This window comes from Durio zibethinus, chromosome 9 (assembly GCF_047325235.1).
Source record: "Durio zibethinus cultivar Kanyao isolate XHJ-2024 chromosome 9, ASM4732523v1, whole genome shotgun sequence".
In the NCBI taxonomy this organism is placed as follows: domain Eukaryota; kingdom Viridiplantae; phylum Streptophyta; class Magnoliopsida; order Malvales; family Malvaceae; genus Durio; species Durio zibethinus.
The window spans coordinates 27,260,122-27,380,806 of record NC_143170.1 but is presented as its reverse complement, the minus strand read 5'-3'; the positions used below and the strand labels follow the sequence as shown (position 1 = coordinate 27,380,806).

Here is a 120,685-nt window from a genome sequence, read left to right as displayed (position 1 = left end):
GATATAAACTAAATATAATATAAAATAATTATCATTTTATCTTATTCATCATTTTTTTTTAAATATGATCTTAGAGTATTATTGATAATTATATTATATAATATATGTTTCTAGTAACAAATTTTCTCACGCATCTTGAAGAATTGGTTCAAACTGCTCCAATTACAAATTACTAGAATAGTAGCAGAAGTTATAATACTTTTATCTATATTATGTATCAAATGCTAATCAGATTCGTGAAATTGTATGTTTAAGAGGATATAAAAGTATAATATTCTCATAAATTATTATTAATTTCAGTAATACGCATAATTAAGTTTTTTTCTTTTTCATATTTTGCATTTCATTTTAATAATCATATAATAAAAACCCGGAATGTTATATTTATATTTTATAAATTAAAATATAATACGATGATATAATATAAAAATAATATAAAATATATATGAAAATAATAAATTTTAAATTTTTTTCAAAAGTCATGAGTTTGGTAAATTTTAAAAAATATTTATCATATTTAATTTATTGACATGAATTATGATATAATAATTTTTGTATTATTTTATACAAAATTAATATAAATTAAATACATTAATTGCAAGATATACCTAAATTTGAGTGGGATAGCTGAGCAATTAAGATGGAGTTAGGCTCATGCTAAAAGAAATTACAGGAGAAGTTACTAAGTTGGGTCGTGGCGGCTTACTTGAAATTTACAGAATCAAGTCACTCGAGACGCAACTTTTATCGAGTTCAAGCGACCTAAGTTGCAGCTTTCCGTATCCTTGAGGCGGGGAACATACAATTTCAGACTTTTGGTTTCACGGACACTTTGCTTTTCTTAAAACCTTCAAATTTATTCTTTTGGCACAAAATTTTTTTTTTCAAATTTATTAATTTATTTATTCTCAATTATCTCTATTTTTGGGCTTAAGATCTTTTTCTTAATGAAAAAATCTTGTGTTCAAACTTTATTAGTAATTATTTATTGAGATTTCGAATATATAACCTGTAATTTTTTATTTTAAGTTGTTAGGTACGACACGTCTTATTTTAACTTGAAAAATTGAACAATTTATTTACTTTTAAATTTTAAAAAAATAAATAAATAAAATAAAATATTTTTTTACATATATCCTAAAAAAATGTGTCATTTTGTTAAACTTACATTGTAAACTTTTAAACTTTACTATATGGATAATTGATTGATAATTTTTTTTAAGTAATTAATGTATGTATTTTTTTAATTTAATAAAAATAACAATTAAATATAAAAATATTTCCGTAAATAATAATTTTAATTATTTTTAAATCTTAACTATAAGTACCGTTAACAAAATCAATGTATGACATATATAAAATAACTGTTCAACGAATATTTGAGTTTTTAGTACAGTTAAATTCCGTGGATCCAACATCAAACCAACATGTAATGAAACAATCTCTCCTTTATTGTTTTTCTCTTCGCCCTATATATATATATATATATATATATATATAATTATTAAATATACTTATAGTTAAATTTTTTAATTTTATAAATAAAACTAAGATAATAATATATATTTTTTAATGTATATTTTAAATTTTAACTTTACAAATATGATTAAAATAATAATACATATCTTTTAATATATATTTAAAAAAATTAATTTTAAAAAATAAAATATATATTGCTATTTTAACTCCACTTGTAAAAACACCGACTTCGTATAAAAGAACAAGAAAGAAGGTGAGAAGGTAAAGTTTGAATGGCGGAAGACATTCCAATTTGAATGATTGGAGGAAGGTGGTAATGGGAATGCGGCAATGCCGATGCTGGACGATTGGAGGAGGTTGGATAAGCTGAAGAAATCGCCATCGAACGATCAAGGGTAAAATTGTAAATGCAGATATGTTATGTGCTAAAATTCTCTTTTTTTTTTTACTTGTTTAATGCTTGGGATTTTTTTTTCTTTGCACAAATAAATTTTTTTTTCTAAACTCTTAAAAATTCATTATTTTACTAATTAATTACACGAACGGATGGTCATATAAAAAATTTTTTGACATTGGCGGGATTAGTATTTTTTTTTATAAAATTATTCATGAATTTAAATGAAATAAATAAATTATAAAAAATATTTTTTAATTTATGATATATAACTAAAGTTGATCTTTGCTAAAATTTATTTTCCAATACAATACTTTTATTTATATTATGCATCCAATGCTAAATTTTAAAACTTTTGAAAATTTATGAATATAACAAAAATAATTAAAAAATTATCATATTTAATTTATATAAAATAATAATTTTATATTTTATACATATTTAATATAAAATAAGTGCAACCCTAATAGATGGGTTTAGCTAGATTTTTCAACAGTGACTGGGGTTCTGAGCAAGTGAGATGGAAATGGGCTCAAGGCCTAGTTAAAAGAAATTTCAGAGATGTTGACAGGTTGGGCCTTGTGTAAAATCTATACTGTCAAGTCTCTCTGCCATAGCTTCCATCTTGCAGTTTTCTGTGTCGTTAGGGCGAGGAAAATACAATTACAAACTTGGTTTTCCTTGAAAGCTTGAGCCATTGAGGAAAATAAATGGAGCGTACGCTGTGGGGACATTTACCGCTCTTAGTAAGAGCAAACTCCAAAGAATCAGTGGAATACATTCTTCAATCCCTTTGGAGGACTCGCAAGATTGGTCTCGATGCTGATGACCGACGCCTCATCTGTGAAATGCTTCAGCTCCAAAACGATTCCGATCTCGACCCAGTAATCAGCCATTCCCTCAGTCTCTGTTTCTATATATACAAATACTTATATTTAAATTCAAGTCTTACAAGTTTCAAATGATTTCTTTTCTTTTGGAAAAAAAAGTTTCAATTTTATCTCTAGTTGGATAGGATTTTGTAATTGGTTGGGCTTGACATGGAAATTAATTCATTGGAGTTTTTTTTGCTAATAGAATTATTGGTTGTTTTTCCTATGAAGATTTTCATATTATCTTTTAAAAACATAAAGAGTGAAAAACTAAGATTGATTCCCATATTGGTTTCATATGCTTGTACCCCCTGCATATTCAGAAACGCAGTTTGCTGACCTGATGTTGAGAAGAACGTTGCTTTTTATAATTTCTCTGCAAATTGTTATTTATCTATGTTGTGTTGGAAAAGCATTAATTTTTTTAATTTATCGAACTCTTATTAATCATCCCAACTTAGATTAATTATCTTTTTATCTGCTCTGCAGCTTCTGGTATGTCTCCGCATGTTAATCCGTAGATGTGTTTATGAGAATATCAGCAAAGATGATATTCAAAAGTTGTTTCCAAATGAGGTTCTTCCTGAATTACAAAGACTATTGGCACTTTTGCTGCAAAAGTTTCAGAAAGAATGGCGGGCAGATATACACATGGATGAGGTCAGGAATTCGATTTTTTTGGTCAATTACAAGAACATTTATCTCAATTGAGTTGGATGCTATATGAAATATCGTGCTTCTAAAATTAATCGTTTCCAGGTTTCTTATCCACGCTTAAAGGCAATGACTTGGAGTATGGCAAGTCAGGACAATGAAGTGACAGAACCGGTGGCTGTTATCAATTTGAAGGTATTAATCTTTTTTGTTGGCAAGTCAGTGCAATTGATGCCTTTTGTTTCAGATTGCAAAGTTTCACTATATATGAAATTGGGTAAAACAAACATCTTTGACATGTTAACTGAAATATGTGGTTTTCTCTGATTGGACAATTTTCTTTATGCTCCTGAAGTGGTGACGTGATGTTTTTGCATTTCTTGCACTTTATGCAGCTCCAAAATGACACACAGGCTCCCCAAGGGGAGATGGATTTGAAGTTCCAATTAGCTAAAGAAACCCTGGATACAATGCTGAAGTCTATGTACTGTATACGAGATCAGTTATCTAATTTGGTTGGTGTCATGGCTTAAACTTTCCTTTTTATTCCTGGTTATATTTTTAGTCATTACAAACCGTTTTTCTCTTTGCTAATGTAAATATGTTTTCTTTTTTCTTTTTTTTTTTTCAGGGTGAGACGTCAAATGGACCTTGCTCCCAGGAAATGAATGCAGTGTAATTTTCCAATTACATAAAATGGTACAGCCAAACAGCTTCCCCTCAAAATCAAGTTTTATCTTTATTATACTTCATCTGTCATCTGGATGAACAAATTTTCCAGTTAGCATATTATGTTAAACATATATTTAGTAGTAATTATATTTAAATTAATGGTACTTTGGTGGCATGACTGACTAATAGGAGCTGTAGGACTAGCAATGTCAAAACTGGAATAAAAGAATTAAAATGAGAATATAACTTCAGGCACTATTTGGTTGTACCTACTTTTGGTAGTTCAAAAAGGGAAAATATTGTTAAAGGAACATGTGAAGCTGATATGTATCATTCAAAATGGTGGCAGTAGTGGATGATCATCACTAATTCTGACTCTTTTCAAGAGTGAGTACTAAAGTATGTGGCAAATGAAAATAACTTTGAGTAGCATGATTACCTAATGGGAGCAATAGAACTACCCATATCAAAAATCAGAACATCACTTTAGGCACTATTTTGTTGTACTTCTTTTGTTACTTTAAAAAGGGTAAATATTGTCAAAGAAACAAGTGAAGCTGATATGTTGAAACCAATGAAAATGTTGGCAGTAGTAGTAAAGATTGTTAGGTGAGGAAAAGGAATATTGTCTCCTGAAAGCAATAATTGCATGCTTGAGCTAATATGCATATTGTTTCAGGTTTTCTTCTTATAGCAACAGTGGCCTGAGGGAGAAATAGTGCTTTTGGTTTTACTTAGATATGCTTATGACATGTATGGAATCATAGATTAGTTGATATTGACCATGACCAAAGCCAAGTTGATTGTTCTAGAAAAGCTTGGTCCACATGAAATTGACCTGTAGTCTGGATTTCTTTGTGTTTCTGTTGGAATTGGATCATAAGCACTGAAAATTCAAGGGTTTGACAGAGATGATCAAAGTTTTACTTGTATTCAGTAGAAATTAAATATTAGTCAGGGAGGAAGAGAGGGATTATTTTGAATTGTAATTTCCTGTTAATAAATGTTAATAGCCTTATCTCACATGCAAAGATATTTGGTGTTACCCATGGTGGCTAATGATTCTAGTTTGACTCTTTGAATATCTTGAGTTGTTCTGTATTTCTTTGATAGCGTATGAGTTAATGAAAGTTTGGCAAAACTAACATATGAAAAGCTAAATTGATGGTTAATGCTCATGAGAAGTTTTATATTGGTTAGCTGCCATATGGTTTGTAGCTAGAATCTTGATTTCGTTGGGGAAAAGTCAGCCTAACCCAAAATGGAAATCATTTTCAGTTTGCTCCATGTGACAAAGATAAACATTTTAACGTAAATTACTGCTTTCAGAATCAAAGGTTGATCTTATTATAGGTTGCAGTTAAGATTCCTTGTGTCGATGTTCAGCAGTAAACTGTGGTGTTTCCTATAACTGATGAAGCTCCTGTTTATTTTATTTTATTTTCGGAAAAGAGGATTCAAGCTGAGAAAAACATGCATCTTCATTGAACCAAATGCATAAGTGCTGATAAAGCTCTTGTTAAACCTTTTTGGAATAGAAAATGGATTCATTTGTATGAAAACTAATCTTTGCATGCCAAAATTAAATTCATTCAGCCTTTTATCATGTCATGTCGATTGAACTTTGAAGAATTTAATAATATGTTGATGCGATAATATTATGTGTCATTGTCATATCATATCATATATAATATTATATTATAACATATATAGAAATTTGATAAAGCTTGTCTACGTGGATGCTTATTTTGGTAATTTGTTTGAATGACACATATGATAATGCTAATTAAATATTATTCAAAACAATCAAACATAAAAAAACTTTCAAATTAAATCATATTAAATGTTCAAAATATATAAACATTGATATGAATTTAAATCCATTTTTATTCATATATATATATATATATATAAATCTAATTATATATTATTCAAAGTAATAAAAAATCAACATGTAAGATAATTACTAATTTAATGCTATTTATCAAATAAATAAATTTAAAAATTATTTAATTATCCAAAATTTTTAAAATTTAACTTAAATCGAATTATATGTATATTTAATTATTTATGTTTTGATTTAACTTAAAGTTAAAATATAATAAAAAAAAATCAAATCAATCATTCGTAATTCAAAATTCAAAAATAAAAATTTTTTTAATTCAAATTTTTTCTTACCAAATATTCTCTTAGAATTTAATTATGATAATATTTTTTTATATACAGATTTTAAATAAATTTATATTATATAAACCTTGAAATTTTGATTAAATAAATTTAATTCAGTTAATCTATTTAAATTTTTGTTAGTAAAAGAGAAGAAGCTACAAACCTATAACAATCTACCATTTATGAAGCTAAAAGCCTTTGAAATTTTGGCTTTCACGTGAAAGCTCTCTTACAATTGTATAATTAAGTAATCTTGCTTTCTTTCCTATTCCATTAAGTCATAATGATCGATCAAAAGTAATATTAAAGGAAGTCAAATGTGAGTTCTTCTATTATTACATTGTATTTACTTTTGTTTTTTTTAATAGTAACGTTTGTAATAAATCAGCAAATGCTTATAAATTTTCAAAATTTTTTATTCGTATGTTCTCTTTAGTTATTGGTTTTTGTATTGTATATTGATCTAATCTTTAATTAGAGGTTTTTATTTACTGAAGTAATTAACAGTTAAATTTTATTAAAATTAATTTTGATGTGACAAATGCAGTTGGAAGGATAAGAGTACTTACCATAGATAGGGATGGGATAGTTGTTGTTGCTCTTCAGTCTTGTGAATGACAAATCTTACAACAATGGAGGCTTTTGGCTAAGGACACAAGATATACATGGTGCTTGAAGGAAATGTGCTAAACATAATAAACCTGATCCGACTGGTTTCCACATACCTTTCAATGATAGATTACTTTGTAGATGAAGCAAAGCTTAACATAAGAGATTCCATTTTCAATTATGTGAAACATGCTAGGCTATAAGCCAATTATAAAGTTGACAATTCAACTCGGTTTCGACGGGTTTCGATTCGATCCGATTTTATAAGATTTTTTTTTTTAATTGGGTTTCGGGTCGGGTCGGGATCGAGTTTTAAGCAAATCCAACCCGATCCAAAATTATATAAAAATTATTTTTAAATTTTTTATTTATATATGTATTTATATAATTTTATATTTTATATTTAAAAAATAATATTTTATATTTTTAAAAAATAATATTTTATTAATTTCAAATTAGATTAAATTCGAGTTTTATGATTAAAAAATTGGATTGGATTCGGAACGAACAAAAATCTGATCCAATTCATCGCCAATCTTAGGCAATTAGGTTGGATAATGTGTCAGTACGGTTTGAACTTTGTATTACGAATGATGTAATTTAGATAAAAAAAAAAAATGTCTAAGAAGTATTACAGATATTATCATTGTTGATTGTAACTAAAGTTATTAGCAATGGAAGTTTCTTATTTAATTCAAAATAAAAAGTTCAATTTTATTTAATTGGAGTAGATAAAATCCTAAAAATTTATTTTGATAAAAAAAGTGCATAACATAATTTCATACTTTTAAAATAAATATAACTTATTTATTAAAGATATAAACATATAGATAACTTATTTTTTATTAATCAAATAAACATATAAGTATAGATTCAAATATTTATTTATTTTTTATCATGTATTTTTTATTTTATGATTTTAAAATTATTTATCATATTTATTTTTTAAATAAGTTTAATTATTTTTATATATCATTTCAATATTTTAATTTAAAATATGTTATAATTTTTAAAATTTAAATATAGGTATGCATAAAATACTAATTTTATATGTTTATAAATATTTAAGTAGACAATTAACTTGTGCATTGCACATGTTATAAGCTAGTTATCTAATATATCATATTGATAGCTAATATAGAAAATGATTAAACAGTATTATATCAGCACACAATCAAAGATTAACGAATAAAAAAAAATTTACTCAACCTTAAAAGTGATTAAATCAAAAGACTAATGATTAAGTTATGATGTATTTTACATTTATTATTTAAATGGTAGCAACATCAACAGCGGCTATTTTTTTTGGGTAAACTTCATAATTTTAAATATAAATACAAAAATAATAATATATTTATGATATGATTGAAAATTTTTTAAAAAATTTTAAAAATATTTCATATTTAATATATCGATATGAAAATGTAATTTTTTTTTATTTTACACATTTAATATAAAACAAATATGATATAAATTAACAAATTAATAGATTTGATTTTTAATACAAAGGAAATAGTAATTTAAAGATAATTAAGAGGTTGCATATGTTGTTTTGATTAAGAGTGTAATCGAGTCGAGTCAAGTTGATACAGTGAGAAGTTCGAACTCGACTCGTAGCTCGATACTCGACTTGAACTCGATCGAATTTTATTTTTCAAGCTCGAGTTCGATTCGTGATCGAATTTGAGCTATTCGAGCTTACTCGATTAATATATAAAAATAAATTCGATTCATATACACGATAAAAGTTCAATTATTTATGCTCGAACTCGAACTTGAATTCAAAATATTTTATTAATTAAAATAATAAAAATATATTAAAATATAAAAGCTCGATTAGGCTCGTGAGCTATTCGAATCGGATATAAAAATAAATTCGACTCGATCGATAAATCAAGCTACTCGAACTCGACTCAATAATAATCGAACTGAATTCGAGTTTTCTTTGAATCGACCCGAATAGCATGTGAGTACTAATATATCACTTACACCCATAGTTTTGACATCCTTAATAAAATGATAAATTTAAATTTTATCCAAAAGTTAAATCATTAATAATAAAAAATAACGAAATCAAAGTTTTTTATTTTTCCAATTAAAATATATAAAAAAAATAAAAAGGTAAAAGAAAATAAAAATAATTGCATTGGGCCAGACAAGAAAAAGAGGGCACCAAATGGGCAAAAACCCAATCCAAAAAGCTAACAAAAACCAAAATCGTAGAGAAAATAACCGTAGAGAAATTCCCAAACCCTTTTCCGTTCTCTTCTTACTTCTGACACACACAGTTCTATAAGACTTCCCCTGACATAACTTCCTCTCCCAGCAATCCATTTCCTCTCCCTAACCAGCCGGCTTAAACCGATTTACAACGACCGAAAAATACCCACAAAAAGCGGAACCAAAACTCAGAAAATGGCGGTTTTCAGTTTACTTCAGTTGTGAACCTCCCCAATCCCCAAATTGTTTCTTAGATAAAGGATTAAAAGAACCGGAGAACCGGGCCGGGTCGAGGACTAAAATCAACGACCATGGCCACGACTACGACGAGCCTTGGCGCGGGCGGAGAGGACCGGGTCATGGCGACGGCTCAGCAGATCGTTAAGAGTCTTAATACACCAAAAGAGGTTCGTGAAGACATGCTCTTGATTTTCTCGAGCTTCGATAACCGCTTGTCCAACATCACTGACTTAATCAACGATGACTCCGACAGTACCGGTGTCCGCTTCGACGCCGCCGAGAAAGTGATCCTCTGGTGGGACTCTTCCTCCTCTAACCCAGACGGTTCCCGCCACTCTCTCTACTGGGAAGACTCTCCCAATGAAGCCGCCGAGTACCTCTTGGCGGTTGACGAAATACTTCAATTGTTCGTCGATATGCCGATTCGGTCTGATAATGAAATAATGGACCGGGCGAAGACCGCTATTCAAATGGCTATGTCGAGGCTGGAAGATGAGTTTCGGCTTATTTTGATTAGGAACACCGTCCCGCTTGATGCGGACCGGCTTTACGGTTCGATCCGGAGGGTTTCCCTCTCTTTCGCAGCGAATGAAGGGGAAATTGACGAGGAATTCGAGAGTTTTGGAGAGGTTGATAGCAAAAGAGGGTGCTTTCACGAGAGAGGACCAAGTTTGGGAGATGATTTATGTGTAGATTTGATCAATGCTGATGCTGTAATGGAGTTAAAAGAGATTGCTTACCGGATGATCCGGTCTGGGTACGAAAAGGAGTGTGGTCAAGCTTATAGTAATGTTAGGCGTGATGCTTTGGATGAGTGTTTGGTGATTCTTGGAGTTGAGAAGTTGAGTATTGAGGAAGTTCAGAAGATTGAGTGGAAAGCTTTGGATGAAAAGATGAAGAAGTGGATTCAGGCGGTTAAGATTACCGTTAGGGTTCTTTTGAGTGGGGAAAAGAGGCTTTGTGATCAAATTTTTAATGGGTCTGATTCGATCAAAGAGATTTGCTTTAATGAGACAGCTAAAGGCTGTGTAATACAGTTGTTGAATTTTGGGGAAGCTGTGGCTATTGGGAAAAGATCATCTGAGAAGCTGTTTAAGATTCTGGATATGTATGATGTTTTGTCTGATGCATTGCTGGATTTTGAGATGATGGTTACCGATGAATTTGTATGTAGCGAGGCCAAGGGAGTGTTGGCTGGATTAGGGGATGCGGCAAAAGGGACTTTTGTGGAGTTTGAGAATGCTGTGAAGAATGAGGCTTCCAAGAAACCTATGCAGAATGGGGAGATTCATCCTCTTACACGTTATGTAATGAATTATGTCAAACTGCTTGTGGATTATAGTGAGACTTTGAATTTGTTACTGGAGAGTGATGAGGATGAAGCAGATGGATTGCAGAGTGAAGATAGTGAACTGGAGACACTGACTCCATTTGCTAAACGGTTGTTGTTGTTGATAACCTCTTTGGAATCCAATCTTGAGGAGAAATCAAAACTGTATGAGGATGGTGCGTTGCATTGTATATTTTTGATGAATAATATTCTGTATGTAGTGCAAAAGGTGAAGGATTCTGAGCTAGGAAAGCTTTTGGGAGATGATTGGGTTCGTAGGCGGCGTGGCCAGATACGCCAGCATGCTACAGGTTATCTGAGGGCTTGTTGGACCAAAGCTCTATATTGTCTGAAGGATGAAGGGATCGGTGGTAGCTCTAACAATGCCTCCAAGGTAGCCTTGAAGGAAAGATTTAAGAACTTCAATGCATGTTTTGAAGAAATATATAGGATTCAGACGGGTTGGAAGGTCCCAGATCCTCAACTTCGTGAAGAACTTCGAATTTCTATATCAGAGAAAGTACTTCCGGCTTACCGGTCCTTCATGGGGAGGTTTGGGAATCAGCTAGAGAGTGGAAGGCATGCTGGAAAATACATTAAATATACACCAGAGGATTTAGAAAATTATCTATTGGATTTGTTTGAAGGATCACCTCTTGTTCTTCACCATATGAGAAGGAAGAGTACATAGGATAGGATACAGGACTCCTGTTACTGGTATGGCCTTTGCGTTCATCAAGGACTAGCTGAAGCTAGAGTTCACCTATTTATGTGTCTGTCGACATGTTTTTTATTCTGTTCGATGTTATAAACACAGGTTTTGTGAGAGTTAACTGGCACCCTTTGTATCTTGTACATGATTATAGTCTATAGTTTCTCTATATATGGGTTTGTCTTGGTTCATCTTTTTTATTTCATGAACCACCATTAGCACTTTGGCCGTTTTGTCAGTTGTCACCTTTCATATTTGCCATGCCTCATAGACCCGTTAGCCTGGCATATCTATTGTTCACATGCACATAACATTCTTAAGTGCCTGAATGTCTGTGTCCCCTGGAACAAAAGATTGTCATTCTGTAATATAGCAACTAATAGCAATGTTTATATTGTAGGATTGAAACCAATAAATATATTTTGATTCCCAATTGTGCCATGTCTCTTTCCTAATACCTTCCAGTAATATTTTACATGATACTAATTTTGTTTAACATGAAGTAGTACCTGGTTATCACCGTCTTAAAGGAATGGCTACATCTCTTTCATTTTTTTAGCTGTTACTAAAGTTTTTAATGGAGAACTGCATCTTCGGTAGGAAAACAGATGCCAGGTTAAGCCACGTAGTTCAGAAATAATAGTTTTCTGCAAGAAGCATTTGTCAAATGTGATTGAAGAAGCAATCATGCAGGTAAAAAGGTTTTGGTGAATTCTGCTGTTAATTTGATGTATAGGGAGTTAGGAAGATTCAGTGCTTTTAAAAAATGATTATATCTGTAGGATGAACACAATGTTTACCCCCAATGTAATTTCTGTGAAACAATGTGAATAATGATGTGGGAGTTGTGAAAACTGAGAGCTTGAGGAATGCTAAAGTAAATTAATGTACAATGTAGTGAAGATTTATAGACTGCAGAACAACTCTGATGAGCTTTTTATTAGTGGAAAAGTTAGAGGACTAAATATGCCTTTGAAATGTGCTTTTTTGTGCTTTGGTCTCTAGAAGAGAACAACGGAAATTGGAAAGTGAAAATGCTTCAAATGTTGGGCATGGGACTTTTGCAACATCATTGCATTTATTTGAAAAACTTGAATTCCAAATTAAAGGTTTAGTTCTGTTGATTCATATAATTACTTTTAAAAGCTGACATCGTACAACATCTGCAACATCTTCTCGTATCGTTTGTTTACTGCCTCCTTCGTAAAAAAACTTAAATTCTACAAAATGCAGTCCAATCAACTTCCTGTAAATCAGTTGTTGGGAAGCGACCATTTTGTAGACTAATTTACAAATGCAGTGAACTTTTTTGGTCATTGGAGGATTAATTTTCTACTGGTAGCTTTCTTGAAATGAAAGTTGTCTCCCAGTTTTTCATAGACGATCTCAAACGAAACATTACAGTTTTGATCAAAAGGAATTCACAGTTTCAGTACCCTTTAGCATTCTGAAATTTAGTACCAAAAAAACCTAATTCGAATCAACTGTTATCAGTTGAAAAACAGTAGAAACTAGTTTGAAGCGATCAACATTTTGATGTAAGCGTTGCCTGACTGTAGCTAAAGAACAATCTACAAAAGCATAAAACCACAGGCTGAGAACAAGAGGTACGTGAAACAGGGCCACCCTGCTTCCAAACAGCAGGAAATCGTAAATTAAACCAACGTGTATCCAGACATTATGTTGCAAATAAACCTGCAATGTCTTTGTTTACAACAGAAACTCAATGGATCTTGTTTGGTGTTACTTGTTAGGTCTGCAGATTCGCATTATTTGCACTTTCTTTGGACAAAGTCATTTGTTATTTTGCCTATTCACGAATAAATTGCAGGGTCCATTTGCACCCTGATGCATCAGCTATCACATCCCTTGGTGGTCCATAGAAGACAAATTCTGGAATTTGGGTTGGCACCCTTTATCACAACGATGGTTAATGTAGCACTTTTGGCAGGCCAAAGATGAATGGATTCATGCTTTGTTGGCCATTTGTGGCAAATTCTATATGGCTAACCAAACCAGAAGAGCAATGGTAGATGCAGATGGTGCAAATATCAAACATTGTTACCCATTGGGTAATTCACCTTAAGTCCAAACAGCAACCTGGCAAATGGTAAATAGCTCACTTTGCAATATGGACTGGTTTCATTGGAATTTTGTTGGTAAAAGAGACACTGCAGCAACAATGAGAAGAAGATCACATGCAAACATTGGAATAGCCGCTACATTGTTGCCTATTATATAGCATGAAGAAAACCATCCTTCCTTTTACAATGAGGAAAATTGTCTATAACGAAAATGGTTGCAAAGGAGAGGCTTGGCTCCTTGCTAGCAATGAACGTGCCTAGTGGTTAATTGTACAATCCTATTGCTGAGTTTGACTTTTTCCCAGAGCCTCCTCAAAGCACATCGATCCATCCGGTTTCATTCACCATGAAGGCCTTCAATGTAATGCAAATATCTGTCCATTTTACCACCAAAGTTAGATCCTTGAGCCCAATCTGCTTTGCTCAATGACATTCTTCTATCAATGGCGTTGGCCACCACTCCTGGCTTTACAATACAGTTGCTTATTTTCCCTGATACAATGAAGACTCATTTTCTCCCCAATCCCTCAAGAGTCCAAAGGGTAATTACAGTTTCAGTGTGATGACAAGTACCCCTCATTCATTACACTAAAGCCTCGATCCAATAGGCACTTAAGGCTTCGGGAAGTTTCACCCACCATATTGCTCCATGTGCCATATGGCGATTAAGATGTTTGCTGATTCTTATCGAAAACATGTGTTTGCATCTATAATTTCGGGGTACTTCAAACTTAAGTTTGCACCATAATATAAATGGTTATTCTGTTCAAATAACCAAGTTACAAAGAAGAGGGGCTCTGGGTTTGAACCTTGTCCTATCGGCGAAGACAAATCCATGATACGTGATAATGGTTTGAATCAAAATGGTTCAGTGCGATAATATATAAAATTATAAATTTTTAAGATTAGATTCAAATTGAATCAAATTTTTATATAATTTAAATCGAATTAAATTAAATTTTATCGGTTCAGTTTGACTTAATAATTTTTTTAATTTAAATTTTTAATATATTATTTAATATAATTTTTAATATATTTAAATAGATTTAGGTAAAAAAATAATTATTTTTATTTTATAAAAATTTAAAATATATATTAATAAAAATACATATTTTGGTTTAGTTTCCTTGTTTTTGGTTTTTTATTTTTTGATTTGAAATTCAATTTGAAGTTAACACATGTATTTAATATTTGAACTTAATCTGAATCAAATAAAAAAAATTGATTCGAACCTAACACTAAGATTTCAAATCAATTTTTCATTTTTTCAATTTTTTTACCCCCTGTAACAAAAGTTCATTTAGGGCTATAAATAAACCGAACATAAACGAACAAACATATATTCATAATTCGTTTGTTTATTTTTAGAGCTTTTTAAGCTCGACTCGTGTTCAATAAAAAATTTGTTAATTGTGTTCGAATTTTGTTTATTTAAATAATAGGATGTTTGCATTTATTTGTGTTCGATTCGTTTAAATTGAACGAGCTTATTTGTGAACATTAAACGAACATGAAAAAATGAAAAAAAAAATTTATCAAAAAACATCTTGAATAATCCATGATAAAAAATTAAATGGAGTTATTCAAGACGTTTTCTAACCAAAAACACCTTGAATAATCCCAAAAATAATGGGATAGGATTATTCAATATATTTTTTTGTTATAAATGCCTTGAATAATCCCTTACAAAAAATTAAAAATCGGTTATTCAAAGCGTTTTTGACCAAAAACACATTCAATAATTATTTTTTATTTTTTAAGAGATTATTCAAGGTATTTATAAGGGTATTGTTCAAGGTATTTTTTACCAAAAACACCTTGAATAATCGCATCCCATTTTTTGAGAGATTATTCAAGGTATTTTTTTACTAAAAAAATATCTTGAATTACAAAAAAATAAATAGGGTTATTCAAAGTTTTTTTTGGCAAAAAACCTCTTGAATAATCCTCTCATTTTTTTATGATTATTCAAGTTATTTTTTGTCAGAAAAACACTTTAAATAATCTTATTCAATTTTTTGTAAGAAATTATTTAAGATGTTTTGTTGACCAAAAACACTTTAAATAATCTCCAAAAAATTGGAAGCAATTATTTAAAGCGTTTTTTGTCAAAAATACCTTCAATAACTCTCAAAAACACATTAAATAATCTTCTCATAAAAATTAAAATAAATTATTCAAGGCTTTATTGGTAATAAACGCTTTTAATAATTTCATTTAATTTTTTGTAAAAAATTATTAAAGGTATTTTTCATGTCAAACAACATATATAAACAAAATTTTTTACTAATAGAAACTTATAATTGACTTACATTAATTTTTAAATATGCTCTTAAAAATAATAATGACTATTTCATAATTTTTTAATCAGATCAATTTGAAATGAATTTAAACGAGTTTATTTGTATAAATAAATGAAAGAATAAATAATTATTCGTATCCTATTTATTTAATAAATAAATGTACAAATAATATTTAAAATAATTTATTAAACTTAATAAATAAACAAAAATTAAATACATTTACGAATGAATCATCAAAATTTCTGTTTGCTTATACTCCTAAGTTCATTACTAGTAACTTGTTGATAAATTGCAATGACACCATCTTTGTTCCCCTATCATCATCATCTCCTGCTCCAAATTCTATAAGATTGGATCATTAGAATTAAATGTGTGAAAGCACAACTTTTGCCACTGAATTTTAGATCAGGCAATTTGGCACATTAATGCATACGCTAACCCTGCCGGATCGACATTTTGATTGGTTGTTGAGAAAATGCTATATTTCATGTTATGCTGAAAAGATAATTTATCCAAAGAATTGAAGTTACAAGCACAAGGCTGGTCAGGGGAGAGAGGGTGGTCGTTAGGGGTGTTTTTGGATTCAAAAAATAAATTATTTTTTTATAAAAAACTGTCAATAAATAATTAAAATATTTTTAATTTTTAAATCGATATAATATATATAATATCATATTAATTTATTTTACAAACACTTCATTTTTTATTTATAAATAAAATCATTCAAATATTTTTTATTATAATATTATCTTTTTATCTTTTATAATCAACCGAGTTTTAATTTAAACGTCGAGAAACAAGCATAAAAAACATTCCCTATTTTGGTACTTAGCGTCTCTCTTTCTCTCTTTGTTGATTCCAAAATTTTATTTCTTAAAGCTCAATACCTATAAATCATGCTAAAACTGTCCTTTTGCCCTTGATGGGTGATGGCTTTGTTTGGTTCGAGTCCCTTCGAGCCAAAATTAAGACAGGATTGGTGCGCTGTCCCATCAAGCCTGCTTGGCCGAAACGAACCCATTGGCCCACAACTCTTTGAATTTTTGGCTTTGAGCTACCCTGGTGGTCATCCCTCGAGCCCCACGCCACCGGGTTGAAGTTTGTCCTTTTAAAGCTGGAAAAGACGGCGCCGTATTATCTCCATCGTAAAAGGCCAAAATTATTAAGAAATGACAGGTGTTGAACTGTGGTTGATCAAACCGATCAAGATTACATCTTAAAGATCCATACACTTATGACACGTATGTCAGAATTTTAGCACGAGGTTTCCTTTTTTTTTTTTATTTCTTCTTTTCTTTGACTAAATGTTAAAAGTTCATTAAATTAAAATAATATAAACCGAAGGATTTTTAAAAATTAGAATAAAAAAAACTTTAAAGATTAAATATCAAAATCTAATTGTTGAGGATTTCCTTCATAATAGCGATTTTTAATTTTCAATTCAAATTAAACTCGCGTTAATTAACATATATAATTTGTTTTTTATATTATTAGTGAAATTTTTATTTTTATAAATAAAATTTAAATATTAATAAATGTTCATTTTTTAAATAATCAAATTATTAATTTCGTTAGTAAAATTAAAAATTTATATAAAATAATTTTTTATATATATGATTAAAAAGGAAAACATTCCCTCTTCCCCGTGTTATATAGTTGGCCAAATTGAAAAGAAGTTTATATATGTATAGAATTATAGATAGGTAGACCTTTGATTTGAACATTAGCAAATTTATTTACGTAATGTTGTAAGGATTGTGAGCCATCAAAGCCTTCAAGTACACCCGACAATCTAAAATATAACATTATATTACGATACAAAAATTATATGAATAAAAAATATAAAAATAATATAATTTAAAATTTTAATAAAAATTATGTATGAATTTAATAAAATAAAAAATATATATTTCATATTTTTATATCAATATAAATTATAATACATAATTTAATGTAAAATATAATACTTTATACGATATAAATATACTAATTTTTTAATTTACCGTCATGTTATTCCAAAATTAAAGGTTTCAAATTTAAATTATAATCATAATTTAAAAAATTGTAAAAAGTAATATCGTATTAGTCAAAGATTTGGTAATTGTTATGCCAATGAAAAAAGAAAAAAAATGGCTGCAAGACCTTTGGTTCTGGATTTTTCTTTTTTTTTTTTGAAAAATTAATTGATAATTAATTTGCCTAACATAGAATACTTGTACAAATTAATTAGCTTCAATGGACTTTTGTAGCAAACCATATTTTAAACGTGAATTTTATGTATAAAGATAAAGTCGGTGATGTTTTTAGCAGTCCCAAGTCCATCAAAAGTCGAGAATTTCATAGCATGGTCTAAAAGGCTTATCAGAATGTCAGTGCATGCTTCACTGTCTCATCACTTTTCACTGTTAAATGTTGTGTCATCCTCACTTTTTTTTTTCTATAAAAGAGATTGTAAATTAAAAATAAAAAATAATTTTAAATATTAAATTTTAAATTTGTTGAATGTTAATTTTTAAATATAATTATATAATCGTATTGAGTTCATTCTTAAATTCAATTCAATTTTATATTTCGAAATATCTTTTGTTTTTGGGTTTTTTTTTTTTTTTAGTGAACTAGCTTGGGGGTTTGATTTGATTTGCACAAGTAATATATATAGTTGTAGTATAAAAAACTTTGCATCTAATTTTGAGATTATATGTTTAATTTGGCATTACTACTTTATCCATTTTTAAAAACATTGAGCTAAATCTTAATTACCTCATTAAACCACATCTACTTTGACAAAATAAAAAAAAATCAAAGGATAATAAAACAAATGATTATGCCATTAATGGTATTCTTTGCATAATTATATCAATGATTTGTCGATATAATTTTTACACTTAAAATTGTTAGAATTTGAACTAAAATAACTGAAATTAAGAATTCAACATTTTATAAAATTTATCGACATTTTAACTTTATTTTTTTACATCTTCCTGTCGCTTTAATTTATTTTTTTTACTTTTTTGGTCATAAATCATAATAAATTGTTAATTATTTACCATGAACAATAAATATTATGAAAATTGTGAGACCCAAAATTTTGGTTCAAATAAATTGATGCATAATTTTTTCTTACTCAAACACAAGCTTTGAATCTTCCTTCTTGAAAGTTGAGAGGACATCAACTTTACAGCCCAATTTTGTAAGTTACTAAGTACTTTACTTTCAAATTTCAATGACCTAACATAAGTGGAGAAGCATTAGGAAAAAGTTATTTCAATTGTTGTTTTCCATGATTTCATCTGGTTGGGTGAGAAAGAAAGAAAATTTTAACACAATTTTGCTTTTTCCTTTTTTTGCCAGACAAAAGAAACACTTGGAGCAATTGACATTAAATCATTCATGAAATAGGTTGAACATAAACAGGAGAAATATTTTTAATGTGACTTTTACTGTACAAAAAGAAATCACCAATTTCCTTATCAATTTCTTCCTTTTCTTCTTTCTTAAGTTGTATGAAATACGAGAAGGCTTTAGATAAAAAATTTTAGGTGAAATTCATAAAATTCCTTATGAGAAATGATTAAATAAAAAATTAAAATCGATAGATTAAAAAATTTTAATATATTTTTAGATAGATTTTTTAGTAAAATGTTGACAAAATATTTACTATTAATAAATAAGTAAAGATCAAATTTAAATTATAAACATTTTAAATTATTTTTTTTTATATATTATTGATCTTTGTATCGAATTTTATCATTCTATCGATTTGAATTTTTTTATTAAAGTTTTTATCAAATCATTTAAAAAAAAAAAACCTCACAAATATCACTTAAAAAATTTTATGTAAGTTTTTTTCATAAAATATTTCAAAACCTTCCATCTCTTTTCTCTGTTTTTTTTATTTTAATATAAGATTTTTTTTATGACGATGCATGAGAAAGCAAATTCTCTAGATCCATTCTTTTTGTCAATCTCTGAAAACTAACACAGCAGCCTACCTAATCCTCCACTTAAACCAGAAATTTCCATGGCAGAAACCGAAATCGAGCATGTACTAATGCAATGAACTTCCAAACTTGCTTTTTATATTTGATCATTGGGATCTTTGACTTCCATATCTAATCATGCTTTCCCATTAAAATCCAACTCTAAAGAAATGATTTTGTTACATTAAAAATGAATGATTCTAGCTTATATACAAATCTAAATATTGGCCAAATAAATAAGAGAGAGTGTGTTTGAAAAATAATACTAAAAATAGATTTTATTACCAAAAAATACATCATTTAACTTTAAGTGATAATTAAGGAAAAAGAATTTGTATAGTTTCTACTCATATCTAGATACAAACACATATAATAATCTAAAATATATATATATACATAAATGATAATATATAACAATAATTAAATTTTAAAATTTTAATTTAGAATTTTCAAGTTTAAATATTAAAAACAAATGGTAGAATTTTTTTGTTGTTGATCTCAATTTTTTGGTATGTATAAAATAAAAATGACACAAAAGAATTAGAGATTTAAAAACACTAAGAGAATATTACTTTTGTTAACTCATCAAATCCTTGGAGACAAAAGAAGAACAAAAACAAAATACGGATGAACCATGCATGAGATAACCCACGAGCTCCATGTGACCATATATATATTTGTAGATCTTTGTCATTGGAAAAAAAAAAAGTACTGCTAATTGAACACTTTCACTATAAAAGCTAGTAATATTAATTCAATTTGGAAGTTTAGTCCAGTTTACTCAAATTAGTATTGAACTTGATTTGATTTGATAAAAAAATAATTTGGACTTGAACAATCTGAAAGATTAACTTTAAACAATCAAACTTAAATTGATTTGATTTTTATAATTTTATAATTTAAACTTAAATAATTTGAATATTAAATTTAAATTACCCAAACTTACAATAATTCAATAATCTAAATTACCCGATATAAATATAAATATAAAAAAATTAGAAACACAAATCTATATTAAAAGTACTACTTTATATATGTACGATTTAATGTATAAATTTTATATATTATCGGTAAATCAAATAATATCAATTTCTTATTAGGTAGCATCACGTGATTTTCTAATATTGTGCAAAATCTATAAAATATAAACTCAAAAAATATTTCTATATAAATAACCCTCCCTCAATTTCATTTTGTGCTATGCAGAAAAAAACAACCCTTATCTACTTCTTTAATTTCTGTTTACAAATTAATTTCAAACCTTTTCTTCTTAAACTCTTCCTCCAACCAATAAAAAATTCTATAGCTTTATTTTTTGTATAATCTGCAGCCATGGTTTTCTGTTTTATCTTGTTTTTTACTCTAGGGTTTTTCTTACTCTTTTTCTTTTTCTATTTCATGCAAGAATTGCACTATTTTTTCACCAAGAAATCGGCTTTTGCTTCCAATACTGGGCCTCCTTCGTATCCGTTTCTTGGCTGTCTCATCTCTTTTTACAAGAACCGCTGTCGGTTGTTGGATTGGTACACTGATCTTTTGTCCGAGTCTCCTTGCCAGACCATCGTGGTGAGTCGGCTCGGTGCACGCCGTACGGTCGTCACAGCCAACCCGGCTAATGTCGAGCACATGCTCAAGACCAACTTCAATAATTTCCCTAAAGGAAAGCCTTTCACTGAAATCCTTGGTGATCTTCTCGGTTATGGGATATTTAATGTGGATGGGGAGTTGTGGAGAACTCAAAGGAAGGTGGCCGGCTATGAGTTTAGCACAAAGTCTTTGAGAGAATTCGTGGTGAAAACCCTTCACGAAGAGGTCGAAAATCGGCTGTTACCGTTGCTTGAAGAAGCAATGGAGATTGAGAAAGTTATTGATTTGCAAGACGTATTGAAAAGATTTGCATTCGATACTGTTTGTAGAGTATCATTGGGTCATGACCCTTGTTGCTTGGATCTTTCAAAACCAGTTCCGCCTCTCGTTAAGGCATTTGATAGCGCAACAGAGACAAGCGCCATGCGAGGAATGGCGCCCATGGCCGTGGTATGGAAAACAAAGAGAACCCTTAACATTGGGTCAGAGAAGAAACTGAAGGAAGCAATTGAACTCGTCCATGGCTGCGTTTTGGAGATTATACAAAACAAAAAGAGAGCTCTAGAAGCAGAAACCAAATGCGGCGGCGACGCTGAAGATCTTTTGTCTAGGTTGTTATCAACTGGTCACGACGAGGAAGTAGTAAGAGATATGGTGATTAGCTTCATCTTGGCTGGAAAAGACACGACTTCCTCAGCAATGACGTGGCTCTTTTGGCTGCTTTCTGAGCATCAAAACGCAGAGGAAATGGTGGTGAAAGAAATCGAATCAATGCTTGGCACTGGCGAAAAAGGATTGGATTTCGGAGTGTTGAAGGAAATGAATTGCGTCAAAGCTTGTTTATGCGAGTCAATGAGGCTTTACCCTCCGGTGGCATGGGACTCCAAGCACGCTTTAAACGACGACGTTTTGCCTGACGGGACTGTCGTCCGGAAAGGAGACAGAGTGACCTATTTCCCCTACGGAATGGGGAGGATGGAGGAGTTGTGGGGGAAAGACTGGTTCGAGTTTAAACCGGACCGGTGGTTCCAGGAACCTTGTGCAGAAAACGGGTTGCTAAAGCCCGTGAGCCCTTTCAAGTTTCCAGTGTTTCAGGCCGGTCCAAGAGTTTGCCTTGGGAAAGAAATGGCGTTTATTCAGATGAAGTATGTGGTGGCTTCCATACTGAGACGGTTCGAGATCAGACCGCTCCGCCGGGACCAACCTGGTTTTGTTCCTCACTTAACCTCTCATATGGCCGGCGGGCTCAAGGTGTTGGTAAGGAGAAGGGTATTCAAAAATAGTGAGACATTGTCTTAAACTTAATTAATGATTGATGGTTCAAGTTACTTGCAAATTAGATTAAATAAAGAATCGTGAAGTTCGAGGTTTAATCCAATGTATTCGAATAATTACTATTTATAACTTACTGAATTTAAAATTTAAAATTTAATATTTTTAATCTCTTTTATTATTTTTTTCTTTTTTTATTAAAAAAATAGCTTAAGTATTATTTTTTATATACTTGTTCAAAAAAGTAATAGAAATAAGCTAACAACTATATCACGTACAAAAGAAAGAATTAAGATTTATATTGATGAAATGAAATATTTATGCATGCATGTTATAGCCTAGTCTATAGGCTTGACCAAAACACTACCACACAAAACCAAAACCGATAAAACCTCGTGCGAAAATTCCTAAGGATATTTAGTATACATTTGGACGTACGAAGAGATTTATTATGATGAGATAAAAAATAATAATAAAAATATTATAGTTGTAATTGAAAAAAAAATATTTTTGTTATGTTTGAAAAAAAATTTTAATAAAAAATTTATATTGAATGGATTTCATTAGAATTAACATTTAAATTTAATTAATGATACAATAAATTTAATTGTATCGTATCGAAAATATGATAGAATCTAAATGAACACTTAAAAATTGATCTATTAGATTATGATAAAGTGTATTTATAATCTTACGATGTACAAGAATAAAAGAAGAGATTATATATATTGATATTTGAATCTCAAATTTAGGATATATTATCATTTAAAGGTGATCGTAATAATGGATTTATAAATTTTTTTGAAAGTATCTACTTATAATATATATATATGTATATATTTTGATAAATTTATCAATTTTATCGAAAAAAAAAAAGATATCTAAAATAAATGTTGATTTCCACCTTTGTAAAGTCCTTTTTGCCTTTATTAATTATATACTTTCCTAATATAACTATCTAAATTTGTAAGGTTAATCCATTCATAAAATAAAGGAATAAATGAAACTACAAAGTTTAGTGTTCCAATGTTTTGCCACAATTTTCCTCTTTCCCTGACAACTAGGGCTAGGATTATGCTCTCAAACTCCTTCCAAGTTCCGAAGTACACCATTTAGGCTTAGGTCAATTTACGATATAAAACAGTAATATGATACGAATATAAATATAATTTAAAATATAAAAATAATATGATTTAAAAATTTAAGAATAATTATATATAAATTTAATAAAATAAAAATTTATTTTATATTTTTATATTAACATAAATTATTATATATAATTTTTATATAAAATATAATATAAATTTTAATATTTTATATGATATAAATATACAATTATTAAATATGCGTGAAAAAAATAAATGGCGTTTATCCTTTTGGAAGAACTGGTCCAACAAATTGATGAAATTGACCTTATGATTTGGTGAGCAGACCATTAATTTTTTTCAAAGGAGTACTAGGTTAAACTCAAGATCTCAATCGAAATCAGCTGAATAGCCAACCTCTAGTACCTACCAGATCAAAATCAATCATTTATCTATGTTTACTCTGTTATAGCTAACTTCCATGGAGAGCTGATCAGTCGGAAATATTGAACTAAAGAAAACTAGCTAGCTGGCTACTAGGTCAAAATTCTTATCATCCCCTTGATAGGTAGCCGAGGCATTATCACTCTCTCTTTAAAGAGATATTAATTGCTAAATGTAGCTTATATTCGAATTTAATGATATTTAAAAATTATTAAATATATTAATAGTAAAAGTTTTTTTTTAATTTTATAAATAAAATTAATATGATAACATATATTTTTAATATATATTTAAAAATAAAAAAATTAATTTTAAAAAATAAGACATACGTCATTATATTAATCTTACTTGTCAAATTAAAAAATTTTATTATTAATATATCAAATAATTTTTTTTAAAGTTTTACTCATAATTTTTTTTAATATGATAAGAAAAAAAATTGTCGTGTAATGTAAAAATTTATAATTTTTTTAATTTTGTCAAACATATATATGAATTTTATTAAAACTTTAATAGTATATATTTTTTAATTTTTATATTATTTTTATATCATATTATCGTATTGTGTTTTAGGTTAATTAATAGGTCATTTTTTACTTTAGAGTAAAAAAATCTAACCAAAAATTAAACCTGACGATTCAAGTATATATACATTAATGTCATCTGAAATATTAAAATTTATGTATTAATATCATATTTTATACAAAATTTATATATTATAATTCATGTCGATATAAAAATATAAAATATATATTTTTAATTTTATTAAATTTATATTATTAAAATTTTAAATTATATTATTTTTATATTATATTTATATTACATCATTCTGTCGCATTTTAAATTATCAAATTAAAGAAAAAAAGCCCAAATATGCTCTCCCCATTTTCGCCCGTAAAGCTCTAAGCAGCGAGAAATTCTAGGCTTGTAGAAAACAAAGAAGGCCATTTCAATTTGGAGGTAAGGTCCGATTGAAATTTGCCCAAGAAAACCAAAAGCTTGGGCTGACAAAAGGGAAAGAAGATGGAGGCCCAATTGAAACTCCTAAACCCTAAAAACCATCGCTTTTATTCGCTAGAAACCCTAACGCGGTATTTCTTCTGTTTGGTAGCGAACCGCAACACTCAGAAGCAGCAGGAGCCATGGTTCGTCAACCTTTCTCATTTTGAAAAGTTCTTTCCTTTAACTTTTACTTGCAATTTATTTTCTTGAGAATATTCAAGTTTAATTCCAAATTATTGGATTTTTTGGTTTAATTTCTTGTTTCTTTAGGTGAAGTATTCCAGAGAGCCAGACAACAACACCAAATGTAAGTTTTAATTCTTTATTATTATTATTATTATCACTTAATATATAGTCTAATTGTCTGTTTGGTAGCTGAGAAAAATGTAGGAAACCGAAATGCATTTTATGCCCTCTTTTTTTTTCTTTATTTATTGCCTTTCGTTTTAATTCATTGAAAAAGATTGGAACTTGATTTTTGGTGACTTTGTGCCTTGTGTTTCAGCCTGCAAAGCCAGGGGCTCTGACCTTCGTGTTCATTTTAAGGTAAGCTGATTGATCTCTTTTCAGTGATTATCTGGCTATGAAAATTCGAATCGTTCAATTCTGTTGTTGCTAGGAGCTTTTTAAAGGTGCATTTTTGCCTTTCAATGGTATTAAACTAATCATTTGAACAATTAATATTCATATTTTTGCTGAATTGTGAAGTTATCCAAATGTCTTTACTTGCTTTACTCTTTAACCATGATATGGTTCTACTTGTGTCTTATTGTGGCAATGACATGACATGGTTATTGTTATGCTTTGGTTTTGCGAGTTCAACCTGTCTTGTGTGCTTATGCAAATGTGGGTAACCTTGGTCTTGGAACTTAGTATGGTTAAGGTGTTAGTAAGATGACTAATAACAATGATGGCACCCGATTATTGTGCCAAGTACATTTGCATTAACAATTATGTGTTTATACTTTACATTTAACAGAATACACGGGAAACTGCCTTTGCAATCCGAAAGTTGCCTTTGACAAAGGCAAAAAGGTACTTGGAGGATGTTATGGCCCATAAGCAAGCAATTCCATTCCGACGCTTTTGTGGTGGAGTAGGGCGAACTGCACAAGCTAAGAATCGCCATTCTAATGGACAAGGTCGCTGGCCTGTGAAATCTGCAAAATTCATTCTTGATCTGCTCAAGAACGCCGAGAGCAATGCAGAGGTTTATATCAATGAATTGGCATTTTAATCTATTCTGGCGACATTCCTATTTGTTAAACCTGTGCATCTTCTCTCCACTTTTTTCTTAGGTAAAAGGCTTGGATGTAGATTCACTTTTCGTATCTCACATCCAAGTGAATCAAGCACAGAAGCAAAGGCGCCGAACATATCGTGCACATGGAAGAATTAACCGTGAGTGATTTGCTTTTCTCACCTTATTTTACTTATGGTGTGTGGTTTTAATTTCTTGAGTTGTGTTCATGCCATTTTCCTTTTGCAGCTTACATGTCTTCACCATGTCACATTGAACTGATTCTGTCAGAGAAAGAGGAACCTGTCAAAAAAGAGGTAATTAATCAAGGAGAAATATACCTGTAACTTCATTTTTAAGGTCATTGGTATCTTTATTTTTAGTAATGTCAAATCCCCTGGAATCTTCATTAGGTTGTGACATTGCATTTCATAATGTTCGACTGTTTTTGCAGCCTGAGACTCAGTTGGCTCCTAGGAAATCAAAGGGTCAATCTCTACGTAGTGGTACTTCTTCTTAAACTGCTGAGTGATGGATTACATTCTGAAACTATTATCCTTTTCTTTCATCGTCTCTGTAATGAGAACATTTTTGTTTCCTTCACTGAGGTGCTTAAGACTCAAGTTTGTCTCTGAAGATGCTTGATTTCTATTTAAATTTATGTCAGAATCAAGTTTGTAGCTTCCATCCATTGATTGGGCCTACAAATTTTTTATATGAATTTTTATTTAAACATGATAATTTGTGTATTCAAATCTGTTTATTCGTGTTTAATATGAATAAACGTAGGGAGGTTATATATATATATATATATTTGTATTATGTTATTGAAATATCTTTTATGCTCCAATTATTATTATTTTTTTTTGGTCAAGGAAAGTTTAAAAGTAGGGAGGTTATCTCATTTCCAAGATCAGGGTAAACCGTCGACCCACAGGGGGATTTACGGATTTTTTGAGACTTTTGGACCTATAGATCGTCTGCCAATAACTGATTCTGAGGTTTAAAAATCAAGTGTTTTGCAATCAGGTTTCAAACTTTAACCATTTGTGTCAACCCTATGGACTTTTTATGATCCAATTACTCTTTGGACAGAGGAGATTTGGAAATCTTTAGAAACCCAATAGCAATTTCAAAATTAACAGAAATTTTGACATAAATTTTAGCTATTTTATCCTTAATTTTGTTTACTTCACCATGCATTTTAATTTACTTATAATTATAGTAAATCCAATGTTCAAGGGACCCATATAATGCAAAATCTTTTTTTTTTTTTGTATTATTATTGTTATTTAAAACTAAAAATAAGATGGTTTGTACAGTATCACATTGCTCAGCTCATAATTTTATCAAAATTACTTAATTTTTTATGCATCAAAAATCATGAGCAGAGGTGTAAATGGCTACGTCAAGACAAGCTCGATTAACACATTCATGAAAGCTTATTTTTGTTTGTTTAATTTAAATTTAATATTGCAAAATGTGTTATATTAATATTTTAATAATTTTAAATATATTTTTTAAAATAAAAATTATTATTTAATATTAAAATATTTTCACTTCACCAATAAGTTGGGTTTAGTCTTCAAAAATTTTGCCTAAAACTTTCCTGTGAATAAGTGGGGTTTGAATTCCAACGTATTTTTAGTGCAATATAATTGAGTTTATTATATTATCAAATATTAATTTCAGTAAAATTTATTTAATATAATTTTTTTTATAAATTTATTTTAATCGTAGTTATAATAGTTTTTTTAATCATAATTATAATTATAATTATTTTTAATTTTATCATTCATCCAAATAAACCTTAAATTTAATTATAAAAAATGGTAGCCTAGTAGTAGTAGGCACCATGTGTGGAACACGCAACAATATGTTCCACGTTATTGATTGCAAGAATCAGGCAGTCGTTATTGTATGGTTTGGGTTTAGTGAATGAATTGCAGCAGGCAGGACAGCATATAGACCAAAAGAAGTAAAAGTAGCCGATGATAGTTGACTATTAGACTAAACGACGAGGCCCCCAAATGACCAAATAGAAAGTTGCAAACGCTGCAAAATGCAGGTCAGTCGGGAGAATCAGACAATCCGTTTGCAATATGAAATTGCCATTACCTGATCGTCGAAAGCTGTCATTGTTGATCCATTAATACTTGTAAAAGTAAAGTGACCAAAAAAATCCAGCAATCTTTGGTATTGGATCTCAAAATGCTCCTGTTTTTGTCCTTGTCCGTTGATTTGGAAGAGGTAAATCACGGCTTGCCATTTCAAGGTAATGTCACGCTAAACGTTTAAAACTAGGAGATAGAGTTATTAATCTCATATTGAATAAAAAAATAATAATAATCGGACGTATAAACGTTGATATTATATATTTTAATGAATCGATTTTATAAGAAGAGGATAATGATTACGATACAAAATCAATTCTTAATTTATCTGATTTTGTATAAAAAATTTTAATAAAATAAATAAAATGAATCAATTTAATTATTTAATAAAATATTAAAATAAAGCATAATAACAAAATTTAACCATACCAAATACTTTAAAAAGAGTAAACATGATGACAACTGTAATGAAGGCATCATTAAATTGAGTGAAAAAAAAAAATCACACCAACCATTAAAAAAAAATAGTATGCTTCGGTCTTACATTGAATAAAAAAAATCACTGAACATATAAATATTGACATTACATATCTCAATAAATTAATTTTACGATAAGAGAATAATGATCACGTGACAAAAAATTTAAATTATTTTTGAAAACAAACATATTTGTGGAAAGTGTTTTGAATTTGTGCAAATAACAAATTATCAATTTTATTATCAATTTTAATTTTATCATTATTTTTTAATTTCATAATCAATCACATCTGCTATCCATGTGTACAGCTAGTATCTACACTTGGTTTGCAACTTGCAATCTCATTAATAAAATTTGTGTTATCTTTCCTGCCATTGGCTTCAACTTTTGGTACTAGCCAATCTAAATCAACCCAATTGGCAATTTGGCATCCAAACACAAGTGGTAATTTATTCTCATTTTGTCGTTTGGCGGATGGTGGACAAGGGATCCAAACGATAGCCCGCGCCTCTCCCCACCTGCATGCGCACAAAGTCGAATGAATCTCCAACCGTAACGGCAGGCATGCAGTAGGAATGATAAAAAGGGATTCAACTTCCCATGCACGAAGACACGAATCTATCTTACAACTTTCATACGAATCCCACTTCCCCAACAATGTTTTTGTCTTTCTTGTCCCAACTCATTTTCAACATTCAATGTGAAAAACAGAAAGACAAAAAAAAAAGAAAAGTAATGTCTTTCTCCTTTTTATTTTTATTTGCAGCCATAAAAATTACTTTTATGAATGAAAACACGAACTTCTACATTTTTTGAAAATTTCCTACCTTGGTTGATTTCAACTAAATTTGTTCATGATAAAGATGTAATCGAATCAAATTAAGTTTATTTTTAATCTCGAGTTTAATTTAAAATAAAAATTAAATTATTTAAATTTATGTACTTATATTCGTTTAATAAAAAGAAATTCTATTCTTCTATTCAATTATATCTTTAAACTCAAATTCGAGTTTAAATTGATATATATATATAAAGATAAAATAATAAATTTTTAATTACAAAAATAAAATAAAATTAAAAAAATTTGATTAAACTCGTAAATTACTTGAACCAAATATTAAGATGTTTGAACTTGACGTACTCAATAAGTAAAGTTGATATAGTTGGAGTTAGATTCAACAATAATCAAGTCAAATTTAAAATTTATTCAAATTGAATCTGAATAACTTGTAAGTAATAATATATCATTTACACTATTTGTCCATGAGTTTGGTATGATTTATATCAAATTTAATTTATAATATCTTTTATTAATTTTAATTATGAAAATTTAAATATATTAATAATATTTTTAAAATAATTACCAATTCATAACACCTATAGTAAAAAAATCACAAACTTACAACTTAAAAATATTTTTTTTTGTTTATTCTTGACTTCACTTCATGCATGAACAAGATGAACTCCCCATGTGACAAGACACATCAATACATGTTATCCTTATTCTTTTTTAATAATTTTTTATCATTGTTCTTATTTCTTATAATGATTTATTATTAGTGATAAAAAGGAGTATTATAACTTAAATAATTAGTATTACAAATTATGCATGTCCACATCTTTTATATGCACTATTTTTTTTAATATTAAATCAATTAATTAACTCTCAACTTTAATCATAAGTTTTCACAAAAAAAGACATGTGATTATATATAATTTATTATATTTTTGATTATATAAAAATAAAATGGAATGAGAATATTTCAACTTAATATTAATTCTAGTAATATATAAGATAAGAATATAATAATAAAATAAAATCCAATTTAATTACTTTTGTTCAATCACTTAAAATAATTTAATTTTTATGATTTATAGTATTAATTATAAACAATTAACCCGTTTTCAAATTCTATCCAAACCTAAAATAATTATTTTATCATATTCAAATGTGATGCATGATAATTATTAAATTATTAATTAAGCAGAAATGAAATTGACTTTAGAATTGAAAGTTGTGAATTAAAATCTTAATGTTTGTGTCAAACTCTACAAGGAGGACAAAATCTTAAAAAAGCAAAAAAGAAAAAGAGATTAAAAAAAAGGACAAAAGTTAAAAGTGATTTCATTCGTGTTTTGATATTTAAATTAAAAATTAGTTTAAGAATGGAAAGGAGAAAGGAATGGAATAAAAGGTTTAAGGCTTTTAGAATTCAAAATAGATTATAAATATTTGGATAGTGTTATTTATATTTGTTATGGGTGAGAAAAAAATTTAAAAAATAAAAAAATCGATTTAAAATCATAGTGTTTAGTTTGATTCGAAGTAATTTTTTTTATATTCAATTTAAATATTAAATATATATATATTAAGTTCGAATTGAATTTTGAATCAAGAGATAAAAATAAAAAAAATTGAATCGAACTGAATTATATATTTTTTATAGTTTTTATATATTTTTTTAATTTTTATAAAATAAAAATAATAATTTTATATCAAAATATATTTAAATATATTAAAATTTTATTAAAAAATTTCAAAATTTAAAAACTAATAAATCGAATTGATCAAATTTAATTCGGTTTGAATTCGAATTGAATTTTAAATTTTCATAATATTATACGATATAAAAAAAAATCGAATTTGTTCAAAATCAAATCATTATCACCTCTAATATTTATGTGATTAGATATAAACTAAATTGATAGTTGATTATCTATGGAAGAACAATAAATTAACATCTTAGAGTATTAATTTGTAATTTATTGAAGTGATTGAACTGATATGTATCATAAGAATTTATATCAATGGACACATTAATTTGATCAAAATATTTTTATTTATCAATTAATTTATATTCAAAAAATCTAATTTACTTTTTGAACACTAAAATACCTCAAATACTTAATTATAGATAAAAAAATGAAAAGAAATGATGCACGGCAATTGCCATTTGCCACATCGTTGGAGAAAATCAACCGTCTTTGTCCCAACATAATCTTTGGTTAGACTTTAGAAGTCGGGCTTAAATCCAAATTGGTTGGGCAAAAGACAAGAACAGCCCCACACAAATCTTCCCAACTCGTTATGACAGCCAGACAAAACATCCTGTCATGTAAAAACTAATCAAAATTCAGAAAACAAAGACATAAAAATAGTACCCTACAATCTACTATACAAGAACAAAGGTCGGTTGCTGTCACCGTCAGGCCGAATTTGGGCCAGATTTGATATGATTTTCTAAGTACAGTTCGATCGGGAAAATAATATATTATTTTATAATTATTTAATTTAATTTTAGGTTTAAAATATATTTTAAGCATTATTTTTAATACTGTTATTTTTCGGCAATCGCCATTTGCCACACAAATCTAAAGCTGTTAATCACACACGTCAAAACGACAGCGTATTATTCAGTAAAAAGCTCCAAGACGGGGGCGTTAAACTTCCGTCCACTATAACCTTTCTGTAATTTTTCTTTTTCGAAGAAAGGAAAACTAAAATCACCAAATATGCATATAATCCCTACAAATTTTTAATTTTACAATTCAATCCTTTAATCTCTCTTTTATATAGTGGTGAACAGAGAAAGAAAAAAGAGGGAAGGAAAAGGAGGAAATTAAAAAATAAAAGACTTAGAAAACCAGTGAGTCATGGTTTCAACGAGACGAAGTGGATCTCTCTCTGGTAACAATAGTAAGAGATCTTCGTCTTCCGAGGATAAGCCTCCGTCTCCAAAACGGCAAAAGGTGTCAGCATAAACGCATCCGAAGAGTTTTTTTTTTTTTTTGGTATTTGAGAGTAGCGGATTTGAGTGATTAGGTATTGACTTTTTTAGCGGGTTTTGTTCTCAGGTGGAAAATGCGGAGAAACCGATGCCGGCGGCTGAGAGTTCCAAAGAAATGTGCACGCCGCCAGCCGTGGATCCCTTAGATTGTGGGAACGGGGAGGCTCCGATCACCGGAGACGGCGTGAACGCCGGCAAGGGAGATACATCATCGGCTGCTGTTGCCGTGGTGTCACCAATTGCTGATGGTTAGTTCTTAGTTTTCAGCTCTCCATGATTGGCAAATTTCTTTGTTATTTGCGTTTCATTTCAGTGAATTTGGATTTGCATTTGAGTTTTGAGATGAGTCATATCTTGAAACCTTTTAGTGTCACTTTAGTGACTTTCTGGATTTCTTTTTAGTTTATTTCATTTCTTGCTTATCTTTTTTTGAATTTTACTGTCCTTTGAGTAAGTTTGGATATGCATTTGCTTTTTCTGAAGCTTTCTTTTTGTTCTCTTTGATTCTTTCTTTGAATTTGAGAGTGTCATTTTGACTGAATTTGGATTTGCTTGTTGTTTTAAAGGTTCTGCTCCAATTTTGTTGGACCAGGCGAGGAGTTCACTCTCTGCCCGGAGTATTTGCCAGAAACAGAATCCAAGTTTTGAGTCTTCTACACCTTGGTGCAGGCTTTTGTCGCAGTCTGCACAGGTAAATTCTAGCCTTTCTTTATTGAAACATCTTTGTAGTAGTTAGTCTTTGTTTGCTCGGTAGTTGACATAAAAATCACTGTACTTTCAAATCATCTTTTGGATAAGAATCTTCTCTCTATATATGTATTTAACTATTTAAGCATTTATGTACAGTAAATTCGAGATATCTGAACTAGTGGTAGTTTTTCGTAGTTTTAACTTAAATCAAAATAATGATATTATTTGTAATGAGTTGGGCATCTTTGTGAACTGCAGAATCCTAATGTTCCCATTCCCACACCAAATTTCACAATTGGCTCGAATAAACACTGCAATTTCCAATTAAAGGACCAAACAATTAGTGCAATGCTTTGCAAGATAAAACACACGCAGGTATCACCTAAATTTTACGTTCGATATGTTGCTTTTTGTTGGATTGATACAAAATTAAGAATGCTTCTGTATACAAGAGTAATTTGTCACTCGTGGTGATTCTGAATACACTTTTTCTGTTGGCGTTTTGCAGTGGTATTTTTAGATGCATTTGCTCTTAGGATATACGGTTTTCTGTTTCTTTCTTCCTTCTTTTTTCTCAATGTTTTGTTTGGGCAGCCATTGTTTTTATTTTACTTTGTGGAGATAAACTCCTTAATATGTACATGCAGTATGAGTACTCATTATTTGTCGACATGATCAGCACGAAGGCAGTGCAGTAGCCATGTTAGAAAGCACTGGGAACAAGGGGCTGGTGCAAGTAAATGGGAATGTGGTTAAGAAAAATACCACTTGTGTGCTTAACTCAGGTGATGAGGTTGTCTTCGGTTTGCTGGGAAATCATGCTTATGTATCCTTTTCTTGGGTTTGAGGACAATTCATTAAACTCCATCCGTTGCTTGTTGAGTGTTATTATAGTGCTTTATTCTTCCATGTTACTGGTTATGTGTTTCTCTGTCTATGCTTATTTTTGTTATCTCCTTAATTTAATTTCTCATGATTTAGATATTTCAGCAACTCACGAATGAGGTTGCAGTTAACGGTGCAGAGGTCCACAATACTGTAGGAAAGTTTCTGCAACTTGAAAAGAGGTCAGGAGATCCATCAGCTGTTACTGGGGCTACCATATTGGCATCACTTTCTAACCTGAGGCCAGACCTATCCCGCTGGAAATCTCCTTCTCAAGCCAGCAGTAAGATCCACCAGGTGACTGAGGTGCCTACTCATTCTATTGTTCATGATGCTGTGGATGTTGGTCTCGATGGCTTGGAAGGAAATTCAACTGCAAACATAGGGAGTGATAAAGCTGCAGAGCTTGGAGCAATCAACAAGAATCTTCCTCTTGATTGCACCCACAACTCCAGCATAGAGGCAGGCAATGTAAAACTCTCTGGGGTGAATGATTTGCTAAGGCCTTTCTTGAGGATGTTTGCTCCATCAACTAGTTGTAATCTGAAATTGAGCAAAAGTATCTGTAAACAGGTATTGGACGAAAGAAATGAGTGGGCAAGGGATTCACAGCCAGCATCGACGTCGAGTATTTCATTCCGCTGTGCATTATTCAAAGAGGACATTCATGCAGGAATTCTTGATGGCAGAAACTTAGAAGTGTCATTTGATAGCTTCCCATATTATTTGAGGTATACTACAACTTTGTGCATGACTGTCTTTTTTTTTTTTTTTTTGTTAAAGAAATATTTTAAATGTAACCCTAACTTTTCTTACTCTTTTGTACCTTCATCATTGTCTCTTGCCCATGCAGATACAATTAAGATCATACCATATAAAATCATGGCTTGTGTGTAATTATAGCATTGAGTGTTTAATTTGGATTGTTTCTTAAAGTTTATGGCAAGAAAAGTTTTACCAGAATGAATTTTTTGGCAGCCATTTCTTAGTTTTCTGTTGTTAAATTCTGTTATTTCCTAAATCCCAGTGAAAGGGTTTGGAAAAATAACTTGAAATGTAGGTTATCTTGCAACGCACCTTTCCAATATGCATAAAGCCATCAAGCAAACCTGCTAGTTTTACTCATGAATATTACTACTCTCTTTCTATTTATGTTTCCTGACGGCCTGAGCTTTCTTTGCTAGCAGAAGAAAGACAACTGAAAGGATAAACTTGTTATTTTTGGACTGGAGTGATGAGTCATTTTGCCTACTGATGCTGATCTAGCTATTTAAGATTCGAAGATTAAATTTCAATGAAAGTTCTTTCCCTAGACATGAAGGAAACTGGGTTTAAGATTTCAGTATCTAGAGTGCAGAACCACCTGAATGTATGTTAGATAAGGTTTTTGATAGACTATACATACTGGGATTTGGGACTTCTAACTTCAATTAATGGTAATAGAATGTTGGGAGAATGAAAGGAAAGGAAAAGAACCAAGTTCATTGGGAATCTTAAATGATAAGTGAATGAAAGATAATTCAAGGGAAAGGAGTGAAGGTGGGAAGGGTCAAAGGAAGGATGAGAAAAGTATTGCTTTGCTCACTGACTTTGAATTCTGGTGTAGACAAAAGCTTCATTAGTTACTGAATCACGATTTAGGTTGAATCTAGAGAAGGAACTCTGTTAGTGAGCATGGGAGACTGTTAGGTAAGGAAAGGACGAGAAACTAGTAAATTAGTCACTTCGATTACCTTTCTTCAATAAATCTGTGACCACCTAGGAGTGTGACAATACCATAACTGATGGTTCTGGCACAGGGTGTTTAATTTAACCTGAGATGAGTAGTAATTCAAGGTTGTCACGCGAACAGTTTGGTCAAATAGATGCTGGAAGCATAGTATGCTAGCTGATGTTCTGTTGTTATGCAGATGTACACTGTTCATGTGATACTTTGGCCATTGAAGTTTATGCTATCTTTTCTTCTATGCATTCTAAATTTTTTTATCCAAATAAATGGAAGTGATCATAGTTGTTTGGTTATTTCTTTGTGTAATGCTGCATCATTAATTAATGAATTTCTATCAATGCTGCATCATTAATTAATGAATTTCTATGTTTCCAGTGAAAATACGAAAAATGTGCTGATAGCAGCTTCATTTATTCACCTCAAGTACAGAGAACATGCGAAGTATACTTCAGAGCTAACCACTGTGAATCCAAGGATTTTACTCTCTGGTCCTGCAGGTGTATGAGTATATTTTGTTATTTTTGTATCAATGCAACAATTCTTTGCTTGTATTTGTGGCATTAAACCGTAAAATTGAGCGTTTTCCTTCAAATGAATATGCAGGGTCTGAGATATATCAGGAGACGCTGACAAAGGCACTTGCTAATTATTTTGGGGCCAAATTGCTCATTTTTGATAGCCATTCTTTTTTGGGTGTAAGAGATCATTGTTTTTATGGGCTATTTGATTGTTTTCATTATTGCATACTTCTGGCTGTTATTATCTGATTTCACTGTTAGCATATTATTACTTCACAAGTCAAGGTACTAAAGTCTCATAAGTTCGGTAATTGTCGATATAAATATGTTGTAGGGTTTGTCTTCAAAGGAAGCCGAGCTGCTGAAGGATGGAGCCAATGCAGAAAAACCCTGCACCTGCACCAAACAGGGTCCTGGGCCTACTAATTTGGCCAAAGGTTTGACTCCAACTGTTGAAGCAGGAACTTCAAGCCCTGTGGCTGCCCCTACATGTGGGCCTGAGTCTCAAGCAAAGACAGAAGCTGGTGCCATGCCCTCCTCATCTGGATCATCTAAGAATCAAATGTTTAAGTTAGGTATTTACATTTTCTTGAAAGACCTTTCATAGTAGGCTTTTGTGTTATTGTCATTACAGAAGTCTTATTGTTATTATTATTATTTCTTTGGATTTACTTTTGTGACTATTGTCCTAACATGGAACATGCAGGTGACAGAGTAAAATTTATGAATTCAGATTTAGGCAGTCTATATCCAACAGGATCTCCATCTAGGTAATGCAACCTCGCTCTGCTCTTTTTGGAGAGATTCAAAACATGGCCTAAATTCAGCATGTCTTCTTTTCTCACTTAAGCATCCAAATGATTTGTTATTGAACTTTTCTATATGTCTTTCTCTGAACATGAATAAAAAACCCATCTAACTTTTCTTACTAGATGGTTTGCTTTCAAATTTGCTTGTGGTGCTCAGCTACCTAATCTCAATAAATCAATTGATGAGAATTATAGAATAGCTGTGAAAAATTGTTTTCAAAAGCCTGTTCTACACGTTTTTTAAATTAAGTTGAACCGATCTAACAAGTTTTAATAATAATTTGTAACTTTAAATTCCCTTCTACTTCTCTCCTTTAAGGCTAGAAATGAAAATGCCCTTGCATTTCATCTCAACTCACCTGATATGACCAGATATATAGCTTTCTTAGTTGTTGTCTTATTTCTCACATGTTCTTATTACTTTTGTGATTTTTGGTTGTGACATGGTATTTCTCTATAACCATGCTCAAATTCTGTTCTTTGTCAATTCAATCTACAGAGGCCCAGCTAATGGGATTCGGGGGAAGGTTATGTTACTCTTTGAGGACAATCCTTCCTCAAAAATTGGTGTAAGGTTTGATAAACCTGTGCCTGATGGTGTTGACCTTGGAAATATTTGCGAGGGAGGCCATGGATTTTTCTGCAACGGTAATGTTTGTCCTTCTCCCAATGATTTGTGTCCAATGTTTAAGCTTCTCTTACCTCTGATTATTAAAGGCCCATCTCTCTTTCTTGCTCTCTAGTTTCTGATCTTCGTTTGGAGAACTCGAGCACAGAGGATTTAGATAGATTACTCATTAACACATTGTTTGAGGTGACATATTCTTTATCTTGGATAAGTGTATAATTCCTGTTTGGCTATGTGGTTTGCTCCCTTTTTTGGTTTCTTATTAACTCAATCTGATCTTTTTATCAGGCCGTATACAGTGAGAGCAGAACGTCTCCTTTTATTTTGTTTATGAAAGATGCTGAGAAGTCTCTTGCAGGAACTACAGACTCTTATTCCACATTTAAAAGCAGACTTGAAACGCTTCCTGATAATGTCGTTGTAATTGGTTCACATACTCATACTGACAATCGTAAAGAGAAGGTACACTTGTTTTGATTTTGTTAACTTATCTACTTGTTCTTGTGCTCTATCATTTGATATGTCAAGGTAAATGAATTCACCTTGTTTTGGGTTGTGAAAAGATAAATAACAGTAACAAAATCAGTAACAGAGAGAATTGGAAACCAAAATTGCAAAAAGCAGAGAATTTCAGTGGTAGGTTGATGCAAAGAAGAAGTTAGTAGTGTTAATGACAGAAGAAATGCTGTTCTGCAGATAACTTCCATGTTTTGAACTGTAAAATAAGCAATCTCTATAACCTGTATAAGCCTACCCTGGCTTTTTTGAGATCTATGATACATGTTTCAAATAGCAGTAGGCATTAAATATCAACTTCTTCTTTTAGTTTGGGGCAATCTTCCATCATAGATCATCAGAAAGATCTGTGGTCAAGAGCATGTTCTGAACCTTTTTTTCGTTATTGTACAGCTTTTCCTTGGACTCTTGAGTAATATGATTTGTCTTCATTTAAATGTTAAAAGATTTAGGAGTACCTTACTGTGGTATTTTATCCTTGCAGTTACATCCTGGTGGTTTGCTTTTCACAAAATTTGGTGGCAGTCAAACTGCTCTCCTTGACTTGGCATTTCCGGTAATTGTTCTATTTTTTGAAAAGACTCTCTCTCTCTCTCTGGTGGGGGCTGCCTAAGTTATGATCCTATGGATGGTTATATTTATTTTATTTACTATTGTAACTAGTGGTGACTTTGCGTGGTTTTCTAATGAAGGGGTGATAAGCTTTTTGCATATCAATACTTTGTTATTTTTTTATCCTTTTCAAGCTTTTGATTGGTTTGTAATAGAAATGCTTTCATCATAAGTCTGTCATACTCTTTAACACATGAAACTCTTTACCACAGATTTGTAAATATCATTTTGATTTTGATGCTCATGTGATTTATTCTTTATCATCTTCTCTGATGGCTGGTTTGCATGACCTAAAGCTTTTCACTATCCCTTAAACCTCTTGCTTGAATAATTAGTCTCAGTTCTTGGTATTATCTCCAAAGGGCTCTGCCAGATAAACTGGCATTTTCATTCTCTGATATATGATACCCCAACCCCTCTTCATTCTTAAGTAAATAAACGATATTGTACAGTATTTTACATCTTGCTTGACTATACCTTTCTTAGAAACAAAAAAAAAGGGTCATAGTTTCGGATTTTGGCGATGATGTATTTGGCATAAATGGCTGTGAGGTAACATTTGTTAAGTGCTGCTGATGCAAATTATGCATTGGTTTTTGACTGTACATATCATTCACTATATAACTTAAGTATTTTTTCCAATTTGTTAGGTGTTTATCATGAAAGACATTGATCTTTTCTTTCATTGATATTGCCATGTAAATGCTTGAATGACAGTTGCCTGAGCTTTTTCTTGTTGATGAAATTCTTGATTGAATATTTTTCATTGCATGGCATGTAACTGGAAAAGGTAAGTTTAATGTTCTTGGGAATTCTCTTATGAGAACTGAATTTTTGGAGCATATAGGTAATATGTTGTTCTTGGTATTACTGGCATCCTTTTCAATTTAATTTGGGATCAATTAAGGATGTCCAGTTTCATTTTTAATTTAACTCTTTCATCTGTATACTACTTTCAGTTTTATTTATATTGTAAGATGCTGGAGCAGCTGTTCATATACTAAGAAAGTTTGCCTTTCCTGTTTTCACCATAAGCTTCTGTCTCCTCTGCAAATATGCTTTTCCTCCCATGCACGCATGCACTTTCATGTGCACACACATTACCTTTTTTAGAGGATATTGCATAGGTTATTGTTGATTTCGAGAGATGTGATGTGACATTTGTTCTCTTTTGATATTTTCAGGATAGTTTAGGTAAGTTGCATGAAAGGGGGAAGGAAGTTCCAAAGGCAACAAAATTATTGACTAAGCTTTTTCCAAATAAAGTGACCATTCACATGCCACAGGTTTGTATGTTGTATCTTAAATAATAGATTCTCCTTGTTGCACTGTCCGTATGCATGTTTTAAATGGAACATATTATTTAAGCTTATGTACTACTGCAGGATGAAGCCCTGCTTACATCTTGGAAGCACCAATTGGATCGTGATGCTGAGACTCTGAAAATGAAGGGGAATTTGAATCTCCTAAGAACTGTTAGTATATCTTTTTTTTGGTCTTTAAATGCTAAAGACTGGTGTATGTTGCTTTTATCTTCTATTTGGGGCTTTAATGTCCGGTGAAACTATTAGTTCTCTTCAGATAAGTCATTGTGGAGTTTTGAAAATCTTATATTGCTATGAAGGATATTACAATTGCATGGGAGAGGATCTTTTTTCTTTGCAAGTTTTTGTTTGTACTTGTTTGGCCACTACGTTATTGTCTTGTGGTAGATGTGGTGTACCTTGCACTTTGGATGTGCTTTTTCCAAGTTCTGTATGAAGTTTCTTGTCGTTCCAAGGGTGATGACAAAGTGTATTGCTCTTATTGGATGCTGGGTTGGGGTTAATATGTTGACATTAAATTGTTTTACAAAGTTTTCTGACTTTTGAGAGAGTAATTTCCCAAGAGGTTTTGCCGTTGGGTGGTTTCATTGTAAGGTCTTTTTGCTTCCCAGGCTTTATGTGCTCTTCTCACTTACAGGAACTTGATGAGATTGGGATAGTTCTTCTCTGCTAATTTTCTGGTGTTTTAAAACAATAGGGAAAAGATTTGATGGCTCCTGAAAGTAGCTTCATCCTGTAGCAAGTGGTTCATAGTCCTGCATATGCTGTATTCAGGATCTACTTGGTCATGTGTTAAATTGGTTTCTGAGAAATCAGCTTATTTGATAATGGAAATTAGGCACATATAAAAATGAAGTTGTTTTGAGAGTCTACTTAATGATGTCCAAAGGCTTGGATTTGAAGAAATAGATCTGTGAGTGAAAGATGAGATTATTAATGTTTTTAACCCATTGGGAGTTGTTTCTCTCAAGGTAATTGGCTTTGTGACTTCTCTCCCTGCCTCCTGACCTCCTCTGGCCCTTAGCATTAAGCCCCCAAACAAATTAGAGCATGTGATTACCACTTTTATTTCCTGGATGAGGTTTAAATTCTTCGACTTCAACTTAGTTGATTCTAAAAATTGAGCTTATCGAATTTTTGATAGTTCTCTTTATATGCTATGGTTATAGATGTGGCATTTTGAAAATGATTACCGTTGTTATATTTTTCATTTTTGTATGTAGGTTTTGGGCCGGAGTGGGATGGAATGTGAAGGGCTTGAAAGTTTGTGCATCAAGGATCAAATGCTTACAAATGAAAGTAGGTTTTCTTTTGACATATCAGCATCTCAATAATTGTTGATAAATTTATCCCCATAAAATTAAATTTTGGTATCCATTGCAGATGCTGAGAGGGTAGTTGGATGGGCTCTAAGTCATCATCTAATGCAGAATCCTGAAGCCGATGCTGACTGGAGGCTTGTTCTGTCTTGTGAAAGGTACCTGATAGATAATCTTCTCATTTCTTTTACAACTTTTTTAGCTGCATAGTTAATTGCCAGATGGGAAACATACAATTATAATGCAATTGCTATTCTGGCAGCATCCAGTATGGCGTTGGAATCTTACAGGCTATCCAGAATGAATCTAAAACCTTGAAGAAGTCACTTAAGGTCCTTGTCGTACCTTCCTTCAAAATGAGATGCACCATTTCAAGTCTCTTTTGTGTACTTTGATTCCTAAAATTATGGTGCATTCTTTGATGGGTATCTGTCCATTAATCTTCATTATGTTTGTTTTGCTGATCTCAGGATGTTGTAACAGAAAATGAATTTGAGAAAAGGCTTTTAGCTGATGTCATTCCACCGAGTGACATTGGAGTTACCTTTGACGATATTGGAGCCCTTGAAAATGTAAAGGGTACATTAAAGGAGTTGGTTATGCTTCCATTACAGAGGCCTGAACTCTTCTGCAAGGGTCAACTGACTAAGGTTATCTATTATACGGCAATGAGATGTTTCATTTAAAATTTTGCTAGTCGTTTATGTTGATTTGCAATATGTTTTTTTCTATTAGTTGTAGTGCTCTTCCCCCCCTGATATTTCATTTATCTCTATTTTGTCTAAATTACGTCTTTTTGGTTCTTTTCTATGCATTCTGTTTTATTCTTAATTTTCAAGGAATATTGCCACTCTTTAACTTTTATGTGAACAGCCTTGCAGGGGCATACTCTTATTTGGACCTCCTGGAACTGGGAAGACTATGCTGGCAAAGGCTGTGGCTACTGAAGCTGGTGCAAACTTCATCAATATATCCATGTCAAGCATCACGTCAAAGGTCAATTCTTTTGTTCCTTTTAACTGATTTGCTTTTGCTATGGTATCATATCGTATATGAAATTTATGTATCTATTTTGCTGCAGTGGTTTGGTGAGGGTGAGAAATATGTAAAAGCTGTTTTTTCCCTAGCCAGTAAAATTGCTCCTAGTGTTGTATTTGTTGATGAGGTTAGTTATTTGTGATTCTCAATTAGTATTTTCAATTTGGGGTCATGCCAAGTCTTTGTAAGTTTCCTTTCATCTTTGCTGTGACTTACAGGTTGATAGCATGTTAGGCCGGAGGGAGAATCCAGGGGAGCATGAAGCCATGCGAAAGATGAAAAATGAATTTATGGTGAACTGGGATGGTCTACGTACAAAAGACACAGAAAGGGTTCTTGTACTTGCAGCCACAAATAGGCCCTTTGACCTTGATGAGGCTGTCATTAGAAGGCTGCCTCGTAGGTAAAGTATCATTTTGTTTCTTTTTGGTGAAAAAAGAAAACAGTAAAAGAAAATAATATCCATTTCCCTTTGTTCTTTTTTTCCCCACCAACCTAAACTGTTGGAACACCATTGCCTACATTCCTGCATGAGAGCATTTCCTCCTGATGTGATCTTACATTTTTAGGTGAAAAATGCAGAATGAAGAGGCCTTTACATTCCCATTAGAAATATAGTTTCTTGTACACAAAATACTTGTCAGAATTTATAAGAATAACTATTTTCCCATTTCCTTCCTTTCTTTCGCTTCACTTTTTCAAAGATTACCATTGCAGTATTTCATTGATAACCCAAACAGATCCTTTGGACTTCGGTCCAACTCTTGCATATGAGCTATACATGTGTATTTACACTAGCATACTCCACTTTAACTTACTGGTAGTTTGAGACCATCTACTAATGGGTTGATAATTTTGGCAGATTGATGGTAAATTTGCCAGATGCTGCAAATAGAGCAAAGATACTAAAGGTTATTCTTGCAAAAGAGGACTTGTCCCCTGATGTTGATTTTGATGCTGTTGCGAGTATGACAGATGGATATTCTGGGAGCGACCTTAAGGTTTACTATTCTTTTCCTAACTCCGATGAATTTTCTCTGATTTTTTTAGGTGACTTCTTGTTTACTTTGATGTATTGCAGAATCTATGTGTGACTGCTGCACACCATCCAATTAAAGAGATTCTGGAAAAGGAGAAAAAGGTAAGTATTCTGGCCAATGAATGTAAATTTGTAAATGTGATGACAATGACCTCATGAAGTTAAAGAGTAATAGCTGTAGCTAGATGGAATGAGTTGATCTTAGTAGGTCAGACTTGCAATTGTGTTGTTTAATGTTGAATTGACATGTTATGTGGGGTATAGATTATTGATAATCATGCATTCCCTAATCAAAGTACCAATCCTTGATGTGATCTTTCCAAGTTCTGAATGAAATTAATACCTAAGATTACATCTTCAAGTGACCGCCTTTCAACCATCGTGCAAACTTTGATCGCTGAGATTTAATAATGCCTTCATAGATTGATATATTTTGTTTTAAAGGGACTGGCAAATATCAGTTTTTTGTTTTCTTTTTAATTTACTGAAAATAATGAGGACAGTTCTATGGGAATCTATCTTCAGAAAAAAAAGGGAACATATCACTATTTGCATATTGCCACTGTGTTTTTAATAGTTTCAACATTGATGGCAGGAACGAGCTGCTGCTCTAGCAGAAGGCAAACCTCTGCCACCTTTGAGTGGGAGTGCTGATATACGCCCTCTAAACATGGAGGACTTTAAATATGCTCATGAGCGGGTAATTGAAAAAAAAGTTATATGAGTTATTTTTTTTCCTAAATAAAATAAAAGCTGTACTAATTAAGCTACTTCGTTTCAAATTTTAACAGGTATGTGCCAGCGTATCGTCTGAGTCTGTGAACATGACCGGGCTACTTCAATGGAATGAGCTTTATGGTGAGGGTGGTTCAAGAAGAAAGAAGGCTCTCAGCTACTTCATGTGAAGGCTTTTTTGTACAAAAAGGTTCTTTTCTTCCAAAATTCTCGTGTCTTCTTCTAAAAGCTTGTATGCAAGTAATTTTGCTTTGATGTGGCCTCTTCTGGGAAGCTATTGTGTCTGTAAAATGAAAGTATAGGTTTTAAGTTATGTTTCTCACTTCTCAAGCTAGGTTGGGGGATGGTTGGTATTTTGAGTGATACCTACCAAATTTTCTGGCTTGGTTGCACTGCTTTTGTTTTGTTTCATTTCCTGTCTCCTTGATACCGGCACGACGAGCATGTCTTTTTTTTTTTTTTGTTGTATTTAAGTTATTGAACATCCCATAAAAGCAGTGAATATATTTATAGTGATTCTTTTTCGTGTTTGTCGGAATTCATCAATAAGTAATGCTAGCAGATTTTTTAATTTTCAAAAAGAGTGTTCTTGTAGATGAAACTGTCAATGGAACACATTTACATGGTTGGAAAAATACTCAAACAAGCACTTGATTGGACTGAAGATCCAACTGATTTATTCTGTTTGATTTTTGAAGCGTGATATGGTATTATGACAGGAAAGTTTAATCCAGCTGTGAAAAATTCTTCATTGTTTCATATTCCAAGTTTGCCTTCCAAAACCATCAATAGAATTATGCTGCTATAGTATCTTTGGATAATTTTCATTGTTTAGTATAGAAAATTTCCATTTGCTCAAACCCCGAATTAAGATTTCAGTGAGAACTGAGAATTGGGGAAAAGCCTTGAACTTGCTATTTGTAAAGGTTTAACTTGGTTCACTTTACGTACTAGAAGTAATATACAGTAGAGGATTTGGGCTCTAAGCTTTGGTACACAGATAAGGATAAGAGTAAAAATGGAGTAGGGATAATTGTAAATAAGAATTTGAGGGATGATGTAGTTGAGGTTAAAAGAAAGGGAGATAGAATTTACTTGTTAAACTTATTTTAGAAGAGGAAATTGTTAATGTCATTAGTGTTTATGTCACGGGTCGAGACTTAAGTTTTGATCCGCGCGGCTCTAAGACTTGGACATCCACTCATCCGGCGTCTTAGATCAGTTTGACCGTCACGATTTACACTCTTGTGAGGTATTATCCGTTCTAATTTCTTTGGCCTTATGGTTTTGTTTTACAAAAGGCACCTCACAAGAGAAAGACGTTGTGGATCCTTTTATACCCTAGTGACCTTATAATGTTCGATGTGGGATTCAGGACTCCTCTTTAGGTCCGTGATATTTTTTCCCACCCAACCTCGTGACACTTTCGTCACGGAGGCTGGTCACCCTCTCTACCTCCCTCGAAGGGTTTGGCGTGGATCAAACGGTTTAGGGTTGATTTTGATGCCATTTGTCATGGACCGAGACTTAAGCTCTGACTCGCGTAGCTTCAGGACCTGGGCATCCACTCATCCGACATCTTAGATCAACCTGATCGTCACGATTCACACTCTTGTGAAGTATTATTTGCTCTGACTCTTCTGGCCATACGGTTTTGTCCTATAAAAAGTCTCACAAGGGGAAGAGGGTGTGAATCCTTTTATACCCCAGTGACCCTCTTATTATGTTCGATGTGGGATTCATGACTCTTCCTTAGATTCGTGACATTTACACCTTGCAAATAGGTTTGGATCAAAAGAGTAAGCAAAAATTTTGAAAAGATTTAGACAAGATAGTGGGAGCTATACCATATGGAGAAAAATTGTTTATTAGTGGAGACATGAATGGTCACGTTGGCAATCATGGTAACGATTTTGAAAAAGTACTTAGAGGATTGGCTTTGGAGAAAGAAATGATATTGAAGATATTATCTTAGAGTTTGCTACTACATTTTCTAACCATATTAAACACGTGTTTTAGGAAAAGGGAATCACACTTGGTGACATTTAAGAGTGGATCAAATGCTAGTTAAATCGATGTATTTTTTATAAGAAAAGAGGATAGTAGTAGTTATAAAGATTGCAAGGTTGTACCGAGTGAGAGTGTGATAATACAACATAGACTGTTAGTACTCGATTTATTCGACCTTAGGAGGTTAAAGAAGAGACATTAGAGTCATGAATCACGTATTAAGTGGTGGAACTTGAAGGGAGACAAAATGGTAGCATTTAGGGATAGACTACTAAAAGAAATTAAGTGGAAGTTTGATGAGGATGTAGAAGTGTTGTGGAAAAATATTACAATCGAAATTTAAAGGTTGTTAAAGAGACACTTGGCGAATCTAAGGGTAGTGCACCATTAGGAAAGGAATCTTGGTGGTGAAACAATGATGTGAAGATGACAATTAAAACTAAGCGGGAGTGTTATAGGAATTTATGAAACAATAGTGATGATGAAAGTTATTTGAAGTATAAGACAACAAAAAATAAAACCAAGAAGGCTATTCAAGATTCAAAGAGTAGGATCCATGAGGAGTAATATAAAAATCTAGAGACAAAAGATGGAGAAAAAGAACTGTTCAAAATTGCTAAGATGAAGGATAAGAAGAGTAGGGATCTTAATGATGTTAGATGCATCAAAGACTATGTCAGAAGAGTTTTAATGAAGGATGAAGAGATTAAGAAGAGATGGGAGAGATTATTTTGATAGTCTCTTTAATAAAAGTTTAAAGCATGATATAGGGGGTATCTTTTTAGGATGTGAATCATGTGTTTAAGCATAATATTAAAAGCTGTGAGATTAAAGAGGCTTTGAGAAGGATGGGAGTAAATAAAGATGTAGGATCAGATGAAATCTATATTGAAGTTTGTACATGCTTGGGTGAAATAGGGATAAGATGGTTGACGAATCTTTTCAATAAAATTTGGCATGCTCAAAAGATGTTAGAATAATGGAGGAAAAGCACTCTTGTGCATTTATATAAGATTAAAGGTGATATACAAGTGTTCGAACTATCGATGAATAAAACTTATAAGCCATACTATGAAACTTTGGCAGAGAGTAATTGAATGTAGGTTATGACATGAGGTCACTATTTAAAAACCAGTTTGTGTTTATGCGAAGATGTTCCACAATAGAGGCGAGCCATCTTTTAAGGCTTTTATTGGAGGGTTTTTGAGTGAGAAAGAAATATCTATATATGGTATTTATCGACTTCGAGAAAGCATATGATCAATCTTTTCGAAAGGTGCTTTGGTGGCCCTTAATAAAATAAGAAGTCCTTTTAAAGTACATCAATATAGTTAAAAGATATGTATGAAGTAATGGTAATGAATGTGAGGACGGTTGGAGGCATGACAAGTAGCTTCCCCATTACCTCATGATTACATCAAGGCTCATCATCGAGTCCATTTCTTTTTGCATTAGTTATGGTTGAGCTCACTAGACATATCTAAGATAAGGGACCATGATGTATGTTATTTGTCGACGATATACTCTTAGTTTCTAAAACTAGTGATGCCCTTAATGCGAAATTAGAATTATAAAGTACATTGAAGTTTCGAAGTTTTAAATTGAGTAGATCTAAAATTGAATATATGGAATGCAAATTTAGTAATCATAGGGAAGCTAGTGTTAGGGTGACTAAGTTTGATGGTGAGGTAGTACCAAAGAATAACCAATTTCAATATTTGGGATCAATTATTCAGAGTGATACTAAGATAGAAATGGATGTCAAGCATAGGATTCAAGCAGAATGGGTGAGATGACGAAGTGCGTTAGGTGTATTGTGTGATCGCAACATGTCTTTAAAGTTAAAAGCAAAGTTGTATAAAATAACCAGTTTCAATATTTGGGATCAATTATTCTGAGTGATACTAAGATAGAAATGGATGTCAAGCATAGGATTCAAGCAAGATGGGTGAGATGGCGAAGTGCATTCGGTGTATTATGTGATCGCAACATGTCTTTAAAGTTGAAAGCAAAGTTGTATAAAATAACTGTAAGACTTGTATTGCTATATGAAACCGAGTGTTAGGCTGTTAAGAAACAACATGAGAAGAAAATAAACGTAGCATAGATGATGTTTAGGTGGATGTGTGGTAAGACTAGAAGAGATGAAATAAAAAATGAAGAGATTTGAGAAAAATTAGGTGTAGTTCGAATTGAAAAGAAGATAAGAGAATGTCGTTTGTAATGGTTTGAACATGTGAAACGTAAGATTAGTTATGCACTGGTTAGAAGAATTAAGTCTCTAAATCTAGGAGAGATCAAAATCGCTAGAGGTAGACCGCAAAAGACATGGAAGCGAATAATAAAAAACGATATGATGATTAAGGAATTAGATGAAAATGTTGTCATTAATTAAAATAAATTGCGCAAGAAAATTCGAACTACAACTTAACATGATTCCTTTATTTGGTTTTTTATAAAGTCGGCTTCAGAATACGAGATATAAGGCTTAGTGTGTTGTTGTATAATTTTATTTCAATGAGAGTATATCATCTATAATCATTATGTTATAATTAGTCTATAATAATATAAATTGTGTAGGGTTTGTTATAGAGCTCATATCGATTTTTACATAATTTTAATTTTTTTTGTTGTAATTAGACAATTATATTGTAATAAAAAAATAATAGATAAAATTTTCCTATATTCCAGTCCTTGTATAATAGGACTTATTTAGAAGAGGGAAAAATGATAAAAAAAAATTTTCTTATTGACATACATGTCAAATTTCAAAATGAATTTATATTTGTTATAATGTATAAATTTAATATACTGTAAGTGAATCACGAATTATCACATCCTTAGTAAATATAAAAATTGACAAGTCCTTAACAATAAATTAAAATAAATTATATTTTAGAACTTTTAATTCTTAAAAATCTATACTATGTCATTATATAGATATAAAAATATTAATTACAACAGTCAATCATCTTGAATTGGCAACGAAAAATCATCGGTGCCAAAGTATCGATCACCAAACTCACCCATCCCTGGTATAACTCGGAATTCATCACTCAATGCAATATCTATCTCCGATGTCACAATTTTTACAGACGGGAAATGTTTGCATACACGATGTATTCCCTCTGGCGCCTGAAAATTAGTTGGTTGTAACACTTCCATTAATACATATTTTTTAAGGTTAAAATCCCAAAATCATGAAAGCCAGAACCCAAGGAAACTCACAGAGATGAGGTTAAGAAATATTATCTTCGACTCTGGAACATCCTTCTCCAGGAGAAGTTGAATTGCCTGCTTGGCAGAGTTACCTGAAAAAGATGGAAAAGCCTCCTTTTGTCACCCTTTTCTCTAAAGATGGGATCAGACAGTTTGCTTTACCTGTTGCCAGAACAGGATCCAAAAGCAGTACATGCCTTTGAGAAATGTCTTTGGGTAGCTTCTCATATATCAGCTGTCCAAAATGGCAGATGCTAAGTTCCCGTAAGAATGGTTTCTGAAAGCAAGGGGAAAGTATGGATGAATTCCAATTCTACAGATAAAGGTCACCTGTTTTCCATCATCACCTCCGCGGTGGATGAGGATTTTCCCAATTCTGATCCCTTTGCAGCAAGCTCTCAGTGCATTCTCCATGCTTTCACCACTGCAAACCGTAGCTTGAATTAAGGAAATGAAGTATAATAAATCAACATCTTGGAGAGAAATTCAGATAACATAAAACTGGAATTTTGCCTCACCTTCGAACAATGGATACTCCACACAGTTTCTTGCAGAATTCAACTCCAGCGTATACAGATCCTGAGACAGCATAATAAACATATAAACATATTTGAAACCCAGGTTTAGTATTGCAATATAAAAAAGAATTGCAGTTTTCCTGCTAGCATTATGTGGCTAGCCAATAAAGATGGGAATAAAATATTACTCTAAGCTTTTAGGGTTTCAAGCCCAGATAGCAAGTTGAATGCCAATCACGGTTGGTTGAGTTGGTAAGAGTCGAATATTTCGCTTGTAAGATTCAAGTTGGAATTTAGTTACCAACAATCCCTTTTAAAGGGTGATCTGCCAATGATTCGACCGGATTCTGGAACGAAGAGCTTCCCCTCACCTTAAACTTATACGCAAAAAAAAAAAAAAAAGTCAAACTACGCTTGTTTCATTCAATCATTACCTGTAGGAGTGATCACTTGTTTCTCAGTGAATGGCAGGTATCCAAGTCCATGCTCTACCACCTGAAATATTTACAATTCAGATCCTCATGCTTAGAATTTCTGATACAAAATGGAACAAATATTTTCTTCTGACATACTGCAATGGAATAGCATAACATACCAGTCGTATTAGCCGGTCTGAATAAAAAACAAAATCGTGTTTATTTATTTGTCTGTCACGAATAAGAGTGTGCATGCCTCTGATCTGTAAGGATGTTGAAGCATTAGATAAAAGCAGTAAAAACATATGATGAAGCATCATTTTTAGTGCACTCAAGAAGCATGAAAATGCGACATCAATGATACCAATGATGATATGATATGGCTTTGTTTATGATCAATACCTGGAATGTTGATTGAATCACATTCACATTTTGATATATTTTGCAGAGATTGTGCTGACCAAGCTTTGTACGAATATGTTGCACAATCAAATCAATTGCTACATGATTCTCACCACCCCGGGGTATGATAACATCAGCGAACTTTTTCGATGGCAGAATAAAATCATCAAAAGCTGGTTTCACAAACTTACCATACTGCACAATCAAGTAAATTACTTAAAGGCTTTGATTGTCCATCAGGATTTGGTTCTCTTAGTTTATTTTGTGAGCTACTATATATTTGGTTCATAAGTTTTTTTCCCTAGGAATTTCCGATGCTGCTCCCAACCTGGGAATTGGAGAAGTGGTTGCAGGTGTTAGGATTTGAAATCCAGACCTACTTAATGCCACCTCTGCATAAACTAAGTGAGCTAGACTCCAGTTTCTTACCATTTTCAACTTCCAATGTCTTAAATTCATAATAGAATACATGCTTGCCTGTTCAAGAACAGATTGTAAAGTTCTGCCCCTCTCAACAGTGTCACGATTTATTCTGCGGGCAAGCCTCACATCAGCATCTACATGAAGCATAAGATCAACAAGGGATTGTGAAACAGAGAAGAAGACCAGAATACGCTGAAATTCATAAGAAAGAAGATTATGCAGATTATGCATGAGTCTTTGAGCACTTGAATTCAGCAGGATTGAGAAATCTACTTTAATAGAACTGAACAGATGAAATCAGATTTATTAGTTGCCCGCCACAGGCATAGTTCATGAAAAGTTTCTCTGGCTAATCTTCAGGAATTTGTTTATGTTTTAGCTATTTCATTTTGCCGTGATACCTGACAGCCTGACAGGCAAATATGAAAGATCAGCCAATAAAATTTAACAATGCTAAAGTTTTGATTTGAAAGAAAAAAAGAGACCAGCATCAACAAAGATCTTCATGTTCATCAATTCACGAACGCGTTGATCATGAAGTACCAATATCCCCTCCAAAATTATCACATCTGATGCATTGACCTGACAAAATTAGCCATCAGAAAGGCAAAAAAAAAAAAAAAAAAACCAAAATAAGGCCTCTGCATACCAAAATTGAGTCACCAAAAAAACTAATACTGATTCAATGACTTGACAGTCAAGAAAATAGTTGGATATGGTGTAATTGAGACATGAACTAGCTAGCATAAGTTAAACTGCAACTATTACAATTTACATCCATGGGAAATACAAGAATCCTAACATCTGGGCATTTCACAAGCCAAATATATTTGAGCATGATATATGGATTACCTGTCTGAAACTGTCAGAGCGAGGCCGATGCTTCTTGAAATCATATATTGGAACATGAACAGATTGACCAGATTTAAGCTTGAAAATACATTCCAACAGTTGTTCTGTGTCGAATGCATCTATAGAAAAAACCACCAAGAGACTTAGGTACAAATTCATGTACACATTTCAGTACAAGAACAAGAAGACAATCTGTTGAATCAATGTTTAGTAACTTACCAGGATGATCAAAATTAAATTCATGCGCACATTTCTCTTCCTCATCTGTTAATCCGCGGTAGAATGAATCCTAAAATATTTAACATGCAAAGGATTAACCTTTCTAATATTTGTTTCTCAATCTTTAAATAAATCCTAGAAACTAGAATGTGACTGAGGATGGGTTTGGCACTGGCTTGGCTGTTTTTTCAGACCCTAGTAACCAACTCTAATGTCAATTTAAGCTTCTGTACTTGAGCCACAGATTTCGTTTGAAACCTGATTGACAAGTACAACTCTATGGTCATGAAGTTGCTGTATGATCTTGTCGCACACAGTTGTTTTGCCTGATGCACTTCCTCCTGAGACCCCTGAGATCAGTTTTTTAAAAAAACAATTAATAAATTGAAACAAAAAATAAAAAAAAAAAAAGAAGAAAGATTCCCCCCACATCCACCATTCACATTTCTCCTGGTGATTTGTTTGGCTAATGAGAAGATGCAGGAGAATCAAACTGAAGGCTTTAATTTGAATCAGCCTCGCTCTTGGTTACACTGTTTAAGTTCATTTGTCTTCTAAAAACTGAAAGTTGTCCACTTGTTTCCCTTGTTTTCTCAGCAGCCAAATGTACCAAACATTCATGCATTGAAAACAAAACCAGAAAACAGGAAAAAAAAAAAAAAGAGAAAAATATAATCAATTCAAGCGTTAGGATTAGTTAATAAATATACCAATAAGGAAAGGTTGTTTGGGAGCATTATGTTCAACCAGCTGTGGTGCACTCTTAGCCGAATGGAAACTTTCAGGCCGCAAACCTGAGAAATGAGCGCCGGAGGCTGCTTGCATTACGTGATCCATGATTGAAGACGGCGTCTTGATTTCGGCTTTCTGTTTTTTATCCGAAAATGAAACTTATCTTGGGATTTTGCTATTGACAAAGCATCTCATGTTTTAACGTGATCACGGCGTAGGGCGCAAGCGGATGCTTCAGGGATTTTTAGAAAGATTCGACGGCAGGCATAAATGCTTGATATTGAGCAATCGGTTTACGCTAGTTCCTCTTACCATAAACTCTTTTGGAGAGCAATATGCTTGATGCTTTGATTTCCATTAAAGTGAATTCATTTATGCAAATATGCTTATATGATTACGAGGTTGAAGTATGGTGTTAATTTTATTCTTTCAATTCCAATACTTTATTCCATGGGACTTTTCACATGGAATGAAACCATTAACAAAAACAATGTTCCAAGATAAGAATTTCGAAGTTTTGGTGGTAAAAAATATTTGTTCTAGTCTAACAGTACTATCCAATGTTAGCCAGACAGGGTGATACGTAGAGTTGTCCTGTAATATTCTGTTGAAGATGTCTTCAATTTGCATTTCAAGTGGAATGTCAATATTAATTGTGTTGATGCCACTTTCGATCTGGTGCATAAAGAGCTTGTTGACGGTTGAGGATGGGCTGGTGACCGTATCAGATCTGTCAAAAAGGAGAAGATCATGGGCCTTGGAATTGAGGCTATGGGCACTTTTCAATGCACAAGTTAATAATTGTGTGCGAGAGGAGGAGAAGCAGAAAGGGGTAGTGTAGTAAATCTGTTACTCTCATCCAACCTTTTATACCTCATAAGTGATGATGTGATTAATTGAACGGCCGTAAGTCATGATAAATGTGGCAATTAACTGACCTGGCCACTTAGGTATAACAAATCAATTTCTCAAATTTACAAAGTTTTTATCTAATCCATGGCTTATATCAGGGACCTATGATCAATTCTCCTTTTACAAAAAAATAAGCCTCCAATTTTACACTGCTTGTGTGCAAGTGAACCAGAAGATTAGAAATAGATTGAAAGGGTTGGTTATTCTTCATCACCAGTGGGCATTTGGTCACTCCAAGACCTTGAGAAGCAACAGCTAGCGAGTATCTGTGCCTGTGTGTGTCTGTTTTTCTCCTTAGATTTTGACTTGTCTTTCGCCCTGCAGATTGGTAGAACATTATGATGTTGAACTAGTAGATCACTCCAAAAGGGATCCTCAAAGAGCTTCAAAAGTTCTTTTTTCTCCTCTGCTGGTGCAGGTTCTTGGTTGGGATTACTAATGGATGTGCCTTGACTTTGTACTTGGACCATCTTTGCTTCACCAAAAAAAAAAAAATCATAGTTGAAATGAAATACAAATTTTACTTCATGAACCAAAAGCATTCAACAATGATTTTCATCGATGCATACCTATGTTCTGGGAACTTGTCATTGGTTCCGCAGTGGAAAGGCTGAGATTTGAAACTGATGACCCTATTGGCCACTAGGTAACTTCATTTCTTAGTCTGGAAGTTTACCGCAGTTGAAGAAAGAAACAAGGGCAAAAGCAATTTTGGATTTTACCCAGCTGCCCAATTTGGAAGAATAAAAGATTATTCCTCTGAAAAACCTACATCAATTACAGTTGTTTGACATTGAAAGCTTTGGCAAACCCGCAGCATGGTTTGGTTTTTGACCTGCTTTCTGTTTGTCATTGGCGGATTTGAGACATATTTAGGCTTAACCTTCATTAATGCTAGCAAATTATTAGAAAAAAGCTGGTTTGATTAAATCTTTCCAGGACAAGAGAAAATGGAGAAAAGAATGTAAGAAATTCAGTAATTTAACTAGTAAACAATCATAAATAATTTCAAGAATATAAATATATATATTTATATATATTGCAATGATGATGAATCCCAAAGAACAAATTGTGATCATCAAAATGCAAAGCAATGAAAAGGGTAAAAAGAAAAAAAAAATCACTGCATCATAACTCTGAATTCGTCAAAGCTGAGAACACCGTCTCCATTGAGGTCAAATTGCTTGATCATCACCTTACAATCATCAATTGACTTTGACTCCCCAAGTTTGCTGAGCATTCTCTTGAGTCCTTGAGGTGTGATGAATCCACATCCATTAACATCATACATCCCAAAAGCTTCTCTCAAATCCTTCAACTTTTCTTCTTTTCCTCTTTCTTCCATCAACCCTATTAGATCTTCCAAATCCAACAATCCATCCTCGTTCGAGTCCAATCCTTCCACTGCAACTTCAGCTTCATTTAACGGTAGCTCTCCACCCATCTGGCCTAGTCTATGGCTTAACTCTGCCGCTGAAATTTTCCCATCTCCATCTTTGTCGAAATATCGAAGAATGCGTTCATATTCTTCACTTCTCATCATATTTCACACTGCAAATCTATCAGGCAACCTCAAGAAAAAAGAACTGTCACAAAAAAACAGCTTGGGTGATTGGAAACAATGGAAAGTTTTGGATTCAAACGGTAATTCTCTCCTTTTGCATGGAAAAAATTTGGTTATATATATATGCAAGAACAAAGAAAGAAATTAAAGCTTGGGGAATAATCAAAGATTGCAGGCTTTGGATCTGCAGAAATGGGTAGTCGAAATTTTATATATAGAGATAAGATTTCAAGCACCTGTCAAAGCCGTGTCCCTCGACTGCCTGCAGTCATGAACCGACTTATCTATGATATGAAGAAGAAAGTGCTGCGAATTTGTGAAAAATCAAGTGTTCAAACGATGAAGAAGAAGATGACAAAATGGGAAATAAGTTGAAATTATTAGTTTCTCAGTTTTCACGTAAACAGCTCTCAAAAGGAAGGCAGGATAGAGACACTAGGGACAATAAGTTTAAATGCGTTAGAAAACATAAATAAGAGAATAAAAATAATTAAAAAAATTTTAGTTTTAAGATGTGAAAAATATTTTTTATAAATAATTATAATGAAATATCTATTTATAATAAATGAATAGATATAATTTTTTATGTAAATGATTATGATTTTTTGTATAATCATAATTTTTATGAAAAATAATCTATTTATATTTAAATAGTTATGATTATTTATCATATAATAATTATTTTTATTCTAATATAATTATTTAAAATATAAATAAAATTAATATAAAATTTAAAATTTTTCATCAATAATTAAAATTTTATATTTAACATAGAATGCATCGTACTATAAACTACCAACAAAATATACATAGAATACTATTTAATTTAACGGTCAAAACGAACTTCTTTTTTTATCCTATCCAAATTTAATTATAGTTTAGTAAAATTTTCGACATATATTAAGAATTGCGTGTATTTGGTCGGTTGAAGGAAAAACTGAGAAGAAAATTTCTTCAGACGAGTTTAGTCTTATGAGTGATTGAGTCATGATGACAAAATAGCTAACAAGTGGGGTTGAAAAATGACTTTAATAATCTTTACCCTTCATGCATCTCAATGTCAACTTGTGCGCGTTTTCATGGAGAAAGAAAGAGTTTACAAACAAAAAATCTGATTCAATTGTTTTATATAATCATCAAAAAATAATATTTAATAAATTCTTGAGTATTAAAATTAGCCTCTCCAGATATGGAAAAACTATTTTAAAAACAAGCAAAAGGCATTAAGACAATAAGCTTAGATTGATTTAGGCAACAAGTTTGCAGAACTTCCATTACAATGAACTCAGATTGTTTTCGAGTTCACAATTTTCTTGCAAATACACCATGAATGGCACATAAACATATCACTGAATCAGTTCATCAACTAATCACATATCCAGCAGGGATCAGATATGCATCTACCAATCACCGCAACTAATGAACATTAACCACAAAATCCAGGACTCGAGCACTGTCCCCTACTCGTACGAGGATTTGAACCAGGAGTTGTCCTATTTTGCACGTTGGTTTTGTGAAACTACGTTTGCACTTCCTGCAAACCATGGCAGTCCTGGTTGAATGCATTGTCTTGTATTTGCTCGTGAAACAATAGGTCCAAGAAAGTTGCGCCAAAAATCAAGTGTTATTGTGACCAACATTGCAGAGCCCGGAGATTCAACAGCCACCATAGGTAAGTCCCATAGATCACCAGGTTTTCTCATCAATCCTGAGAAAAGGGGTTAGACTATATCATCCAAATAAAACAAATATTACATTATTTGTATATAAAAGAAAACCGGCATCTATAACTGACTCTTTATCATTTAAAATTATAAGACACCTTCAAAGAACATATTATACCTCAGTCTGTTATAAAAATATGATTGTTAGACACTACCATATGAACTAGCAGACCAGTAAACAGGAAACAGAGAAGTTATTACATGGGCTAAAGGCATAATAATAATATTATCTTTTAAAGAAAATATAATAAGTAAACGAGTCTTTATTGCTACGCACATGGGTGAGAAAAAAAAATGAAAAATTCAAAAATTGATTCGAAATTGTGGTATTTGATTCGGATTGGATCAGTTTTTTTGTTATTTGATTTGGATTAAAGTTGGATATTAAATATATATATTAGGTTCGGACCGAGAGGTAAAAAACCAAAAATAAATGAACCGAATTATATATATATTTTAGTTTTTATATATATTTTAATTTTTATAAAATAAAAAATAATTTTATATCAAAATCTACTTAAATATATTAAAATTTTACATTAAAATAATATATAAAAATTAAAAATTAAAAACCGATAAATTGAATCAAACCGAATCAATAAAATTCGGTTTGATTTGATTGGATCTAATGAAGGTTCAATTTGGATTTGGATCAAATTTTAAATTTTAAAATTAAATCAAATTTGATCCGAACCAAACCATTATCACCTCTAACCATTCATATGTACGTGGTTCGGATCCTAAGATATCTTATAGGAACTGTTTAAATGAAAACATTTTATATAATTATTTTTAAAAAATAATATTTAATAAGTATGAAGTCCAAATCCTAATTCCAATAATTTTTTTCATTGTATAAAGTTGTTTTATTTAATAGGTAAATTAAATATGTTAAAAATTTTGTATTAAAAATTTTTTTCAAAATGTTTAATCAAGTTATTAACTAATATTTTATCATTTAAAAATAAAAATCAATTTAACGCTAACAACACACATTAGTTTAAAAAATTTATATTTTATTTTAATTAATAATTAATAATTTATATTCTAAACAAATATTCTTTAGCAAAAAAAAAAATATATATATTTTTTTAATATTTTCATTGAAAATAAAAGTTTTTTTTTGTGTTAATGTGTGCCGTGTAATAAAAAAAATTAAATTGACATACGCGTCATAAAAAAATCACATGACAAAAAATAAATAATAAATATTTATCATTTGTTTTTAAATTAATTTTTAATAAAAATATGAGTTTACATTTATTAAAATTGAAGTAGATGGATTAAAAACTATCAAATTAAAATAAGAGGAAAAACTAAATTCAGATTTTGAATATATTTTATTAATTAAAAATATTGTATAAACTTAAAGATTTAATTCAGTTGTTTATATAGTCATGATGATATTCAACATATGATGTTCAAATTTTGATATTTATAATTTTTAACTTTTATAATTTTTTCTTTTATCTCATTTGTTAAAAAATATGTATTATACTCTTATTCTTATATTTTTTTTAATTTTGATTTAGATACAACTGAACCGACATATTAGTTGTTTTTTGTTTTTATTTTTTATTTTATTTTTATAAATGACACATCAGTTGTTGCATGAACAACACCTGCATAAATGCAACTTCTTTTCAGGAAGGAGCAAAAAATTGTCCCCTAACTAACTTTGTCGCCTTTCACAAACTTCTTTAGCCAAGCGTCATTCTCATCTGACATGCAATTGCAAACCTTTGATATTTGCCAACTATATATATGTATATATATACATTTGTGTCTGTCAGTTATTCTTATTGATGGAGATGGGCAAGAATGAAGAGGCTTTGGTGGTTTGTAGTGATAGGAGTACGGGAGTTGGGATAACTATATGGGACATGAAAACCGGGGAGCAACTTCTTCATATTCCCACCTGTGCTGCTGCTCCTCATGGGCTGTTGTGTTTAGGAACCAGTTCCTTGTTGCTTCTCAAAGTAACAGGCATGGTTCATTTGGTGGTGGGTCTATCTTTATTTGGCCTTTGAATAAGGTAATGACAAGCTGAACTTTAAATCCATTTTTGATTTGGTCATTGTCATGATTTTTGCTTAATTATAGTAGTGTTTTGGATATGGGAATTTGTTTCTTCAATGGGTGATTTTGATTCATCATTAATGCCTTTGTTTTTGTACATTTTAATATCAATTTTGATTTGGCAAACCTTTATATCAGTTTGATTTCAAAGCAAACTTCACTCATGATCGCATTTGGATACCCTTTTCTGTTCGTTTTGTTGGTAGTTAGCTTGTTAGAATTTGAACGTAATCATTAGAACCAAGAGTCCAGCACTCTATGAACAGGCCACGCGGGTCTTGGCGGATATCCTTTCCTATTATTAATCCCGCTCCTAGTTGAATAACTCCACCTTTCCCTTGTTTTTCCTGATTCTTCTTAATCCCCTCTACTCTACCTAAAAGAATCATGAAATTGATTTTGACATTGTTTCTGTTATTTCAATTTTGTACATATATAATTCTTTGTTGTTGGAAATGTGAATTGTGAAGGCAGCTGATATTCTGAAGATTGCCAGTAAACAAAGCCAGAACGTATTGCTAATTTATAAGCCATTAGAGGGATTTGTTGTGCCCATTCTGAATGATTTTTGTATTTCACTTTTTATGTCGTAGTTATAAGCAGTTGTATATCCTCAAAAAGCAACTGTCATATCATATAAGAAGCTCCGTGTGACATACTTTTGTCCCCTCATATCTTCAGCCTCAATCACCACTCCGAAGCTACACAATGGAGGCTATTTTCCCCCTTTCTTGCACAAAGGATGGCATATATATTGCAGGTGGAGCTTCTTCCGGGAATGCTTATCTCTGGGATGTAAGTACCACTCTCCTCTTGTCCATAAGGGCAAAAAAGAACCATCAATCCCACATTTCATCTGATGAATTCCTTTTAGGGAATTTTTATTTCAGCAGCTATAATGCCTTAAACAACAAAGTCATCTAGGCTATATTAAAATGTTGTAGTTGTAGTTGTAGTTGTTTGTATGTGGCATCAATCATTCAAAATTTGGTGCTAAAATCGAACAGCTAGTGGATCAACTTCATTTAGCATAAAAGAACACCATCCAAGCATTTTTCTGATATGATGAAACCGATAAGGTTGCTAACGGAAGATTGCTAAGAACATGGCGTGCTCATCATAAGTCTTTGAAGTGTATGGTCTTTTCTGATGATGATTCGCTTCTTATTTGTGCTTCTACTGCTGGAATAATCTGTGTTTGGTCTATGATTAGGTAAACACTAAAAATTTTCTGTTGATTCCTTTCCCCTTTGCTCCTGACTCCAACCAAATTTATTTGATTAAACTAGAAAATTAATCATAGATGCCTCAATCTGACCAATTTGATTAAAGTTTGCTAGATGTGGAAGATTCGGTAAGTTTACCTCCTTTGCTACATTACTCATCAGAACACAGATCTTCCATAACTGGTTTAGTGACTATGTCAGCTGGTGCACGTTCCATTTTCGTATCAAGCTCTCTGGATGGAACATGCAAGGTCTGTTAAAAACTGCATTACTGCTCACACTTCACTTGATTATATCTTCTGTGTTGCAACTTTTCTTATGCAAGGGCGACGCGTTGCTTATTAGCAGGTTTAGGACCTAGTTTCAGGAAGGCTTTTACAAACTCATGTTTATCCAACATCAATAACAGCAATCACTCATCATCCGGTAGAGCAGCTACTGTTTTCTGGTAGAGTAGACGTTAAAATATTTGTTAATGTGCTTGATCTCGGACTAGTTGGGGATCCTCTCGTCACTACTGAAGATCAAGCATTTTAGCTAAAAGGACACAAGTAATGCGTAACGTATGGTGCTTGAAATTTCTTAAATTCTCATGGAGACTGAAATTTGTAGAAGGCTTCTGTTGATTTGGCATTAAAGTTGTTCTTGTAGTAATCATCACTGCATTTTGCCCAAGTATTTGCATGTACATATGACATCCTATGAAGAGACTTAAATAATCCAATATTATTTGCAGTGGATCTATAACTACATTGACTTTCAGTGGATTTGGTTTGATATCTGCATCGGAGGATTTCACCTTCTGCCTTTGGGATACAATCAACAGGGTGGTTATCAGAAGATTCAACCATAAGAAAGGTAAATATTACTACATTTCATTTCCTGACGGATTCTCCTCTCTTTTGATGTGGTTTTTATTCAGTTTTGCAATAAAAAAGCAGAATAGAAAAACAACAACAAAAATGTCACATTTTCACTGTTCAGCTTTGGTACAAATCCAGATGACAGAATAAAGAAATGAAATTTTTTCAGCTCTAATGTTAGTTTCAATTGTGAACAGGTGCAGTGACTAATATGGTAGTGATTAATCAGTCTGCATTGTTTTCGATGTCAAACCATCGAAGAGTTCCCAATCAGTTTCGTGTTTCTTTGCTCCAAAAGTATCCTCAGCCTTCCAACTCGGGCAAGGGAATGGTTCCTTTGCTCTCTTTGTCGGCTTGCCTCAACAAGCAAACTGCAACCAATTTCCAGGGAAACAATTTGCTAGACCACTTAATATTTGATTCAGAGGTCTCTCTCCCTCTCCCTCTCCCTCTCCCTCTCTCTCTCTCAAGCGTGGTTTATTTTGGCGCATAACAATATAAGTGCAGCATTTAATCTGTAGAATTTTAGATGCATCTTTGCCCCTTATGCAAGGAACAATAAAAGTCACAAAAGCGTAGTTACTTGATATTCTGTTACTAGTTGTGGAAATTACCGAAATATATGTTGTGTGGACTGTGGTAGATTTGATCATCATGTTGTTTTGGATTCTTGGGCAGCGAGAACAAACACCAGCAATGATGCAAATGAAACTGGAGAAGAGCATAGACGATCGAATGTGGGTTACAAGCATGACAAAGTATGTAATGGAAATGAATAAGCATTTGCAGTCTCGTTTGCTGGACATGATGCAATGCAGATGGCTATGCCCTCATGAAGCAGAGTCGCCTCCAAAGAAAAAGAGACACACTCCAGACTGAAAATCCAGGAATACTATAGGAGCAATCTCAGTCCACAGGCTCACTTCTCGGCTTAAAAAAATTAATGAGGATGTTGAATTTTGAACTTTCTTTCATCTATCTTTTTTCTCCTCAGGACATTATAAGATATTACTATTGCTATTATGTCAAATGGATTTGCTGCTGCTGATATCTTCAATGTTATGCAAGAATATCTTTTTTGCATCTTTCCTTTCGGCTGAACCTCAATTTGAGCAAGAGGAAGCTGCTAATCAAGCAACAAACCTGAAACTTTCTTCCTGGAGAAGAGGGAGATATAAGATGATCTATCAATTTAGATCTTTTATTAATATTTTTATTGGATGATTCTTAATAAAATTTTTTTTACGAATTTCACCTTCAAAAACCTTCATTTCTAACTCACCAAACAAAGGAAGAAGTAGAACAATATATGGTACAAAGTTTCATAGAGGCTTAACTTTCATTAATGATAGCAAAATATTAGAAAAAAGCTGGTTTGTTTTAATCTTTCCAAGACAAGAGAAAATGGAGAAGAATGTAAGAAATTCAGTAATTTAACTAGTAAACAATAATAAATAATTACAAGAATATATATATAGTGCAATGATGATGAATCCCAAAGAACAAATTGATCATCAGAAAATGAAAGCAATGAAGAGGGTAAAAAGAAAAAAAAAATCACTGCATCATAACTTTGAATTCGTCAAAGCTGAGAACACCATCTCCATTGAGGTCAAATTGCTTGATCATCACCTTACAGTCATCAATTGACTTTGACTCCCCAAGTTTGCTGAGCATTCTCTTGAGTCCTTCAGGTGTGATGAACCCACATCCATTAACATCATACATCCCAAAAGCTTCTCTCAAATCCTTCAACTTTTCTTCTTCTCCTCCTTCTTCCATCAACCCTATTAGATCCTCCAAATCCAACAACCCATCCCCGTTCGAGTCCAATGCTTCCACTGCATCTTTTGCTTCATTTAACAGTAGCTCTCCACCCATCTGGCCTAGTCTATGGCTTAACTCTGCCGCTGAAATTTTCCCATCTCCATCTTTGTCGAAATATCGAAGAACTCGTTCATATTCTTCACTTCTCATCATATTTCACACTGCAAATATATCAGGCAACCTCAAGAAAAAAGAACTGTCACAGAAAAAAAAGCTTGGGTGATCGGAAACAATGGAAAGTTTTGGATTCAAACAGTAATTCTCTTCTTTTGCATGGAAAAGATATGGTTATATATAATACAAGAACAAGGAAGGAAATTAAAGCTTGGGGAATACGCAAAGATTGCAGGCTTTGTATCTGCAGAAATGGGTAGTCGAAATTTTATATATAGAGATAAGATTTCAAGCACCTGTCAAAGCCGTGTCCCTCGACTGCCTGCGGTCATGAACCGACTTATCTATGATATGAAGAAGAAAGTGCTGTGAATTTGTGAAAATCAAGAAAAAGTGTTCAAACGATGAAGAAGAAGATGACAAAACGGGAAATAATTAAGTTGAAATTATTGGTTTATCAGTTTTCACGTAAACGGCATCTCAAAAAGAAGCCAGGACGAAATAGAGACGTTACAGACAAGTTCAAACGTATTAGAGAAAAGAAATATAAGAGAATAAATAATAAAAAAAAAAATAATTTTGAAGCGTGAGAAATGTTTTTCTAAACTCGATTATGCATTTAAAATATAATAAAATTTTAAAAGATATATTTATAATAAATGAATATTCATAAATTTTTATTCAAATAATTATAATTTTTTATATAATAATGATTTTTATAAATAATAATATACTTATATTAAAATAATTATTGTTTAAAATATGAATAAAATTAATATAAATTAATAATTAAATTTTGTATTCAATGCATCTTATTTTAAAGTGCCAATAAAAAAAATATAAAAAACTATTTAATTTAACGGTCAAAACGAACTTTTCTTTATTTTCAATCCAAATTTAATTATATTTTAGTAAATATTGTGATATATATTGAGAATTGCGTGTATTTGGTTGGTTGAAGGAAAAACTAAAAAAGAAACTTCGTCGGGGCGAGTTTGATGTCATGAGTGATTGAGTCGTGGTGACAAAATAGTTGGCAAGTGGGGTTAAAAAATGAGATTAATGTTCTTTACTAGACATTTATGCATCTCAATGTCAATTTGTGCACGTTTACACGGAGAAAGAAAGAATTTACAAAAAGAAAATCCCAAACTTGATTCAATTATTTTATATAATCATCAAAATGTTTGGTTAAAAGCCTCAAATCCAATTACACCAGTGAAAGCGAAATCAAACAATAAATCAAACACACAAGAGATAATAATTTAACGTGATTCGGTCTAACTGACCTATATCTACGGATGAGAAAAAAGATCCACTAGTTGTAGAGAATTACAAACATACATCAAATCATTAATCTCACTCAATAATCAATACTCATAAGACACTCTCAATCTCTTCTAGTCTTATAAAGTATTCTCAACCCAAACAAACATAAACCTAAACCCTTGTGCACTCTTTCAACATAACCAAATACATACCCATATGCTCTCATACATCATACCTATGTGGACCCTCACAATCTCCTCTAGTCCACTCACAAACAAACATACACACCCATAAGACGTAAAGCCCCAATACTTTTATGGGGTGTCTATCCCACAAAACCCTACAACTCTTTTACATCTTTTTCTCATACCTAACCCTGTAGAGACTTCACCTATTTATAACCATACAAACTTGCCTATTAAGAATCCCTCTCCTCTTAGAATTCTTCTTCTGTAAGTCAAACTTGCCTATTAAGAATTTTTTTCCTTTTAGAATTCTTCTCTTGCAAGTCAAACTTACCTATTAAGAATCCTCTTTCTCTTGAAATTCTTCTTTTGCAAGTCTTCTTGTCCATTAAGTAATATCTGACAAATCTCGAACAAATCTCTAACAAATCTCTTATGGATTTGAGTCAATATTCTCAACAATCTCCACCTTGACTCAAATCCATCAATCATCTGTCTCTATGCTAGACATGCTTGGCTCCACCTGCAATGGAAGTCTTACAATCATCTTCTCTTCTCTTGTGTCTTCACACTTCATACAAACTAATCCTCAATCTTCAAAACTTAAACTCAAACTCTTGAATTGAGCTCCTCTAAGCTTATTTCTTCCTATGTCTTAAACCAAGCTCTTCCCATATCTCGAACTGACAACTCTTCCATGTCTCGAACCTTTGGCTCTTTTCACATCTTGAATCTTCAACTTTTCTTACATTTTGAACCTTCAGCTCTGATACCACTTGTTGGGGAACACCACAGCTCTGATACCATTTGTTGAGCTAAAAGCCTCCAATCCAATCACACCAGCGGAAGCAAAATCAAACAATAAACCAAATACACAAGAGACAACAATTTAACGTGATTCGATCCAACTAACATACATCCACGGATAAGAAACAAGATCCACTAGTTGTAGAGAATTACAAACTTACATCAAATCATCAACCTCACTCAACAATCAATACTTATAAGACACTCTCAATCTCCTTTAGTCCTATAGAGTATTCTCAACCCAAACAAACACAAACTCAAACCCTTGTGCACCCTTTCAACATAACCAAACACATACCCATATGCTCCCATACACCATACCTATGTGGACCCTCTCAATCTCCTCTAATCCACTCACAAACAAACATACACACCCATAAATCTTCTCTAATCCACTCACAAACAAACATACACACCCATAAGACGTAGAGCCCTAATACTCCTATGGGGTGTCTATCTCACAAAACCCTACAACTCTCTTACATCTTTTTCTCATACCTAACCCTGTAGAAACTTCACCTATTTATAACCATACAAACTTGCCCATTAAGAATCCCTCTCCTCTTAGAATTCTTCTCCTGTAAGTCAAACTTGCCTATTAAGAATTCCTTTCATTTTAGAATTCTTCTCTTGCAAGTCAAACTTACCTATTAAGAATCCTCTTTCTCTTAAAATTCTTCTTTTGCAAGTCTTCTTGTCCATCAAGTAATATCTGACAAATCTTGAACAAATCTCTAACAAATCTCTAACAAATCTCAAACAAATCTCTTATGGATTTGAGTCAATATTCTCAACAATCTCCACCTTGACTCAAATTTCATCAATCATCTGTCTCTATGCTAGACATGCTTGGCTCCACCTGCAATGGAAGTCTTACAATCATCTTCTCTTCTCTTGTGTCTTCACACTTCATACAAACTAATCCTCAATCTTCAAAACTTGAACTCAAACTCTTGAATTGAGCTCCTCTAAGCTTATTTCTTCCCATGTCTTAAACCAAGCTCTTCCCATATCTCGAACTGACAACTCTTCCATGTCTCGAACCTTTGGCTCTTTCCACATCTTGAATCTTCAACTTTTCTTACGTTTTGAACCTTCAGCTCTGATACCACTTGTTGGGGAACACCACAGCTCTGATACCATTTGTTGGGCTAAAAGCCTCCAATCCAATCACACCAGCGGAAGCAAAATCAAACAATAAACCAAATACACAAGAGACAACAATTTAACGTGATTCGATCCAACTAACATACATCCACGGATAAGAAACAAGATCCACTAGTTGTAGAGAATTACAAACTTACATCAAATCATCAACCTCACTCAACAATCAATACTTATAAGACACTCTCAATCTCCTTTAGTCCTATAGAGTATTCTCAACCCAAACAAACACAAACTCAAACCCTTGTGCACCCTTTCAACATAACCAAATACATACCCATATGCTCCCATACACCATACCTATGTGGACCCTCTCAATCTCCTCTAATCCACTCACAAACAAACATACACACCCATAAATCTCCTCTAATCCACTCACAAACAAACATATACACCCATAAGACGTAGAGCCCCAATACTCCTATGGGGTGTCTATCTCACAAAACCCTACAACTCTCTTACATCTTTTTCTCATACCTAACCCTGTAGAAACTTCACCTATTTATAACCATACAAACTTGCCCATTAAGAATCCCTCTCCTCTTAGAATTCTTCTCCTGTAAGTCAAACTTGCCTATTAAGAATTCTTTTCCTTTTAAAATTCTTCTCTTGCAAGTCAAACTTACCTATTAAGAATCCTCTTTTTTTTTAAATTCTTCTTTTGCAAGTCTTCTTGTCCATCAAGTAATATCTGACAAATCTCGAACAAATCTCTAACAAATCTCAAACAAATCTCTTATGGGATTTGAGTCAATATTCTCAACACAAAAAATAATATTTAATAAATTTAAAATTTAAATCTCAATTAATATTTATAATTTTTTTCTTATTTTTAGATTTCGAACTCTTTTATAAAAATAGCATAAACAACTCCACCACATCCTAATTCCTAAGTATTAAAACTAGCCTTTTCAGATATGAAAAAACTATTTTAAAAACAAGCAAAAGCATTAAGACAATAAGCTTAGATTGATTTAGGCAACAAGTTGGCATAACTTCCATTACAATGAGCTCATATTGTTTTCGAATTCACAATTTTCTTGCAAATAAACCATGAATGGCACATAAACATATCACTGAATCAGTTCATCAACCAATCACATATCCAGCAGGGATGAGATATGCATCAACCAATTACCCCAACTGAGGAACATTAACCACAAAATCTAGGACCCGAGCACTGTCCCCTACTCGTATGAAGATTTGAATCAGGAGTTGTCCTATTTTGCACATTGGATTTGTGAAGCTACATTTGCACTTCGTGCAAACCATGGCAGTCCTGGTTGAACGCATTGGCTTGTATTTGCTAGTGAAACAATAGGTCCAATAAAGATGCGCCACAAATCAAGTATTATTGTGACCAATATTGCAGCGTCCTGAGAATCAACAGCCACCATAGTTAAGTCCCATAGATCACCAGGTTTTCTCATCAATCCTGAGAAAACGGGTTAGAGTATGTTATCCAAATAAAACAAATACTACATTATTTTTATATAAAAGAAAACCTGCATCTATAACTGACTACTTATGATTTAAAATTATAAGACACCTTCAAAGAACATATTACACCTCAATCTGTTATAAAAATATGATTCATACACACTACCATATGAACTAGCAGACAAGTAAATAGGAAAGAGAGAAGTTATGACATGGGCTAAAGGCATAATAATAATATTATCTTTTAGAGAAAATATCACAAGTAAACTAGCCATTACTGCTACGCAGGTGTATATGATTCTGATTCTAAGATATCTAACAGGAACTACTTAAATGAAAGCATTTACGAAGTTATTTTTATAAAGTAACATTTATTAAATATGAGATACGATTCCGAACACTAATATTTTTTTCATTGTCTCAAGTTGCAACGTTCTTTCTACCAAAAAAAAGAATAACAATTTCAAAGTCTAGGATTTATTTAATAAGGAAATTAAATATCTTGTATTAAATGAATCTTTTAAAATGTTTAATCAAACTATTTAACTTAATTTTTGTCATTTAAAAATAAAAATCAATTTAAAGCTAACAACACACATTAGTTAAAAAGATATATATATTATTTTAATTAATAATTAATAATTTATATTTTAAACAAAACTTTTTTGGCAAAAAAATATTTTTTTTTAATATTTTCATTGAACATAAAAGTCTTTTTTTTTGTTAATGTGTGTCGTGTAGCCAAAAAAAATTAAATTGACATATGTGTCATAAAAAAATCACATGACTAAATAAATGATAAATATTTATCATTTGTTTTTAAATTGATTTTTAATAAAAATATGAGATTACATTTATTAAAATTGAAGTAGATGGATTAAAAACTATCAAATTAAAATAAGAGGATAAATTAAATTCAGATTTTGAATATAATTTATTAATTAAAAATATTGTATAAACTTAAGACTTAATTCAATTGTTCATATAATCATGATGATATTTATGTTCAAATTTTGATATTTATAATTTTTAACTTTTATATTTTTTTCTTTTATCCTTAAGCGTCTCATTTGTTAAAAAGTATGTATTATACTCTTATTCTTACATATATATATATATATATATATATATCTTGATTTAGATACAACTGAACCGACATATCAGTTGTTTTTTGTTTTTATTTTTTTATTTTTATAAATGACACATCAGTTGTTGCATGAACAACACCTGCATAAATACAACTTCTTTTCAGGAAGGAGCAAAAAGTTGTCCCCCAACTAACTTTGTCACCTTTCACAAACTTCTTAAGCCAAGCGTCATTCTCACCCGACATGCAATTGCAAACCTTTGATGTTTGCCAACTATATATATGTATATATATACATTTGTGTCTGTCAGTTATTCTTATTGATGGAGATAGGCAAGAATGAAGAGGCTTTGGTGGTTTGTAGTGATAGGAGTACGGGAGTTGGGATAACTATATGGGACATGAAAACCGGGGAGCAACTTCTTCATATTCCCACCTGTGCTGCTGCTCCTCATGGGCTGTTGTGTTTGAGGAACCAGTTCCTTGTTGCTTCTCAAAGTAACAGGCATGGTTCATTTGGTGGTGGGTCTATCTTTATTTGGCCTTTGAATAAGGTAATTTTGAATAAGGTAATGACAAGCTGAACTTTAAATCCATTTTTGATTTTGTCATTGTCATGATTTTTGGTTAATTATAGTAGTCTTTTGGATATGCGAATTTGTTTCTTAAATGGGTGATTTTGATTCATCATTAATGCCTTTGTTTTTGTACATTTTAATATCAATTTTGATTTGGCAAACCTTTATATCAACCTGATTTCAAAGCAAACTTCACTCATGTTCGCATTTAGATACCCTTTCCTGTTATTTTTGTTGGTAGTTAGGTTGCAGAATTTGAACCTAATCATTAGAACCAAGAGTGCAGCACTCTATAAACAGGCCATGCGGGCCTTGGCGGATACCCTTTCCTGTTATTAATCCCGCTCCCAGATGAATAACTCCACCTTTCCCTTGTTTTTCCTGATTCTTCTTAATCCCCTCTACTCTACCTAAAAGAATCATGAAATTGATTTTGACATTGTTTCTGTTACTGCAATTTTTGTACATAAATAATTCTTTGCTGTTGGAAATGTGAATTGTGTAGGCAGCTGATATTCTGAAGATTGCCAGTAAACAAAGCCAAACGTATTGCTAATTTATAAGCCATTAGAGGGATTTGTTGTGCCCGTTCAGAATGATTTTTATATTTCCCCTTTTATGTCGTATGTATAACCAGTTGCATATCATCGAAAAACAATGTTATATCATATAAGAAGCTCCATGTGACATCGTTTTTTCCTCTTTTATCTTCAGCCTCAATCACCACTCCGAAGCTACACAATGGAGGCTATTGGCCCCCTTTCTTGCACAAAGGATGGCTTATATATTGCAGGTGGAGCTTCTTCTGGGAATGCTTATCTTTGGGAGGTAAGTACCACTCCCCTCTTGTCCATAAGGGCAGAAAAGAACCATCAATCCCACATTTCATCTGATGAATTCCTTAAACAACATAGTCATCTAGACTATATTAAGGTGTTGTAGTTGTTTGTATGTGGCCATCAATTATTCGAAATTGGTGCCAAAATCGGACAGCCAGTGGATCAACTTCATTAAGGCATATGAGAACACTATCCAAACATTTTTCTGATGTGATGAAACCGATCAGGTTGCTAATGGAAGATTGCTGAGAACATGGCATGCTCATAATAAGTCTTTGAAGTGTATGGTCTTTTCTGACGATGATTCGCTTCTTATTTGTGGTTCTACTGATGGAATCATCTGTGTTTGGTCTTTGATTAGGTAAACACTAAAATTTTCTGCTGATTCTTTTCCACTTTGCTACTAACTCCAACCAAATAATTTTGATTAAACTACAAAATTAATCATAGATGCCTCAATCTGACCAATTTGATTAAAGTTTGCTAGATGTGGAAGATTCTGGAGGTTCACCTCCTTTGCTACATTACTCATCTGAACACAGATCTTCCATAACTGGTTTAGTGACTATGTCAGCTGGTGCACGTTCCATTTTCGTATCAAGCTCTCTGGATGGAACATGCAAGGTCTGTTAAACACTGCATTACCGCTCACACTTCACTTGATTATATCTTCTGTGTTGCAACTTTTCTTATGCAAGGGCGACGCATTGCTTATTAGCAGGCTTGGGACCTAGTTTCGGGAAGGCTCTTACAAACTCATGTTTATCCAACATCAATAACAGCAATCACTCGTCATCCAGTAGAGCAGCTATTGTTTTCTGGTAGTGTAGATGGAAAAATATTTGTTAATATGCTTGATCTCGGACTTGTTGAGGATCCTCTCGTCACTACTGAAGATCAAGCATTTGAGCTAAAAGAACACAAGTAATGCGTAACGTATGGTGCTTGAAATTTCTTAAATTCTCCTGGACACTGAAATTCATACAAGGCTTCTGTTGATTTAGCATTAAAGTTGTTCTTGTAGTAATAATCACTGCATTTTGCCAAGTATTTGTATGTAAATATGAAATCCTATGAAGAGACTTAAATAATCCAATCTTATTTGCAGTGGATCTATAACTGCATTGACTTTCAGTGGATTTGGTTTGATATCTGCATCGGAGGATTTCACCTTCTGCCTTTGGGATACAATCAACAGGGTGGTTATCAGAAGATTCAACCATAAGAAAGGTAAATATTACTACATTTCATTTCCCGAAGGATTCTCCTCTCTTTTGATATGGTTTTTATTCAGTTTTGCAAAAAAAAAAAAAAAAAAAACATGAAATGTCACGTTTTCACCGTTCAGCTTTGGTAAAAATCCAGATGACAGAATAAAGAATTGAAAGTTTTTCAGCTCTAATGTTAGTTTCAATTGTGAACAGGTGCAGTGACTAATATGGTAGTGATTAATCAGTCTGCATTGTTTTCGATGTCAAACCATCGAAGAGTTCCCAATCAGTTCCGAGTTTCTTTGCTCCAAAAGTATCCTCAGCCTTCCAACTCGGGCAAGGGAATGGTTCCTTTGGTCTCTTTGTCAGCTTGCCTCAACAAGCAAACTGCAACTAATTTCCAGGGAAACAATTTGCTAGACCACTTAATATTTGATTCAGAGGTCTCTCTCCCTCTATCTCTTTCTCTCAAGCCTGGCTTATTTTGGCGAATAACAATATAAGTGCAGCATTTAATCTGTAGAATTTTAGACGCATCTTTGCCCCTTATGCATGGAACAATGAAAGTCACAAAAGTGCAGTTATTTGATATTCTGTTACTAGTTGTGGAAATTACTGAAAAACATGTTGTGTGGACTGTAGTAGATTTGATCATCATGTTGTTTTGGATTCTTGGGCAGCGAGAACAAACACCTGCAATGATGCAAATGAAAATGGAGAAAAGCATAGACGATCGAATGTGGGTTACAAGCATGACAAAGCATGTAATGGAGATGAATAAGCATTTGCAATCTCGTTTGCTGGACATGATGCAATGCAGATTGCTATGCCCTCATGAAACAGACTCGCCTCCGAAGAAAAAGAGACAAACCCCAGACTGAAATCCAGGACTACTAGAGGAGCAATCTCAGTCCACAGGCTAACTTCTCGTCTTCAAAAATTAATAAGGATGTTGAAATTTTAAACTTTCTTTCATCTATCTTTTTTTTCTCCTCAGGACATTATAAGATATTACTATTGCCATTATGTCTAATGTATTTGCTGGTGCTCATATCTTGAATGTTACGTCTTTTCTTTCGGGCTAGGATCCATATCAACTATAATTTTTTTTTTTTGTAATACTATAATTAATCAAAAATCATATAAATATCTATTATTTAAAAATATGAGCTCTACATAATTTTTTAATAGATCTCACGAAATACTAAAATGTGATTGATTAATTACATTACAATAACAGTAAATAATATGCTCTTCGGGCTGAACCTCAACTTTAAGCAAGAGGAAACTGCTAATCAAGCAACAGATTTGAAAACTTCTTGAGAAGAGGGAATTTAAACCCTATTCTTCAAGAAATGCTCGACCTGAAAAAGTGTTTAATAGCAAATTTAAATCTGATGCTTCATTTAGATAACCAATAAGAGAGATTTCTATTCTTATGGGAACATGAGATTTTAATTTTTATTGTATCATCACATCAATATGATATGAAATATTTTTTTAATCGTATTATTACTTGATTTATCATCGAAACTGTTTCAATCCAAAAACAATGTGAGGTTATAGTGATTCTCACCTCCCTTTTTGGTTGGTAGCAAAATGTTTATGTTTTAGCACTATAAAACCGGTGATTTTGACACATTGATAGGAAAAAGTTCCAAGCTGAGGCCCCATTGCCATCAAGTGGAGAATTAGAATTATAGACAGTAAAAGCAGGGTTCGTGGCTATAATTTAAAAAACATTATAAGTACGAGGTTCTAAACTTAAGCGAAACATCTTTTCAATCGGAGATTATATTTATAGAATAATATGTTTAAATCAATCAATTAAACTTTTGATTATCTTTTCAACTGGCGATTATACTTGTCGAATAATATGTTCAAATCAATAATTATTTGAATTCGAATTCATTAAAGATTGAAAAAAAAAATTTTTTTATATAAATTTATTAAATTTAAAATGAATAAATCTGCTAAAAATATATATAGAATGAACACTTTATTTAATCCTTTGGAGTGTGATGTCTTCTTATTGGATTCTTTTTTTTTTTTCTTATTTCATATGGGATTAAAGCATTTTATTTATTTTTTGGGGCATTTGGTGTGATATTTTTCTTGCCCTAATCTCATATTCTTTTTTTTTTCTTATTCCATATGCGATTAAAACACTTTATTTATCCCTTTGGAATACTTGGCGTAATAATTTGTACTCTCCAATCCCTTTTTTTTTTTTTTGAAGCATTTTGCGTGATATTTTTTTTTATTGTGATCGTTATCATGTCTGTTACTTTCTTGAGTGTTTAGGATGATTAGATTTTATCATCATAATCATTTTGTTAAGTGATTAAATTAATTTATTTTATTTATTTTATTAGGCCACTTAATGTAGAGTTGAATCAAGAGTCGACTTTAAATCACCTGTCATGTGGGGAATTTTTTTTTTTTTTTTACAAAATCAACTTATTAAGATGTATAGAGCCTATATTTGGTGATCTTCTATTTTTATTTGACGTGGGATTGAAGCACTCTGTACAGTTCTTTGAAGCGCTTAACGTGACACACATGTGGGGCCATTGGCGGGGCTGTTTTGTTGTGAATTCAGAGTTCTAACACATGAACGAGAACTGATACCCAAGAAGGAAACGCAACGTAGTTTCTTTTGCCACTGGTCGTAAAGCCTAAAATCTTAGCGTCGTCACTCCTGTTGGTTTGTCTGTGTTTGCTCAAAATCAGGAGGAGAGAAAGAAATGGCTCAGCTCAAGGCCACATCGTCGATGAACCTGGCTTGTTACAGCCCCAAAAGAAGCGAGTTTTTCACTTCCCAGTTCCTCCATTGTAAACTTTCTGATTGTTGCTTCATTTTTTTGCTTTATTTGCTCTGTTGAAGACGGGTCTTGATTTGTTTAGATAGCAATCCAAGAAAAAGGGAAAGGGAACTTATTTTTTTGTAATTTTTAATGATTTTCTGTGCTAATGTGGTGTTTTGGTTCTTCCATTTTCAGACACATTGTTCTATCCTAATACATTTTCTAGCTCCAGAAAGTTGTCTTCTTTCCAAAAGGTATTTGTACTAAATGATATCATCAAAATTTCCTTTTGAAAACTATTTGGCTCCTCTCCATGTTAGTATTTTTCATGGTATTATTTTGCTTAATGTTTATAATTTACTCTTACAGTTTGCATCCCAACATGGTTTTTTGATATTTCATTGACAGTTAAGTGGAGGGGCAAGTTCACTCCATGGCCATGCAATTGTAAGCAACAATGGGTCTATCACTCTAGCACCTAATAATCAAGGTGACGGCAATCATTGCTCGGTTCTTCAACATTTTCAGTAATAAAAGGAATTACCCTTCTCTTCTTTTAGATTTTTTTATGTTGCTTCTGCTTGTTTTGTTGTCCTATGTGCAGGAATAATAATTCAAGTAACTGGAAAAAGAAAGGGATTTATTGGTGCAAAACCTTAGAGTTAGCGGAAGTAGTTTACTTAGTTAAAACGAATACTAACTAAACGAGAAAGGAGAAAATCGAAAACTAGAAGTATATTGGCTTTTGTCGAGATTGATTGATCAATTGAGATCTATAAAATGTGAAATCATATCATAGGAAGGATATAAAATGTGCAGATGCCTGCTAGCCAAGCTAGTAAAGTCCTTTGGTGATTGTGATTGTGTCAAAAAGGCTTGGATGCTTAGTGGAGTGCCTTAGGCTTCATAATGAAAACACCCCATGTGTTAAAATCACACAATACATTTATGGCACATGATAAGCATTGACTTCCTCTTTACTCCTTTATTTGAACAGTTACCTTTAATATTTCGAAATTATATGGTAAATATTATTCATATTGACAGATACAGTTTGGTATGGCACTTATTATGGCTCTTATTTACTTCACTTCCATAGTTTTTCCAATTCTAACTTGAATTCTATACTATTGTTTATTACTTTATTTAACTTTACCACAATTATACAGATACAGCAAGCAGAAAACTTTAAGAATTTCTTCCTTTTTGTTTTCTCTATAAGCCGCTATTGTTGGTAATTTTTCTTGCACATCCGCTTTGTGACACATTTGTGATAGGCATCTTCTGAGCTGTTTTTCACTATTACATTTTAGTTTTAACCTTCTACTACAACAACAACAACAACAATAAACTAAGTCTTGTATCCTATAATTCTAGGGTTGGCTAAATGAAAGGTAAAAAAAAAATCATGTTATGTCCTAATTTTGAATATTTTTGTGCCACTCATTTCTATCAACAACCTTTTCATCTATTTCCTTAACCCTCATATCATTTCTCTATAATTCCGCCTGTGTGTTACCACACTGTCGGTTCCAAGCCCAAATAAAGTGAGGAGGGTTGCAATAGGTTGACGGCCACTGTAAAACATAGTCAAACCATTACGAGAGTTTTAACCTTCTGCTGTTTCAATTACATCTGCATCTTCATTGCAAACTTTCAGGTATTGAAGCTGTTTTGTCCAGAGATAAGGAGATGGAAGTTTCCACAGCAACAAAGGGCGGAGGGCTGCGAGGCAAATTAAACAAAGTTGTTTTGGCCTATAGTGGTGGCTTAGGTACTTCTGTTATTGTGCCGTGGCTAAGGTAGTTCTACTGTTTTATGTTATATATACTAATAAAAATAATTTTTTTGGTCAAAAAGTAAGCACGGTTCTGTCATAATTCTTGAAGCATCTTTTTTTGTATGAGTAGGTCTGTTTCATGCAGATGATGGTTAAACCAGAGTTGATCTTTTTACTTTTAGTTTTCCTTGATCCTATGCACATACTTTTTTCTAATAATAACTATATGATTCATTCTCTGAATAAGTATTTTGCTTTTCCAGAGAGAACTACGGTTGTGAGGTTGTTTGCTTCACAGCCGATGTTGGCCAAGTAAGTGGCACTAACAAGTTTGCCGAACAGTTTAACTAACTTTATGTTCTTGCATAATGTGGTTTAAGTTTTTAATACGATTTTATTATGATCATACTTTATCTCCCAATCCAAACTTTTGCAGGGCATAAAGGAATTGGACGGTTTGGAAGAAAAGGCCAAGGCAAGCGGGGCTTGCCAGTTAGTATTGAAGGACTTAAAGGAGGAATTTGTGAGAGATTATATATTTCCTTGCTTGCGAGCTGGGGCCATTTACGAAAGGAAATACTTGTTGGGAACCTCTATGGCCCAGCCTGTTATTGCAAAGGTTACTACCTATTTTGAAAATTGTTAGGTTTTGCTAGTTCTACATTCAGTCAAGCATAACTTAATAAAAGCTCTTATTGAGGCCTACATTGCATACTACCTCAGTATTGCAATTTTTACTTTATCTGCTTTCTGTGGAATCCTATTTTATCTTTTGGCATTTGAATGCGATTATTCACTTGTTCTTCTGCATTATCCTTACTTTTAACTGCATTTTCCTTTTATGCTGGCTCCATTTTCTTGATTTTCTTTGATTTTCTTTTCTTACCTTTTGTGGTAATGTACTTATTATGACAGGCTATGGTGGATGTTGCCAGAGAGGTTGGGGCAGATGCTGTTTCTCATGGATGCACAGGGAAAGGAAATGATCAGGCGTGCCTCTCAACCAAGCTTTAATATTATAACCCTTCTTTTTCATCAAACACAACTTCACTTGTATAATTAATCTTTTATATGTATTTCCTCAAACACAAATTCACTAGCATATTTATTTCTCCAGGTTCGCTTTGAGCTCACATTCTTTGCTCTAAATCCTGAATTAAATGTTGTGGCTCCCTGGAGAGAATGGGATATTACAGGGAGAGAAGATGCTATTGAATATGCTAAGAAGCATAATGTGCCTGTTCCAGTGATTAAGAAATCAATGTACAGGAGAGACAGGAACTTATGGCACTTAAGCCATGAGGTAAGTAACAAAGTTTTGCTTGTCTGTTTTGTTGTAAACGCTTCAATATTTTGTATAAGCTACTTTGCTTTACTTAACGTGATTGTGTTTTGCCTCTCCCTCTGACATTAATCTATCTTGGCATTGAAGGGAGATATCTTGGAGGATCCAGCAAGTGAACCGAAGAAAGATATGTACATGACGAGTGTTGACCCAGAAGATGCACCTGATCAACCTGAGTATGTTTACCTTCCCCTGAATGATTTTCATGTGTTTTTTATGCCAATTAACAACTTTTTAAACATTCAATTCCTGCAGATATGTGGAAATTGGAATTGTTTCAGGCATCCCTGTTTCGGTTATTGGAAAGAATCTTTCACCGGCTTCTCTTCTTGCTGAACTCAATAAGATTGGTGGGAGACATGGAATTGGTCGTATTGACATAGTTGAAAACCGGCTTGTTGGTATGAAGAGTCGTGGAGTCTATGAAACTCCTGGTGGTACCATCCTATTCAATGCTGTTCGTGAGCTGGAGTCCCTAACCCTTGACCAGGAAACCATTCAAATTAAAGATTCACTTGCCCTCAAGTATGCTGAGCTAGTTTACGCAGGTAGGTGGTTCGACCCACTTCGTGAGTCCATGGATGCATTTATGAAGAAGATTACTGAAACCACCACTGGTTCTGTCACTCTGAAACTATACAAAGGATCAGTTTCTGTAACTGGTCGGACCAGTCCCCATAGCTTGTGCAGGGAGGATATCTCCTCCTTTGAGAGTGGTGACATATATAATCAAGCTGATGCTGCTGGGCTGTTTGGTCTTCCAACGGATTCATTTCCAACTTTTCATCATATATTTTGAGTCTCCTTCGAAATCCATGGTCAATGTTCCTTGTTCTTCCTTTTTCTAATTCCTTTCCTTGCTAGTTTATTTTGTTTTGTTTCAACGCCTCATTCCCTCTAATATAATGGTTCCTCAATCCTCGACTATGGTAAATTTTATCTTTCATGTCTTGCAATGAAATTGTACAAAACTAATACCATAATACACAAAAGCCCAAAAACAAATAAAACCCAATAACAAATCTAAAATAAATTTAGATATGGTATTTTAAAATATAATATTATAAAAATGATACAAATAAAAGATATAAAGTTGATACAATTTAAAATTTTAATAAAAATTATATATAAATTTAATAAAATCAAAAAAATATATTTTATCATATAAAATATAATAAAAATATACAAATTATTAATATTTTATACAATACAAAATATACAAATTGCTAGGTCTAAATAAATTCAAGATTTGCTTTGTATAGTTCAACAGAGGTTCAATTGAACAAACCCAAATTAACAAGGACTCAATTTAACAAATAAAAAAAATGGGGACTAATTCATATTTTGGTAAAAGAATTGCAAGCCAGTGGCAACACTATAAAAGCTTGAAAGCCTTAAACCGTAGTAACTCGAACCCACCCAAAATAGGCTTTTGAGTTAAGTTTGATTACTTTGAAGCTAACAAAGTGGGTTTTGGAGCCTTTCTTCAATGGCTCTTTACTTGTTGTTCGAGTTAGCTTCTGGGTATGCGCTGTTCCAGGCTCAGGGGCTCGATGAAATCGGTCAGAACACACAGGCCGTTAGGGATTCGGTTGTGGATCTGAACAGGTTCGGTAAGGTGGTCCAACTCACTGCTTTTCAGCCATTTGAGTCCGCTGTTGATGGTCTCAAACAATGCAACTCTGTTTCTGAAGGTATCAAAAGGTTAACTTTTTCTTTGTTTTGTTTAATTATTTCTAAATTATGTGTTTTTAAGCTATGGGTTTCTTTTGTTTTGTCCTCAGTAATATTGTTTTGGTCATTTGGCTTTTCTGGATATATGTTTTTTCTATGTGGGTTTCTGCTAATACAAATTTGTATTGTTTTAGTAATTTTTTATATAAGTTATTGTGTTTACTTGGTGATGTTATTGGGAATTGCTAGAAATAAAGGCTTAGCCTTTTTCTTTTGGCGAGTTAGGTAATTTCTGCTGGTTTTTGAATTTGGTGGACTGAAGTGAGTGTGCCTTTCTGTATATATAGCCACATCTGATGGACATGGCTGTGAAATGGCATTGTCTATCGCGTACTTCTGCCCAAGCCTCTCTGGTCATACGGCTAGTCAGAGGAAGCTTGAAGGATACATAAGCTGCAATGGTCTACCAAGGATGCTTATTCCTTTCTGTTGAGGCTCTTCTCAATAAACTATATTCTGACCCTTTCCTCCAGTCACGCCCACTGGCAGAACAGCGCAGGTTTGCTGAGTGCTTTTAGAATAGTTGGACCAGACACTCTGGCTGCACTTTGTTTGTGGTTGTAGATTATGGTTTTATGTTCTATGAAAATAGAGCATTTACTTCCGCTAGGACTATACATTCTTGGGCTGCCCTTATATTTTTATGACTACCTTTGGCTGCTGTATACTTGTATCTCTTCAAACTACTAGCTAAAGGAAGACATAATGATTGAATTTGTAACTGTGTATACTCATTTGACCATGAGGTTGCTTGCTGTTCAGGCTGGGTTAACTATTGGGTTATGTCTGGTTTCATTGGTAGGGCTTATGAATGATGAGTTGAGGAGTTTTTTAGAGCTGAATCTCCCTAAAGTCAAGGAAGGCAAGAAGTCCAAGTTCAGTCTGGGAGTTGCAGAGCCTAAGCTTGGTTCCCACATCTCTGAGACAACTAACATTACATGCCAGAGTGGAGAGTTTGTTCTTGAGCTTCTTCGTCGTGTGAAATTGCATTTTGATAAGTTTATCAAGGACCTAAAGGTTTGCATATTTCTTTATGTTTTACCTTTATTTTCTCTTTCAAGAAGACAGCTAAAAGTGTGTGTTATTCTCATTTGCTTTTCTCTCTCTTCCTGTTTCTTCTTAAAACTTCTTAGCCTGGGGACTTAGAAAATGCTCAGCTTGGTCTGGCACACAGTTACAGCAGAGCAAAGGTTAACGTCAATGTCAACCGAGTTGACAATACAGTTATTCAAGCAATTTTCCTTCTTGATACTCTTGACAAGGATATTAATTACTTTTCCATGAGAGTGAGGTTTGTTATTACTTTACCCCAGAAACCAGCATCTTTTTAGGTTAATGCATGACCATAGTCAGTGGATTTGTTATTCACAGGCATGGATTTTATTTGACACTTATCCTCTGGTTGATTACCTCCTGCAGGGAATGGTACTCTTTGCATTTCCTTGAGTTGGTAAAGATCGTCAATGACAATTATCTCTATGCTAGAGTTGCAAAGCTTATAGAGGATAAGTCAAAGTTGTCTGAAGAACATATCCCTGCCTTAACTGAGATACTTGGGGATGAGGAAAAAGCAAAAGAAATTGTAGAAGCTGGCAAAGCATCAATGGGTAGATATCTTGTGCTTGTTCTGCAATTCACCCTTATTTTCTCATACCCCCATTCACTGGTTTTGTTTCTCCTCCTTTGCAGGACAGGATTTGACCCCGGTTGATTTGATTCATGTTCAGCTATTTACTCAGAGGGTAATGGATCTTGTTGAGTACAGAAAGAATCTTTATGATTATCTAGTGACTAAGATGAATGACATTGCACCAAATTTAGCATCATTGATTGGGGAAGTTGTTGGCGCCCGATTGATTTCTCATTCTAGAAGTCTCACGAATTTGGCTAAGTGCCCCTCTTCCACTCTTCAGATTCTTGGCGCAGAGAAGGCCCTCTTCAGGTGTTTTATATCTTACCTTATTCTCTTATGACATGGTAGAGTTGTGAAGTGTATGGAGAGCTGAACTTGCTAAAATATAGGCCCCTCTTCGAGCAGACTTTGATTTGTGTCTTGCTTGAGATCTTGAGTACTAATCCCAGTGCATTATTTAAATACTTCTTTTTTGTTGACAATTTTCTTATCCTTAGTTTTAAGGCATTGGTTTCACTCATTGCTTGCTGGCTTCAGGGCACTAAAAACATGGGGAAACACACCTAAGTATGGTCTAATTTTCCATTCATCTTTCATTGGTTGAGCATCTACAAGAAACAAGGGCCGAATGGCACACTATCTTGCAAACAAGTGTTCCATTGCATCTTGTATAGATTGTTTTGCAGGTAATCATTATTGTTCTTTCCTCATACAGTGTAGTTTTCCCACTAAGTCAATGAATTCTCTATTCGTTTGCAGAGAGGGGCACCACTGTTTTTGGGGAGAAACTGAGGGAACAAGTGGAGGAACGACTTGAATTCTATGACAAGGGTGTTGCACCTCGAAAAAACATTGATGTTATGAAGTCGGCAATTGAAAGTTCTCAGAACAAAGGTACACAGAGCTGTGACTCCTTTTCTTTTTGTGCAATTTCAAGTATTTGGCGTCTCATTTTAAGAGGATGTTTGGTGCAAGAGATGGAAGTTTGGCATGCCTGCATTTTCTGCCTATGGATTATTTTACTGCAGTTAACATGATATGTCTATTTACAAATTTTATCTTTTACCATTTCTTACACAGATGTGGAAACGGGTGAAGCACAACATGGTGAAGCTCCTGCAAAGAAAAGCAAGAACAAGAAATCAAAAACTGAAGACACTCCAACTGCTGCTGCTGCTACAAATGAAGGTGCTTCAGAGGATGCTAAATCAGAGCAGAAAAAGAAAAATGAGAAAAGAAAGATGGAGCAAGAGCAGGATCAGGAAGAGGAGAAAACAAACGGCAAAAATGGGGTTGTCACCGAGCAGGACAGAACTGCCAAGAAGAAGAAAAAGAAGAGTAAAGATGAAGGAGCTGCAACTGAAACTAAAAAGAAAAAGAAGAAATCCCTTGAGTGATTCTATCACAATTTGCTAAATTTTGTCTAATGCAAGCTGATAGTGTTTTTAAGTATTGTTAGTTGTAGAAATGGTTATATGCATTTTTCCTTTTTTGTTATATAACTTTCTTTGTCTTATGAATGAATTTAGGTGCCTGAGAAATTAGACAATTGTTGAACTTTATGCTGGATTTGAGGATGTTTTTGTATCTTGTCTAAAATTTGGCTTTCTTTTTGGTTGTTTCTGGTATTAATTAACCCATTATAAACAATTTTAAAATGTTTGTGATCATTTTGTTTAATTAATGAATATAGATCGAAGTTGATATTTTATTTATTTATACTTTTGAATGTAAATGAATTAAATTTAAATAAATTTTATAATATTCGTGATTAAAGTATAAGTGAGTTGAATATAAATAAATTTTTTTATTTATATTTTATTTTATTTAATTAATAAATTAAAAAAAAAAACTTTCAAAATGTTATTCAGTCGAATGTGTTGCTTGTTTATACCCTTAAATATTTGCATATTAACGACAATGACATTATGAAATAATTTTTGTTTGGTGGAAATTGCCTTGGAAGATGGATTGAAAAAAATAGAAATGAAAAAGGGGGAGAATAACATTAGAAAAGAAAATAAAGTTGGGAACTTTGGGAAGAATTGTAAAAGAAGATGGGCAAAACAGTAACTTTAGAACTAGCTGGAAAGACCGACCGCTGCTTGAGTTTGAAGCATCGGTGGCTCGGAAGTCCCAACCGAACCAAACCGAAATAAACAACCTTAAAAACCAATCTTAAATGAATCCCAACCAACCTTTCCTTTTCTTCTTCTAACTTCTGTTAAAACCCAAAGCAAAACCCTTCTAAACAAAAACGAAAAAACTAGTTCCAATGGCGAGCAGTTCGGTCAACTTGGAAGATGTACCATCCGAATCACTGATGAGTGAGCTTCTTCGCCGTATGAAATGCGCCTCCAAACCCGAGAAGCGCCTCATCCTCATTGGTACACCCTCTCTCTCTCTCTCTCTCTCTCTCTCTTGCTTTGGATTTTGCTTTGAACTCTCATTGTTTTGGATTGATTTTTTATTCTTCCTCTGCAAAGTTTTGGAACTGTATTTTGTTGAGAATCAACGTGGGCTTTCAGATCCGAGAGTTCGTTGAGGTTGGTTTGTTTCAGATTTTTTTTTTTTTATTCGTTTAGAGAGAATCGTGAAATTTTTATTTTCAGAAATTTTAGTTTTTTAGAGACAAAAATGTATCTTTCCCTGAGCAAACACTAGATCAAGAACAGTGAGTTACTGGGTTTTTTTTTTTTTTTTTGTGGTTCCTACTATTACTTTGTAAAGACATAGATTTATTTTTATACGTTTCATCTTTGTATGGTTGTTACAACAATGCCTAGTCCATATTTTCTTTTCAACAAAATGAAATGGATTTTCATGCCAATTTTGAATTTATATATTCCTTCTGCATTCACCTTTTGCCATGCATAAGAAGTAATAGATTTTGGAAGACTAACTATTAATGCCCCTTGTCCATGACCTAATAAGAAATGAGTATTCTTTAGTGCTAGAGTACCACGCAGCAATGTCCCGACGATCGCCTAATGCAAATTACACATCTTGCTTGCATAGGCTCTGGACTTTCCTTTTCCTTTTCCTGCCTTAGTATTTTAAACAAACTAACTCTTTGACCTAAAGTCAGGTTGGAACTTGTGCTGCGTGAAAGGGGATGGAAAGATACTAAAGTTTGGTTTTTATATTTATTGTTGACAGCCTGTATCATGTAGAAGTTGCACAATTGGTTGAAGCATTTCAAAAACGCACTGTGTTCTATTAGCATTCTTTTCATTACTATCGGTATATTTGTATATTGTTTATCATTTGGTAGAATGATGGCTTGTTTCTAATTATTGTGAAATCTTATGATTGGCAGGTCCACCTGGATCAGGAAAAGGTACTCAATCACCAATGATTAAGGATGAGTACTGCTTGTGTCACTTGGCCACTGGTGATATGCTAAGAGCTGCTGTTGCTGCTAAAACCCCACTTGGTATCAAGGCCAAGGAGGCTATGGATAAGGTAAAATTCGTTTCCTCCATCTGTCTGGATTTTTTGATGGCTGTTACTAGGTTGCTAATGACTAATGAGGTATTTTGCGATTGTTTTTCAGGGAGAACTTGTTTCTGATGACCTGGTCGTTGGCATTATCGATGAAGCGATGAAGAAACCTTCATGTCAAAAAGGTTTCATTCTTGATGGATTTCCAAGGACTGTAGTCCAAGCACAGAAGGTGTTACCTTCTTTAGAATCTTTATGCTCTCACTCTCCTCCCTGCAAAACCTTTGAGTTTTTAAAATTTTTAAGCCCGTCACTCTAATTATGCGTCCTTGATCTTTGATTTGCAGCTTGATGAAATGCTTGAAAAGCAAGGAGCTAAAATCGATAAGGTGCTCGATTTTGCAATTGATGATGCGATCTTGGAGGAGAGGATTACTGGTCGCTGGATCCACCCTGCTAGTGGTAGGACCTACCATACAAAATTTGCACCGCCTAAAGTTCCTGGCATTGATGATGTAAGTCGGACATTATAATCCTCATTTTACTTCTGTTTGTCACACAAATTCAAATTTGGTTGCCAAGGATCTGGATACAGCCTTTTTACCTTTTTCACCAGTTGATGAAGTAAAGTGGAAAATTAAACAATTTATCATAAGACACTTTACGTGCCATAATATAATGCAAATTCCTTGGTGCTTTATTTGTATGTCAATCCAGAAACCTCTATATAAGCTGCATCACCATTTTTTCGAAGAACTAGTTGCAGTTATGTTAACAACCTTGTTTCCTTGTTTATGTTCTCTTCAAGGTGACTGGGGAACCTTTGATTCAGCGTAAAGATGATACTGCAGCTGTTCTCAAGTCAAGGCTAGAGGCATTTCACAAGCAAACTGAACCGGTATGCTTTCTGTCATTTCTGTGCAAAATATGAAAGATCCCCAATCTTTTTAGTATCAAAATTGCCAAGTTAGGAATTAGAGAGCTACTATAATAGGTGCAAGGCATTTTACTAAAAGGGAGGTAAAATGGTTACGTAAGAGACAAATTTACCATTTACCATGTGGCTTGAATCTTACATTTTATGATATTTTCTGAGTTGTTGTTAACATTTTTAATGGTGTTGTTTGAAACGTAGGTGATCGATTATTACTCCAAGAAGGGAATAGTTGCAAAGCTTCATGCAGAGAAGTCTCCGAAAGAGGTAACAGATGATGTTAAAAAGGTACTTTCATGATCAAACCTCAGTGGGGATGAAGTTTCGAAAGTGCTCTCTACTCATGAATGTTGGTTCTCTTAACTTACAGAAAAAGAACCTTCCTTTATTTTTATTTTTTTTTTGAGAATTTTGTTGGATTTTTGCTCATGTTTTGGGTTACAAATTTCGATACTCTGATCCATTATTTATCTCCCAAACGTCGGCCATTGTCTGTTCAAGTATTGATGAGGATTCTTATACTTAAATACTGATACTATAGATTAACAACAAATCATTTTTGGATATTTTAATCTGAAATGTGCTTTGTTTCTTCCCTTGCAAATCAAAATGTTTAGGGATGCTATTTCCCAGCTCTCTACTTTCCATTCATCTGAAAATTGGGTGGTGGAAATACTCGGGGTGTGTATTTCTTTTAGATAGTGTTTAGTATGGGGTGATCACTTCAAAAATCATAATAATCGACACATAGTAATTAGATTATTGTGTTTGGTAAGTACTTGGTGATCTTATATGGCGGTCATTTTGGATCACCGAGAGTAATTAAATCACTACTTTGGAAGTGATGTAATTCCTATACAAAAAGGTAGAAACTTTTATTATCGAGATAAAGTAATATGTAAAATTAACAATATTCAATTTTACTCATTTAATATGTGAATTAAAAAAGTTGTTGCTACTTAAATTGTAATTATTTTAAATTATAAATTTTTATATTTTCAAACTAATATTCATTATAACAAGTTTAAAAAAAGTTACATTTTTTTTTATTTTTTCAATCTTTTATATATAATATATATTATTTATTTTTCTTTTATTATGAATTTAATAAATTGATTTTATTTTCTAATTCAAATATATTTTACATAATTTATATTATAAAATCCAATTTACTTATCAATAAATATGTTTATTAATTTAATAATTTCATAATATTTTATTGTAAAATAAATAAATATTACTAATATTTTATAAATAATTATTTGCAAACAACCTTAAAAATATTAATTTGAATAACTATTACAATATGCATATTTATTTTCATATTTTTACACAAAATAATGTTTGATTTTTAGTAATATCAAATATAATGATCTTTAATTTTTAAGAATTAATCATTGTTAATTAAATAAAGTAATTTCAAATTCCGAGTATTAAGATCACCGTGATAATAACATTATCATGGTGATCTTGCAAAAGATACCAAACATTAAGGTGGAAAAAAGGAATTCTCTAAAGCATGGTACAGTTGAAGCCTGATGCTATATGCTTTTCAACAATGCCATCCAAAGTTTTCCAATGACTGGCAGGATATTGTTATTGCAACAGAAAAACATTACACATCTAACCCATCTGCAACCTTATTGTTAGGTATGGGATCATAAACCACTGACAGAACCCTTTAACAAGCCACCATACAATTGTAGATCCGGAAAAATATTACAATCCCACATCGTAGTCATGGTTGCATGGCATTTTGAGCAAGAACCTGAATACTTATATTGCATGTTCCCGTCCAAAGATGAGAGTGGATCTACATGTCAACTGTAATGCTGGTATCAAGATTTGAGAATTCTTGGAAGAAGGCCTTGAAATGCTCATATGAATGCTTCACATCATCAACAGCACACATTTCGCGTATACTGTGCATTGATAATTGGGGAGCACCAACATCTACCGTTCGGATCCCCACACCACTTGCCAGGATAGGACCAATGGTCGAGCCACAAGGCATATCATTCCGCACCACAAAATCCTGCATTTACAGAATTTTCCGAAATAATCAGTTCATCCATCGAACAGTTGTAACAGAAAAGCATTTCCTTTCTGCGCCATCTTCAGATAGAACACGATGCGACAACATCTTCCTTGAGAAGCACAAGCAATTCATGAATCGATTTGTGATTACAAAGCACTGATATACAGTGGCGGATCCAAATGTTCATGGATACTTTCAAAGATTGGAAAACAAGAAGAAAAAAAATTTTAAAGAAAATTTTCCATTGGATACCTCAAAAATTTTCTCTTAGACACCATTTCCGATTATAAAATTGATAAATTTATGGATAGTTTTTTATTTATATTATAAGCAGACACCCTCGAAAAAAAATCTTGGATCCGCCATTGCTGATATAAGCTTCTTTTGTTTCCTTAAAAAGGTATATCGATGACAGAATAAATATCTTACTTTCAGCAAAAGGTCTCCTCCTATGCTCAGTTTTATTTAAAGAAACAAGATTATTGTTACTGATTCAATTCCTAAAGATCAATGGCTCTTATAAGAATTACAAACGTTATAAAACACATGAAATGATGCTTCCTTTCTCACTAGAATTTGTACATCAAAGAACTTGTAGCAACTATATGGTTAAAGGATGGAACTGACCTGAACAGGAAGGCTATGCTTTATTGCTATTTCCTTGAATATGAAAGAAGTGACTGCATTGGTTGCATAACGTTGGTTTGCATTGTGTTTGATAACGAGTCCCCCATGCAACTTAGGCTTATGGTTTTCTTCATGTCTATCCTGTGGATAACACAATGTAACCAAAATTATCGGCAAATGCAAGTTATGACTAATCTGCAACAACATACCATATAATTTGGGTGCAGGGCATGTGCCATGTCAGCAGAAACAAGGAAACTTCTCTGAATTGCTTTTGTTAGCATCTGAAAAGAAATAATGCAACAAAAAGTCAACAACAGGATGATTTTTTTTAATGAAAGCACAATTATTAAGTTTGTAGACAAATGGCAGGTGGGTGGTTATCGCAATCTATGTGCTCAGATATTTGCTGACTTCTATCAAAAGGGCAAATCTTGTATGGCGAGTGATTAGTGTCATCCTAGAAGATGAGCTCAGAAAACACAGCAACTCCTTTGATTGGGGTTTTTGATATAGGAATAAAGAGACAAAAGAAATTCAAATTTTTTCTAGGAATTGCAACACCAGCATTATAGACAATCTTGTTAATTTTACTGACAACAGCATTCAGAAGTATACTTGCAAATTTATCATGTCTGAAAGTGCTTCTTCAGAAAGTGGCATCACAGCATATAAGTTAAATCTTTACAAAAATACTATCATGGTCTTCATTGGTAAAAGGAAAACAAATGGTGTCATGAAATGCAGGTGCTTCTGATTTTCAATCTTTTATTTTTTAAAAGAACATTATCCGGATGCCATCTTTATTGGTGAACAAAGAAATTTTTTAGACGTCACAAACAGTGAACTGCACATAACTCAAGCTAGACCAGTTCATACAGCTAAAACTCACTTAAATATTAGCCTAACATTAATCAGACAAGCTAATTGAATAGAAGCAGATTCAGAAAATAGACATGGAGCAGTAAACACCTTAGAATCTGAGGCGAAGGAATTCGTTATTCGCGATAGAGCATCTAACATTACAGGAGAACCAGCTCCTTGTGCTGAATTAGATCCAACCTCCTCATGATCAAACAATGCCACCATTCTAACACCACTCTCATCTTCAAGGTCACTTTCGGAAGATGTAGCATCGATCAATGCCTGGAATGAAATTATATTTTAAAACAAAAGGGAATAACCACAGGAAATTGACATGAGAAAAATTTTGCATTCCTCTTTTCCCTCTCAGCCAGTAAGGGGAATTGATACCAAATTGGATGGAATATCATATCATGAAGGTTCCAGTTGCAAAACAAGGGATAGGCCACTAAAATGAAGGAAATTTCAAATGTATTTAGTTACAAAAAAGTTGCCTTGGCAATTGAATTTAATTGGATTATATGATTCTAGAAGTTTAACATCAGAAGTGATTAGCAGGCTAAGGATATGGTTGTGAACAGCTGAGCCTCATGTAGCAAATAAGGCATACAAACACCAAACCGTCACTAGTCCTTAAAACTAAATTTAAAGCCAAGACAGATGTAATGGAAAATGATGCATACTATCACTAGGTACAAGATAGCCTTATTTACCAGAAGAGAAATAACGATCTATTTGCAACAGAGGCTTAGCCTTCCATACCTTCAGAGAGCAAAATGACATGCAAAGATTGTCAAGCCTTCCTGAAAAGATAAATTCCTTTGTAGCGCCTGCTACTATACTTGGTTGAGTATCACAAGCTTGCAATTCAAAATCACATATTTGATCTGGTTGACAGCCAAGCTTATTTGCAATCATCTAGATACAAGAAAAGTAAAGCAATTTATTTTTTTTACAAAGAGAGTTGCAACACTGTAGCTTATTGCACTTAATAAAATGCTAGGGTTCAAAAATCATTAAACCTGCAGCAGAAGTGAGTGATGGCTTGAGTTGTTAGTTATCTTTTCAGCTGGACCATTTTCAGCAACCTCTCTATTGAGCTCTGCCTGTGAAATGCAGTTCAACAGATTGAAAGGAGAAAAAAGGAAAAGCAAACTTAATCTTGAGGAAAAAAGAAAGATACAGAAAATTTGATGATCTATTCAGTCATTTTAAAAATAAGTAACATTTGAGCAAGCTTAAGCTATTCTTTGTCAACAATTAAACACTTGCATTACAAATAGTAAAACAATCATGAATTGTCCAAGCTGAAGAACCAGCGTGTTAGACTCGAACAAATTATATGATTGGTGTTATCAAGATTTTGTTCAAGACTAACATTCCGATGTGATTCTGGTTTCTGTAACAATATGAATGAATTACTAAATCTTGCAATAGTCATAGGAATTGTAAATTATTATTTATGTACATGAAGCAACATACAACTGAGAAGCAATTATCAAATCATCAAAAGTAAACATAAAAAAGCCTTTACCCCTTTCACTGGAATAACATTTTTAAACTGTTTTAGTGTGGTTGAGACAGCGTCAAGATAGTACATAAACTTAGCCTTGTAAGAACTGGAATTGATGAATGACATAACTACAATCTGGAAAAGATAACATGTAATAATTCATGGATCCAAAATTACCTTAATTGATGTTGCCAGGATAGGTAAAAGATGACTCTGTGTGTTCACGGTGAATCCATCATTAACACCCCTACACACAAGTCATACCAAAAAAAAAAAAGTAAATTTATAACTACAACACAAACAGAGAAAGAGGGAGAATTCAAACTCATCAATGTGCAAAGTGAGTTAAATCCAACAAGGCAGATATCTAAGCCAATTACAAGCATAAAGTACTTGGAGAATTCATCTAGCAAGGCCACCTGTCTAAGTGAATAGCCAGGGTAGGGACACGCATTATAGGCTCCTCGATTCTAACTAGTCGATGTAAATAGGCAACAGAACCACCCTTCTCCTCTTTTATCATTACCCTTCCTGCAACTCCCAAGTCACGATCAAACCATGTATGCCACAAACCACCTCCATATGTTTGCACACCAACCTCCAGATAACCGCCTTTTATTACCTGATCAATCCCAGGAAGTTTTTTTTTTCAATTATAAATTATCGCTGTAACATTTTATTTTAATGATAGAAAAAAAATCACCTTGGAAACAGGCTTCAACTTTAGACAAGGGCTGTCAGTATGCGCACCAACTATATGGAATCCATTTCCAGCAACATATCTAAGCATAAAAATATTAATTTATAAACAACTAAAACATCATCTAATCACAATAAAAATATAAACTTTCAACCTTTTTATATATTAATTGACAAGAAACAGAATCCCCCTCCCCCTATAGTCAGACCAGTGATCTTCTCAAGCTCATAATAACAAAAAAAGTTTTAACTTTGTCACAAATTGACTTCCATTTTTACTTTACATTTTCCTGCCAACCAAACAAAACTACAAAGTAAAGAGCTGAGCATCTATTTTTGTTTCTAATGAAAAAAATCATACCTTTTACCAATAGCAAAAGCAGCAATGGTTGAAAGGTTCCTGGTGAAAAAGTATCTCTTCCCTGCTTCCAATTTCCAATCTTCTCTCTCCAATAGTTGCTCATAACCAACCTTTTGCAGCCGTTTCTTTGCCTCATCTGTGATTAAAACAAAAACCCAACAAAAATTATTCAGTGAAAATCCAATTAAAAATTAAATATTCGTATTATAATAGCAAATTAGTTTGATTGAAATAACATAAATCTGTTAACTTCCACCAAAGAGAAAGGATACAAAATGGATAAGAAAACAAAAAAGAAGACTACCAACGGCGTGAAAAGCAGTAGGAGAAACGTTTAAGAAGTTGATAAGATCAAACACGACGGAGCTCACTTCACTATCCGCCATGCCTCCTAGTTTCTTTCGCTTCGAAGTTCGATCTTAGCTTTGCTTTACTTCGTTTCTTGGTATTTTGTTTTCCCAAACATTTCCAGTGTATAAATAGTATTTCGTTTCCCCTGTAATTCATGCGTCAAATTTACAAATTCCTAGGAATCCATGTCTGTTTTGGACCATATTCATTTTTTCTTTCAAATTTTTTATGTGAAGAAGCCGTTGTTTAGGATAGAAAAATAGATATTGTTCCTAAAAAAAAATATTTGTAGATATTAAATTTTGATTTTTAGATTTTTTTTATTATTTTTAAAAAAAACTATATAAATGAACTAATTAAATTTCGCATTTTTTTAATTTTCTATTTATAAACATGTATTTATCTATTATTTTATACCTTCTTAAAATTTTTAAATTTTGTAAACAAAATTAGAATATTAATATATATTTTATATTATATCAATTTTTTAATCAAAAGAGATCAACTTATACAGTATAATTTTTTTAAAATTTTACATTTTTTTTAATTCTTAATTTTAATAAATTCAAAAAATGAGAGAAACAAATACAAAAAAATAATTAATTCTATCGTTTAGATTTATTGAAATCAATTCTTAAAAAAAATATAAAATTAAAAAAATTATATTGTATAACTTGAATTTTTTTAAAAATATATTTTAAAAAATATATGAAAATTTTTTAATTTTACTAATAAAAGTTAAAAACATATAGTTTTAAAACGTACAGATGTTATATAAGATAATAATTTATAAAGTTTTATGCTTGATATTATTTCGATTTGACATTAAGCCTAGGGAGAATAACTTTATCTTTAGCTTAGAATAAATTTTTTTTATAATTTCTTTATTCATATAAAAAATCTTTTTAAAAACAATTGTTGATCCATTTTTATTTTATATCTTAACTTATAAGATTCGAGTTTAATCTAAATGTCTACTCATTTAAAAAAAAAAATTAAAACAAAGTTGACATTTGATCCCAATATTTACAATTTTTTTTTATTAATTTTTGTTTCAAGTTTTCGGTCTTTATTTGTAAAATAAAATGTGATGCTTAATTGGACTTGAAAGATTATAGGTCATTAAAAAAGTTTAGTGGACCCAACTGTGAAAAAAAATTTTCTTGATAAGCATTTCATATAGTGATGGCAACGGGTCGGGACGAGACAGGTTTTTGCTCACCCCGAACTCGACTCGATTTTAAATATATAATATCCGAACCTGTACTCGATTTGATAATTTTTTTTATTTTTAATACCCGAATCCGACCTGATCCGATATTATATAAAATCAAATTCGACCCAACTCGACCCGAAATTAATAAAATATTATTTTAAATATAAATATAAAATTAAATATATATATAAATATATATAATTAAATATAAAATTTAAAAAATAAATTTTTTTATATATATCGGGTCGGGTAGGGTCGGATTTGCCTAAAACCCGACCCCGAAAATTTTTTACCTTATCCAATCCCGACTCGAACCGATACCCGATTTTCAAAAAAAAAAAAATCGACCCTAAGCTGTCGGGTCGGGTCGAAACCCGACGGGTTCGGGTGTTTTTGCCTTCCCTAATCTCATGCTAAATTTTTTTTTGTGCATGATTTCTTTTCACAAGTCTTCGTGTCCGTGAAGATTCGTATTTAACATAAAAAATATTATTCGTTTTAATTTAAAACATACATAATTTTATTTTATAAAATATATCTTATAAGATTAAATTTAAATCTTTATATATATATCATAACGAAATATCAAATTATTTTGATATAAAATTAAAATATCACATCATTTTCGAGCTTAAAATAACTTTACGCATAAATAACACCAAATGTAATTTTATTTAGCTTGTAAATAGTGAAACCATAAGGGATTTTGAAACTATTTTATTAATCAAATTCCAGGACTTAAAATTTTTCTTTATCTTCGTACTACAATTTTTTTTGTAAAAACGAATCCGGTGCTTTTTTTTTTTTGGTTTATTTTCTTGTTGTTCTTGTTCTCCATTCCCATTACTATAGTTCCAGGACTTTACAAGCTTGTCTGATAAGGATGGATTTAGGGATGGATTTAGGGATGGATTTCTCTTCTCATTTGAGGAAATTCATGTGCAAGTCACATCAATTTTCTTTTGGATTTAGAATTGCATCTTACATTCTTAATGTGTTAATGAAAATTGTGAATAGCTAGAAATAAAGTTTCTATAAAATTTAAGTTCGAAGAAAAATCAAAAGAGTTAAATGTTAAGATTGCATCTATAAAAAAAAAAAAAGGAAGCATTTCACTTATAATTTTTTTTATTATAATTCTACAATTATTTAATTATAATAAATAATTATATTGAGATCCATTACTTATAAATGCGGGTAATAATTATAAGTGATATGCTCTCAAAACTGAAGGTGCAAAGGTCCCATTCATTTTTAGGTGCTTCATATCTTTTGATGACCATCTGAAAATCATTTGTTGTTTTTTTCTTTACATTAGAATCCTGTATAGCATTTTGTTCATTCTATTTTTCATGGTCTCTGGCAATGACTAGGTGAGCCATTCAATCTTTGCTGTTCTGTTAAGTGTTAGGAAACACCACTGCTCTGATACCATTTGTTGAGTTAAAAGCCTTCAATCCAATCACACCAGCGTAAGCAAAATCAAATAATAAATCAAACACACAAGAGATAATAATTTAACGTGATTCGATTCAATCAACCTACGTCTACGGATGAGAAACAAGATCTACTAGTTGTAGAAAATGATAAACATACATCAAATCATCAACCTCACTCAACAATCAATACTCATAAGATACTCTCAATCTCTTCTAGTCTTATGGAATATTTTCAACCCAAACAAACACAAATACAAACCCTTGTGCATCCTTTCAACATAACCAAATACATACCCATATGCTCCCATACATCATACTTATGTGGACCTTCTCAGTCTCCTTTAGTCCACTCACAAACAAACATACACACCATAAGACGTAGAGCTCTAATACTCTTATGAGGTGTCTATCCCACAAAATCCTACAACTCTCTTACATTATTACGTATTACATTATGTATTACGCTTTCACAATCAAAGTGAAATATAATATTACATATTATTAAGATAAGACCATTATTACGTATTACGCTTTCACAATCAAAGTGAAATATAATATTACATATTATTAAGATAAGACCATCTTTTTCTCATATCTAACCCTATAGAGATTTCACCTATTTATAACCATACAAATTTGCCTATTAAGAATCCCTTTCCTCTTAAAATTCTTCTCCTGTAAGTTAAACTTGCCTATTAAGAATCTATTTTCTTTTAGAATTCTTCTCTTGCAAGTCAAACTTACCTATTAAGAATCTTTTTTCTCTTAGAATTCTTCTTTTACAAGTTTTCTTGTCCATCAAGCAATATCTGACAAATCTAAAACAAATCTCAAACAAATCTCTTATGGGATTTGAGTCAATATTTCTAACAATCTTCACCTTGACTCAAATTTCATCAATTATCTGTCTTCATACTAGACATGCTTGGCTCCACCTGTAATGAAAGTCTCACAATCATCTTTTTTTGTGTGTCTTCATGCTTCATACAAACTGATCTTCAATCCTTAAAACTTGAACTCGAACTCTTTTCTTGAATCGAGCTCCTCTAAATTTACTTCTTTTCATGTATCAAACCAAGCTCTTCCTATATCTCGAACTGTCAACTCTTCACATGTCTCGAACCATCAGCTCTTCTCACATATCAAACTTTCAGCTCTTCCACGTCTCGAACCTTCAGCTCTGACACCACTTGTTAGGGAATACCACTGCTCTGTCTCTTGTGTGTTTGATTTATTGTTTGATTTTACTTCCGCTAGTGTGATTGAATTGGAGGCTTTTAACCCAACAAATAGTATCAGAGCAATGGTGTTCCCCAACAAGATCCACTAGTTGTAGAGAATTACAAAAATACATCAAATCATCAACCTCACTCAACAATCAATACTCATAAGACACTCTCAACCTCTTCTAGTCCTATGGAATATTCTCAATCCAAACAAATACAAACACAAACCTTTGTGCACCTTTTCAACATAACCAAACGCATACCAATATGCTCTCATACATCATACCTATGTGGACCTTCTCATTCTCTTTTAGTCCACTCACAAACAAACATACACACCATAAGACGTAAAGCTCCAATACTCTTATGGGGTGTCTATCCCACAAAACCCTATAACTCTCTTACATCTTTTTCTCATACCAAACCTGTAGAGATTTCACCTATTTATAACCATACAAACTTACCTATTAAGAATCTCTTTCCTCTTAGAATTCTTCTCCAGTAAGTTAAACTTGCCTATTAAGAATCTATTTTCTTTTAGAATTCTTCTCTTGCAAGTCAAACTTACCTATTAAGAATTCTCTTTCTCTTAGAATTCTTCTTTTGCAAGTCTTCTTGTCCATCAAGTAATATCTGACAAATCTCAAATAAATCTCAAACAAATCTCTTATGGGATTTGAGTCAATATTCCTAACATTAAGAGCATGAACCTGTTTTCCATCTTGTTCATTTTTTATCAAAGAATCCTGTTTTCCATTTGTGTTTTTGATCTATCTTTTCCAGGAAAGGTGCCAATCATCATAAAAACTGTTCTTTTCCGGTTAAAATAATTGCTTCTATGGCAGTATATATTCTTTCTTAAATACATTTGAAAGAGATCGGATTGGTTTGTTAAAGAAATTCATATTGGAATGCTTTATCTTGAGGCTCAGCAAAATTTGAGATTCGAGCCCATGTCCATCAAAATTTGCTCATAAATTGCAGATCAAGAGATTAATCTTTAGCATGCTTGCTTTCTGTCACCTGTGACAAAATCATGGTACCATTTAGCAGATTTCTTGGGTATGCGCTTGAGGTTGTTCTTGTAATCAATGTGGTAAAGTCCATATCGGACGCCATAGCCTTCTGACCATTCAAAGTCATCAAATAAACTCCAATAGAAATATCCTTTCACATTCACACCATTGCTGCGTGATAAGCAAATTAACATAAATAAAGCACGTTAATAAGTTTCTGTCACCCTCCTAACCTACACCATCAATGGATGCGATAATTTCTCATATTTAAAAGCACAAATCTATGCAAAAGCATTAGATGATTAGAATAATGCTTACTTGATTGCCTTGCTGATTTGTTGCAAATGTTTATGAATGAATTCAATTCTATGTTGATCGTATAGCGCCTGACGAATTGGAATGCTATCCTTTTTTTTCTCTGTAACACCTATACGAAATGATTATGAAGAGTAAGTAGCAATCACAAAATTTTGAAAAAAAAGTATCTAGGAATTCAATAGAAATGAAGCATTGGAAACAAGTTTCCAAACCATTCTCAGTAATGTAGATTGTAATGTTTATATCATAGTGTTTCTGCATAAACTTCAAAATTTTGTACAGCCCTTTGGGATATAAGTAAATGAACCAGCTCCCTCCAGCTTTTGGTCCAACAGGAACTCTATCTTTGACCACTGCCACAACAACACAGCAATAAGATTTTTCTTTATTATACAAAAGAGGCCGCAGTCAGGATAGGAGAAGGGAGTGTAAGCGTTGGGATTTGAATTTCAGACCTAATGGATACCACATGTATTCTTGAAATTTTGAATTTAAGATTACCTGTGGAATTGGCATGTTCATCTGCCAAGAAACTGACTGGTGCAGGTTGTGGATTAATTGGAATGTTCTTAACAACTCTGGAGGTATAGTAGTTGATGCCAATGAAATCAAATGACCCTTTGACCAATTTTTTCTCTTTTTCGGTGAAAATGGATAGCCTATCCTTCACCAATCTTCTCATGCTTAGTGGGTATTTTCCTCGCACCAGCGGTTCCATAAACCTGGAAGCCACACCAACAAGGCAACAATGCATTCATCGTTAGTTTTGTGAGTGTTAGTTGGATTTTCATGAACAATTACTTGAGAAATTGTTCATTAGAGAGTGATTTTACTAACCATCCCAACTCGAAATCCATGGCTCTTTTTGCTGCAACTCTATCAAACAATGTGTCTGAATAGGGCTTATAATACAGTCCTGCATGGCTCATTCCGATATGTCCCCCTTGTGCTGCCTATCGAACCAAATTCAGCAATTAATAAACATAATAGCCTATAATCTGATAGCACATGGTCCTAAAATTAACCAGCATAGGGCAATCTATGGCTTGGTTACCTGGTACTGGTACTCGTAAAAGCTGGCAACCGTTGCATGGGCAAGAAGAAGGTTATGGCCAGCAATGTAAGGTTCAGTGGCTGCATTACCAGCAGGACATGTTGTTCTATCAGAACATCTGCCTGGTGGAGCCACTCCTATGGTGTACCCAAATTTAGCAACAACCAGTGGTTCATTTATGGTAATCCAACTTTTAACCCGATCTCCAAATGTTTTAAAACAAATTTCAGCATTGTTCTCGAAATCCTTCCTGAGAAGAGAAAGCAAATTAATGATAGATCAGTGACCATCAGTCACACTTATTACAAGTTGCAAAGAGCCAGAGACTTAGATCATTTGAATGCGTGATGACATTGAAATCGTTGGTGGCGGTGAGATTAAAATAAATTATGAATATGTATTTGGATATAAACATAATAACAACGGTGAATTTGGGCATGACAGTTTGACTGTCCTAGGGTCCAAGGGAACTTATGCCCTTCTTCAGTTGGAGACTGGAGGGAAATGGAAAGCACCCTGAATTAGTGAAATCCAAATGAGGCCATATACAGTCTTAGATATTAATATTTTTTTAATAGTATTCATGTTTAGATGTGTCTTTTCTTATATATTGTTAATATTTTTTATTCCAATGAAAAATTAAAACCTAAATATAGATGATACATTCGAAAATTTAAAGATTAATATTATTATATCTGACAATCTAAAATATAATATGATAATAAAAGACATAAATTAAAATGATAAAGTTTAAAATTAAAAAAAAAAAAAAAAACATAAATAGATTTAACAAAATAAAAAAATATAATTCATGTTTTTGTGTGAACACGTTACACACAAATTATCAATATTTACAGACACAAATATATAAATTATCAGGTCTGACTTAAGATTTAGCTTACCTGAGCAGCAGCAGTCGATGCTCCAAAAACAAAAATCACTAGGAAAATCAGATCTGTTGACATTCAAATGTTCTTCAGTTTGACGAAGCTGAGCCTAACCATGTCTGGGATTTTTTATCTACTGCATCGAAATTTCAGTGTGTTAAAAAACAAAACAAACCAAAAAAACAAAAAACCATGAAAAGAAATCAAAGTAAGAAGGACAAACTTTGGGCATGCACAGACAGGGAGACAAGCAAAGCAAAGGCATAGATCAAGATCAGACTGTGCTGAACCAACTAATGAAACGGGAAACATTGTTCTGTTGTTTGCTTAACTCATTGGTGTAGAAAAACAAGACAAGATCATCGAGTTGTGTCGGTTTAACAGAGTGAAGACTGAATGTGTAAGAATAGGATCGAGAAATGAGCCTGTTCTTTTTGCGTATGAAATCTGATCTAATTACTACTATTTATTGTTTCACTAAATCAATGAAACAGCCACAGCTTATGTTGTTTTGGTTGAGAGAGTGTCATTTTCTTTGCCATTTGTTCCCCAAAACAGGCGGTTTAGTTGCCATCAGTCCTGATTATCCGATATATAAAAGTTTAGTCATCAGTTTTCTAGTTTTAATTTTACATTGGTTAAGGGGCAACTACGAGTTTATTTCCTGTTACCGATGGGACAAACAAATGCTTTTCAACTAGAATGTTTTGATAATCCTCAAAATCTCAAAATAATACGAATTTGAAGTTTAATTGAGTTCACTTGATTTGTACTTTTATTTTTAAGAAGTGTCATTTAAAATATTTATGATTTTAATTTTAATACTTTATTTCTTTTTTTCATATCTTAAATCATAGAGCTAAAATTAATAACAGATCAAATCAAGACGAATTTTTACTCGTTTCAAACTCGATTTAATTATATATATATATATAATACTAGAATCGATCCAATTTGATGATTTTTTATATTTTTTATATCTAAATCCGATCATATTTGATATTGTATAAAATCATATCCGATCAAACCGACATAAAATTAATAAAATATTATTTTTTTAATATAAATATAAAATTAAATAAATATATAAATATAAATTTTAAAAAATAATTTTTTTATATATATCGAATTAAGTCAAATTTATCTAAAATTTAATCCCGATCCAATCTTTATTTTCTTTTTATTATTATTCAATTCAATCTTACTCAATACTTAATTTTAAAAAAAAATAACTTTAAAAGAGATCGGATTTAGTCAAAATTTGGTTAGACTGTTTTTCCTATATAGATCACTATTTATTTTATACTTAAAAAATGTCAACTTCTTTGAATATGATATTTTTTAATTAATTATCTGCCTTCATTTAGTTTGGAGGAGATAATATAAATGAATAATAAAGGATTCAAGATTTTTTTAAGTGTATTTATTTATAAAAAATGGTGATAAATTTATAAAAAAATTTTAATTTTTTTAATTAGAAATATGAATTTTCAATCAAATGAAAAAAAAAAAAAAAACTCTTCGAGATCTGCTTTTGAAGTGAAAATATGTATTTAGAATAAAAAATTATTTTATTATCTCTATATTTTTAATATTTTAATATTTTATACATATTTTTTTAGATATTTCAATTACTCAAAATATTTTGTAAATAATATCAAATACTTAAAATTTTTAACTACATTTTTTAAATATATATTTTTTAACTCAATTTTTTTTATATTAAATTAGGCTTAAGTGTTAAGTAATTTTACTTATGAACTAAATTAAGCAAATCATGAATTTGGATTTTAAAGATTCAGATTTATGGAAATGGACACTGTATAACGGTAAAAATATTTTTAAAAAATCATTAATTTAAAAATTAAATTTTAAATCCACATATAAAAATAAAATATTAAACAATATATAGCATAATTTACTTTTAAATATCCTATTCAAAATAATAAGTGAAATTATTTCATTAACGGTCAGTGAAAATTTTAAATTTGTGACACATATTATGTATTAAAAATTAAAAATTAATTAAAAATTAACAATTTTTTAATTTTATTCGTAAAATTAAAAAAATTACATTGAGAATTTAAAAATAATTTCTTCATAATAATACTTGAAAAATTAATTTAAGATGATATGACTAAACCACGTGTCAAATTCCAATAAAACTCTCCGCTAAACCCTATCTCACAGGATGACAGCTCCAACACAGAAGCCAGAAAGTCAGAAGATCCAGAGTAACATTCCGTCTACTTTCTCTCCCACCAAACATTTCCACCATCCACTCGTCATCCCGCCAGCCCCTCCGGAATCACCAATCGTCTCTGACTTCTCCGGCGGCATCGTTTACAAAGGTACTCGCGCATACCTACACGCACATCATCATCATCATCATCTTCATCGCCGTTTGATCTGTAATTCACTGATATTCTTGTCTGAATCGTGATTTGCCATTTGATCCAGTTCTTTTGGAATGCACATTTTTATCGGTTTTCACTTAAAGTTAAAGTCTTTGGCGATTACCCTATAAGTTGCAATGAGTAGCCTTCACTTTTTTTTTACTGAGTTCGTATATGTTGACGCGGGTGGGGGTAGGGTTTTATTAGCTCTAAAGTGATTCGGGGAAATATAGTTAAAGAATCTAAAGTGTTTCTTTTTTTTTTTCTTAGGGTTTCTATCATGTCTTTCATTTTTACGTTTTTGTACAATTACGACTCTTTTGATTTCTGAATTAATAAAAGAATTTAATATTTTTATGCCTGGGATTTGATCATATTTGCAGCAATCATAGGTGCTTGCTTTGAGTTTTATGTTCTGTGTTTGTCTGGTTTTCGCTCTAACTATAGCAAGTACTGTGTGTGTAAAGAGGGAGAAAAAAAGATTCAATCTGATTGATTGTTACACTGCTTTCTCCTGATGTTATGGTGACTTAATTTAAGCATGAAGATTTTCTTGCATTTTCATTGGTAACTAGCTAGTTCTTCATGATTGTACAATTGCCCAAGGATAGTTTTTATTTGCTAGAACTAGCCTACCGGGTTAAGAGAATCTAGTCTTATTGGTGAAAGAGACTCTGATATTATGTCAAGAACCATTCAAGCTGAAAGATTGGCTATTTCTTTATGGTTTATTAGTTGGTTTTATTCAGGCTAAGGGGTAAAAAATGCCCTTAAATTATAATTCAATAATTATTTATGCCTTTAACATTTTATTGCAATCAACCAGCCTTTAATCTTCTATTTTGACTCAATTGAACCCTTAAATGGACGAAATATAATCACGTGGCAAAATTTGATCAATCAATCCTTGACCTACAGTCAATTGAACACTTAAGAGGGATGTTAGAGAGAGAGAGGAAGAGAAAATAGAGAAGAAAAAGAAAAAAAATGTTTATTTTATTTAATTTTTACATATATTAATTGTGTCACATGGCAAACTTTCATTTGTTTTATCAATGCCACATGGAACTGTATTTTAGTTGGCAAAAAATTTAACATTTTAACTGTTTTATCCAAATAAGAGCTTAATTAGATGTAAATAAATATTGAATGAGTTGATTGATTGCAATAAGAAAATAAGAGCTTGGATGATTTTTTAATTATAGTTCAGGGGCATTTTATACCCTTTACCCTTTTATTCATCTATGACAGTTATGACAACTGAATAGGTTAATGGCTTAGACCTTGAGGCCAAGTTTTTTGCTTGTGTAATATTGTTTAACCAAGCAGAGTCTTAAATGACTTGTAGAGTTTGACTCTTACAAAGGATAAATATTATACGGGAGGTTGCATAGGGTGACAGACACCAAAGGTCAGGCTGAGATGGAAGTCAGGCATTTTTTTGTTGTTTGCTGAGGATAATTCGAAATTTTAGCCTAGCATATATGGTGATATGTGTGGCAGAACTTTCAATGATCAATATAACCTTGATTTTCTGCAGCTGAAACTTATCATTTGAAATTTGATAAGTTATAATAATTCCTATCCAACTTATAAGTTTTCAACCATTGCAGAGCTATTTTCAGCAGCATTTGTCACGGATGGCTTCTTCCTTCCGAGCTTTCCTTAACAGTCCAGTTGGTCCAAAAACAACTCACTTTTGGGGGCCTGTTGCCAATTGGGGATTTGTTCTTGCTGTATGCTTAACTACCATCAATTTAAGATTGTACAGATTTAGGTTTTTAATATGTTCAGTTGTTCACCCTTTGGACAAAATTATACTGGATCTGAGAAACATTCAACTTTGTGCTTTATGACATGTCTGAACATTATTTGTGAATGTTTCAGGGATTGGTGGACATGAAGAAGCCCCCAGAAATGATTTCTGGCAACATGACAACAGGTTAAAAATAAAATATAGTTTGAAGAAGCTACAGATTTTTCTTGGTATTTATTACCTCCCCAAGATTCTAATCATTCTCTTCTATTCTGGTTGTGCAGCAATGTGCATCTATTCAGCATTGTTCATGAGGTTTGCATGGATGGTACAGCCACGAAACTATCTACTACTGGCTTGCCATGCTTCAAATGAGACAGTGCAGCTCTACCAACTTTCCCGCTGGGCCACAGCTCAGGGGTAAGTTTGGTGTTTTTGGTTCACATTGAGCTAATTTCTTTTCTATGCAATTGCCATTTGGTTTCCAATCTTGTTAAGTTCATAGATATTTCAGTTAATGTTTTCCATAATTTCCACCATATAGAAGAATAATTTTTGAATATCTGGACCTACTTTCAGTTACTTATTACTTTGTTGTTTTGTTTTGGTATAGTAGCTATTATTTCGAGTTGTTAAAACACGTGGATTCATGTAGTGAAAGTCAAGTGTAGGTAGATCTAATGTATTTTTCGAATGTTCTCTAGGTATTTGTCAGAGAAGAAAGAGGAAGCCTCATCTCAGTAAAGCAGCCTTCTTTCCTAGCTGCTTTTCTTTCCATTCCTAGTTTCTGTGATTTTTATTCTGATCCCTGAAGAATGTTTTTGCTTGATTCAAATGATGAAACTAAACATTTGTTTCAGAACAATTTCAAATAAGCTACAATTAAATTGGAAAAAAAAAAAAAACTGAGTTTTGTATACTATGACAGAGATGAAATACATGCTATTTTCAATAACTTCGCACTAATTAAACGTTATCATTTCTATTGGAGAAATTTGAGTCCTCCTGTTGAGACTCGCATATTTTCTGTCAAACCTGCCATACAGCAAGACATATTTCCTTGCTTGAATTTCAACCATTTGCCACTTCTTTAGCATGCTTACCTTTTCTCTGGGTTTCAACCCTAAACCCCGAGTGCAAGTAATAATTTTGTCATGACTTTTGCTTCTTTTATTGGATTTCAACTTCTTGCTTCCCTCCTTTTCTTTTTGCTCCTTTTCTTTGGATTTCAACCCTAAACCCCCCCATCTTTTTTTCTAATTATGAGCCTAGATGCATTTAAGATCTCCACCTCCAAGTAATGGAACGAATCATATGATTGCAACTTACTTGAGTTGGCTGCTTAGGGTGATAATCCTACTCTGTATAACACTCTTCATACCTGGAATGCTGAAAGGGCAAATCCCTGCTCAAAAATCTAACACCTAAACCTTAGTCATGCTTTTTGTCAGGGGAAACATTCGATTAGCTTACGAGACCATTGGCTGAGGTCTTATTTTTTAAAAATAAAAAAATTGTGAAAAAAAAAAAAAGGGACTTGGACCTGCTAAAAACAGCCTGCTTCCAACCAAAGTTCTTGTTGACTAGTATGACCCACGAAGCAAACAGTAACATGCCATATTGACAAGCAGTGACAAGAACATGGATACCAAGCTATCGTCAACACAAAAGATTCCAGGTAGAGAAGTAACCTTCTTCAGTGAAATTAGTGTCAGAAACAACTTTTGTAAGATGCTGCTTCAGGAAAACCTGCACCCAAAAAAAGCAGAAAGTTAAAGAGATTTGTATGCAGTGTATTTGCATGTATAGAAGCAAATTTAGCCCCAAAAATACAATGGACAATGCATAAGCTTAAGTAACCCCCTTCCCCCAATCAAAAAGTAACCCCTGTTACCCACCCACCCCCACTTCCCCCCCCCCCCCCCCCCAAAAAAAAAAAAAGGAAATCCAATGTCAACCAATAATGGAAAAAGCTGGGAAGCTAATCATTGCAAATTCACTAATTTTCAGAAGGCAAATATGAAAATATTTAAAGTGACATGGGGGAGAAAACATTGATAGCATGACAAAAGTTCAGTATTAAGGGGATTAAGAAGCTCAATCTGCGGTATATATTCAACAAAAAAATTTACTAAAGCCTTGAGCTACTATGACAGGAGAAGGAAGATGAAGGTTACTCACCACACCACTTTTTCTTGCAACAATTAAAATGCAAGATAAAAACTCAATAAAAAAACAACATTTCTCAATACCCATTTTTCTTCTTTTAAAAAAAAAACCACTCACGAGTCGATTGGCAGAGAAAACCCTTTAAACGGTTAAACCCTCGCTCTGTTTATAACAGTATTTTTGGTATTCTATTTGCTAGTTGGTGCCCCTTATCCTTCAATGCCTTCACTTGGACCAAGGTTTTTTACTAATTTCAATATCAAGGGTTTTGGTTAGACAAAATCATGTATTAAATTTTAGGGCAATGAATCGAAAATTGCAACAATAGATTGTTTCAATTTCCTTTTTCTTAATTTCTTTCTGGTATTCGTCAATTAATACTTAATTAGAGATGATTTTTAAAAAGTTTCCAAAATTTGGTGATTACAATTTACAAAAATTTGTATATTAGTATAAAATTTGAGAAAAAGAAGAGTATTATTAAAGTTAGTTTATTTCGCGAAAAATAACTTTCAAAAAATAATTTTTGAAAAATGTTTAAGATAGTATTCGAGTTTAGAAAATAAAACCATTTTCTATTTTTATTTTTTTAAAAAAATAAAAAATATGAATAAAAGCATGTTTAGTAATTGAAAATATAAATAAGTTTTTAAAATATAAATAATAAAAATAGATTCAAATATTAAAACAAAAAATATTTTCGATTATTTATTATTAAAATTATTAAAATTCAAATATTATTATATTTTAATAATAATATTTAATATTGAAATAATATGTTAATATAAAAAATATTTAAAATAAATCTCATTATTCTACATTATTTATTAGCATATTGTAATATTATTTATTAATAATATATTATTTTAATATAATATTATTTATAGATAAAATTATACTCCAAGTTGATAAATAATTCAAACAATTATTTTCAAAAATTTTATTTCCTACAAGTCATTTTTCATTAATCAACCAATTTTATGTTAAATAAATACTTAAAAATACAAAAATTATTTTGCAAAAATCATAATCTACAAAACAAACTCCCTCCAAAATAAACAATTCCTTAAGTGTTAACATGCAAAAATACAGTATTGTCGCTGATAAATTATCTCTATTAATTCACACGATTAGTCCCATTCATAAGGAAATGAGCTCCTATTAATATTCCAGCCCCCAATAGCTCTTAAACCCATAATCCACATTCATTCTTCGGTCGCAACCATTGGACCAGCTGACCGTGTGGATCGAATAGGTTAGCTCGAGGCCTGAGCCTGATCCAGAGAAATCCCCAATGCTCAAAGAAAAAAGAGTTCTTGATCTTCTCAGCCAGATACAGGCAGTCCCAGCTTCTTACAGGTAGTGGCACCTCACTAAAGCCGAGTGTACGATAATGGTAGGGAGCATTTGATTCCAATTTGATGGCAATGATTTTTTTTCTGGCCAATAGAGATACTCTACATTTAAAATTTTTAAAACCTCTTGTACGTTTAAAATTAGTTGAGCAATTCCTATATATAAAAAATAATATAGTTCAGCAACGACATAGAAAATGCTCGACTCATACGGTTAACAGGACATTGAGTAATAACAATCATATGCACATCTAACAAAACTTTCAAGTCACTTTCTTGTTAACCAATCATAATAATTACCAGATGCTAAAACAATCTTTCTGGACCCTATCCTACCCTTTTAAAATCAATTTAAACCCCAAAACTAAAGAATACCAGTCACAATAGAGAATCAATCTTTTTCTTCTTTTTGGAATGGTTCATTATATCTAATTTGATTAGTTGAATATAATTGTAAATTAATTTGTTGCAATCCTAAGCTTCATAAATCATAAGAACAAAACCATGAGTAATAATATTTCAACTTAGATTAATACTTTTTCTTTCTATAGATTCGAACTTGAAGATTTCTAACAATTATATAAGCAAATATTTAAACCATGCATAACAACACTAAATACTCGTAGTAGAATCTATATTTTTACACAGGCAATGAGGGGTATGGGTAGAGAGAAACCGTTAGAACCATCTTACAAGTTTGGTATGATGACATCCGCCCGTAACTGTTCTTTTTCAATTATAAGGTATCTTGCAGACACTCGAGGAAGTAAAAACTGTAAGAGTTCATTCATGACAACGAAAACATAAATGAATTAAAGAAAGGATAACGGGAAAGAGAAAGGAAAGAGAACAAGCCTCCCACGCTACTGGTTCTGTTATCGTTTCAACTGCAGTAACATCTGCATGTTAATCAGAACCTTCTCTGCATCATCAATGTCACCATCTTGCTAAATAACATGAATTCTTAGTCATAATTTATATAAACTGACAATTGGTCATTGCTAGGGTAGAGGTTACCAAAGTCCAAAATAACATGATATACCAACAATGCATATAGCATCTTACTTGCACAGCAAGTGATTATGTAAACACGTGCAGGCAGCAAACCTCCCACACGGCTGCAACGCTTAAAACAAAAGAAGAAAACAAAGAAACAAAAATCTCACAAGTTAAAAGATCAACTAATTCATTTCCAAAGCACCTTGAGCGTGCAAAACTTACTGCCCATGAGCAGGAAGACCAGTGCTGTTTGCTTCCAAACATCAGTAGATTCTTGCAAGCAATGTGAAAAAATTGAAGGAAATAATGTGAGCAATATTTTTAGAGCAAATGTGGTTAAGAATATTTACACGAGTTACAATCTGATACAATATCAAGGAGATGAAAAAGAAAAGATTTTAAGATAAGGTCAACACGCTGCACCTTCAAATTCAACCGCAGCTAACGACCATTACAATTCATCACAAAATCATCCAAACTAATGACTGGGAGTGTAAGGCTGTAATTCAACCCCCTCGAATAATTTAATCTCTACAAGAACGTCATTTATGTGCCTGCCAAATGACTATATCAGTTTCTCACAATATTTTGCCACCAGAACATAAAATTGCTGCACCTCACCTCTTGTCAATCATCTGCCTAAGATACAATTATCATGAAAAATAACATTGCAGCTGTATGCACCAATCTGCCTGTCCCATAACACAAACCAATAGATAGAAAAAAATTTTATCGCTGCTGCATTAGATTCATTCTTCGTGTATAAGCCTAGGAGTCATTCAAACAAAATTAAGAAACTGCTATGACTGCAAACTAAAAAGCAGCCCAAATATGTTTTTTTTGGTTGTTCACCAAGCAGGCCAGGAGCTCCAGGTACCTGTTTCATTCACATTTTAGGGGGGAAAGTAGGCAAGAATTCTTTAGATTTTGGTAGAGGAATCTCGCAGAACCAATCATGATTAAGAGCATCATTTGCTGATATTCTCTGCACAGATAACAGAAACTTTCCTTAGTGGAAACCAATATATATAAACTAAAAGTTTAAAAAATTGGGATTTTAAACTTATGTATATTTACCTTCTCAGGATCATATGTAAGAAGCCTGTTTAACAGGTCAAATCCAGCATCAGAAAGAACTGCAGATCCTGTGAAAGATGCTGCAGGAAACTTCCTTCGCAACAAATTATACCTGGAAGAAAAAACAAATGCAACTACTTGTTAAACTGCAAATCACATAACAAGGTAATCAGCAAATACCAAACATATAGAAAATCACAATAAATAGTAGTTATTTAGATGAGGATCACTTGTACAGATAGATACTTACGGTTGCTTAGAATAATTTGCCTTGGCCCCTGGTAATTCAGAAAACCCAGCCCAAATCTTCTCGCTTGGAGTACCAAGAGTATCAAAGATCTGCAATCATCAACCATCACGACCATAAATCAGAAAACAAAATAATAGCAATGATATAAACTAAAGGTGAAAAGTTTCAATAGACACAATAATTACCTTGCGAAGCTGATCAATTTCGCTTGTCCCTTTGAACAAGGGTTCCTTAGATAACAACTCGGCCATTATACAACCCACAGACCACATGTCAACTGCTGTAGAATACTTTTTTGCTCCAAGTAAAAGTTCAGGTGCTCTGAAATGCAGAAATAAAACCAAGGTCATGTCAAATTCAAAAGCTCATAAAAATTCCAAATACAAAAGAAAAAAATAAATACAAAGAATGCAGCTTACCTATACCACTGAGTAACCACCTTAGTTGTATATGGCTTTAAAGGGCTTCCATACTGGCGTGCCATACCAAAGTCACATATTTTCAGTTCACCTTGGTTGTTCAAGAGAAGATTGGACGTCTTCAAATCCCTATGGAGCACCCAATTATCATGGAGATATTTGACACCCTCCAATAGCTGTAGCATCAAGCATTTAACATCACTTGTACTAAATGGTCGTTTCATTGACTCCATTAGCCCCTTGAAGTCATGTTCCATGTACTCCATAACCATGTAAACATTGTCATGGTCATCTACAACAACTTCTTTAACTTCCACAATTGAAGGGTTATGGAAAGATGCAAGAATGTTAATTTCCCTCAGTGATGTCAAAGGGAAACCATATTCTTCTGAATCTCTTCGGTCAAGAATCTTTACCTTCTTCAGGGCCACAATTTCTCCCGTCTTCTTATCCTTGGCTCTGTAAACAATACCATAAGTACCTTCACTTATTTTGTTCAATTTTTCATATTCAAAGACACTTCTGCAACCTAGAAGCATGTCCATACTTCTTCCTGCTGGCTCTTCAGCATCTAAATCTGACTGCTCAACAACAGCATTTCCATCATGCATATCACCAATACCCATCACACCATCAGAATCCGACTTAGATTCCATATCATCATCCTCGCAAGCAGTCAGTACACTGCTACTTCTTTCATTAGACAGCATCTGCTCTCCTTCCAATTCCTCTCTTTCCAACTCTCCACTCTCAAGACTCGAACTCCTAGTCTTTTCCTCACTTCCAGACACATCTTCATCATCACTATCAGATGCCCAACGAGATGTAAATATATTAGGTGCTTGAATATTTTCTTTTCCGATAAAATCTTGTTCTTCTTCACCATCTTGACATTGCTGGCAAGATGGAGACTGAGATAAAACAGCAGAAAAATCTGACACCAGAGGCTTGGGAAGTAAATGATCCACTTCTTCCATTGGGTTTGCAGAGACCAGTTGCTTCTCAACAACCCAAATGGAAACACTATTTGACAACTTACAAGGTGAAGGAGTAGATGACAGAATGGAAGCCATCGAAACAACTCTTTTCGCGGACGAAATTCTTACTTCCTTCTCTTCTATGTCCCATACGATAGGGGAAAACTTCCTCCTTTTCTGAGGGGGCTGCTGATCCCCATCATCCAACATTCGCATTACATCATTCTTAACTTTGGCAACATCCTCTAACCCACATCGCCTAGGACCCAAGTTGAACCCATTCTTATGCTGGGCAACCAAATTCTTCCCATTAGATGGGTAATTGTATGCATTCGTATCGAGAATAGCATAACCATGACCCCGATTCAATTTCCCAACATCACTTCTCCTCGGAACATCACTTCTCCTGGGAACATCGACTCGCCCTGCCGCCATGCCAACCAAGAGCCACACAACTCTTCTCAATAAAAAAATTCAAAACGAAAACTATATACCAAACAAAATCCCCAATCAGACAGCAAAAACAAATAATTCAAATAGCTTTTCTTTTTTTTCTTTAGGGTTTCCTATAAGGTACAAACCGTAACTATACGGACAAAGCTTACAAATCCAAACAATAAAAACGAGAAAACCAACGATTACACAGTAGATTGTCACATATGGCAACTACTCAGCGTAAAACAAAACAAAAATATCAGATAAAACAGACGAACAACAATCAAAAACCCTAGAACTTGAAATTTTTGTGCTTCTTTTGGAGGATCTGACCTGACCTCGACAAATCAGAGGTAATCGAAGATCTTACCAGAAAGCAAAGCGAGATGTAAACCAAACGCAAAGAGAATCAGAGAATATGGACACAATACGCTTCTTCGTTTAACGCGTTGACCTTATCTTTAGCCGCTCCTTGTTGCCTTTTATACCAAGCGCGTCAGAGAGGTTAGGGTTATTTTTTCGAGTCGGTGCCGATTCTGTTGTAGAATTGCTTATTCTGACCCAATGGGCTTAAAAGCCTAAGTATTGCCCTAATCTTGCCAATGAGGGCCTCATTGAATTGGAAGAGAGCCCACAGATCATAGTCCTATACGAAAAGTTTGCACCTGTTTAGAACCTTTTAAATCTCAATTTTCTTAACGGTGTCGTTTGGAAGGAAAATTTTAAAATTTTGAAGAGATTTAAAATAAATTTATTTTAAAATATATCATTTTTAAATATTAATATTTGTAATTATTTTATTTAGGTAAATAATTTTTTTAAAAAAAATTTATTCTATTGAAATTTGATAAGAAAAAAATAATTATAAAAGAAGAATAATGACATTAAAAATCTTATCAAAACCACGGATTTATATCCATAAACTGGATGAAATTTCAGAAACAATGATTTCCCATAAAGAAGAGAAAAACCTTTATAATTTTGCAAAAATAATGATCGGTATGAAGAAACTAAAACAAAAAGAAAGAGAAACGAGGTTCTGATTCATTATTCAAAATCAAATCTTCAATCAATAATTAACTTTATCAACATCATTTATTGTTAAAAATAAATACATTAATATTTATAAATTATTTTAATTTAATTATATTAATTCAATTTGATTATTGTTCGGTTGAGATTTAGTTTGAGTTGTTTAATTTATTAAATAAATTAAATTTTAATATTTTAATATCTAACTCTAATAATTCATAGGTTTAATCTTTTTTAAATTTTAATACATTTTTATTATTTTAATTAAAAATTATTATTTTATTTTTATATATTAATTTTTATTTAAACTTAAATTTATATATATAATTAAATTTAAAATAAACTTAATCAAATAAATTTAAATAATTTAATTTTTATTTTAAATTAAATTTAAATCGAATTTTTAAGAGTAAAGCACTAACTCGAATTTATCTCTATATTAATTCGATTTGACTGGATGACGATTTTAGTTAAGATTGCCTTTTTCTCACAGAAGCTAGCTGGCCTGCCATAACAGGCTAACATGGTCATGTTGACAACGCCATGTCGACCTCCTAATTAAGAAAGAAAGCAAACCCTATTGCCAACCTTTTCTTGAACGTCTTTTCACATTTTCTTCTCCGCTTTTGAGTTCAGGTAAACGCACCCACCAGCTAGCCTTGGTTTCTCAGTTGCGGTGGGTGTGACTGTGACGATGACAGCTTCCTCTTTGGGCGCCATAGTCATATCCACTTCTGCACCGTGGTGGCTGCTTCGATAATGTTCTATCATGGCCATCTGTTTGTATCATTTCTCTCGTTCACACCATTTTGGTCAGAACTTTTTTCCATACAAACAGCAATTTTTTTTTATAAATTGTATTTTATTTTTCCAAACAAACATAATTTGGTTACAAAGTAATTATTCAACTGTGTGTACAATTAACAAACAATTTATTTTAGCATAGTTATATATAAGTTATCAATATGGCTCAACCCTTGTACCCGTAGTCGAACATCATCTTTAATTCAATTGTACAGCTGTGTTGTTGTCTTTTTTTTTCTTTTTTTGGCTTGAATTTTTAGGAGTTTTTTTCGATCCATATGTGGTATATGCAGGCATTTCATGTTAGTCTCAAAATGATAAATATCAATGCTTTCCCTTTCAATCTATTTATTGCCCGATTTAATTATGAATTTCAATTCTCCACTACTTTGTGAATTATGCATGATTAAAGCAATTGTTGCCAAACTTCCTTTGAGTATGCACAGTCAAAGAGTATATGATAGCTTGTTTCCTTTTCCATCTTGCATAATCTACACTTGTCATTAGTCTCCATTCCTCAAACTTTTAATCACTACACGGAAATGAAGATTTAATTATTGTTTTTTACTGGTAATTTTTTTATAAAATGCTATTAAATTTTTATATAATGATATTTGGATTTAAAAACATCATTAAAAATATATTTTTGTAACATTTATTGACCTAAAAGCCACTATACACTTTAACTTTTATAAATTTTATGACATTTACGTAAACACCGCTAAAAATAAAGTATTTTTTGAGATTATTAAAGGTAGTTTTGACAAAAAATACTTTGAATAAATTTTTTCAATTTTTATTAAAGGTGAATAATAAAAAAAATAAATAAAGGGATTATTAAAAGCATTTTTTGCTAAAAACGCATTCAATAACTTCCTTCAATTAAAAACGCATTGAATAATCTAAAAAAAAATTGAAAAAATTATTGAAAGCATTTTTAACCAAAAACATATTTAATAATTTTTTTTATTTTTTTTTTAGAATTACTTAAGTCATTTTTTGTCAGAAACGCTTTGAATAACTTCATTCAATTTTTTATAAAATATTATTTAAGGCGTTTTCTAATAAAAAATACCTTGAATAATTCAAAAAAAGAAGAGGATTATTTAAGGTATTTTTTGCCATAAACGTCCTGAATAACCCCATTCAATTTTTTGTAATAAATTATTTAAGGCATTTTTTGGTAAAAAAACGCCTTCAATAATCCTCAAAAAAATTGGAAGAGATTATTAAATACGTTTTTAGCTAAAAATACCTTGAATAACTCCTTCAATTTTTTGTAAATGATTATTGAAGGATTTTTTAGCCAGAAAATGCCATAAATAACCCATTTAATTTTTTGTAAGGGATTATTCAAGGCTTTTTTATGGCAAAAAATGTCTTGAATAATCTTTAAAAAAAAAAAGATTATTGAAGGCATTTTTGGTAAAAAAAAATGCCTTGAATAATCCTAGAAAAAATTGAAAAGAATTATTGAAGGTGTTTTTAGCCAAAAATACCTTCAATAATCATACTTTTTCACTGCTAATTTTTTTTTAAATTTCAAACCCGTTGGACCTTCTTTCTGCTTTTCTTTTCCTTACTCATTTCTTCTATTTTTGCTCATTTTGGGTCGCTTTCTTCTCATTTTTTACATAAGTTTCAGTCATTTTGTGGTCAATTTTCATATTCTTTTCTTTTGTTTTTGCAAATTTCAAATTAGCTTTCTTACATTTTAAGTCAATTTTTTAAACTTATTGTCTAATTTGTTAGGTCAAATTCCTAAACTTCTTATATAATTTATTACATTTCTACCCCTGTTTAAGCTCCATTGGTAAGCTACATTTCAACTTTAGTAATTTTTAGTGTTTAACCATTCTTTTTTCTTATCAATTTATTTCGTTATTGCAGTTCTAAGCTTGGTTTTGTTTAGTTGGTGAGAAAAATTCAAGAAAAAATAGAAGTGAAATAAATATGATTTCTCTCTAAAAAACTTGAAATTGAACGTTGAATTTAGTTATAAACATAAATGAAATTTTAGGTCTAATTTTTTTTCAACATAATATTTTTTAAATTACTAAAAAATGATTACTTGTTAACATGAATTTGTTGATTCAATTTAGATATCCTTAGGAAATCATTATGTAATATTCTATTATTTTTTTTCATCTCATATTGGCATTTATTTTGTTTGTTTTTTCATATTGTGGTATTTGATGAAATGATTTAATCTTACTTGAATGATTCATTGTGCTAAAACTATCAACAATAAAAGATAAAAAACCAAAAAAAAACATCTATAGTCATTTGTGAATACTGCAAGGTAAAGTATTTGCCACATACTTAATCTTCCTCTGTTAGGTTTCTAGATGTATGAATATTCGATTAAAATTTGTATAAATTTTTTGTTGATGTTATTTCTGTTCTTTTTAGATTTTTTGTTAATGTACTAAAATAATTTGAATATTATTACATGTATTAAACTTTGTGTTCCATCCATATTGGAACAAATTATGTATTTATAATTTTTAGTTTATGAATTTAAGTTTATTTTTATTTCTTTTAATATTTTTATTTAATGATAATAATCAATATTAAAAGAAAATAAAAAAATTATTTTTTTTAATTTAGTGGCATTTGTGCCTAAAAGCGCCATTAAATACCAAAATATAGTGGTACTTTCTACTATAAATACCACTAAATTTACTAGCATTTTCTACTATAAATGTCACTAAATTTAACAATATTTTATGATAAAAACGATGCTAAGTTAGCGGTATTTTTTTAAAAATAACGTTATTTTCTCTAATGTAAATATAGACGACACTTTTAATGACGTTTTTGGTAAACACTGCTAATCTTTTAGTGGAGTTTATAAACACCACTAAATATGAAAAAAAAAAAAAGACTACTAAAAACCTAATCCCCTGTAATGAATCTATCTTTGATTGGTAGTTTATTCAATATAACCATCCAAAAAATCAAGGAGTGTTTAGGAATTTGGAATGTGAATCATATTAACTTATGCTATGTAAACTTTCTTGCTTAGGTTAAAAAGAAGTGTAATATTATTGATTCTTTAGGCGCATTGGTAGTATGGAGTGATTACTTTTATCACATCAAATTATATTTTATGATTGAAATTTTGAATTGATATTGTGTCAAATTATGTTTTATAATTAAATTTCTAAAATGGTATCACGTGATGGTTCAAATAGGCGATTGAACTTTTGCCCGAAGCAAACGCAAGCAAAAGTAAATGTGATAACGGTTTGGATCAAATCAAATCTAATTCGGTTTAATTTTTTTTGGATATTATATAATATTGTGATTTTTTAAAATTCGATCCAAATTCAAATCAAATTTTCATATGATCTAAACCGAACTGAGTCTTATTAGTTTGATTCAATTCGGTTTACTAGTTTTTAAATTTAAATTTTTTATTTTTAAATATTATTTTAATATAAAATTTTAATATATTTAAGTAGATTTTGATATAAATTTATTATTTTTATTTTATACAAATTTAAAATGTATAAAAAAATAAAATATATATTTTTTGATTCGATTAAATTTTTTTTATTTTTAATCTCCTAATAAAAAATTTAATCTAAATCTAATATATAAATTTAATATCTAAATTTAATTCAAATTAAATAAAAATAATAATCTAAACCAAACTAAATATCATAGTTTCAAATCGACTTTTAATTATTTCAATTTTTTTCCCACTCTTAAGCAAAAGTTTAAATCAGGGAAGGGAATCACAAACTTTAAAACATAAGGACCCAATTAAAAAAGAAAAATCATAACACTGCATGGCTCAAGATTTGCCAATTGCTCCCCAACTTCAATGATCATTTGTACCTACCAAAATTCGAATATCTCACCACATATTTTCAGTCGTACGATTCAATCATCCCCATGATCTTAAATCGGATTCTGTAAAACTCAACGGATAGGATCTTTCCATTTGTATGTTAAGTTAAGCAATGGGGTCCACGAGAAATGTTTTGTCTTGCCAGAATTATTGAACAAAATTGTCCCTTTCCCTCCTCGATCTTTCAAAAATCTAGACAAGTATGAGGGATAAAGGAAGGTCTCGGTAGTCTTCAAGCGCTTCATTGGACACTTACGATGAGCTAAAAGCCATAGTAGCATTTTTTTTTTCTTTAAAAATTTCGTTTTCAATGAAGGTTTTGGAATAGATTTTTTTTTTAATTATTTTTCTAAGAGGGAAACAATGAACCAAGAGATTCATAATTAAACCAATTGACAATTTAAGCACGAAAAGGTTTAAGCTAATGATGGTAACGGGATAGGTTTATTTATCCGATTTTGATCTAATTTTATAAAATATATATTTAATTTTGATTCAATTTGATATTAAAATATTATTTTTTATATTCAATTTTATCAATATATATAATCATAATTAATTTGATATGATCTAAAATTAATTTAATAACTTTAATTTAGTATAATATTTATAAAATATTTTTTAATATAAATTATATCTTAATTATATATAAATATAATATTTTTAGTAAGTTAATATCTTAAATTAAAATATTAAATAATAATTTTTTTTAATTTAATATATAAATATAAAATTAAATAAATAATAAAAAATTATATATATATCGAATCAAGTTTTCATAAAATTTGATTTCGATCCGATCTCTTTTTTTTTTTTTTAAATCTAATCTGATTTAACTCGAAATTCAATTTTAAAAAACTAAAATTTATAAAATTCGGTCGAGTTTACACCCGACAAATTTTGATATATTTACCATCTCTAGTTTCAGTATTAAAATTAAAAAGGAAAAATAATGCCAAGATCTTATAAATTATATAATAACTAGACAAAATTATCATTGTTCATATGCCATTCAACTCTCTAATATTTCTATTTTATAGTGAAAAAATCAACTATCTCTCTTTTTTTTTTTTTTTTTTTCCCAAAGGTCCATTGTATCCCATTTAGTATCTAATACCAAACAATCACACTTTTCATGACAAATTATTCTTACTTGTGCAATGTTCAATGCAAAATGTGGTAGGTCAATATGTACTAGCTGCTTTTCTTTTCATGTATTCTAAATCATATATGTTATAGAGATTTTTTTGCCAGCTATATATTTGTTTTTTTTTTTTTAATGCACCAATATCAGCCTGGCTGGTTCAATAGATAGCTTGAATTTGTTTTTTTTTTTTTAATTAAATAATATCATTAGTAGTAGTATTTTAATTTAGTTGCATATGTCAAGCAAATAAACTATAATTATTGTATTATATTTAATCAATTATAATTTAAAATTTTATAGAGTCTATCAAAAATTAATATGAAATTCATATTTATAAATTATGAATCCCACATAAAATTTTATTGTAATTGAATAAATTTAGAATTACAATAAAAATTAATGTCATGAGTAGTCAATAAATTATGGTGAAATATTTAATACGGTATTGAATTTTAAAAATATATAATGTAATATTAAAATTATAAATCTATTAATTAATATAATATTTACATTTAATAGAATTAATTTTAAATAATAACATACGATAGACAAATAATTTTTCAAACAAAAATAGATCTAAGTAAGGAGAATGAGACTGCTCCACTAAGATCCTAGAATTCTTTAGGTTTAATATCGAAAAATCTCATAAGTTTTAGAAATTAAAAGTTTTGTTCCACTGAAATTTTTTATGATATTTACCCTCACCAAATTGAGGCTCATAAAAAATTATTATTTATCTAATAATTGAGCAGTTTATATTTTGGGTAGCAAATAATATTATTATAAAATATATATTAACTTTGTGGAAAACAAATAAATAATTTTTAAACTTTATATAGATAATATATAAAGTGTGAATTAAAGAAAATAAAAAAAAAACATCTTTACCTAATATATATATTTTTATTATTGTTTTCATTGTATATAAGAAATAAACAATTTTTATTTCTCATATTATAATGAATAAAAAATGAAATATATTTGTTTATTAAAAATAAATAATAAAATTGAACAATAATTTTTATTTTTTTCATATATTATATCTATTATTTAAAAATTTTTATGCAAATTTTATTAAATTAATATATATGTATATGTATATGTATACATATCTATATATGCCTACGTGAAAAAATAATCTATCTATAATATAATATTGTATGCTAAATTCATGAAGAACCGTATATTTAATTTTAATTATGTAAATGTTGTATTCATAATATAAAAAAAATTATATTTTTTATAGAAAAATTAATTTATATTAACTTACATTTTAATAAAAAATTTAATAAATTAATTAAAATTTTGAATCCGTTCAAATCTCTAAATTATATTTTTATATCACGACAAATAAATTCGATTGTAACTTATCAGAATCCATTTTTGTACCATGCGTAAACTAAAGGCCATTATCAAAAACACATTTAAAACACGACGGTAGTTCATTAACAATATCTTAAAAAACTTAGTCATTTTCCTGACACCGAATCACGGAGCAAGAGAAAATATCGTCTCGTCCACGTCGTCCCTCCCCCACCCCACGCACCACTTGCCTCTTCGACAGACCAAAATTTTCTGACGTCACGCATCCCAATCAAACCGAGATACGTGTCGTCATCTACCGTCCAAGCGTCACGCATCTCCAACCCTACTATTTTTGGAACGGGAAAGCCCATCCCCATTGGCCCACGTGTCCTTTAACTCCCACGATTAACACGTAAGCAGTTAAGCGTGAGACTCGAGACCTACTTGCCTTCGCTCAGCGCCGATAACAGGGACACTCCTTGCCTTCCTATTGGCTCTCCCTTGGGGTCCACTCAACCCTCGTTCCATGCCGCTGGGCCCCACCTAAATGCCACGTTTTGCTTGTCGACTCCCAATATTCACACACGTGTCCTCTCCATTCTCCTTATAACTCGCCACTCTCTCTCCGTCTCCTCACCAGTTAGTGCGCATGAATCGTCCTAACCCTGGACACGCACAGAAAGGCGAAACAGTGTGAGATTTTCACAAGTGAAAAAAAATGGAGGGTAGAGGAGGATGTTGCATAGCGAGATATGCTGCTGCTGGGGTTTACGATATGTCAAAAGTGGATCGGATAATGCTCCGGTTCAGACCGATTGCTCCCAAACCGGCGACCGGTGGCTCGGTTCCAACCAAGGAGAACACTGAGGTTTATTCTAAATCAGGGAGAGGCAAAAGAAGACACTCCAAAGAAAGTAATACTATGAGTTATACAAAGAGGTGCAACCGAAAAAGAAGAGTTTTGAGCGAAGAGAAAATAGTTACTTTGCCGCTTCTTCCTGAAACCCCTGACTGCAAAGACTCGATTTTGAAGGAGGAAAAGGGAGTGGTCCAAAAGGTGATGCCTTTGTGGTTAGGCTTTGGTCAAGCTGATGATAAAAACGGGGGCTTCTACGGCTGTGATGCGTTAGCAGATCGGGCGATGTTGATGGCGCCGAGGAAGGTGAGG

General features: G+C 32.0%; 15 protein-coding genes, 1 long non-coding RNA gene and 3 pseudogenes across 81 annotated transcripts in view; 13 read left to right on the top strand and 6 right to left on the bottom strand.

Moving 5' to 3' along the window:
• Positions 1 to 2,460: 2,460 nt before the first annotated feature.
• LOC111317912 (uncharacterized) lies at positions 2,461 to 7,100 on the top strand. 3 transcript variants are annotated; one of them, XM_022920448.2, is made up of 6 exons: positions 2,461 to 2,757; positions 3,235 to 3,405; positions 3,505 to 3,594; positions 3,795 to 3,914; positions 4,031 to 4,098; positions 6,788 to 7,100. In XM_022920448.2, exons 1-5 carry the CDS (start codon positions 2,584 to 2,586, stop codon positions 4,076 to 4,078), a joined length of 603 nt encoding a protein of 200 aa, XP_022776183.1. In that variant the 5' UTR covers positions 2,461 to 2,583; the 3' UTR covers positions 4,079 to 4,098; positions 6,788 to 7,100. The 3 variants fall into 3 exon arrangements, with proteins under 3 accessions (XP_022776183.1, XP_022776177.1, XP_089622210.1); XM_022920442.2 differs by lacking the exon at positions 6,788 to 7,100 and adding an exon at positions 4,751 to 5,094 and having other exon boundaries at positions 2,462 to 2,757; XM_089766084.1 differs by lacking the exon at positions 6,788 to 7,100 and having other exon boundaries at positions 2,462 to 2,757; positions 4,031 to 5,094.
• Positions 7,101 to 9,083: 1,983 nt separating this feature from the next.
• On the top strand, positions 9,084 to 11,542 carry LOC111313853 (exocyst complex component EXO70B1 pseudogene; annotated as a pseudogene). Of its 2 annotated transcripts, XR_016345321.1 has the most exons (2): positions 9,084 to 9,476; positions 9,563 to 11,542. The product of XR_016345321.1 is annotated as an exocyst complex component EXO70B1 pseudogene, transcript variant X2 (transcript). The 2 variants fall into 2 exon arrangements; XR_016345320.1 differs by having other exon boundaries at positions 9,090 to 11,542.
• Positions 11,543 to 20,919: 9,377 nt separating this feature from the next.
• On the top strand, positions 20,920 to 22,713 carry LOC111303810 (cytochrome P450 94B3 pseudogene; annotated as a pseudogene). Its single transcript, XR_016345319.1, has one exon. The product of XR_016345319.1 is annotated as a cytochrome P450 94B3 pseudogene (transcript).
• A 2,440-nt stretch (positions 22,714 to 25,153) lies between these two features.
• LOC111317907 (large ribosomal subunit protein uL22y-like) lies at positions 25,154 to 27,083 on the top strand. The gene is made up of 7 exons (XM_022920428.2): positions 25,154 to 25,251; positions 25,379 to 25,415; positions 25,614 to 25,654; positions 26,088 to 26,318; positions 26,407 to 26,509; positions 26,598 to 26,665; positions 26,803 to 27,083. The coding sequence occupies exons 1-7, from the start codon at positions 25,249 to 25,251 to the stop codon at positions 26,866 to 26,868; spliced, it is 549 nt and encodes a 182-aa protein (XP_022776163.1). The 5' UTR covers positions 25,154 to 25,248; the 3' UTR covers positions 26,869 to 27,083.
• Positions 27,084 to 32,539: 5,456 nt separating this feature from the next.
• On the top strand, positions 32,540 to 45,101 carry LOC111313824 (uncharacterized). 6 transcript variants are annotated; one of them, XM_022914635.2, is made up of 28 exons: positions 32,540 to 32,690; positions 32,796 to 32,976; positions 33,295 to 33,419; positions 33,677 to 33,793; positions 34,098 to 34,244; positions 34,400 to 34,765; positions 34,877 to 35,034; positions 36,408 to 36,529; positions 36,636 to 36,727; positions 36,885 to 37,125; positions 37,257 to 37,320; positions 37,859 to 38,007; positions 38,103 to 38,173; positions 38,276 to 38,449; positions 38,988 to 39,059; positions 40,300 to 40,401; positions 40,501 to 40,590; positions 41,664 to 41,739; positions 41,824 to 41,917; positions 42,022 to 42,091; positions 42,230 to 42,409; positions 42,633 to 42,755; positions 42,841 to 42,924; positions 43,016 to 43,200; positions 43,660 to 43,798; positions 43,879 to 43,938; positions 44,432 to 44,536; positions 44,628 to 45,101. In XM_022914635.2, exons 1-28 carry the CDS (start codon positions 32,595 to 32,597, stop codon positions 44,739 to 44,741), a joined length of 3,597 nt encoding a protein of 1,198 aa, XP_022770370.2. In that variant the 5' UTR covers positions 32,540 to 32,594; the 3' UTR covers positions 44,742 to 45,101. The 6 variants fall into 6 exon arrangements, with proteins under 6 accessions (XP_022770370.2, XP_022770360.2, XP_022770350.2 ...); XM_022914625.2 differs by having other exon boundaries at positions 34,400 to 34,774; XM_022914615.2 differs by having other exon boundaries at positions 34,400 to 34,789.
• A 4,382-nt stretch (positions 45,102 to 49,483) lies between these two features.
• Positions 49,484 to 53,587, bottom strand: LOC111317896 (uridine/cytidine kinase UKL1, chloroplastic-like). Of its 3 annotated transcripts, none has more exons than XR_016345318.1 (14): positions 53,341 to 53,587; positions 52,889 to 52,980; positions 52,631 to 52,700; positions 52,412 to 52,530; positions 52,045 to 52,141; positions 51,614 to 51,693; positions 51,137 to 51,331; positions 50,914 to 50,997; positions 50,753 to 50,813; positions 50,319 to 50,379; positions 50,131 to 50,224; positions 49,998 to 50,035; positions 49,810 to 49,892; positions 49,484 to 49,716 (listed from the first exon to the last, which is right to left on the bottom strand). XR_016345318.1 is itself a non-coding variant. In XM_089766079.1 (14 exons), exons 1-14 carry the CDS (start codon positions 53,465 to 53,467, stop codon positions 49,546 to 49,548), a joined length of 1,353 nt encoding a protein of 450 aa, XP_089622205.1. In that variant the 5' UTR covers positions 53,468 to 53,584; the 3' UTR covers positions 49,484 to 49,545. The 3 variants fall into 3 exon arrangements, 2 of the variants coding, with proteins under 2 accessions (XP_089622205.1, XP_022776150.1); XM_089766079.1 differs by having other exon boundaries at positions 49,963 to 50,035; positions 51,137 to 51,277; positions 53,341 to 53,584; XM_022920415.2 differs by having other exon boundaries at positions 49,963 to 50,035; positions 53,341 to 53,583.
• LOC111313817 (uncharacterized) lies at positions 51,204 to 51,794 on the top strand. Its single transcript, XR_002693061.2, has 3 exons — positions 51,204 to 51,343; positions 51,442 to 51,541; positions 51,655 to 51,794. It is a non-coding gene; the product is annotated as an uncharacterized LOC111313817 (long non-coding RNA).
• Positions 53,588 to 55,277: 1,690 nt separating the features above from the next.
• LOC111313809 (uncharacterized) lies at positions 55,278 to 55,960 on the bottom strand. The gene has a single exon (XM_022914586.2). The coding sequence runs from the start codon at positions 55,815 to 55,817 to the stop codon at positions 55,395 to 55,397; it is 423 nt and encodes a 140-aa protein (XP_022770321.2). The 5' UTR covers positions 55,818 to 55,960; the 3' UTR covers positions 55,278 to 55,394.
• A 3,407-nt stretch (positions 55,961 to 59,367) lies between these two features.
• On the top strand, positions 59,368 to 62,733 carry LOC111313800 (protein ROOT INITIATION DEFECTIVE 3-like). The gene is made up of 7 exons (XM_089765235.1): positions 59,368 to 59,565; positions 60,323 to 60,436; positions 60,721 to 60,854; positions 60,974 to 61,118; positions 61,599 to 61,725; positions 61,928 to 62,157; positions 62,409 to 62,733. Exons 1-7 carry the CDS (start codon positions 59,368 to 59,370, stop codon positions 62,607 to 62,609), a joined length of 1,149 nt encoding a protein of 382 aa, XP_089621361.1. The 3' UTR covers positions 62,610 to 62,733.
• A 414-nt stretch (positions 62,734 to 63,147) lies between these two features.
• On the bottom strand, positions 63,148 to 64,977 carry LOC149516921 (uncharacterized). Of its 3 annotated transcripts, none has more exons than XM_089766082.1 (2): positions 64,961 to 64,977; positions 63,148 to 63,718 (listed from the first exon to the last, which is right to left on the bottom strand). In XM_089766082.1, exon 2 carries the CDS (start codon positions 63,708 to 63,710, stop codon positions 63,288 to 63,290), a length of 423 nt encoding a protein of 140 aa, XP_089622208.1. In that variant the 5' UTR covers positions 63,711 to 63,718; positions 64,961 to 64,977; the 3' UTR covers positions 63,148 to 63,287. The 3 variants fall into 3 exon arrangements, with proteins under 3 accessions (XP_089622208.1, XP_089622207.1, XP_089622206.1); XM_089766081.1 differs by lacking the exon at positions 64,961 to 64,977 and adding an exon at positions 63,968 to 64,105; XM_089766080.1 differs by lacking the exon at positions 64,961 to 64,977 and adding an exon at positions 63,968 to 64,102 and having other exon boundaries at positions 63,148 to 63,753.
• A 4,777-nt stretch (positions 64,978 to 69,754) lies between these two features.
• LOC111313789 (protein ROOT INITIATION DEFECTIVE 3-like) lies at positions 69,755 to 73,333 on the top strand. Its single transcript, XM_022914550.2, has 8 exons — positions 69,755 to 70,177; positions 70,916 to 71,029; positions 71,268 to 71,401; positions 71,520 to 71,664; positions 71,762 to 71,964; positions 72,149 to 72,270; positions 72,465 to 72,694; positions 72,932 to 73,333. The coding sequence occupies exons 1-8, from the start codon at positions 69,887 to 69,889 to the stop codon at positions 73,130 to 73,132; spliced, it is 1,440 nt and encodes a 479-aa protein (XP_022770285.2). The 5' UTR covers positions 69,755 to 69,886; the 3' UTR covers positions 73,133 to 73,333.
• Positions 73,334 to 74,302: 969 nt separating this feature from the next.
• Positions 74,303 to 79,107, top strand: LOC111303792 (argininosuccinate synthase, chloroplastic-like). Its single transcript, XM_089766078.1, has 10 exons — positions 74,303 to 75,086; positions 75,254 to 75,312; positions 75,467 to 75,548; positions 76,719 to 76,860; positions 77,102 to 77,150; positions 77,275 to 77,457; positions 77,754 to 77,828; positions 77,956 to 78,141; positions 78,271 to 78,359; positions 78,439 to 79,107. The coding sequence occupies exons 1-10, from the start codon at positions 74,999 to 75,001 to the stop codon at positions 78,980 to 78,982; spliced, it is 1,497 nt and encodes a 498-aa protein (XP_089622204.1). The 5' UTR covers positions 74,303 to 74,998; the 3' UTR covers positions 78,983 to 79,107.
• A 408-nt stretch (positions 79,108 to 79,515) lies between these two features.
• On the top strand, positions 79,516 to 83,168 carry LOC111313770 (nucleolar protein 56-like; annotated as a pseudogene). The gene is made up of 8 exons (XR_016345316.1): positions 79,516 to 79,877; positions 80,720 to 80,934; positions 81,051 to 81,208; positions 81,337 to 81,524; positions 81,607 to 81,859; positions 82,088 to 82,236; positions 82,310 to 82,444; positions 82,631 to 83,168. The product of XR_016345316.1 is annotated as a nucleolar protein 56-like (transcript).
• A 389-nt stretch (positions 83,169 to 83,557) lies between these two features.
• LOC111313795 (adenylate kinase 4) lies at positions 83,558 to 86,428 on the top strand. Its single transcript, XM_022914563.2, has 6 exons — positions 83,558 to 83,937; positions 84,870 to 85,015; positions 85,107 to 85,226; positions 85,342 to 85,509; positions 85,803 to 85,892; positions 86,130 to 86,428. Exons 1-6 carry the CDS (start codon positions 83,826 to 83,828, stop codon positions 86,226 to 86,228), a joined length of 735 nt encoding a protein of 244 aa, XP_022770298.2. The 5' UTR covers positions 83,558 to 83,825; the 3' UTR covers positions 86,229 to 86,428.
• A 1,049-nt stretch (positions 86,429 to 87,477) lies between these two features.
• Positions 87,478 to 92,644, bottom strand: LOC111313779 (putative aspartyl aminopeptidase). 2 transcript variants are annotated; one of them, XM_022914526.2, is made up of 11 exons: positions 92,335 to 92,644; positions 92,031 to 92,166; positions 91,674 to 91,752; positions 91,390 to 91,592; positions 91,148 to 91,217; positions 90,480 to 90,563; positions 90,220 to 90,375; positions 89,566 to 89,739; positions 88,803 to 88,877; positions 88,594 to 88,734; positions 87,478 to 87,963 (listed from the first exon to the last, which is right to left on the bottom strand). In XM_022914526.2, exons 1-11 carry the CDS (start codon positions 92,414 to 92,416, stop codon positions 87,742 to 87,744), a joined length of 1,422 nt encoding a protein of 473 aa, XP_022770261.2. In that variant the 5' UTR covers positions 92,417 to 92,644; the 3' UTR covers positions 87,478 to 87,741. The 2 variants fall into 2 exon arrangements, with proteins under 2 accessions (XP_022770261.2, XP_022770268.2); XM_022914533.2 differs by lacking the exons at positions 91,390 to 91,592; positions 91,674 to 91,752 and having other exon boundaries at positions 92,335 to 92,627.
• Positions 92,645 to 97,153: 4,509 nt separating this feature from the next.
• On the bottom strand, positions 97,154 to 99,673 carry LOC111303785 (beta-glucosidase 13-like). Its single transcript, XM_089766225.1, has 7 exons — positions 99,553 to 99,673; positions 98,651 to 98,900; positions 98,434 to 98,549; positions 98,098 to 98,318; positions 97,809 to 97,949; positions 97,597 to 97,705; positions 97,154 to 97,449 (listed from the first exon to the last, which is right to left on the bottom strand). Exons 3-7 carry the CDS (start codon positions 98,523 to 98,525, stop codon positions 97,263 to 97,265), a joined length of 750 nt encoding a protein of 249 aa, XP_089622351.1. The 5' UTR covers positions 98,526 to 98,549; positions 98,651 to 98,900; positions 99,553 to 99,673; the 3' UTR covers positions 97,154 to 97,262.
• A 2,081-nt stretch (positions 99,674 to 101,754) lies between these two features.
• Positions 101,755 to 104,644, top strand: LOC111313762 (mitochondrial pyruvate carrier 1). The gene is made up of 5 exons (XM_022914504.2): positions 101,755 to 101,888; positions 103,547 to 103,669; positions 103,821 to 103,875; positions 103,974 to 104,109; positions 104,394 to 104,644. The coding sequence occupies exons 2-5, from the start codon at positions 103,574 to 103,576 to the stop codon at positions 104,431 to 104,433; spliced, it is 327 nt and encodes a 108-aa protein (XP_022770239.1). The 5' UTR covers positions 101,755 to 101,888; positions 103,547 to 103,573; the 3' UTR covers positions 104,434 to 104,644.
• A 2,258-nt stretch (positions 104,645 to 106,902) lies between these two features.
• On the bottom strand, positions 106,903 to 111,827 carry LOC111313716 (cyclin-dependent kinase G-2-like). Of its 50 annotated transcripts, none has more exons than XR_016345312.1 (11): positions 111,741 to 111,827; positions 109,959 to 111,360; positions 109,725 to 109,860; positions 109,540 to 109,628; positions 109,290 to 109,401; positions 109,090 to 109,197; positions 108,834 to 108,904; positions 108,636 to 108,766; positions 108,435 to 108,485; positions 108,279 to 108,339; positions 107,907 to 108,160 (listed from the first exon to the last, which is right to left on the bottom strand). XR_016345312.1 is itself a non-coding variant. In XM_089766077.1 (6 exons), the coding sequence occupies exons 1-5, from the start codon at positions 111,368 to 111,370 to the stop codon at positions 109,099 to 109,101; spliced, it is 1,848 nt and encodes a 615-aa protein (XP_089622203.1). In that variant the 5' UTR covers positions 111,371 to 111,827; the 3' UTR covers positions 108,709 to 108,904; positions 109,090 to 109,098. The 50 variants fall into 50 exon arrangements, 2 of the variants coding, with proteins under 2 accessions (XP_089622202.1, XP_089622203.1); XR_016345314.1 differs by having other exon boundaries at positions 107,907 to 108,112; XR_016345313.1 differs by having other exon boundaries at positions 108,279 to 108,331.
• An 8,307-nt stretch (positions 111,828 to 120,134) lies between these two features.
• LOC111313706 (uncharacterized) overlaps positions 120,135 to 120,685 on the top strand; it is a 1,171-nt gene continuing 620 nt past the window's right edge. The window contains exon 1 of the mRNA XM_022914395.2: positions 120,135 to 120,685. This exon is cut by the window's right edge and continues 620 nt beyond it. Within this exon, the coding sequence (XP_022770130.2) occupies positions 120,236 to 120,685 (450 nt within the window). The 5' untranslated portion in view covers positions 120,135 to 120,235.

Coding starts and splice junctions, on each gene's coding strand:
- LOC111317912 (XM_022920448.2), top strand. CDS start 2,584: ATGGAGCGTACGCTGTGGGGACATTTACCGCTCTTAGTAAGAGCAAAC. Junction 2,758..3,234: donor ACGATTCCGATCTCGACCCA/GTAATCAGCCAT, acceptor TCTGCTCTGCAG/CTTCTGGTATGTCTCCGCAT. Junction 3,915..4,030: donor GAGATCAGTTATCTAATTTG/GTTGGTGTCATG, acceptor TTTTTTTTTCAG/GGTGAGACGTCAAATGGACC.
- LOC111317907 (XM_022920428.2), top strand. Junction 25,416..25,613: donor GCCAGACAACAACACCAAAT/GTAAGTTTTAAT, acceptor CTTGTGTTTCAG/CCTGCAAAGCCAGGGGCTCT. Junction 26,319..26,406: donor ACGCCGAGAGCAATGCAGAG/GTTTATATCAAT, acceptor CTTTTTTCTTAG/GTAAAAGGCTTGGATGTAGA.
- LOC111313824 (XM_022914605.2), top strand. CDS start 32,595: ATGGTTTCAACGAGACGAAGTGGATCTCTCTCTGGTAACAATAGTAAG. Junction 36,728..36,884: donor ATAGCCATTCTTTTTTGGGT/GTAAGAGATCAT, acceptor AATATGTTGTAG/GGTTTGTCTTCAAAGGAAGC. Junction 43,939..44,431: donor TTCTGGAAAAGGAGAAAAAG/GTAAGTATTCTG, acceptor CATTGATGGCAG/GAACGAGCTGCTGCTCTAGC.
- LOC111317896 (XM_022920415.2), bottom strand. CDS start 53,467: ATGGATCACGTAATGCAAGCAGCCTCCGGCGCTCATTTCTCAGGTTTG. Junction 51,694..52,044: donor GAAGATCTTTGTTGATGCTG/GTCTCTTTTTTT, acceptor TGCTTCATGTAG/ATGCTGATGTGAGGCTTGCC. Junction 50,814..50,913: donor CAGACCGGCTAATACGACTG/GTATGTTATGCT, acceptor TAAATATTTCAG/GTGGTAGAGCATGGACTTGG.
- LOC111313809 (XM_022914586.2), bottom strand. CDS start 55,817: ATGATGAGAAGTGAAGAATATGAACGCATTCTTCGATATTTCGACAAA.
- LOC111313800 (XM_089765235.1), top strand. CDS start 59,368: ATGGAGATGGGCAAGAATGAAGAGGCTTTGGTGGTTTGTAGTGATAGG. Junction 60,855..60,973: donor TGTGTTTGGTCTATGATTAG/GTAAACACTAAA, acceptor ATTTGATTAAAG/TTTGCTAGATGTGGAAGATT. Junction 61,726..61,927: donor AAGATTCAACCATAAGAAAG/GTAAATATTACT, acceptor AATTGTGAACAG/GTGCAGTGACTAATATGGTA.
- LOC149516921 (XM_089766082.1), bottom strand. CDS start 63,710: ATGATGAGAAGTGAAGAATATGAACGAGTTCTTCGATATTTCGACAAA.
- LOC111313789 (XM_022914550.2), top strand. CDS start 69,887: ATGTTTGCCAACTATATATATGTATATATATACATTTGTGTCTGTCAG. Junction 71,030..71,267: donor GGAATGCTTATCTTTGGGAG/GTAAGTACCACT, acceptor GAAACCGATCAG/GTTGCTAATGGAAGATTGCT. Junction 71,665..71,761: donor CTCTGGATGGAACATGCAAG/GTCTGTTAAACA, acceptor GCTTATTAGCAG/GCTTGGGACCTAGTTTCGGG.
- LOC111303792 (XM_089766078.1), top strand. CDS start 74,999: ATGGCTCAGCTCAAGGCCACATCGTCGATGAACCTGGCTTGTTACAGC. Junction 75,313..75,466: donor AGTTGTCTTCTTTCCAAAAG/GTATTTGTACTA, acceptor TTTCATTGACAG/TTAAGTGGAGGGGCAAGTTC. Junction 78,142..78,270: donor TATGGCACTTAAGCCATGAG/GTAAGTAACAAA, acceptor TTGGCATTGAAG/GGAGATATCTTGGAGGATCC.
- LOC111313795 (XM_022914563.2), top strand. CDS start 83,826: ATGGCGAGCAGTTCGGTCAACTTGGAAGATGTACCATCCGAATCACTG. Junction 85,510..85,802: donor AAGTTCCTGGCATTGATGAT/GTAAGTCGGACA, acceptor GTTCTCTTCAAG/GTGACTGGGGAACCTTTGAT. Junction 85,893..86,129: donor TTCACAAGCAAACTGAACCG/GTATGCTTTCTG, acceptor TTTGAAACGTAG/GTGATCGATTATTACTCCAA.
- LOC111313779 (XM_022914526.2), bottom strand. CDS start 92,416: ATGGCGGATAGTGAAGTGAGCTCCGTCGTGTTTGATCTTATCAACTTC. Junction 92,167..92,334: donor TACTGCTTTTCACGCCGTTG/GTAGTCTTCTTT, acceptor TTTTAATCACAG/ATGAGGCAAAGAAACGGCTG. Junction 91,753..92,030: donor GCTTTTGCTATTGGTAAAAG/GTATGATTTTTT, acceptor TTTTATGCTTAG/ATATGTTGCTGGAAATGGAT.
- LOC111303785 (XM_089766225.1), bottom strand. CDS start 98,525: ATGAGCCATGCAGGACTGTATTATAAGCCCTATTCAGACACATTGTTT. Junction 97,950..98,097: donor TGAACATGCCAATTCCACAG/GTAATCTTAAAT, acceptor TTGTTGTGGCAG/TGGTCAAAGATAGAGTTCCT. Junction 97,450..97,596: donor CAAATCAGCAAGGCAATCAA/GTAAGCATTATT, acceptor CTTATCACGCAG/CAATGGTGTGAATGTGAAAG.
- LOC111313762 (XM_022914504.2), top strand. CDS start 103,574: ATGGCTTCTTCCTTCCGAGCTTTCCTTAACAGTCCAGTTGGTCCAAAA. Junction 103,670..103,820: donor ATTGGGGATTTGTTCTTGCT/GTATGCTTAACT, acceptor TGAATGTTTCAG/GGATTGGTGGACATGAAGAA. Junction 104,110..104,393: donor CGCTGGGCCACAGCTCAGGG/GTAAGTTTGGTG, acceptor AATGTTCTCTAG/GTATTTGTCAGAGAAGAAAG.
- LOC111313716 (XM_089766076.1), bottom strand. CDS start 111,370: ATGGCGGCAGGGCGAGTCGATGTTCCCAGGAGAAGTGATGTTCCGAGG. Junction 109,861..109,958: donor GTGGTTACTCAGTGGTATAG/GTAAGCTGCATT, acceptor TCTGCATTTCAG/AGCACCTGAACTTTTACTTG. Junction 109,198..109,289: donor TTACATATGATCCTGAGAAG/GTAAATATACAT, acceptor TTATCTGTGCAG/AGAATATCAGCAAATGATGC.